Source organism: Lithobates pipiens, unplaced genomic scaffold, assembly GCF_037356315.1.
Source record: "Lithobates pipiens isolate NorthernLeopardFrog02 unplaced genomic scaffold, aLitPip1_a1.2 Scaffold_19, whole genome shotgun sequence".
NCBI lineage: Eukaryota > Metazoa > Chordata > Amphibia > Anura > Ranidae > Lithobates > Lithobates pipiens.
The window spans coordinates 339,647,625-339,758,607 of NW_027507764.1; the positions used below are offsets into that span (position 1 = coordinate 339,647,625).

General features: G+C 45.8%; 1 protein-coding gene and 1 pseudogene across 3 annotated transcripts; one reads left to right on the forward strand and one right to left on the reverse strand.

Moving 5' to 3' along the window:
- Positions 1-11,975: 11,975 nt before the first annotated feature.
- NQO2 (N-ribosyldihydronicotinamide:quinone dehydrogenase 2) lies at positions 11,976-71,244 on the forward strand. Of its 3 annotated transcripts, XR_013277597.1 has the most exons (7): positions 11,976-12,423; positions 25,086-25,250; positions 31,688-31,818; positions 34,418-34,531; positions 37,212-37,313; positions 51,556-51,679; positions 69,784-69,925. XR_013277597.1 is itself a non-coding variant. In XM_077492109.1 (6 exons), exons 1-6 carry the CDS (start codon positions 12,417-12,419, stop codon positions 69,955-69,957), a joined length of 693 nt encoding a protein of 230 aa, XP_077348235.1. In that variant the 5' UTR covers positions 11,980-12,416; the 3' UTR covers positions 69,958-71,244. The 3 variants fall into 3 exon arrangements, 2 of the variants coding, with proteins under 2 accessions (XP_077348236.1, XP_077348235.1); XM_077492109.1 differs by lacking the exon at positions 51,556-51,679 and having other exon boundaries at positions 11,980-12,423; positions 69,784-71,244; XM_077492110.1 differs by lacking the exons at positions 34,418-34,531; positions 51,556-51,679 and having other exon boundaries at positions 11,977-12,423; positions 69,784-71,244.
- LOC143997876 (uncharacterized) lies at positions 62,292-63,525 on the reverse strand (annotated as a pseudogene).
- Positions 71,245-110,983: the final 39,739 nt, after the last annotated feature.

Here is a 110,983-nt window from a genome sequence, read left to right on the forward strand (position 1 = left end):
ACGGACTTGGCCACACACGAATGGACTAAGTCCATTCGAAAGTCCGTTCATTTTGAACGTGATGACGTAAGATGGGACTCAAAAAGGAAGTTCAATAGCCAATGGCTTCCCTTGCATCGTATTTGGTCCGTCGGACCAGCATACAGACGAACGGTTTTCCCGATAGGAATTGAGTCCGTCAGACAGATTTGAAACATGTTCTATTTCTAGGTCCGCCTGATTTTTTTTAGATGAAAAATGATCGGATTAGCCCACACACGATCGGATCGGACCTAGTCTGCCGGAAAGTCGGTCGTGTGTTCGCGACATTAGAGTTGATGCTAAGGTTAGGGTTAGAGTTAGCGGCAATCCTTAGGGTTAGCAATAATGGTTAGGGTTAGCGTTCTAGCCCTAACAATTACTGCTAACCTTAACATTTAATACTAACCCTTAACCCTAACATGCTACTTTGGACACATAAATGTTCCTGCACTTCTTTGATGTGACTTGAGTGCCAGAGCTTGTAAAGTTGCAGCAAAGTCATACTCCATGAACAGAACTGTCATACGTTCCTATTAGCCAAAAAAAACTGCAAAACGCATCAAAAAGCAATGCTTGCGTTTTTGGTGCTGGTCCATTGAAGTCTACATGCAAAACACAATCTGCTGTGAGAGAAAAAGTCCTTGACCCTTTCCAAAAAATGCACCAGCTCAAAACGCACAGATGTGAACTAGATCCATAGAAAACCATGCTAAATGGACTGTAGTACATTTCTTCAAAACACAATGCGCACTAAAAAACATATGATTATTCATACCCCTGACTCTAAAGCTTCATACACACGATGCAAAATTCGGAAGGGGATTGACGTTTGACAGGCTTTTGTCTAAAATTCTTACCGTTAGTACATTCCTTTTGACAATTGTTTTCCAATTTTCGGACAACAAATGTTGGATGACAGGCTAGTAAATTTTTTGCGAACGACGGCTCCGTCTCTGATTTTCGGGTGGTCAGTACACAAATCCATCACACAAAAGTCGAAAGTACAAACATGCATGATCAGAACCAAGGAACAAGCAAGAAGCAGTCGGTCTTGTAAACTACCGTTTGTAATCTAGAATTAACATTCGTGACGTGGCAATTGATAAAATGTCCAAATTCTCATCTTCTTTAATGGGATAATAATGAAGCTGCTTTGCATGTAATTATACCAAATGTATTTTAACAGGTATTTGTTTTGTACGATCTGAAAATCACGAATCAACTCTCACCAAACTTCTACTAACATGAAATTAACAGAAGGGGCCCAATGGGTGGCGCTTGAAATATGAACTTCCTCTTTATACTCTCATAGTACGTCATTACGTTCGTGTTTGTCAAACGACAATTTGCAGATAGTATGCTAGACAAAATCCTGCACACGCCCTTTTGACAAATCAGATGCTCTGTTGTCCAACTTTCAGACCTTGTGTACGAGGCTTAATTCTACAAAATCCGAGGTGCAGGTGCATTTTTCTTTATAACGTATTTCCATTCGTTTGCCATTCAGAATGAATGTCTCAAAAGCATCACACTGCAACACACATATGTCCATTACTGCAACCTACATCTTCTGATCGACCTCTGTACAACCAGCCTGTTGTAAAATGTTAAACAAGTAGAGAGGCGCCTCTAGGTGCAGTAGTTAAAATACCAAATTTGTTAGGCTACAAATTGTGCACTCACATTTAAGAGAAGAATAGCAGGCTTTGTATACAAGTTTCCATGGACGTTTCCCCCCAAAATGGAATCTGGCCATCTGATCAAGCTGTTCGTTAGTTGTTGTGCTTCCGAACGTTGGAAATGCCGGCTTGCGGAAGAACGGCCTCAGAAGGAGGCTTGGGACACAGCGTTCAGTCGGCTCCAGGGGATTGGACTAAATCATACATCATTAGAATTTGGATTTTTATCATTAAAATCTCATATTTATATTTTATATAAGTTAATACATTGGGAGATATTTACAGTGCCGATTCAGAATTGTGCGCCTATACTTGCTATGTTGTAAAATGTTCACTCGATAAGTGATGTCAGCTATAGCGGTGGTGATGAGTGTATTATGAAGGCAGGGAAGCCTCCCTGCTGTAAGAATTAAAAATGTCTCCACGGGAGGGATTCCCCCATCCACCTCGAATTTGTGGATGGGAGAATCATTTCATTTTCTCAACCCGCTGGTTGAATGAAAGAAAATGAATCATGTATCATGCCTTGGGCAGGCTATATATTTACTGTAGAAGGTTTCACTTACCAGAAGCCTACACATGTAGTAATGTCATCCTAGTCGTCACAATGGCACCTTCACACTGCAGCCACAAAATGCATTACTTAGTAAGAAAGTAAATCTACTTTTAATTAAGCATCATCCTAATAACTGTTGTCAGTCTAGTGCTGGTGATATCATTAAAGAGTTAATCTCTGATTTTTCACTTCAAATGTATATCATTTAAAAAAAAAAATTATCAACCACTAAAATTTCCCTTTACACACTTCAATGGCATTAGGTGTGGTTTATTACTCAACCATTACCCTCACACACAGGTAAATGTAATACCAAAGGTCACACCAAAGGATTCTACCTGTGCTATAATTGAAAGATGCAAATTTGGTTGTTAAAGTGCATAAAATGAGTTTGTATTGTGGGTGGTATTGGCACGAGTGGGGACAATGTTACATAACAAGAATGGAAAGTGAAATCAGGAAGCAGATAAGCGTGTGGGAGAGATTGATGTCCTTGATGCGTGAGTATAATCAGATCTTCTTAAATGCTGTGATTTCTAATTTTTACATACGCAGCACACCAAGAGGAAGTAGGTGAAATGTTTCGAAAGGTGTTTTCTAGTTCCTTCTGCTCTAGAAGTGTTTCTTCCACTGTTACACCCAGATGGTTTGATAAGCACCAGATGTCCTTCCTGGTTAGCATCTGTTTGCCTAATTTTCCTTTGCAACTATAAATACTTAAAGACAATAATTGTGTAATGAAAGGCAAGGAATTAACTTTGAGAGAAATATATATAAAAAAAAATCACAATGGCTTTAATGGCTTTAATAAAGCGGGTTCTAAACTTTTTGAGATTTGTTGTTTACAAGTTAAAATATTTTTTTTTTTTCGCTGGAAAAAGGAAAATTGTATCAAACTTAGCATAATTTTCCTATCCTGGTGCCTATCCATGGCAGCATACCTGTGATAGAGCTACATCTCTACTCCTCCTTTAGGACTAGTGAATAGCATAAATTAAAGGGCATTGCCCCCACATTCTTCGTAATATAGAGTATAAAATAAAATACCTTTAAAATAAAATACAGAGGGTCGGAGTTTATGCTGCCAAGGATAGGTACCAGGAAAGGAAAATGAGGGTAAGTATGATACCATTTTCCATTTTCCTGGTGCCTCCATGGCAGCATACCTGTGATAAATAACTAGCTCACACAGGTGGGTTTTAATGCTTTAATGAAACAAAAACTTTAATTAGACTGAACTCTAGCCCCGGGATCAATACGATAATGTTAGAGGATCGTGTGCCGAGAAGACCAAGTGGCGGCCCTACATACTGTTTCAAGAGAAACATTTGCCCTCGCTGCCCAAGATGCTGATACAGTTCTTGTTGAATGAGCGTCCACCTGAGCCGGAGGATCCAAGTTCTTCACCCTGTAAGCTTTTTGTATTAATTTGACAAACCAAGAGGCCAAGGTTCTGGGTGAAGCCTCCCTTCCTCAGTTCTTGCCTCATGAGATGATGAGAAGTCTGTCAGAGTTCCTAAAATGCGATGTGGCTTCCAAGTAGACCCTGAGGACTTTGGAGATATCTAACTCATGACAGGAGCTTGATTCTGGGCCAGAAAAGACTGGTAATGCCCATGGTTCAGATAGATTTGCAGTTGAGGTGACTTTAGTTGTGAACCCTCAGAGAAGGTGAAGTTCTACCCTGTCTGGAAGAAAGGAAATGTGTTCATCTCCTTTTGGTCTTTTGGTCCGTTTCAGGTCCAAATTCAGCCAAAAATTCGAGCTGAAATAGGACCTGAAACAGTGAACCAGGACGCACCAGACCCCTGCTTGTGGCTCATATGTGAACCCAGCCTTCGATAAAATAGCTCTTATCAATACCATGTCATTGATATTGATTTAAAGCAGATGTGCAAACTAAAGGAAAACCTGAAAACACACACTTACACATAATCAAAGTAATTACACTTACCCACTCCCACTTCTGGCTCAGACCACCATGGCAAACTGAGCCAGAAGTTTGGCCCCCTCCTTCTCCCGCAGTCTTCTGGGATACATCACAGACTACAGGACCATGCGACTCACGCATGCGCAGTAGGAAACTTGTGGAGCTGCAAGGCTTCACTTCCTGTTTCCTTTACTATGGAAGGCAGTGACTGCACCCAAAGCCAATTGATGAATCAGCTTGGGTGAGGACATTGCGAGATCCCTGTACAGGTAAGTGTCGTTATATTAAAAGTCAGCAGTTACAGTATTTGTAGATGCTGACTTTTCATTGTTTTCCGAAGGAACCTGGAGCTCCTCTTTGAATACAAATAGTTTGATGTTAATTTGGGTTACAGAATATCTCTCACCTAGACTACATACATAGCATGAATTTGCAACAATCCATTTAAGCCCCACTCTAGGCAAAAGCTTCTTAAGGCTCTTCCCTCTTACCCTAGACATTTTGGTTTCCATACCTCATGAATCTAGCTATACACACCTTAGTCCCCATCGGTTAGGGGACTGCTAATCCAGCATTGCAATGTAAACCTCAGACGAGTCCCCTCGCCTCCCTTCTGCTGACATCAGTCTTCTCCTCAATCCTTAAAGAACCCTGCAACAATCAATCCAATCCAAAGACCCAACCAGAACAATAGAAGAGTAGAAGACTTGTTGCTAGAGCATTGTGTGATTACAGCTAGATGTACGTAAAAAGGGGCTTTTAGATAAGGTTATTCACTTTTTAGTATAGTGAGAAGCGAGCAGGGGGGGGAATGGAGAAATCAGTTCCTTTATATGCAGCCACCCACTAGCGATCGGCCCTGTTGTTCCGCCACCGGGCTAGGAGGAAAGGGCCCTGTCCCGGGGTCAGTGGGGCAGTTCATGGTTTCTTGCATTGGGGTTCTGAAGGTTCTAGTTATGTCACTTTATTCAACATCAGGATGTACACTGTATCATGATCATGCTCAGGACCCCCTGCAACTCGACATTGCTGCAACATTCATCTGGAGGTATCTTTATTAATAACTACAGTATAATGTATATACCCAGGTATATGTGCACAATTCCACCAGGACTCCTGTTGGGCCTTTTGCTGTTATTACCTCTTTGTACATTGGATGCATGTACTATTAATAATCTTTTTAATATATAAAGCTTGTATTATATCCATACTGGTGTGTATCTAGTGTGTATACGTATGGTTAGTGCATAACTCCCAACTGTCCCTGATTTGGAGCAATGTCCCTCTGTCCCTCTCTCCCCCTCATTTGTCCCTTATTTTGGTCTGATATATATATAGTTGTATACAAAATGCACTTTTTATCTTTTAAAATGTGTTTCCCAGTGCTAAACCTTTCATCTAATTTTAAATTGCTGCAATATAAAGGAATAGTAGTGGTAAAAAAATGTCCTTGTGGATCTAATTAACCTTTTTTTTTTTTTTGGTTAATTCTCCTTTAAGGGTGTGTGGCAGGGGGCGTATCCTATGCCTACATACCTTTGTTAGTAGGTGTCCCTCATTCCCATCTCAAAATGTTGGGAGGTATGTTAGTGTAATATGCTGGTTGCAGTAGCTTCTCTGCATCAAATTATTTTGATTAGGTTACTGGTTAGTTTCCCAGGAAAGGAATCCCCTCTGTCCTGGGTGGATGCAGGGCCAGTACAAGGCAGGGGCGGAAGGGGAAGATGCCCTGGGCGGTACAATTTTCTATAGGAGAGGGGGCGCAAGTGAAGTCCCGGCAATGTGCTTCAAACCTGTGTCATTATACACACTAGCCAGTGCCGCTGTACCCAAAAAATTGTCTGTAAGTATGCATCTGGCACAACAAGCCCTGGCTTCACCTCCCTTCCCTGTCAGCTTCACTGTTCACACCCCCCACGGAGTCCCGGCCAGTGGCGTGAGGAGGCAGGGTGGGAGGACTCAGAAGAGTGCAGAGCTGTGACCGCGCTGCAACCTAGAGGAGCCGAAGAGCCGAGGAACCTGGCTCTAGCTGGAAGTGGAAAGCAGTGTGGGTTGGAGGCGGGCATCTCCGAGCCGTGATCCCGGTCCCCTTCAGCAGCGGTAACTCTACAGCTAGCTGGCGCACAGGCAAATTTAGAAATCGGCTCCTCCTCAGCTTTGACAACATGAGGAGGAACCTGCATCTGAGGTCCGTGTGTGTGTGTGTGAGGAAAGCTGCTGCCAAGCTGAGGGAAGGGAGAGCTGCACTGAGGACACAAGCAGAGCAATGAGAGTATTTGTTGGGAGAAAATGATTTCTTCTAGGTGGGAGCGATGTGGGGAGGGGGGGGGGTGTATTTGTATTCTTCCCCAAGACGGAAGAAGACCACCGGAGCTGCCTAATAAATTATTTTAAAAACTTGTGTTGTTTTTATTTACACTTTTTTTACCAGGTGAATGGATAGGGGTACATCGTACCCCATACTCATTCACATAGGGTGGGGGGCCGGTATCTGGGGGCCCCCTTATTAAAGGGAGCTCCCGGATTCTGATAAGCCCCCCGCCCGCAGACCCCGACAACCAATGGCCAGGGTTGTCGGGAAGAGGCCCTTGTCCTCATCAACATGTGGACAAGGTGCTTTGAGGTGGGGGGGCCGCAGGGCCCCCCTTCCCCAAAGCACCCCCCCATGTTGAGGGCACGCGGCATGGTATGGCTCAGGAGGGGGGGCACTCGCTCGTCCCCACCCCCTTTCCTGGCCGGCCGGGCTATGTGCTCGCATAAGGTTCTGCTATGGGCTTTGGGGGGACCCCCACACCGTTTTTTGGGCATAGGGCTTCCACTTTAAGTCCATACCAGGTGACGGGAATAGCGAGGTGTCAATCTCGCTGATGGAGGCGGCGACATTGACTTCCTTCGCTAGTCCCATCTACCTGGAGCCACGTTCAAAATGAATGGATTTTACTCTAGGTGTAGGCAAGTCCATTAATTTCAAAAGTCCGGTGAACTAGCACACAGACGGGCGAATTGCCTGCCGGACTGCCGAGTCCAGCGGACAATTTTGAGTCAAGACTTCTTTCTAAGTCTGCCGGACTTTTCGGAACAAAAAGTCCGCCGGAGCCCACACATGGGCAGATAGTCCGATCATGTGTACGCGGCATGACAGGTTTACAGGCCTGTGTGTGTGTATTCTTTGTCTCTGTATTCTGTGTGTCTGTATTCTGTGGGTGTGTATTCTGTGTGTCTGTATTCTGGGGGTGTGTATTCTGTGTGTCTGTATTCTGTGTGTCTGTATACTGTGTGTGTGTGTGTGTGTGTATTCTGTGTATATATTCTGTCTGTGTATTTGTGTGTGTGTATTCTGTGTGTCTGTATTCTGTGTATATATTCTGTGTGTCTGTATTCTGTGCTTCTGTATTCTGTGTGTGTGTATTCTGTGTTTATATTCTGTGTGTCTGTATTCTGTGTGTCTGTATTCTGTGTGTCTGTATTCTGTCTGTGTGTATTCTGTCTGTGTGTATTCTGTCTGTGTGTATTCTGTGTGTGTATTCTGTGTGTGTATTCTCTGCGTCTGTATTCCGTGTGTCTGTATTCCGTGTGTCTGTATTCTGTGTGTCTGTATTCTGTGTGTGTATTCTGTGTGTCTGCATTCTGTGTGTGTGTTCTGTGTGTCTGTATTCTGTGTGTCTGTATTCTGTCTGTGTGTATTCTGTCTGTGTGTATTCTGTCTGTGTGTATTCTGTGTGTGTATTCTGTGTGTGTATTCTCTGTGTCTGTATTCCGTGTGTCTGTATTCCGTGTGTCTGTATTCTGTGTGTCTGTATTCTGTGTGTGTATTCTGTGTGTCTGCATTCTGTGTGTGTGTTCTGTGTGTCTGTATTCTGTGTGTCTGTATTCTGTCTGTGTGTATTCTGTCTGTGTGTATTCTGTCTGTGTGTATTCTGTGTGTGTATTCTGTGTGTGTATTCTCTGTGTCTGTATTCCGTGTGTCTGTATTCCGTGTGTCTGTATTCTGTGTGTCTGTATTCTGTGTGTGTATTCTGTGTGTCTGCATTCTGTGTGTGTGTTCTGTGTGTCTGTATTCTGTGTGTGTGTCTATTCTGTCTGTTTATATTCTGTGTCTGTATTCTGTGTGTGTATTCTCTGTGTTTGTATTCTGTGTGAGTATTCTATGTGTCTGTATTATGTGTATGTATTCTGTGTGTCTATATTCTGTGTGTGTGTATTCTGTGTGTTTGTATTCTGTGTGTGTGTATTCTGTGTGCCTGTATTCTATGTGTGTATTCTGTGTGTGTATTCTGTGTGTTTTGTATTCTGTGTGTGTGTATTCTATGTGTCTGTATTCCTGGGCAGCCAAGTAAGACAGTTTGCAAAGTTCAAAAATAGATTTGTCATTAAAGATAGGACAGATTTTCACTCTAAACAGATGCATAAATAAAGTGCCATCGAACCACCCAAAAATTTAATATACTGCAGTTTACTAATTCAGAGATGAGGTGGCTGCATTTGTTTTCATTTCCTGTAGGTTTTTTCCCCCCTTTATTTCACCTGGTGATCCAGCTAGTAACAGGATGTCTTAAGCCCCATACACACTATCAGATTTTCTGCTGATTCTTGTCTTCAGTTTTACCAAAACCATGTAGTGCAAGGGCCTGCCTGATTGCATACAAATTGAAACTCCTAACGTTTGACCTCATACTGTGTTTGGGACTTTAGGATGTCTGCGTTCTGGATAAAGTAGTAAAGCAGGCACCTTCGGACAGCAGCATTGTCAGTCTGGGAAAAGTGTAGTGTAAAGCCTTGTACACACGATCAGATTTTCAGTAGGGAATTGCGTGATGACAAACTGTTTGCCTAAAATCCGACCATTAGTACGTTCCATCAGACAATTGTTGTCCAACTTTTCGCCAACAAATGTTAGATGGCAGGCTAGTATATTTTCGGCGGACAATGGTCTGTTGTCAGATTTTCCTATCGTGTGTACACAAGTCTGTCACACAAAAGTCCAAAGTACAAACACGCATGCTCAGTCGGAATCAATGCTCACCAAACACGACATTAGCAGAATGTGCCTAAAGGGTGGCGCTCAAGCTGAAATTCCACATAGTACTTCACTACGTTCGTGTTTGTTGGCCAGCAATTGTGTACCATTTGTATGCAAGACAAGTCTGATGCTCTTTTGGCCCACAATCCAATTGTGTGTACAAGGCTTTAGGCTAGCAGATTTAGATGGACGTGACTAAGAAATTGAAGCTGCAAATGAGCTAATGCTGTATAAGCAGTTACAGCTGTAGTCCATTCTGTAGCTCTGGTGGGAAAAGAACTGTGTCTGTGCGGCATAGGAGACTTTTACACAGGCACAGTTTAGAGACTGCACTTATGTTATTGTGGGACTGTGCAGCCGCTGTCAAGCCTGCCCTCCACCGAATAAGGGTGCACATAGGAGGAGGACTGCAACGATTGTGGGAAGTGTAATTCTGACAAACTGATCTGTCTTAACCACTTTCAGACCGGACCATTTTGCTGTCTTAAGACCAGACCACTTTTTGCGATTCGGCACTGCGTCGCTTTAACTGACAATTGCGTGGTCGTGCGACGTGGCTCCCAAGCAAAATTGACGTCCTTTTTTTCCCACAAATAGAGCTTTCTTTTGGTGGTATTTGATCACCCCTGCGGTTTTTATTTTTTGCGCTATAAACAAAAATAGAGTGACAATTTTGAAAAAAAACACATAATTTTTTACTTTTTGTTATAATAAATATCCCCCAAAAATATCTAAAAAAAACAAATTTTTCCCCTCAGTTTAGGCCGATACGTATTCTTCTACATATTTTTGGTAAAAAAAATTGCAATAATCGATTATTGATTGGTTTGCGCAAAAGTTATAGCGTTTACAAAATAGGGGATAGTTTTATGGAATTTTTATTAATATTTTTTTTTTACTAGTAATGGCGGCGATCAGTGATTTCTATTGTGACTGCGACATTGTGGCGGACACATCGAACATTTTTGACACGTTTTTGGAACCATATTCATTGATACAGCAATCAATGCTATACAAATGCATTGATTCCTGTGTAAATGACACCGGCAGTGAAGGGGTTAACCAGGGGGTGGCAGTGTAGGGGTTAAGTGTTCCTAGGGGCGTGTTACTAACTGTGGGGGGCTGGGCTTTGTGTTAGTGAACACTGATCTCTGCTCCAATCACAAGCGTCACTTGTTGCTAGGCAGAATAGGGAGATGCTGTTTGCAACAACATCTCCCCGTTCAGCCGCCCCATGAGACAGACGATCGCGGGTATACCCGCGGCAATCGAGTCCATGGGACCCGCGACCGGACTCACGGGAGAAGAGAGGAAAAAAACCTACAGGAAATGGCAGGGCGGCATTTAAAAATGGACGTACCTGTACGCCAATATGCCTGCCCGTGCCATTCTGCTGGCGTGCATCGGTCGGGAACTGGTTAATGAGCTGAAAAGAGGAGACTGCCAATCTCACAAGACACTGAGGCAAAGAGAGAGGATGATTCCCTGCCCTTTTCCTGGGCAGAGAAGAAGTGTAAAAGCTGTTTCTGAAAAGACTGATAGCAGGTTTGGCTGCCAGCGGACTTCTCATGGCTGTATTTGTGGGAGAGAGAGCAACATCAAAGGACAGGCCCCTTACCTTAAGAGAAGTCCATTTTCCAAACAAAAATAAAAAATCACACAAATTTCGCCTTCTGTTGGGGATTGGTCAGGGTCCTCTGAAAACTCCAGCTAGCTTTTTCTAGTCTCCTCCAAACTGTTTCTGGAGTCTTCTCCCAGTTTCCAGATAGCAGGACGAGTCACCAGAGAAGCTGCTGATGAGTCATCCAGCCTACCTGAGTCACTCAAACCCTGACCCAGAAAAATACACAGGCTTGGCTGCCAACCAAGCCTGAACATTTACCTACACCAACACAAAAACCTTAGCACTCTAGCAACACAATAATTTAAAAATGAACAAAAAAAATAAAGTTTTGAGTTTAGCAAAAAGGGTACTGTGAAAACTAACTATACAGTAGTTAAAAAAAAAAAAATCATCAAACAAGTTCTCTTTTCTCTTGTTTGTTGATTTATACAGTTAAAAAGTAGTTCTGAGTATAGAGCAGTCAAGCAAATATTGTTAAAACACTGTAGAATATGGTTCATGGTACGACATCAGGTGTAGTGGACTGTCACTGAAGATGGGACCCTACATGGCCCTGTAATGTTAAAATATTGGTGTATGTTTCCCTACTCTTACATTCAAGTTGGAACAATATTAGTAGAGTGCATGAAGAAAAAATGTATTTTGTTTCATTTCGGATTTGTTCGTTAAGGTATTCTTTTTGTTTTTACGAACATTGTTGAATAATAGAGCTTATCCCAAAAAAAAAAGGCGTCATCATTAATGGGTGTCTAGGACCACATGGCGACTCCGTACAGCACTAGTCTTCTATCTGCCGGTAAGGTGGGAATCCTGTTTGTTCAGTTGAATGCAGATGTGCCAGGTTGTGCTATGATCTGCAGTCTGTGCTCAAATTTGGTTAGTACAAAAAGCGGCAACACGACTCTTTCGCTGGTTCATCATCTTATTACAAAACAATGCGAGCACAAAGCGTAGTTGAAAGGCCTTTGGCCTCATTCTTTTGTTTTGAGGGATTATGCTATTTTAAGTGTTTATTTAATACATTCCAAAAAGCTGAAAATTCCCAATGACTGAATAGAAGTATTCGCTTCAGGGATTATATTAGACCCTTAACCTTTTTTTTTTGTTGCTGCTGATTTGTATTACAAAGGATTGTACAACCCTGAGCTGTTAACCTCTTGGGCCGTGGAAGGCCTGCACAATTTCAAGCTCTGCCCTGTCTTTGCTAGTTGCCATGATCACCACCAGCTACTCACAGAAGTTCTCACATAAAGGACAGGAACTAATGAACGCTGCTCTTGTTTCCTAGGGAATATGTTTCAGCAAGTGGACAGCACTAAAGAAAATCCCGATGGTATGGTACTCTTTCGAAATGAATGAGTGACTCAGCCAATGCCTCGTGACTTTGTCCGTACTACCGATGCTCTGCCGATGAAGCTCATTTTATGTGAAGTTTAACCTGGATTGTTGGTCAGCTATTGCAGAGAGAAGACATATTTAAAAGCATTATTACATTTCATAAAACATCATTTGAAGCTGTTATTTGAGCACAGAGATTATTCAGGAGATTTGCATCCTATAAGCACACTGAAAAAGAAATCTCAATAATGCCAGGTATGTACATTTTTTCAGCATGTACATATTTTTGTTGTCTTAATAACTTGCTCCAGAAGGTCTACCCCGAAAAGGTAAGTTGGATGACATTGAGCACTAATATAATTTGCTTTGTCATTACCACAAGAGGCATATGGCATTTGCAGCCTCATTATACAAGCACATTGTACTTGTTGGAAAACTACTGTATCTGAGCACTACAAATCAAAAATGCTGTTTAATTCAGTTTTAATATTCAAAGTAAACTCACTCATCCATCCATGTCTCCATGTTTTATTTTGTTGAAAAATCACTTTAAAAAACACCTCCCTAGCATTTTTAGCCATGGCCATCTTGAGTAAGGGCAGATGATTCAGGTAGCATTTACTTCCTGCATTTCTTTTGTTAATGCAGGCAGGAGGGTTTGTTTAACTGAGAAATCCCCTCCTCCAAAGTAAAAATAAGACTTGTGGGATGTATGACATCATTTTGGCTTAGTCCAGAAACCAGAAAGCAACTGAAGAAATGTATATAAAAAAAAAAAATTTAAATATATTTTTTACTCTTCTTCAATGCAGTCACATGACTTGCACAAAAAAGGTAAATAAATGAATGCGCTAAATCGCAGTGAACAAAATTAAAACAGTATACAGCAGCTACATACAAATGTGACAAAACTCATAAATGTGATAAAAGAAAAAATGTAGCGCTAAAAAGTGAAATCAAATAGTGCATAAACACAAATAAGAGTCCACAAAAAGTCCCTCTTAAACAGTGATGAGTCACCAAGGCTCAGAAAGCAATCCTGGAGAAGGGGGATCAGTGGTCAGCTTCTGCTAGATGGAATAATGACATCCACAACAATCGGAAGACCAAATACTCTTACCAGAGTTGGTGGACCTGTATGTCAGCGACACCAGATCTTAAAGGCATGAAGCAATGACCGCTTGGAAGGGACTAGCTGTATAGGATCTCTCGCCGTCAGAAGTCATCTGGAAGATTCGACAGTCCACAGCTCGAGTTCCCGGTAAATCGAGATGTATGTTTCTCCGGTCACTCAAAAAGCCCAGGGCAAGAAACATATAAAAAACAAACTCCCAATGGTGTAATTCTGAGAGTGCAAAATGGCCTTTTATTTGCAAAAAATGCCAAATATACAAATAGTAATAAAAAATAAAAATAGTGATCAGATAATTTTTTTATAAAAATAAAAATAAAAATAGTGATCACATAAATTTTAAAGCAATATGAGAAGCGTACGAAGCTGCTTTGTACACTTCCCATATTGCTTTTAAATTTATGTGATCACTATTTTTATTTTTATTACTATTTGTATATTTGGCATTTTTTGCAAATAAAAGGCCATTTTGCACTCTCAGAATTACACCATTGAGAGTTTGTTTGTATGTTTTTTATATGTTACTTGCCCTTTGGGCTTTTGAGTGGCTGGAGAAACATACATCTCGATTTACCGGGAGCTTGAGCTGTGGACTGTCGAATCTTCCAGATGACTTCTGACGGCGAGAGATCCTATACAGCTAGTCCCTTCCAAGCGATCATCGTTTCATGCCTTTAAGATCTGGTGTTGCTGACATACAGGTCCACCAACTCTGTTAAGAGTATTTCGTCTTCCTCGATTGTTGTGGATGTCATTATTCCATCTAGCAGAAGCTGACCACTGATCCCCCTTCTCCAGGTTTGCTTTCTGAGCCCTGGTGGCCCATCACTGTTTAGGAGGGACTTTTTGTGGACTCTTATTTGTGTTTTTGCACTATTTGATTTCACTTTTTAGCGCGACATTTTTTCCTTTATCACATGACTTGCACAGCTCTGGCTTCTCTGTGTAGCTGTGCAAACCCAATAAGGAGGCTATATTCAAAGAGCAGAGACGTCACCTGCCAGTTTCCTAAATTGTATCCATTGTTGGCATTCCCTCCCATAAGCTTCTCACTAGGGCTGAAACAACTAATCGATTAATCGACAACTAATCCATTATGAAAATAGTTGTCAACTATTTTCATAATCGATTAATCGGCCAGCCGATTTGTTGGCCTGCATACAGAATGCATTATTTGTTTACATATCAGGAAATACAGTGAAGCACACATACAGCTCAGTACCCCATCCTTACATGTCAGTAAGTGCCTGAGAACTTGTAAATGTGTGGGGAGCAATTCCTCATGGGACATGTAGTCCTAGACAGGAAGTGAGTGGTTCTAAAGGCAGGAGTTTTTTTACCTTGCTAAAGGGGAACTCTATACTATACTTTTCAGCTTGCTATTGATCCACTCTGATGGCAGGAGGAGCCAGAAGCGTTGGCGGGGGACCCCAGAAGAGGAGAATCAGGGCTGCTCTGTGTAAAACCATTGCGTATTTGGAAAGGGTCAGGGACTTTTTTTCAACACAAAACGGTGCTTTTTTTTTGCTTGTTTGGTTCAATAGACTTCAATGGAGAAGCTGCAGAAAAGCATGTAGTGTGTTTTTGTTGCGATTTGCGTTTTTTATTCTGCCCAACAACAATTTGGCAAAAAAAAAGCATAAAGAATGCAAAATGCAAATCGCAGCATAGGTGTGAATAACATAGGTGTGAACCGAGCCTTATGCTTGCCATAAACGTATCGATTTTCAGACAAAAATATTCATCCAGAAAATATTTGTACATTCACTGAATGAAAGAATGTCATTTAAAAATGTCACTTGCTTTTAACATTCAGTTTTAAAATTCATGTAATTTCTGAATGAAAACCACATACACTGTCTGAAAACTCCTTTGACCAAGAAGTTTTCTGTTTCATTCCTTTGAATTTTCCCATCAAGTGGTCGAAAACAAGCATCGATCTGGCCCCACTAACAAAAGGAAAATCAAACAAATGTTCTTAAAAAATTTTTTTTTTTGAAGGAAGACATTGTTTTTGTATGGCCAGCATAAGTGACAGAAGGCGCAGGGAGCTTTTATCAAGCCACCTGCGTCTGTCGTACATATTATATTACAGTTCTGTCTGAAAATCGGAAAAACAGTCTTTTCATTTTTTTTTAAATAAAAAATGTGATCTGAGTCTGACATTTACCAAATATAACCTCTAATGCCCTGTACACACAAAGTTTAGAACTGGATCTAAAATTTTCCGACAACAAAATCCGATCGTTTAAATTCCAATCGTTTGTAGACAAATCCGACGCACAAAGTGCCATGCATGCTCAGAATAAATTACGAGACGAAAGCTATTGTTTATAGTCCCGACGTACATGTTGTACGTCACCTCGTTCTGTACGATCAGATTTTCCGAGAACTTTGTGCGACCGTGTGTATGCAAAACAAGTTTGGGCCAAAATCCGTCGGAAAAAATCAGACGGATTTTGTAGTCGGAATGTTCAACCGTGTGTACAGGGCATAACAGTATATACAGTATATCGCTTCTGTCTGTTATTCTCAGAGTGGATTAGAGATTATGCTCCCTAACTATATTGTCGGTTATTTATATTTACAGTACCATTGCATATAGATATTTAAGAATAAATTATCTTTTTTTTAAACTTTACATATTAACTAAATTATACACCACACTTTTTTTAAGGTATTTATCCGATTAATCAAAACAATAATCGGCCAACTAATCGATTATAAAAATAATAGTTAATTGTAGCCCTGCTTCTCACTGACACAGGGGGGCCATAGCTGTGCAATCCCATAAACGCACTGACAAAGTTTAATAAAAGTATATAAAATGAGATTTGTACAGTTTGCAGCATGTGTATAAGCAGGGGGAGGACGGTGTTATAAACATTGATGGTGGACTTTTCTATTACTTTAAATGGAATAAAAGCAAGTCAGAAAGGTTCTTTACAATACAGTACAATAAGCCTGTAGTAAGGTTTCTCAACCAGGGTTCCATGGTGCCCTAAGGTTCCTCCAGAGGTTTCCAGGGGTTCCTTAAGCAATTGGCAATCGTTGCCTCTTAAATAAGTTCTCACTGACACCCTTGATCTTTTTAGCTATCTGTAAGGGGGTAATTCTTCCCAATGACCACAAGTGTAAGGAGCAGTCTTGCCAGTGACCATCACACTAATATATCATGAGTTGAAGTTATAGTAATTTTTAGCAGGGGTTCCCTGAGATTTGAAAGTTGCTTCAAGGGTTACTCTGTGTTGAAAAAGTTGAGAAAGGCAGATGTAGTGTCCCTACAGAAAATACAGTATAAGCTAAGGCTTGTGGCAGAACAGCTCCGCCCCTTCAAAGCTTTACTGGGGTCCCCAAAGTTCATGTGCTACTACTAAATGTATGAGGGTTGGTATTTCTATTTACCCATCTCAAGACACTTCTGACCCAGATAGAAATGTCTAGACTTGGTGATAAGTCACTCAGGCTCTAAACACTGAACTGGGAGATGGAAGAGCAGGTGTGGATAATCCTCATAGTCAGAAGCTGGGGTTTTCTGTGGGCTACAACAAGCGCTCTGGAGAGGACAACTCTGATACACTAAAGGTATGTCACCTGATGATGCCTTCTATGTAAACCCCAGGCTTTTGGGTTTATAGTTTACAACTACTACTGGGTTAGTTTAAAGTAGATTTTCAACCAAAACATTTCTTTAGTTGTTGATAAGTTGAGGAAGGATTATAACCTCCATCAGTTGTTTGTAACCTTGTTTGGGAAACTTTCTGTTTTGTCACTAGGACAGAAAATGAGAAGAACGTCTCAAACCAATAGAGCAAAAAAAAAAAAAAAATCAGGATTTACTGTGCCCATTGGTGAGATTTTATTTTTGTCAGCAGAACTGGAAGGAGGGGGGGATTTTTCTAATGTTCACACAGAAAAACTATTCAAAACTGAAATAAAATACAGCTGCAACTCACTTTTAAACCTTGTGTATACAGGCTAAGATGATGTACTGTAGATACTCATCCAACCCCAGGTCATGCTAGTCTTAGAAATTCTTTGGGGGACTCCAGGAGACCCATCAGGGGAGTAGTGTTAAACAATAACTGCTCAGGTTATATCGAAGTCTAGAAGAAAGAGGATGGGGCAAGTAGGATTTTCCCGGTACTGTCACAGGACATTACAACAACATTGTATGTAAAATAAACTTTATTGATTTTAAGCAATCATTTAAAAAAATTGCATATTAATTTCATAATAAGTGGTCGTACTACCTCTATTAGGGTTCAACTAAGAATGACAATTATCTCCGATCACCATATGAATATTACAGATCAGCATGTTTTGGAGGTTCCCCGCTTCTTCAGGAGAGCAAAATAGGAAAACAGAAGAATTAAACTGAAAAGAATGCTAGAATATGTGAATATACAAATAACAACTATTAAAAGCAGTGATACATATCACATATTTTCTATGGGTGTTATAAGCATTGTAGATAGGATAACTACCTTAGAGGCTGAAATGGCAAACTAATGATGCATTAATGTCAAAGACAACCCTGGGCGAGCATGGGAGCATGTCCAGAGGGATCCTGTGGAAACTAGGTGGTATTATTATACTTAATATATAGTTACGTTTAATTTAATTACCATCAATCCAACTATTAGTTAGGATAGATGACCAATAAAGATGGCAGCTTAAAACATGCATACCAAACTTGCTGAACAACAAACTTCAGCAAGATCACAAATGATAAATAAGCGGTGGGTCAGATGGAACACGGCGGAGTCTGGTTATATTGAAATATTAAGTCCAATTTGTATATCTTCAATAAAGTCAACAAAGATAAAAAAAGACACCGCTGTAATATCTAAAACTGAATATATAAGCAAGTATGTAAATGAAAACTAATAACCATTCGGGCATGTAATATTACAAGTAATCACTAGATGGCGCCTAAAGCACAGTGAACAAGGTATATATGTAATTTACCAAAGTTGAGAAATCTAAAAATTATTTTCCAGCAGGTGAAAATAGTGTTCACAATAGGACCAGCTATATTCATCCTAGGGTAGGTCCTTAGTAAAATAGATGTATAATATCAGAAAAACATACTCTACAAAGAGTCCTATAATTGCACACAACATGTAAACCAGCATACACCCAAACATTAAGATCTACCTGAAGGAGAAATCCAGTCACTGGCATTCACCGCCATGTGTCAAAAAAAAAATGTGTACTAAATTGGAGCCTCCTATAATGCTCAGACTCCACGCGCTCAGCCAGCCCTGCAGCTGGCTGATGATGTAACAGAGCCCAATACCCGATCATGCATGCGCCAACGATAATGGCCACCCTGTTTCTTCTAGACTAGGGGAGTAGTGTTAATTAATAAGCATGCAGAGTCGGGCACAGCCTGAAGACTACTTGCTATGTTTGCTTTGAATCTACAATTGGCTTAATACATACTTGCCCAGTGGAGACAAGGAATTATGCGCAGAGGACCTCTTCTGAAGTCCTTGTATATGAAGATTTATTTTTTATATGAAGAGAAATTTTCTACTGGTGGCTGTAGGAGATGTTTTTTTTTTCTTGTTTTTAATATTGTTAATGCTGCACAGCAGGCATAGGCAACCCTCGGCACGCAAAGATTCTTTTGCCGACACTCGACTCCCTCCCCCCAGGGAAGTGTCAGTGAGACACTAATGCATTCCAATTTCAGAATTCCCCATGCCGCACTTGCACTGAGGGGGAGGCACTGTGCCCCCACACATCATTGTAAAAGATGGGAAACATTGTTTGGTTCTCTAACTTTGCTGTAGCTGTGATTGTCAGCTTTTGTGATGGGGAAGAGATTGGGTGCAGTTCTACTGGGGGGGGGGGGGGGGTCCCTGTTTTCAGGAGGAGGAGGACTGTCATTGGCCACTGATAAAGCCAATCACAGTGCTGCTAGCTCCGCCCACCATCTGGAGGAAGATGACTTGCTCGGTTGCCATTACCAATCTCAGGAAGAAGGAATTTCACTGTGATTGAGAAAACAACAATCACGTGACAGTTTGTGGAATTACTGTTGTGCTTCTGGGAACTTTGTTGAAATGATTCCTGAACCTTTTTGTCACTTACCACTGAAAACCCTGCACTCTGTGTTCCTTTAAGCCACAGCCAGTATTCAGCGCAATGAAAATCACACCCAACTTTTGCTGCGGCGCAGGGCGCTGCACTTTTTCTCAGCTGCGGGGGCCCAATTTATGACCCACTACTTTCAGAAAATGCCCCTGACCTGAGTTCATCATTGCGCATCCATTCCATATGCTGGTATGTAACATCATATACAAGCATGTGGGCTGAATGCGAGAGGTAAATCAGCAGGAAGAGTGTGCACAGGGAGATGTGTCTCATCTCTGCTTCCATTCACCACTCTGCATATCATAGATGAAAAGAGAGTAGAGCGGTGGAGCAGATGGGTCAGATGGGTCGGTGGGACAGAAGAGCTGGAGGGTACAGTGGTGGGGCAGATGTGCAGGGAGGTACAGTGGTCGAAGAGATGAGAAGGGGGTTCAGCAATGGGACAAGAGCAGGGGGGTACAGTGATGGGGCATTTGAGCAGGGGGGTTTAGTGTTGGGTCAGATGAGAAGGGGGTTACAGTGGTGGGACAGGTGAGAAGGGGGTTCAAAGTTGGGAAAGAAAAGAAGGAGGGGTAGAGCAGCATAGCAGATGTCAAAGGAGGTGCATTGGTGGGACAGATGAGCAGGGGTTACAGTGGTTAGGCAGGAGAGCAGGGGGAACAGAGGTGGGGAAGAAAAGCAGGGGACGTGCAGAGGTGAGACAGATGTGCAGGAGGTACATTGGTGGGACAGGTGAGTAAGCAGGTTACAGTGGTGAGGCAGATAAGCAGATGGGTTCAGTGTTAGGACAGATGAGAAGGGGATTCATTAGTGAGACAGAAGAGCATCAGGATACGGTGGTGGAGCAGATGTGCAGGGAGGTACAGTGGTGGGGCAGATGAGAAAAGGAGTACATTGATGGGGCAGATGAGCAGGGGGGTTACAGTGGTGGGACAGAAGAGCAAGGGGGTACAGTGGTGGGACAGATGTGCAGGAGGTACAGTGGTGGGACAAATGAGAAAGGTGATGGAGCAGATGAGCAGATAAGTTCAGTGTTAGGACAGATGAGAAGAAGGTCCAGTGGTGAGACAATAGAGCATGGGGGTACGGTGGTGGAGCAGATGTGCAGGGAGGTACCGTGGTAGTGTAGATGAGCAGGGGGTTACAGTGGTGGGACAGAAGAGCAATCTGGTACAGTGGTGGGGCAGATGTACAGGGTGTTACAGTGGTGGAACAGATAAGCAGGGTGGTACAGTGGTGGGGCAGATGAGAAAGGGGGAACATTGGTGGGGCAGATGAGCAGGGGGTTACTGTGGTGGGACAGAAGAGCAGGGTGGTACAGTAGCGGGGCAGATGTACAGACGGTTACAGCAGTGGGACAGATGTGCAGGGGTTTACAGTGGTGAGACAGATGTGCAGGGGGTTACAGTGGTGGGGCAGATGTGCAGGGGGCTACAGTGGTGGGACAGATGAGCGGGGGGGAGTACAGTGGTGAAACAAATTTGCTGGGGGGACAGTGATCTGAAGTGTGAAGGTGCATGAATTGGGGCTGATCTGAGGTGTGGAGTTGCAGGAATTGGGGCGTATCTGAGGCATGAGTGCAGGATGTTAATTTCTCACTACTACTACAGTTTACAGCATTTACTTTAAAAAAAAATCCTTTTCATGATTGAGAGTGTGAAGTTGGCTTTTTTTTTGTTATAAAATCGGCACGCTCAATGTCTTTGAAAACATTTTTTGGCTCACTGTGCTCAAAAGGTTGCCTACCCCCACTGCACAGGAAATCATTAATATGTTTTCTTGTTACTCTTGTGCTTTAAAAACATTTTATATTTTATAGTCACGTCAGCTATGTATATGGAGCTTCGATGAGCAGATTTATAGAAGTAATTTTTTTATTTCTTTTATATTCTTGTATGGGGTCTGTTTTCAGTGTTTCCCAGGCAAAAAACTGAGGTTATATGTGTAGCGCCCAACACCTTTAGGTGGGTGCTAACAGGTTAGAGATAGGTGAAATTGCCAGTGCCTTACACGGTTTGTTTAGGCACGGTGGGTTAATTTGGTTTGGGAGGAGTGGTAGAATAGAGGGGGGTGTGACCACCTGTACTCTGCCCTGGAAAACCCTCCCTTGATTTCCCTAAGAATGTTCTGGAAAGGAGGCGGGTCAGGGACTGGAGTGCAGGCAGTGTATATGGCCCCTGGCCCAATCATTAATTTGTATGGGCAGGGGCGGGACTGATATATATTCTGAGGTCACATGCTTCCTAGGGGAGGATGGGAAGAAACTGAGTCCAGTGAAGCAGCCAAAATGTAACTCCAAGGAGCAGGCTCAAAGGCCTGGCATTTCAGAGGCCCCAGTGCTGGGGAGCAGGAACCTAACCTGAAAGCCTGGGGTTTCAGAGGCTCCAGTGCTGGATGGTCTACGCACAGCATGTCGCTCAAGAAATCCTGGGGAATTAATCCAGGCATCCCGGCTGGGATGGTTCTATATTCACGAAATGGGAAGTAGCTGCCAAGGAGTAGACCAGGGTATCATCTGGACTTTACCGGACTGGCCCGGGGAGGATTACAGGAGGCAAGATGGGCAGGTGAGGCCTGGGACTTCCAGCGTCCAATTACCAAGGTGCTTTTCAGAGGAGCACTGCTCGGTTCGTTAAGGGAAAGGGATCTAGCTACTCAGAGGAACTAGGAGGAGGCAGCTCATACTTTCTATCACCACCATTACACATGGACTGCAGCAGAAGGAATGAAAGTTACCTTATTTCGAGCCTGGGCCAAAAAAAAGCAATGTAAGGCTGGTCATAGACATCAGATAGTGACCAGATGGCCATAGTTGGACAAGAAGACACTGATTGACTGACAGGCTGTTAGCAGATGGTGTTACTAAATGGAAGCTCAGTTTGCCCAAGCTTGCAGTAATATTTTAACTAAAGCCCCATACACACTATCAGTTTTTCTGCTGATTTTTTCCTTTAGACTTACCAAAATATAATATGAGGTCAAATCTTAGGAGTTTCAATTTGAATGCAATCGGGCAGGCCCTTGTACTACATGGTTTTGGTAAACCTGAAGGAAAAACTCAGAAGAAAAACTGATAGTGTGTATGGGGCTTTACAGTATATTACACAAGGGATCGTGTAGTTGGTGACAAATCTCCAGTGAAAGGATAGCTGAAAGACCTCTTACCTATTTTTATGGAATCTCTCCCTCCCTAACAAGAATCGCAAGATGTCGCTCTCTTGCTGGTTTCTCGCAAGTGAATGAGATTCTTGAATATTTTGGGCCAGTGAGGGCAAGTGATTCCTTCACTTCTTTGATTCTTTCAATGGCAGTGTGGGCAGCACAGTGGCTAGGTGGTTAGCACTTCTGCTGGGCAGCACTAGGGTTGTCAGTTTGAAACCCAACCATGGCACTACCTGCCTGGAGTTTGCACATTCTCCCGTTGCAGGTTTCCTCCCACACACCAAAGACACACTAATACGTAAATTGGCTCTAATGCGTGTATAAATGAGACATCAGGACATTGGCTTGTAAGCTCCTTGAGGGCTAGGACTGATGTGAATGTACAATATATATGTAAAGCACCGTATAACTTGTCAGCGCTATATAAATACCTGTAATAAATAAAGACACGTGAAGCCACACCACACAGTTCACTTGTGACCGGGAAGAGAGCTACAGTGTGAGGGCAGCAGTGACAGCCTGGTTTATGCGGCTGCAGCCCATGGACCAAGGCTACAAAGCAAAAAAGTATTTATGAATTAAAAAACACAGGATGCATAGCTCTGTGAGTTTTTTATGTATACACCCCTAGGTGGTATAGTACACTAAACCTCAACCAAGTTACAAACAATTGCATTGCTTATTTAAAAAAAAAACAACAGTGCAGCCCTTAAGATATAACCTCTCTGCGCTCAATATATGCCAATCTGTCTTAACCACTTGCCGCCCGCCCTATTACAAAAAGATGGCGGCAAAGTGGTTTGATAATCCTGACCGGACGTCATATGACGTCCTCAGGATTATGAGCCGCTGCGCGCCCCCGGGGGCGCGCATCGCGGCGATCGTTGTTGCGGGGTGTCAGTCTGACACCCGGCAACTACGATCTCGGTAAAGAGTCTCCGACGGAGACTCTTTACCACGTGATCAGCCGTGTCCAATCACGGCTGATCACAGTGTAAATGGGAAGAGCCGGTGATCGGCTTTTCCTCACTCGCGTCTGTCAGACGTGAGTAGAGGAGAGCCGATCGGCTGCTCCTCTGACAGGGGGGCTCTGTGCTGATCGACTATCAGCACAGCCCCCCCGAGGATGCCCACACTGGACCACCAGGGACGCCACCAGACCACCAGGGAAAAGGTAATCCTCCCTAGACCACCAGGGATGCCAATGGTCAGCACAATGGATGCCAATCAGTGCCCATAATGGATGCCAATCAGTGCCCACAATGGGCATCACTGATTGGCATGCATTATTGTTTGGCACTGATTGGCATCCATTAGTACAGTATAACACCAATGCCGCCTATGAGTGCCCACCTGTGCCGCCTATGAGTGCCCAGCTGTTATGAGTGCCCACCTGTGCCGCCTATGAGTGCCCACCTGTGCCGCCTATCAGTGCCCACCCATGCCCATCTGTGCCGCCTATCCATGCCCATCTGTGCCGCCTATCCATGCCCATCTGTGCCGCCTATCCATGCCCATCTCTGCCGCCCATCCATGCCAATCCGTGCCAGCTATCAGTGCCAATTTGTGCCACCTATCAGTGTCCATCCATGTCGCCCATCCGTGTTGCCCATCCGTGTCACCCATCCGTGCCGCCTATCAGTGCCGCCTATCAGTGTCCATCAATGCCACCTCATCAGTGCCTCTTCATTGGTGCCCATCAGTGCCGCCTTATCAGTGCCCATCAGTGTAGCCCCATCAGTGCCCATCAGTGAAGGAGAAAACGTACTTATTTACAAAGTTTTGAAACTGAAACAAAAAAAAACATTTTTTTTTTCAAAGTTTTCGGTATTTTTTTATTTGTAGCGCAAAAAATAAAAACCGTAGAGGTGATCAAATACCACCAAAAGAAAGCTCTATTTGTGGGAAAAAAATGATAAAAATTTCATTTGGGTACAGTGTAGCATGACCGCGCAATTGTCATTCAAAGTGCGACAGTGCTGAAAGCTCAAAATTGGTCTGGGCAGGAAGGTGTTTAAGTGCCCTGTATTGAAGTGGTTAAATAATCCATAAGGGACAAAAGGAAGGCTCTCAAAGTGCAAGGTTTTTAAAGTATTTTATTCATGCGTGGACTATAGCATCATAATAAAACCATATAAAAGCAAGTTTAGTCATTTACATGAATGCTGCTGCCTTCCAAGACATCAGTGTGCGCAACTCAACCAACGCATTTCATCAGACATCATCAGGGGCTTGTGATATATAATTACATATAATAATAATTACATATAATTTGGTTTTACAACTTTGGCACCCCAACTGTTCATTATATTGATTCTATATTGTCTATTTGTGGTTTGTGCATTTTGTAGGCAGAAACCATCATTATTGTCTGATGAGCCTGATCTAATCTCTGTGGGCAACTGGGCATCCTAACTCTGATCAGTCTTATTTTTCTACAAATATAAAAACACTAAGCAAACTGGGAAACTGTTGCTTTGTTTTCTATAATAAATAAATCATGTATTTTTTTTAATAGGCAGAAACGTTCTCATCGTGTATGCTCACCAGGAGCCCAAATCAATGAATGGATCTCTAAAGGATATTGCAGTAGATGTTCTGAGCAAGCAGGGATATAGTGTTACAGTCTCTGATTTGTACACTATGAAATTTATTGCATCGGCAACCAGAAATGACATCACAGGTAAACATGAGTCAGTCAATATTTTACAAAACTTAGTTTTGAAAGAGTGGAGAGCATCAGGTGGGTTTTTATTGCTGTTTGTGTCCTCGTTAAGGAGATTCACCCTCTTAATTTGTCATGTTTATCATTATAGTTAAAAAGTAAAAGATAATCCCAAATTTTGGGTTGTCCCCAGAAAAGTAATAGAGGGGAAATCTTCCAAGCTGGTTGTAAACCCCAGACATGAAATATGTGTGCGCGGGGTCATCTGTACCCATGCATGTGGGGGTACTTCTAGATCGCATTCAATAATGCCCGGGACCAGGTGGAGACTGTGGTCATGTGACGAATCTAACATTAAAGCGGTTGTAAACCCGCTGTTGTGTTTTTTTTTGCCACCTGCAAAGGAAAAGGCACAGTGAGCTAGTATGCACGCATACTAGCTCATTATGAAATACTTACCTTAGAACGAGGCCCCAACATCTGTCCCGATCCATGCCAAGGGAGCTGATATGTTCCCTCTGCGTTTCTTCCAGGTATCGCGGCTCCGGCACTGTGAGTGGCCGGAGCCGCGACATCGTCACTCCCGCGCATGCACGCGGGAGATTTCTTCCCGGCAGGGTCCGGCGTCTGCCGGGCCTCCAGCCGGGAATCCCCTGTGCGCTTGCGCCGCTGCAGTCAGCGGCGCATTTCGAGGGGAATATCTCCTAAACCATACAGGTTTAGGAGATTTTTTTTTACCTACAGGTAAGCCTTACTATAGGCTTTTCTGTAGGTAAAAATCCCCAAAATGACTTTACAACCACTTTAAGGCAGTTCCCTGACTAAGAGATGAGCCTTCACTGTGTGCAGTAATAAAATACAGAGTTTCTCTGAAAAACTATTTGTCCCATGTCACTACACACTGTAATTTGGTATATGTTGCATTAGCAGGGACATGCTGAGCCCGCGCCTACTCCACCAGTCTAGTGTACCTCTGTTACCTCACTCCCAGTAACAGAATCGGATCCCTCCGAGCACGTAGTGCGGACCTCATGCATGCTCATTAACTCCTTCCTTCCCGTACCTTATGAGCAGGCCATAGATCTCAGTAACATGGGTCCAGGTCCAGTAGCTATTGGATACCGACCACTAGGGAAGAAGCCAGACAACAAACCCTTCTTTACCATAGGACCTGATACTATGTGTAATGACTGGTTGCTTGTGTCTTGACTTGTACTTGGTAATTCTTAGCAACTAAACTCCTGCTTCATTCCTCTGCTATCAGCATGAATCACTTCTGGCAAGTTTTCCCGACACCAAGAGAAAAATGGTGACAGGGGAGGGAGCTCCAGCAGATTGACAGCCTCAGTTCTGTTCCTGTATGCTGTGTGAAAGGGGGAGGGGGAGGTGTGTATCTCTTCCTTCCAATCAGCTCTTGGAGCTTTCCTCACTGAGCTCTACACAGTGTAACTTCGGCTCTCCACCACCTTTTTTCTCACAGCTCAGGCAAGATTTATAAATTCTGAGGTTTTAACGGACGTAGCGCATAGAATACTTCAGATAAGCAGGTACAACTTCTGTAGGAGAATTTATTTAAAATCTGTATCACCTGAAGCCAGTCACTTCTTTGAGTATATGGAAGAAAGAAGTCACTGGCTTCAGGTGATACACAGATTTTAAATAGATTCTCCCACTTTAATTTGCAGGGATTTCCTCTTACTTCCTGTGTTCGATATGGGACAGAAAGTGAAGGGAAATCTCCCCAATGGGACATAGATAGCAAAAGAAATGACAGGAGTTAAAACTCTCTCTTACTCTAGCCAAAATGAAAAAAAGGGTTTTGTCCAGGGCTTTTTTTCTTAAACAAGGTACTGGAACTCAACCATGACCCCCTAAAACCCCTCCCCCCACACACACCCTCCAAATCATATCAAATAGTGGGTGTGGTCATATTTCACAAACAGTAAAAGGGTCTTAAAGGGGCATTAAAAATCAGGATTGCATTACATACAGAGTGCAGAGTTCATGGGGGTTACACACAGAGTGCAGAGCTGTCACTTGTAAACACAGAAACCGGACTTCTGTGTTTACAAGTGATTGTGGTGAGCAGGCACCAAAGGGTCTGAGCCAGAGGTGGGGGAACTGAGTTCCACCAAGTTCCCCATGAAAAAAAAAACCTGGTTTTGCCTATAGTTCTATTTCAAAGCTTAACTCCAGCTTTGCTATCATTTTAAATAGTTTGAGACAATCTGGCACAGACAATTTTCTTTGCTAGTACATGCAGTGGCTGTCACCACTGTATAAATTGTGTGTAGAATCAGCTACATATTGTGTTAAGCACTGTACTCCAGCAGCAGTATGGGGATTTCCCATCTAGTTCACAAAACAAAATTGTGTGGGGCTGAGTGTTGCTCAGCCATTCACAGGAAGTCTGAATTGAAAACACATAAACAATATTCACAAGAAGTATAAGACGTGTCAAATCACTTCAAGTTGTTTCATAGTAGAGACTGAGGGGGGGGGGGGGCACCTGGGTGGTGTTTGTGAGGGTCTGCAAGCAGAGGGCATATTGCACTCCTACTCATTGACCAAAACAAGTGACAAAAATAAAGACATTGTTTTTGACAATTTCTTTATTAAAAAACAAAACAAAAAACACTGTCTGCCTGCTCCACCATTTCAGAGTTCTTTAATAGCTTAGGGCCAGGGCCACCTGGCGATATCACTGACTGGTGCATGCTGGCCGGGACTTTAGTTAGCTGTACCCACTGATAATGAGTATTAATACACCTGGGAGTGAGAGTAACATCTGGGAGTGGTCCCAGCTGGGCAGAGCTATAGAACGGGACATGGACAGATAAAATGGTATAATGAAGAAAAGCACCTTGGATAGACTCAGTAACAGAGGCTGAATTATTATACATGGAGAAGTAGTCCCAACCCTGTTGCTTTCTCACCACCTGCCCCAACCCCGAGCACCCCACAAAAGCATGCAGTTGCATGGCACTTGCAGATGGGTCTCATCCATCTGAATAGGTTATGATCAGCAGGCGGTAGCACCCACCAAAAGCAACAGAGGGCTTAAAGTGATTGTAAAGTTTTTTTTTTTTATTAAAAATAACAAATGTATCATACTTGCCACCACTGTGCAGCTCATTTTGCACAGAGTGGCCCCGAAACCTACGGCTCCTCCTCGCATCAGATAACCCCCTCAGGGAAGCGATTCCCTGAGGGGGTTATCTTGCGGGCGTGCTCCCGAGTCTAGCATTCAGCATCCATAGATGCTGAATGTATGACTCGGCCCTGCCCTGTCATTCGATTTGATTGAAAGCAGCTGGAGCCAGTGGCTGCGCTGCTATCAAACTATCCAATCAAGAGCCGAGAATCCCCTGCAGAGAGGGGATTCTCGGCTCGTCCCCGGCGAGTCAAGTTCCAGGGCTCAGGTAAGTAAAATAGGGGGGCTGGGGGGGTCGGTCACTGGCAGGTGTTTTTTCACCTTAATACAAAAAACACAAAAGTTTATAACCCCTTTAATTCCTTCTGCGGCATGTATACACCTTTGGCTGCTGCCTCAGCAACTAAACAAGGTTGGGATTGTGGCGATAAAACCACAACTCAATAGCAGGGTTTTAGCCCCCCAAACTTTATGTGTGAATGAGCACTAAAGGTTGGCTCCTCACCACCTGATTTTAACCTATGATTGCCATGCAATACATGTGATTGCGACAGGGTAGTATATCAATTAAAGGGTTTAAATCAGGTGTGAGGGGGCAACACTGCCCGGTGATCTTTGATTTCTCCCATGTTGTTTAGGTAGATCTCCAACTCTTTAAAGTCACCTACCCCCAAGTTACATAGTCTGGTTGAAAAAAGACACAAGTTCATGTATGTACCCAAGACACATGTATTTCTTGTGTACATGTATGTATTTCTTGGACCTATTGACTAGACTCAGCCTTCTCTTCTTTGGAATGTCTCAACCCTGTAGTGCTCCCTGGGAGTGAGTAGGAGCAAGGTAGGATGGCTTAAAGGATACATGCTGGAGTTCTGTGCCCAAATGATTGCTACGGAATGTCTCTTCCTGTGTTTGGCATTTCGCGTGAAGAATTCTGTCAGAACGTCAATGTGCTGCTAGATGTCCTGACCATCTTGGAAAGTTACAGTAAAGTACGGAAAATATAACCTTTGTTTGGATATTCTTTATTCAGATTTTAAAATCTATGGCCAGGGATGTTGTGCGTGTGCCTATGGCCACGAGTTTGGCACAATTTGGTGAATGCATCCAGCTACCAGCAGGTGGGTGGTTGTTTTCCTATGCAAGAAGAGGCAGGACGGTGACTGGTACAGTTTGATACCAACATTTTTTAACACAATTTGAACAACAATCAGTAAACACTTAGTGATAGTATGTGGCTTTTGCAACTGTGGCTGAACACTTGACATAAACGTTCCAGACACTATTACAACACAATATCACTGGTAGGATAGGTGCAGTGACGCCAGAAGTACAGTACAGCATTATATCTTCAGCATAAAGGTTGTCACATGGCATAGCCTACATTTCTGGAGCAGCATCTGTGTGGGGGGTGGCTGACGGGCAGAGTGGTGGCACTGAGTGGAGTGGTGCTAATCCTATGGAGAATTGAAATCCAGTGGATAGCAGGGTAGACAGCAGTTTTCCCAATGTGTCCCTCCCCAAACAGGAACCTTTCCCTGAGCTAATTTATTGTCCCTAGCACACAGGGTTCCTTTCCCTTATCCATCCACTCACAACTGCATGCCAAATGCAGCAGGTCACTGATATATATTACCACTGCCCATACTAAAGATGGACGTCAAAGGTCACTCAATATTGCGGTAACTAATTGGACCACTACTTTCCCGATGAAGGGGTTTGCAGAGGAACAATGTTCCCCCCAGCCTCTGTTCCATCTGCACAGTGGCACAGTAGCACAGTGCTATCTATAGGATGGAGGAAAAACTACACCTACCGCCATGTCAGTTTCAGTCATGTGCACTGCTCTATACACACTGCAAATCTCATAGTTCAGTCCATCTCAGGAGTGACGAGAGAAGATGTCACAGCAGCAAAAACAGAGATTTGGAGAACAATGAGAGCAAAAAAAAGGTGCTTTTTTGAGTTAATACATACTTGAATGGATTTATTTCTTGTTAAACCAGAGTTCAGTTTCAAAGGAAGGCTTTGGAGATAAGAGGTGGGATAGGGTGGAGAAGTTATTTTAACCTTTGCAGGCACAGTCAAGACTTCCATATACATCTACACATGTCTATATCTGTAAAATTGTATATTGGCATTTGGTTTTCATTGAAGGTAATGCATGCATTTTTCACCTTCTATTCAGTTTGGATAGAGTCGGGAAGGGTTAAACCCCTATTAGGCTATTTTTTTTTTTTTTTTTACTGTCTTTGTCCTACTGTGGAAATTTCATTTTACTTACTGTCTTGGAGACACTTTTGGTGAGGAAATCTCTCCAAAGTGAGAGGAATGCCCATCTTAGAAAATTGTCACCAGAACATATGTCCCCATTTAAAGATTTCCCCTCAACTCTTGCTTTGATTACATCTCTAAACTGTAGGATTTCCCACTTTTTTTTCTCTCTTGGTGACAATGGTCACCAAGACAAACAGATGAGTGAATTCCCTTGTTGGGACACAAACAGTAATAAAAATGTCCCCACTCTAAAAAAAAATCTAAAACTTTAAATAACAGTTGCAACTTTTACATAGACTCAGAATTAAAGGAGTTGTAAAAGCAAACGTTTTTTAATCCTAATGCGTTCTATGCATTAACATAATAAACCTTCTGTGTGTAGCAGCCCCCCCAGAATCCCCCAACACTTACCCTGAGCCCCTTCTCTGTCCAGCGATGTCCACGATTCCCTCGGCCATCTGGGACTCCCCCCTCCTGATTGGCTGCGGCACAGCCACAGCGCCATTGGCTCCCGCAGCTGTCAATCAAAGTAAGTTAGCCAATCAGGGGAGAGAGGGGACGGGCCGAATGGCAGCTATGTGTCTGAATGGACACACAGGGCTGCAGCTCGGCTTGGGTGCCCCCATAGCAAGCTGCTTGTCTACGGCGACACTCGTCAGGAGGGAGGGGCCAGGAGCAGCGAAAAGGGACCTGAGAAAAGGAGGATCCAGGCTGCTCTGTGCAAAACCAACTGCACAAGGCAGGTCAGTATGACATGTTTGTTATTTTTTTATTTATTTTTTTAAAGCGGACTTACAATCACTTTCAGTCATGAATATGTTTCAAAGTGGTGTATAGCTTGAATATTAAGCTGAATTTCATACCCTTTATCCCTTTTTATGGTCAGAGGCTTATTGAAACGCATAATGTAGGCTTTCTGCCCTTGTACCCTTGCTATTTGCCTTTTTTAGGGTGGCTTTAAAGATGGTCAGCAAGCCAAACACGAGTCAATTTTCTTGAATTTTTTATATCTGTTTTTTTCTAGGAGACCTGTGCAATCCTCAACACTTTAGCTATGGAAAAGAAACGAAGGAAGCATTCAAGAAAGGCTGTTTATGTAAGGACATTCTTGAGGAGCAGAGAAAGCTTCAAAATGCTGACTTGGTTATCTTTCAGGTATCTGAGCTGAGGCTTGCAAAAATATTTTTGTTCCCTTTTATAAATTAACATATGCATATATGTACGACTAAAATACAGTATAGCCATGCTTCTGAATACAATTGGTCATTGACCTAACTTTTTCATGTTGGGTAAAGAGTATTCTTTTAATTACTAAGGACTTAATAGTCCTTAGGCCATTAGTGACACAGTGGCTACACCCCCTATTTACTACTTGCAGTTTTGTCCCAGGGTACCCCAAGCCTTTTTTTAATCCTAGTAATGTCCTTAGTTATGATCCAAGCACCCCTTACAGAAAGAGTTGCCAGGTCTGTGAATTAAGTTTTTTTTTGTACTTCATTTAGGTAAAATAGCTTGGCAATGTAATAATGATTTCTAGTTTATAAACTAAATTGGACAAAATTGTGTTGTTACATCTACCAACATTTAGCTTTAAATATTCTGTGAGTATGCAAAAATATACACATTTTCCAAAAATCTACGTCCAACATATTATGATAAAAATATTAATCAAATATCTTCATTGAATTAAAAAAGTTTATGCCCCAATTATTTTTAGTGGATTTAGAAGTACATTTGTCTTTGTGTACGCAATATATATATATGTGTGTGTGTGTGTGTGTGTGTATATATATATATATATATATATGTGTATATATATATATATATATATATATATATATATATATATATATATATATATATATACCTAGTATCTCAAAAGTGAGTACACCCCTCACATTTTGTAAATATTATATTATATCTTTCATGTGACAAGACTGAAGAAATGACGACGCTTTGCTACAATATAAAATAGTGAGTGTAAAATTGGTATAACAGTGTAAATTGTCTGTCCCCTCAAAATAACTCAACACACAGCCATTAATAATATAAAATACAGTGCTGCGCTACTTATCCTCAGAACAATATAATCAACAAATATTGTGTGTATTCAAAATAAATGTGTATTATCCAAAAAAAACTTTATAAATATATGTCTCAAAAGTTTATGCATAAAGTGACTGATTGAAGAAAATCCAGCCGTATTGCACCCCTAGTGCAAATAAAGGTAAGTGCTCTCCACCACCGGTATCACAAGCCGCTCACCTCATAGACAAGTAAAACCAGCAGTTGTCCCCTCTGGGGATAATCAAGACACTCAGAACACTCTTATTAGTGGGAGGAGCTTGTGAACTGACATCACACCGTGGCCATCTTATCATTTCAATGTTTCAATGTTTCAAATTTGCACGTGTGTTAAATTCGGTGTTGTCACTCTCACGCTCTCATGCTGGTCACTGGAAGTTCAACATCTCATGGTAAAGAACTTTCTGAGGATCTGAAAAAAGGAATTGTTGCTCTACAGATGGCCTAGGGTATAAGAAGATTGCTAAGATCCTGAAACTGAGCTGCAGCATGGTGGCCAAGACCATACAGCGGTTTAACAGGACAGGTTCCACTCCGAATAAGCCTCGCTATTGTCTATCAAAGAAGTTGAGTGCACATGTTTAGCATCATATCCAGAGGTTGTCTTTGGGAAATAGAAGTATGAGTGCTGCCAGCATTGCTGCAGAGGTTGAAGGGGTGGGGGGGTCAGCCTGTCAGTGCTCAGACCATACACCGCACACTGCATCAAATTGGTCTGTGTGGCTATCATCCCAGAAGGAAGACTCTTCTAAATATGATGCACAAGAAAGCCTGCAAACAGTTTGCTGAAGACAAGCAGACTGAGGGCATGGATTACTGGAACCATGTCCTCCATCTGATGAGACCAAGATAAACTTATTTGGTTCAGATGGTGTCAAGCGTTTGTGGCGGCAACCAGGTGAGTGCAAAGACAAGTGTGTCTTGCCTACAGTCAAGCATGGTGGTGGGAGTGTCATGTTCTGGGGCTGCATGAATGCTGCTTGCACTAGGGAGCTACAGTTGAGGGAACATGTATTGTGAAATACTGAAGCCGAGCATGATCCACTCCCTCTGGAGACAGGGCAGCAGGGCAGTATTCCAACATGATAACGAACCCAAACACACCTCCAAGACGACCACTGCCTTGCTAAAGAAGATGAGGGTAAAGGTGATGGACTGGCCAAGCATGACTCCAGACCTAAACCCTATTGAGTATCTGTGGGGCATCCTCAAATGGAAGGTGGAGGAGTGCAAGGTCTCTAACATCCACCAGCTCTGTAATGTCGTCATAGAGGAGTGGAAGAGGACTCCAGTGGCAACATGTGAAGCTCTGGTGAACTCCATGCCCAGGAGGGTTAAGGCAGTGCTGGAAATTAATGGTGGCCACACAAAATATTTTGGCCCAATTTGGACATTTTCACTTCGGGGTGTACTCACTTTTGTTGCCAGCGGTTAAGACATTAATGGCTGTCTGCTGAGTTATTTTGAGGGGCAGCAAATTTACACCGTTATACTAGCTGTACACTCACTACTTTACATTGTAGCAAAGTGTAATTTCTTCAGTGTTGTCACATGAAAAGATATAATAAAATATTTACAAAAATGTGAGGTACTGTGTATATATACACAGAATATATACACACAATAAAATACTATAATAATAATGTTTTGCTTGTGTATTTGTTTTTAGTTTCCTTTGTACTGGTTCAGCTTTCCTGCTATCATGAAGGGCTGGATAGATCGAGTCTTTGTACAAGGGTTTGCCTTTGACTTCCCAGGCTGCTATGAGACTGGACTCTTGAAGGTGATGGCATAGTACTGTATATGGACACACAGGAGAGCACAACCACTTGCCGGTTTGGAAACATGTTATATGCAACTAATGCTCTCAAAATAAATTCCTTTCTGCGTTACATTTATTAATATAGATTATTGTTATTTGCACTGTTAAGTAAAGGGGTTATTTAAACATTTTGTTCTACATAAGTAATTATTTTCCATTTTGAATCGACTTTAATTGTTGCCTACATGCAGCAATACTTGAAATCCATAACTCCCTGAAATAATATGTTAAAACCTCTACAGGTTTAGTTTAAAGTAGATCTTCATCTAAAACCCTTTTTAAATTAGGGTTAGAATCTCTGTCAGAGTTTTATTGCTGTCTGTGACCCCACTATAAAGATTCCCTTTCAGATTTTGTTCTGGTAATGTTTTGCAAAAGTAGTAAATGTGCGTCTCTGGGACAACACTGAATGACCGCAAGAATAACCTGACATACGTTCTAACCCAGATGCAGCGATTCGTAATTTTTATTTGTGTCAACCTAATGCTTCAGAATGTGTTCCAAGATCCCTTTCTCTGGCATAAAAAATTCTAGGTTGCTATTGCAACTTTATTGCTAAGTTACAAAGTTACAAAGTGCGAAAAACAGTTTTGAAGAATTTAGTAGGTTTTTAGAAAACTTAGGCCTCATGTGCATGGATGTATATAGGCATAGCATAAAAACTCAGCATTTTCCCTTGGCTGGGAAGACGCAGATGGGGTGTACAACCTGTCAAAGTGAGTATCCCTCCTGTACTCATGTAGACCACTATGTTCAGGGATTCACTATCCATCAGAAATTTTGGGACCCCTTACATAGCTTTAGGCCTGGGCCCCCCTCCCCCCCAAGCCTGACCACCAACATTACCCAGAGTTTAATACCCCTTTCACACTGGGGCGGTGCACTTGCAGGAAATTAGAAAAAGTCCTGCAAGCAGCATCTTTCGGGCAATGCGGGAGCGTTGTATACACCGCTGCTCCACCTCCCATAATTGAAATCAATTGGTACCGCTGCCGATGAACCTGCAAAGCGCTTCGGCAGTGGTGCTTTGCGGGTGCTTTTAACCCTTTCCTCAGCCACTGGCGGGTGCTCATAGCGCCCTGTTAGCGGCCGAAAAGCGCCGCTATAACAGTGGTAAAGTGCTGCTAATTTACTACTAAAGACCCCCTGTTTATAACGCTATAAATGGTGCCTGCAAAGCACCCTGAAAGAGCCGCTGCTGTCTCTCCAATGTGAAAGCCCTGAGGGCTTTCACACTGGAGCGGTGCATTGGCAGGACACTAATCGCTCCTCCATCGCTCCTGCCCATTGAAATCAATGAACACCGCAGCTATACCGCCGGCAAAGTGCTGCTGCCCTTTTTCAGCCACTAGTGGGGGTTAAAAGCTAGTGGGCGAATTCCCCCGCAAATATGACGGTAAAGCGCCGCTAAAAATAGTGGCGCTTTACTGCCGACGCTCCAGTGTGAAAGGGGCCTAAGGCATAGTTCAAACTGCCTATGCAGATAAGGGATGTCTGTAAATAAAAAATAAAAAGCATTTGGAGCCAGAGCTGAGGACCAGCACTGTGTGTAAACTGCTGCCTGCTTGTAATCTGTGTCAAAGAGACAGGAACTCAGCTTCATAATGCTGAAGAAGATCTACGAGCCGGTGTTCTGGCAGATAGTGTCCTGCCATCATATAGTGTCTGCCCTGTACTGCGCATACGCAGCACAGGGCAGAAGAAGCTTCGGAAAATCTCCGAAGATGAACGGCGCCTGCGCCGTGAGTGGAGGTGGTAGCCCCACCATCCAGGCGGACATAGGGTTGTGAAAATTAGAGGGCCCCTTGCGGGTGAGCTTCGCTCGCCACGCTTCGGGCTCGGCTCTTTTATATTCCTACTCTATGTCCACTTGGATGGTGGGGATAGAACCTGGACTCACGGCGCAGCAGCCGTTCATCCTCGGCTATTTTTGGAATCTGTGTGTGCTGTGTACTGCGCATGCGCAGTACACAGCGGACACTATCCGATGGGGGACCATATATGATAGGACACTGGCTCCTCCTGTGTGTCTTTGCTGGCTCTGGACTGCAGGCTCTGTGTCTCCGCCCCCTGGATGCAGGCTGATGATTGGTCCCCTGTCCCCCATGGGGTCGGGATCTCTGCAGCTCTGAAACTCAAGTCTGACTGCAGACTGTGTCTGCACTGTGGGGGAAGTGAAAGGAGGATTCTTTCTCTATAGCTGCCGGCCGCCACGCAGGCTAGCGGCGGCACAAAAGATCATAGATTTCATGTGATGCTGTAGGTGGAGCGGGCCCTGGCCAGCCGGGCCCCTTGGGACGCTCGGGCCCCTCACTTGAGTACTGCCTGTACCGCTCTGATGGCGGCCCTGACTATGTTGATCACTTTCACAGCTATCAAAAGGTTTCACCATTGGAGAATTTTCCACCAAGTGTTGTGTGCTGAAGCATCATCATTGGCTTACAAAGGTCAACGTACATATCATGGTGTTCAATAAAACACAGATGGTACAGTGTTTTTTCTACTATTTGTCCTGTTTAGTTTCTGTAGCAGTTCCTAGTATGTTAAAAAATAGGATTGTAGGCAAAGTAAAGTAAATGAGTAGAAAATCACATAGCTTCCTCCCATTGAAGATATATAATCTTCCTTATTTGTTCGACAGGGTAAAAAAGCACTTCTCTCCTTTACAACTGGAGGAACAGAAGAGATGTTTAGCAAAGAAGGAACGAGTGGAGATGTCCGGTATATACTCTGGCCTATGCAAGTAAGTGTTTTTAAATTAATTTTAAAAACATTTGTTTTTGAAAATTAGAAAAATATCTCTGGTACAGAAGCAGGGGAGGGCTGGCAGCCTTAGGCCTGGGGGGCAAGTCCAGTCAAGTGGCCCATTGAACCACTGAATCAGCTCACCACTCAGCTACACCACATTCCCTGTACAGAGAGAGAGGGAGACTGCTCCACGTTGCCCCAAAGAGAGAGAGACTGCTTGACACTGCCTGCACAGAGAGAGAGACCGCTTCACACTGCCTCCACAGAGAGAGACCGCTTCACACTGCCTCCACAGAGAGAGACCGCTTCACACTGCCTCCACAGAGAGAGACCGTTTCACACTGCCTCCACAGAGAGAGACCGCTTCACACTGCCTCCACAGAGAGAGACCGCTTCACACTGCCTCCACAGAGAGAGACCGTTTCACACTGCCTCCACAGAGAGAGACCGCTTCACACTGCCTGCACAGAGAGAGACCCCGTTTCACACTGCCTGCACAGAGAGAGACCCCGCTTCACACTGCCTGCACAGAGAGAGATCCCGCTTCACACTGCCTGCACAGAGAGAGACCGCTTCACACTGCCTGCACAGAGAGAGACCCCGCTTCACACTGCCTGCACAGAGAGAGACCCCGCTTCACACTGCCTGCACAGAGAGAGACCCCGCTTCACACTGCCTGCACAGACCCCGCTTCACACTGCCTGCACAGACCCCGCTTCACACTGCCTGCACAGAGAGAGCAGTCACTTTCTGTGCAGGCACTGTGAAGCAGTCAGTCTCTGTACAGGCAGTGTGAAGTGGAGCAGTCTCTCAGAGAATGGAGCAGTCTCTCAGAAAGAGACTGCATGATTGCCCCCAGAGAGACTGAGAAAAAGAGCTTGCCCCTTCCCCACACCCAGTACACAGACCAATGAGACTGCAGGAAGATGAAGACTAAAGACTGTGCTGTCACTGCCACCACAATAAGCACTACCTGTGGAGTCCGGAGCTTCTCTGGTGAGTGAGCACCACACCACTGGGCAAGCCAAGCAAGCAGAGTAGCTGAGAGTCACAGTGAGCGCAGCAGCCTAAACACACAAGTCCTGCTGTCTCCCCGGCATGAACTCCAGATTCACCAGGGTGCAAGTTCCTCCTGTCTCAATTGCGGATAGTAAGAAATGCACATGCAGGCGCATGCCGGAGCACAGGCCAGATTAAGGGCATTGTGGGCCTGGTGCTGCAGTGGAGCAGGTTTAGTAGTGGCAGGGATATGAGGTAAGTAATGTCATATCCCAGCTCTTGCCCAGACTTGGTCACAGCCCCACAGGGCTTTAATGTTAGGGAAGCCCAGAACTTGAATTACCAAGCTTCCGTAAGAGCCGTGTGTCGGTGTGTGCTCTGAGGTGAAAGTTTACAAGCCATCAGAATACAGTGATCACTGCTGGCAGCTATAGCAGCCAGCACTGATTGCTAAAAAACATAAAGACACGCTGGTTGTACTGTCAGTTGATGGAGTCAAATTCTGTACAACCAGTCTGCACAGAGATAGATTGAAATGTCTGCTGAACCGGCAGAATTTCAATCTGTCTATTGTGGCCTAAGTCCACCAGTCCCTGGGTTTAATAATATCCTCAAATCTTCTGAAAGGGGGGCTCCACTTAGGTGTAGAAATTCACTTTGAATGCCACCTTATTTCCAGAACTCTCTTTAGGGTCCTTTAACACTGAAGGCGCTGTACAGGTGTTTTAGTGCTAAAAAATAGCACCTATAAAGCGCTTCTTATGCCACCCCAGGTTTCCCACTGGGGCGGTGCGCTTGAAGGACATTCTGAAAAGTCCAGCAAGCAGCATTATTGGGGCGGTTTGGGAGAGGTGCCCAGCCCATTGAAATGAATCCAACACGGCCGTTTTTAACACTTTCTTTGGCCACTAGTGGGGGTTAAAAGTGCCCCGCTAACGCCACTAAAACAATGGTAAAGCGCCACTAGAACGAGCAGCACTGTACCACTACCGCCCACATCGCCCCAGTGTGAAAGTACCCTTTGGTATTAGATGTGCAAACAAAAAGGTGAGACCACATCTAATACCTACAGAGAGTAATGGAAATAAGGTGGAGTTCAAAGTGAACTGTGTCATTACCTGCAGGGATTGGCATTTAGGGGGGTTAAAGCAGGAAGGGATGAAATGTGATATCAACTATTCACTGCCTGTCAAATGCCTCTGAAAAGTGACCTGAGCATGGATCACTTTTCAGAGGAGTGGCAGTGGCTGCTGCAAATGAATACAAGCATTTAGGCTCACACTGGTGTGCTGCGGTTTGGCTGCAGTGCGGGTGTACTGGCGGGTGTCACACCCCCTCAGACTTCTTTTAGGTTACTCATTATTGCTGCATGTTCTGAAAGTGCACCAAACATGCAGCATGCAGGACGTTTTGTGCACTTTCAGAACATGAAGTAAAAACGTGCATCCTCTATGTCTCAGGGGCAACATGCAAGATGACTGCCAGTACACCAGCACTGCAGCCAAACTGAAGCATGTCAGTGAGAGCCCACATCATACCATCTAGCCCTAGGAGGGAAAGGTACTGGCACAGGCTGCTAGAAGAAAAATCCTTGGCTGCAGAGAGGAGGAGCTCACTTACTTGGATGGTCCCAGCCAGGGGCGGACTGACAACTCAGGGGGCCCCTGGGCAATCAGAGATTATGGGGCCACATAGTATACACAAACACACACACAGTATACAATCACACACACAGTAAACACAGACATGTTTCTATTGGCTGTGAAGGTACTGGAGAGGTGGGGCAGCTATAATCTTGGGATTTACATACTGTCCCTGGTTTTACTGAGGCTGGCAACCCTGATGGGGCCCCCTAGTGGCATGGGGCCCTCGGGCAGTGCCCGAGTAGCCCAATGGTCAGTCCGCCCCTGGTTCCAGCCTCCCAGGAGCCTCACTGGATTCCAGCCAACTGCTCAGATTGAGCAGAGAGCAGGTCCAGCCTCTGCCAGCCAATGGTGTGGAGTAGGGAGGGGCTGGGCGGGGCTGTGCTGTGTAACACAGACTGTCAGCTCTGACATGAAGACATCGCTGGCTCACAGTACTGGACTCGGCCAGCTCAAGAACTGTGCATGTTGCGGTTTTGAGCTGACGACACAGCAGCCTTTGCCACCGCATATCAGAGCAGCCCAGGGGGCAATTGCATCCCTGCCCCCTGGCCCAGCCCTCCCCTGTACAGAAGGATCATATACATTTGACAGCTGTACTTCCATACTTGCACATCTGCTGTAGTAGAACAGTCCCAATTTCTAGTTTACACTGATACAGTGGATTCCTATGACCACTGATGTATGACAGTGATACCTGAATATTTCCTATATGTAATGTAGACAAGAACAGTGGTTTACTGGTTCCACTGATAAGGGACACTGGTCTGATGCATCCAGGAGTGATCTGTATTTATAACATCAGGGAGTCTGATTGGATATCTTTTTTTTTTTTGCTTAAAATTAAAAAAAGGCTCTCTAAACTGCCAAATATTTTTTTCTTCAGACAAAAAGTTCAATTCACAAGGATACAGCCATGTGATTGTAATTTTCAAGTCTCTTGGACTGAAAATAACTGTATTTAAAAAAAAAATAAGTATCCTTATTATGGTCAGAGTGCGGTGCACAAGGACCCTGATAGGGGTGGGCCCACTGTGCACTAAACACACAGTGCACACATGAAGGAGCTGTTACCACTCCATCTGCCCTCCAAAATGCTCTGCCCTCTGTGCTTATGTGGCCCCCCCAGCAGTACCGATCCTCTCTGGCTCTCCTGCAGCTGCCAGCTTCTTCTTCTCTCCACTCCCACCGGCTTTGGGTCCTGCAGGGGCACGCTTGTTCATGTCAGGATCTGTAGCGCTCTATTAGAGGCACTTTTTGCTAGTTGGGATATACTATATGCCGATAGCACTGCTGAATCTCAATGGCATTTTTTCCCGTATGGACCCTAGACATTTGAGTGCTATTTTGTCCATTATTTGATATGAGATGCACGCCTGCCCCTGCCGTAGCAACATTTACTTACTGACTATTTGTTGGGAATATCCCACATCTTTGGTAACCCTGAAGCCACTGGCGATTTGTACATGAGGCCTAGCTCACCTTAAGATAGTGAGATTCGCTCTCCTCCCCTTTCTTTCTTTGTTATATCTCTGAACCTTGATTGTCCTGAAGAAGCCTCACGGCGAAACGTGTAGATGTACAAGGGCTCATTGTACAAATTGCATAATTTTTACATGAGTTTTAATCCTGTAATTACACCATGTACTTTTTTCAAAAAATATTATTTTTTTACTTCTTGCTTGTTTCCTTGGTCAAAAGTGCAACCTTGGTTACTTTTCCCAGTGCCCCTTTTTCTCCCCCCTACAATTTACGGATATGACATTATGAGTGAGGTTCTCTTTTATTCTGTGTCCTGCAGGGGTTGTCACAGGGGGATTTCACTCTGAAAATAAACAGGTGTTCAATGTATCCCTGTGCAGACAGTCCTATTCACATCAACTGTGGCTGCATGGACACGGCCACTGTTCTCGATTTCACAAATGTCAGATTGGGAGCAGTGACTGTGTTCATGCAGCCGCTGCATTCCAATTAAAATGAAGGGTCTGCCTGCATAGGGATGCACGGAACATCTGTGCATCCGTGTGCATATAAACACGGTGCTCACATAGGTGTACACTTTAGTATGCCTCATGTGAATGAGGCCTTAGTAGGAATTTAACAGGAATTTTGTAAATTATGTTGTGTTTATGTGTGCTAATAATGATTTAGTGTATTTTTAGTGGAAACAGTGATTTAATAAACATTTAGGGGGATTGCAATGGGGGTCAGCCTGTCCCCCAGTACAATCCCTCTAGGTTAATCTGAGTTACCTGGGGGATTTTACTGGGAGACAAACTGGCCTGGGGAGGATTATATTGGGGGACAGATTGACCTGGTGTGTATAGATTATACTGGGGGACAAATTGACCTGCGGTGGGAATATGCTGAGGGAAAGACTGACTTGGGTGGGATTATACTAGGGGACAGATTGACCTGAAAGGGAGGTGGGGGAAGTTTTATACCAGGGGAAAAACGTATCTAGGGGGGAAATGTCCCAGGGAACAGATTGACCTGGGGAGGATTATACTGGGGACAGTTTGATTTGGGTAGGATTATACTAAGGAACAGACTGACCTGGAGGGGGGCAGGGATTATTCTTTCTGGATTGACCTGGGGTGGAAGGATGATACAGGGGCCATCTGTTCTGTGGGACAGACTGAGCTTGTTTTATGTAACCACACTCCTTAAAGTGGAAGTAAAGTCTGCTATAAAAGTAATTTTTAAGGGCCCCCCAGGTGGGTTATGTCATAAATTGCTAGTATACACAGCATATTAGTACATTATGGCAGATGTACCTGTCACATGGTGTCCTTCACCGCTGCATCGATCCGCCAGGCCCCGGAACTTCCATCACTCCATCTTCATCCCTTGCCTTTGGCTATTTGAAAGGACAGGCCATGACGATGTCACTCCCATGCATGCGCACAAGAGTCACATCACTGCCGCACGAATCGGAGCTCTAAATGTTCGCTGAGCTGCACATGCATGGCATGACAGCTGACAGACAGAAGGATGCATTTTTGGCAGAAAAGACCATTAAAGTCTCTTCTTTCATTATTACCCTGCCTGCCTGTCAGCCATTTGTGCCTTTATTTCCACTTTAACACCCCATCCTTAACACAATTTGGCCACACCCACTGTTTGCCACTGTTTTTACATCCTAGTACAATGAAAACCATACCCACTCTTTACTCTGGTGCACTAAGCACACCACATTTTTTTTTTTATCAAGCAAAGGGGCCCAACTTATGATCTTGCACATAGACCTACTGTTTTCAGAAAACACCCCTGTTTCTGGTGTGTTATATGTGTCTGTATTACTGGATGCTAAATGTCTTAGCCCCTGTACACACGGTCGGAGATTTCCACAACCAAATCCGTCGGATTTTGCCCGTCGGATTTAGTCCGACGGATTGTGTCCGAAACTGTTCCATACACACTGTCGGGCCAAGTTGGCGAAAAATCCGATCTTTCAGAACGTTTGATGTAGGAATTTGATGTGAGCATGCGTGGCACTTGGTCCGATCAAAATTCTCTACACATGATCGGATTAGGTCCGATCGGCCCAGTTGGTCAGGAAATATTTCCAACATGTTGGAAAATTGGGTCCGACGGATATTCCGACGGAATCAGTCCAATGCATACCACACACAGTCGGATTATCCGACGACACAGTCCGATAGGACACATTCCGACGGATTCTCCGACCGTGTGTACAAGGGCTAAGTTTGTAATGCACATGACGTGTAGGATTCAGTACCAAAAAATATAAGGATATAGATTTTTTTTCTTCTGTTCACTCACTTGGAATTTTTGTAAATTGGTCAAAAATAAACAATTAAAATATATATTTTTGAAAGCATTCCTATTTTATAGCATTTTGGGGTACTTATGTCAAAAAACAATATACCGTATATACTCGAGTATAAGCCGAGATTTTCAGCCTCTTTTTTGAGGCTGAAAGTGCCCCCCTCGGCTTATACTCGAGTCATCGCTGTCTGCCCGCTCGATCAGCGTGTCGACCAGACAGACAGCGGCCATTCTAGAATTCAAAAGCCGCGCCTCCGGCTCCGCCTTCGCCTGTGATAGGCGGAACACTGAATTTCCCAGCAGCCTGTGTTCCGCCTATCACGGGCATCGTCTCATCCTCGTACTACGAACGAGGATGAGACGATGCCCATGATAGGCGGAACACAGGCTGCTGGGAAATTGAGTGTTCCGCCTATCACGGACATCCGATAGGCGGAACAGCAGTCAGTGGGAAATTGAGTGTTCCGCCTATCACCGACGGAGGCGCGGCTTTTGAATCCTAGAATGGCCGCCGACGAAGAGCTGAAGGACGGAGGCTCGGCTCGGGACAGGACGGGCCGGGCCGGGACGGGCCGGGACGGGCCGGGCCGGGCCGGGACGGGACGCAGGCTGGACGGGACGCAGGCTGGACGGGACGCAGGCTGGACGGACACAGGCAGGCTGGACACAGGTAGGCTGCACGGACACACACACACACACACACACACACACACACACACACACACACACACGGATGCATGGACACACACACACACACACACACACACACACGGATGCATGGACACACACACAGGGATGGATGGACCCACAGGGATGGACGGACACACAGGGATGGACAGGCATGTCTCACCCTCGGCTTATACACGAGTCAATAATTTTTTCCAGTTTTTTGGGGGTAAATTGGGGGCCTCGGCTTATATTCGGGTCGGCCTATACTCGAGTATATACGGTATGTGGATTTAAAGAGGAAGTAAACCCTGATGGGTTTACTTCCTCTTTCATTCCCTGCAAAGGCAAAGCATAATGGACTACTATGCATCGCATAGTAGCCCATTATGTGTCACTTACCTGACACAGGAGCCAGCGATGTCACCGCTGTCCCCTGTAGTCCGGCGCATCCATCTTTTCGGTGGGGTCTCGCAGCTCCGCCGCTGTCATTCGGCGGAGCCGCGATGACATCACTCCCGCGCATGCGCACGGGAGCCGACACGTGCGGCAGCTCCATTGTTGGAAATGCCGCGCTCAGTGCGCTTGCGCGCCGCTGTCTACGGCGCATGCGCCTTAGACAGTGGTGCCTGTCTTCGGGCAAATATCTCCTAAACCGTATAGGTTTAGGAGATTTTTCTTGGACCTACAGGTAAGCCTTAATCTAGGCTTACCTGTAGGTCAAAGTGGTTTGTAAGGGTTTACAACCACTTTAAATAGCAGATAAGTAGTTAATTTCTTGTGATTATATAGGTGTTGCATGCATGGAATTGGTATACAGAGGAAGCCAGAACAATTGAGAATATTTTATTTTATAGTGACATTGCATGTACAAACAAGTAATGTTATGAGATTCAATAGCATATGGGAAACCCAGAATGAATATATGTGGGAGAAATACTGAGACTGATATATATGTGAAATCATATAGAGATTGAGCAGACCCTGCTTATTTTAATGCATTATGAATTTGAATGAAACAAATCTGGTTAACAAATGCAAACTTGATATATTTATAATCAGGGTTACATTTTCTCAGAATTTTATGTTGGTTTGTGGACAGCTAAAGGGAACAGATTACGGGCACTGGCTGGACAATCCTAAAGTAAACCTGTCATGATAGAAATGTGGAGCTTGTCATTGCTGGCCTTCTTATAAAAATAAGCAAAATGTTCTGTGCAGAGGTAGAGCGTGAACTACTTAAATTCCTTTAAGGCCCCTTTCACACGATCAGCCCACAAAGATCCGCCTGTCCGTTTTTCAGGCGGTTCTGAACGGGCCACCCATTGACTTGTATGGGCAGGTGGATGTCAGCGGCTGCCATCCGATCCGACAAGATCTGCTGAAAACAGACGCATGGCGATACATTCAGCAGATTGGATGGGATTGAATGAAAATGGACATGCTGTCCATTTTCATCCGATCTTCCCATAGAGAACAGCAGGGGTTTGACAGGTCCGTCCCTGCACAGTGAGCAGAGATGGACCTGTCATCTGCCTGCTCAGCAGGGTTCAACGGAGCGTTCCCCTGCTGAGCTGGCGGAGTCCGCTGAGCGGATCCGCCCCATGTGAAAGAGGCCTAAGAAGGTACCATCCCTTAAAAGACAAATATAAAACTACAGAATTGTTTTGTGACTTTCTATGTACCTTCTCGGGTTTAATGACCACTTGACCAAACAGTTATAAAAGAATTTTCACATACCTTTATTCAAAACATACATTATACACTTCTTTATAAAAGAAGTTTGTGTTAAAAAAAATGAATTAGCAAACGATTTGTCCAGTATGATGTCCTGGACTGAGATCTGGTTTATTTTTTTTGTCTAGCCAATGCATTTCGTGGGTTGACCCGCTTCATCGGGGCCTCAGATCCTGTTAAATATTTTAGCTAAATAAAAAGAAGAAATACTTAAAAATTTTAAAAAATCAATAGTCATCTCAATGAATATGGTAGGTTGGGAAATTTAAAGAGCAGGGTGGGTAAGGTGGTTGCTTTGACAAAAAAAAGTCAGCATGGCCCAATAAACATGTAAGGTTTTTCTTTTATCACTGCTAGTTGACCTGGGTCTTGCAAGTTACTATCACTGAGTCTCACTTCTGCTGTCTTCCCTGGAGGATAGAACTGGTTGCTAGAGCTGCTCAGCATTTTGAGTGACCTGCATCCTGATTCAATGATTGCGATTTTTGTATTTCCCTATTTAAGGACTTCTAGAGGAAAAACATAGGCAAAAATGTTGACTACTACTACAACAGGAAAGGGGGGGGGGGGGGGAGGAATGTATGCAAGTACTTTGCAAATAATAAAGTGCAGCGCTAGGTTTGAGTACAAAATGACCCTGTGCATGAAAACATATATAAAGTAGGTACAGCACAATATTGTAAATGTGCAATATAAGCTAAATCACAAATAACATAGATTTAAGTAAAGTGCAACTATGCAGTGCAATATAATAAATTGTGCTGTGTGCAACCTAATAGTTGTTATTAGTGCAGTCCTATGCGACAGTGTATAGTGAAACCAAAGTCGCATTCAAAATGCACAAAAGTGCAAAAAACAATGTAAATAAAGAAAATATCAACATTTTATATATAGCTGGAATCCAATGTAGTGACTTCAAAGTGCAACATATAACGTAGATCAAGTGCTCAATCACTGTGTTTCCCTTCACCTTATTAAGATAAAAGGCTTACCAGAAAGCCTGCACTTTGAAGTCACTACATTGGATTCCAGCTATATATGAACTTTTGATATTGACAGACTTTAACTTCCTAGATGCCTCTTTTCTTCCAGAACTCCAGCACTATTTTTGTTCAGGCATCATCCAGAATCAGCATATAGTTTCTGGATTAAGAAATTACACGGTTTTGTAATTCTTGTAACTTCAGAATGGTCTTTGTTTTCTTTGTGTATCCAGTACATGCCTCAAATAGTTCTGCTGCTGTGCCAGACAATGGCAGTTTTGCAACAGTTCAAGTGAGTGATCACAGGGATAACGGAGACTGGGCAAATGCTCTCGATCTGCATGTAGCAGAGTGATGAATGACACTGATCCCCCAGAATGCATACTGCTTTTTAAGTGCAACGCTAGCCAAAATGTTTTATTTTGTTATGTATAGAGCAGTAAAGGGTTAAAACCCCTGTCACGTTGATATTGCTATTTTATTCTGTGTTCAGGAGATTTTCTCTCACTTCTTGTTAGGACATCTGGTGTGAAGTCTGTCTTCCAATTGTGCAATACCATCTTGTCACATGAGACTCTGGTGGAGACTACAAGTGATCAGACATTAAGCAGGCATGGTCCACTGTTACTGCCAGGAAGATGGTCTAAAGCAGGGTGTCTACTACAACCCTCTGGTCACATATGGCCTTCTACTGGATTTTACAGCTAGGGTCAATGGTGTATCCCCAATGTACATAGCAGTGGCGACTGATGCTCAAAATCTTAGGGGGGCACAAACAAACTGGAAAATTCAGAAATATACTTTAAAAAAAAAACATCAATTGCAGCCTCACTGTGCCCATCAAATGCAGCCACTGTGTCCATCAAATGCAGCCACTGTGCCCACCATGTGCAGTCACTGTGCCCACCATGTGCAGTCACTGTGCCCACCATGTGCAGCCACTGTGCCCACCATGTGCAGCCACTGTGCGCATCATATGCAGCCACTGTGCCCACCAGTGGCGGCCTGTGCACTGTGGGCGCACGGGCACCGCCTCCCTATCCATGCACAGGCCCTTTTCAGGACACTGAACGCATGGATTCCTATGGCAGGGGCGGGAGGGGGTGGTACATTTTGAAGCACCTGATTAGAGCCAGAAGCTATAATAGGCTTCAAAATAGGGTGGGCTTGAGGCGCAGAGAGTGTGCGCCCTGATCCCACCCAATTGTATACCGATAGCGAATGAATTTTCGCTATTTTCACAATAACCCTCCTCCTCAGGAGGCAGGGAATCAGACCTGTTTCCTGATTGGCCAAAGTGCCAGGCCGCCCTATTGGATGCGGTTTAGACATTAATGACTGTGTGTTGAGTTATTTTGAGGGGACAGCACATTTACACTATTATATAAGCTCTATATATAAAATGTGTCCCCAGGGTGGTATGTAGGTTGGGGTACCACCACCCTTGTGGTGGGGTATATTGGTCATGTGTATATATAATTCTAAGTTAACATTCACTTTTTGGATAATACCCCTGGACTATGCATACATTTCTGTCCCCTAGGGAAGACATGCATGCATATTAAAGTGATTGTAAACCCTTACAAACCACTTTGACCTACAGGTAAGCCTAGATTAAGGCTTACCTGTAGGTCCAAGAAATATCTCCTAAACCGTATAGGTCCAAAAAGACAGGCACCGCTGTCTACGGCGCGCAGGCGCACTGGGCAGGCCGCAGATCGCAGCGATATGCCGCGAGTGTCGGCTCCCGTGCGCATGCACGTGAGTGACGTCATCGCTGCTCTGGCGAATCACAGCGCCGGAGCAGCGAGACCCGGAAGTCACTCTGAGATCCATGGCAGCGGCAGACATGAAGACGGAGGACCGCTTTGGGGGCTTCGTTCTCAGGTAAGTTATTCATAATGAGCTAGTATGCTATGCATACTAGCTCATTATGCCTTTGCCTTGCAGGTTGCTTTTTTTTTTTCCCCCATGGATTTACAACCACTTTAAGGTCCAACAGGAACTCTACTACTAGAGGTGAGGTATACTGTATTTGTCCATCTATATAATACACTAAATTAAAAGAAAAGCTACGCTGCAGATTGCTACAAAAAACATGAATGGTTAATCCATATAGTGTATATAAAATATATAGTAAAGGACTACAAAAATAAGTGAATTGAAAGGCACATCTTCATGGGTGTCGTGTGTAATATCACCTTGGAGGGCTGAAGAACCATAGTTTAATTTATAGCGTGGACCATTTAATTCCTAATCTCTGGATTTTGGTTTATATATGGTTATACCAATATTTGGACATTAGATGCATCCATTTAACTTTTGTTTATATATTTACTCAGTTCAATATTGTTTCAATTCACTTTTTTTGGAGTAGGCCTTTACTATATATTTTATATACACTATATGGATTAACCATTCAAGTTTTTTGTAGCAATCTGCAGCGCAGCTTTTCTTTTAATTTACGTTATTATTGTGTGTATCTCACATTAAGTTGCAGCTAATTCTTTATGAACTTTTTCACTCTAAATTTCAGAGGGATACACTAGACAGCACTGTATTGCCACTTTTCCATATATCATACACTAGCCCCAACTCATATTGGGTACCATAGTGGATCATAGGTACCACTGGGTTTGATATAAAGCAATCTATATCCAGGTTGAGGCCCCCAGGTGCCAGGGACCCCAACCTGTATATCCATCTAGTTTCGTTCTGTGAGACCTGAATCTTCTTGTTACCCCCTCTCCAATGACCCTTAATAAGATCTATACCTTAGACGATTAGTCCTGAAGGGTCTCTCTTATGTATTTCATTGAAGTGTCATGACAAGTTGTGTTTGGGGAAGCCTTTTCTGATGTTATTAATATGCCCCCTGATCCTCACAACCAAGGGTCGTGTGATTCTACCCACGTACTGGAGATGACAAGGACATTTGATGATATATGTAACATGAGCAAGCAAAAAATGTGTAGCGCTGAGGCTTGTAATAGCCATGTGAAAAATAAATACAAGTCACAAAGTGAACAGTGAAATGTGCAGGTAAAAGTCCAATGACCAATGTAAAACTGGAAAATGTGAGTCAATATAAGGGATTTAAATCCAAAATGAGGATCAACCGTGGTGTCTCGGAGATGATGACTACACAAGGATGTAATGCTTGTGACACGGAGAACATCAATGCTTAAAAACACTCAATGAGGTACTCTTACCAGCAGAGATGGACACACGTACCATATGGCAGTGGATCAAATGCGATGAGTAGTTGTCTTTGGATATGATACCGAGGTACCAGATGCTTGTCTTTAGATATGATGACGCGGTCCCAATCATGGGGATAGGATCACAGCCATAAGTAATCTCTGAAAACATCCGCCACTTCAAAATCCAACCCGTCAGTATTCACCAGTACCGAAAATATCATAAAAAAGGAGGAAAAAAGTGCTCCATATAGTGCAGATCAGCCAGTAATGTTTTATTGGAAAATTTCTCACAGTCAAGGAAACATAAAAAGGACACATAGCCATCCCTATGCGTTTCGACTCAAACAGTCATCAACAGGGGCATCCTGGGATCCCAGGATGCCCCTGTTGATGACTGTTTGAGTCAAAACGCATAGGGATGGCTATCTGAGAGTCCCATACTGCTTTTTTAAACGTTTTTATGCTATTTTTATTACACTATTGTGTAATAAAAATAGTGTAAATCCATTTTGGATTTAAATCCCTTATATTGACTCACATTTTCCAGTTTTACATTGGTCATTGGACTTTTACCTGCACATGGCACATTTCTGTTCACTTTGTGACTTGTATTTATTTTTCACATGGCTATTACAAGCCTCAGCGCAACACATTTTTTGCTTGTATCTGTACGACTTTGTTTGAGTGTTAGCTGCTACAGAACTTTATTTTTCTTTTGTTTCATGTATATCACCCCCATTTTTTAGGTTTAGCGCAGTGTTATCCCCTCCTTTATATGTAACATGAGTACTGTTACATGTGATTAATTCTTTTATTTGATACTCTCTTTTTCGTGGCTGTTTTTTGCTCACCCTGCATGACAGACATCTTTGACACTTATAGAAGCCCTTCATTTGTGAAAAAAATCTTAACTGGTTTTGGGGGATCAATCACATTGTGGACTAGGTGATTACAGAGTGAGGGAGCTCTTCTGTACACAAATTTTGGTTTCCCTGGCAAAATTTTAAATAATACTCGGTCTTCCTTCAGAATGGCCAGTATTTTTTTATAATATGTTCTAAGGCTTGCTATTGTGTATTATATTGTATAATAAAAGCCAAATCCTGTTGGTTAGCATTTTTCTTTACTCTTTTGGTAAATAGAAATAATAAAAATGGACAGGAATGTGCAGTTTTCAATTTCGCCAATGTTGATAATTGGTATCCCTTTTCCAGAAATCTTTTACTCAAAATGTCCACTTGTACCTCAAAATCTTCCAGGGAGTGACAATTCCTCCACAATCTTAGGAGTTGTTCCTTGGGAATATTCCCTTTCCACATGGGATGGTGGCAACTAGAGGTTGGTATATATACATTGCGGTCAGTCACCTTAAAGAATGTTTTGGTATGTAGGTTTTCCCCACTTTTAAATATCTGCAGATCTAGGTACTCAATCTGTTGGTGATTCCATTTACTGGTAAAGGTGATCTCATATCTGTTATGATTCAGTTCTCCAAGGAACTTCTCAAAGGTCTCAACCATACCTTCCCATAAGATGAGCAGGTCGTCTATGTATTGACTGTACAGTTTGATTTGGGGTATCCTTGTTCCATAAATGTGTTCCTCCTCCCACATGTTCATGAAAAGGTTGGGAAACACTTGGGGCATAGCGTGCCCCCATAACTACCTCATGGAAATAGTAATTCTTCTTTTACCAGAAGTAGTTATTTTCCATGGATAATTTGCGACCTTCAAGGATGAATCCAATTTGTTCCTGTTTTAATCCGGTATTTTCATGTAGAGCCTCCTTCACTCCTTTTAGTCCATCCCTCTGTACTATACTAGTGTATAGTGAATTTACGTCTATAGTGGCCAATAAACAGTTGTGAGCGCCAGTGACTTTTTGAAGATCTTCTATAAGTTGTGTGCTGTCTCTTAAGTAGGATTTCCCTTGTTTGACCAGCAGTTTTAGATATTGGTCCAGGTATTCACCCAAGGGTGAAAAAATGTACTTAATGCCACTAATTATTGGTCTACCAGGTGGTTTCTTGATCCTTCTGTGAATTTTTGGCACATAGTATATAACTGGTGTCTTAGCTGATTCTGATATAAGGTATTCCGCTTCTTTCTTGCTTAGTATTCCTTCCTTCTGACTGGTTCTGTTTTTTTAATTTTTTACAACTTTTTTGACATTTTAACAGATTAACTAGTTTATCCGGAATTACACAATTTGGAGCCCATCTCTTTTTTACATATTAAAAGGAAAAAAAACACAGCCCATGATCCAGTGACAGCAGGATCACAGGAACTGTCCCCAGAGGGCCTGGAGGCTCTGGGTTTCCCCAGGATGAGCGCAAGGAGGGAACGATCAGTCTGGCAGTCTGTTGCATACTCACCACATGCGTTTTATCCCTGCAGGGGTGCCAGGATCTAGTGAGTAGGGATCTAAAAAGGGGGAGCACAACAGTCACCTTATTATTTTGACACTAGGATTGGAATCAAGTACAAGCCCCAAGTCACCTTGAAACAGCACAAGTCACTTGGAAATTATGTTATCATTTATATTGGACTGCCATTTGATTTATATTATATATATATTGTGGTGAATCTCCAATCCTGGGACCGGGTTTTGGGAACAGCCAGCAGTCTGGCTGGATGATTGCACAGGTGGGTCTTGGGCTTAAAACAAAGCCAACACCATGGTTCTGGGCTCCACCCTCCCGAGGAGTCCAGGCGTGTAAGGGAGAAGAAGTGTGCAGGTCTGCACAGGTCGGTCTGTCAGAGTAGACAGAGGGTCCAAGCTTGTGGGCTGAAAGAGAAGCTGTTAAAGAGTGCTGAGGTACTGGGTGTACAGGAACTCTGTTAAAGAGCCAAGAGGGCTGCAGCAGAAGTCTGAGCAGCAGTGCTGCTAAAGAGAGCCAGGTGGCTTGGTATTTTTGGTTCTACATACATTACTGCTGTGGAAAGCTGAAACCCCTGTGTGGGCAACTATTTTGTTATCTGACTTTTCTTTCTTTAATAAAAGTGGGCCTACGAGCCCTTAAACGACATCTGGTGTGGATCCAGCTCACTGGTAAGCTCTACCTTTAAGCTAAAATAACCCCCAAATATTACAAGTGGTGTTCGAATGCGGGCAGAAGACGGTGGAATCCGGGTCCTTGCTCCACAGTAAGTTCAAGTCAGGAACTATTGGCTGTGTGTGGAAGTGCAGCCAGGCAAAAGGCATTCCGTGTTGCAGGTGGTGTACCTGTGAATGAAAAGTCAATTTTTTTTTTTCCTTGCTATGAACTGTGTTTGTGTGTATGAGACAGCACAATCAGTGTGTGCAATGTGCAGGTGAGGAAAGCTTGCATGAAGAGAAAAGCAACTTGCTTTAAAAGAGACACTTTCATTTTCCTGGACTGTTTAAAGTTGCTCTGGAGTCTCTAAGTATGGGGCGGTCAAAGCTCTTAAAAGAAGCCAGGTTTGCTGAAATGAGAGACAGAGCTCTGTGGTTGGAGGGGATGTTACCGCCTGAACGAGCCCCATACATACCTGATCAGAGTTTATCAAGGAGAAAAAGGGCTGGGGTTGTCCCTAGCAACCCTGGTGCAATGAGTGCACAGGTGACTGCTGTTATGGAGAGTCCACCAGCATTTGAATCTGCAGTGGATTGGTGCAAGCGGCATTTAGCAGCACTGAACCAAGCTACAGAGGAAAGGAAGCCAACCCTCAGTGCAAGGGAAAAGCCGCTGGATGTCCATAACTGGAAGAGGGCTGTTGTTGCCCCTGGCAAAGCTGCTGCAGTTAAAACAACAGCTATTGTGAAAGATGTGAATGTGTCACAGCATGAGATGGGATCCAGCAGAGTGAAGCCCATGCGATATGCAAGGAGAGAGGCTGATCAAAGGCTGAGGATGAGAGTGGTTGCCCATAGCAACGCAAAGGAAGCCAATCGGGCTGTCTCTGTACCATGGGCTATGTCTAATAAGTATCGTGGAAAGTGGCTTAAGGAGGAGCCAGTTTATCATGTTGGAGAGAGCCAGCAAAGTTCTGCTGGGAGAGTGCGGTCTCCCATGGCAACCGGAGTGAAATTTATGCCTGAAAGGAGCTGCAATAGAGGTTTGGTTCAGCGTCCCCATAAAGAGGCCTGTGCATTCCGGCCAGCTGGGAATCACCAGGAGAGAATCGCTTTGGGAAAAAGTCGTCCAGTACCATGCCTGGAATGTGGCCAGCTGGGGCATGGCATGTTTTCTTGCCCTAGGTTGTGGAATACAGCTGGAGATAATGTTGCTGAGAAAGTTTTGTCTGTAGGCCCAGAGTCCGGTGAAAATATGTTTGCAGTCACCCCTAGCAACAAGAAGTTTCCTGTTGTGCCTGCAGGGGGTGCTAAACGGTGGGAGATGCCTGCTGTAGTTTCATCCCATGGCCACCAGGAGGAGTTGGCCAGTAAAAGTGCAGCAGAGGACTGGTGCATAAGACAACGTACTCAAATGAAGATGGTGACCCCAACTACTGCGGTGGGTAAGACTGTCTTTAATGAAATGATGGCTGGAACTGCTGATTTCATGTATAAAAGGACTGGTTACGAGACTGTCCATGATGATGTGAGAGTGACCCCAGGTAGTGGGGCCACTGAATGTGCACTTGAGAATGACTTTTCCCTATATAGTGGGAATGCAAGGGTTAAAATCCAAGTAGAACCTGTGTTGATGACTAAAAGTGTTGTGTTTAATGACTATCAGGCTCAAGTTGACCATGGGCTAGGACAGCCTACAAATGTGAAAAATGCTATAAGTGTTACTGTTAATGAAAAGTTTGCTGCTGTTGGGAAAACTTTTGCTCTGGAAGAACCTGGGGTTATCAAAAATGGGCCGTTGCCTGTAGCAACTGGTGGTAAGACAGCACAGTTGTCCACAGGAATCTCCAGGGAACTTCATGTGTTGGAGTCAGAGGTTGCCCTGGACAACTGCGATGTCACTCTGGTGGGACAGAATGGAACTGTACCGTGTAATGGTAATGTGTTAGTGCAAGCTGCTAGTACTAAAAATGTGCAGGTATATGGTGTATTGCAACCTGTGCTACCACAGTCTGACATGATTTACAATGACTGGTGTAATGAGTCTGCAGCTGAGCCAGTCTGTTCTTATGTGTCTCCTTGGGCAGATGGATCGGTGCTGAGGAATACCGCAGAAGGGAGCGCACATACAACAGATTGGGATAGTTGGAGCAAAAATCTTATCTCCCTGATAGATAGGGCTTTTATGCACAAAGATAAGGTGGACGTGGTTTCTGCTGGGCCAGCAGGAGGGGCTGCAGAACAGCCTGTACCTGAGGGCGCGGTGGCTGCTGCAGGAGTTAACCCTGGTGAGCAGGATGAACCAAATAAGGGCACAGCAGAGACATTGTCCGTGACCCACAAAACTGAGGTTGGCATGGAGTGTCAACGTGACGTCACTGGTAATGTTCTGGAGCAGTTCACTGATGCTGAGCCTGAGAAGTTGGGTATGAGTCCAGCAATTGGCAGCGCTCTGATGGAGCACCAGGCTGTGTTTACCTCCAGCTGCGAGAAGGTTCCGTTAACCATTGCAACTTTTCAAGTCTCAGCAAGTGAGTCTCTCTGCATCCCCAGTGTCATGAAAGTCCCCAGGAAGGACTTAGGTCTGGAGTCAAGGGCCTGGTTATTAACCGAAGCATTAAAAGAGATGCTTGAACTTTGGGATGTACAGCCAATCTATACTAGTGTGTCTCCTCCACAGTCTTATGGTCTGGTATTGCGGAGTACCACTAGGTGGAGCACTGTGTGGCAGGCTGTACAGATCAAAGCAAAACAGGACAGGAATGGTTTATTCCTAAATTTGCTACTTTTGTTAAAAGTTGCTGCTACGTATGCTGCTGGACTACGTGCAGAAGAAATATTTGAGACAGACTTTGGAGAAGTTGAAAATAAGCCTAAAATGTCTGTGGTTACACCTCCTAACAGCCAGATGGGAAGCATTTCTGCTGCTATGGTCCAGTGTGGTGCTGGTCAGTTGGTGAAGGGTGTGTATACTGCACCAGTAGAAAAACCACATGAGGTGGAAGGGCCATGTGTGGACCTGAAAGCAGCAGAGATCCGGACCAGGGCTCAAACAAAGGTGGTTAAAGAGGCTGGGGTCCCCAGTCCAGTGGTTGGTTTAGGTGACAAACCTAATAATAAGGTCCCCGGGACAGGGGAATGGACAAGGAGCGTGCTAAAAATTGTATGTGAATCAGACGAGAGCTTGCCTGTTCCGGTGGATAAAAATACAGATGGCATCAGAACGGGTCAAGTGGTAGGACAGCTGCCTGCAGAGTGGGTGAACCCAGGGGAGGTGGCATCCTGTGAGGTTCCTGTGGGTGATGGCGGCCGTCTGGTATGTGTGCCCTCTGCAGACTCTGCCCTAGCAAATTTTGAAAAAAAAGGCATTGGTGACATGTGCAACATTGAGAGGTCTAATGTTGGTTTGAATATGTCTGTCAATGATGAACCAAATAATGTGTTAATGGTACATGATAATGTGATGCCCAAAGGTACAGGTAAACCTGGTAAACAATTAGTGACTGCTGAGTCAGGTACCAGAAAAAAGAGGTGGGTTTCTGTTCTAAACACTATAGAAATAGGCCCCCTACAGTCTCAGAACAGTACTGCTGAGAGAGTTTTGGGGAAACCTGGGAACCTGAAGCGTGGAGGCAGAAGGGTTGGTAGAAAGACCAACGGGAACCCATTAAGATTTCAGGAGAGGAAGTGCTTATGGAAATGCACTCGGAAGAAAAGTTGGGAAGGTTGCATCAAAGCTCATAGCAGAGTGACAGTAAGGCTTAGAGGGAGACACCAAAGGAGGCATTGGGTGGAGTTCCCCGTTGGGAGAAGCAAGGTTGGACAGGAGTGTACTTCTGTAAATGGTATCTGGCACAGAGGTGCCAAAAGTAACTTGGGTGTTCCGCCCTCTGGGTCGAAACAAAGGGGGGGGATATGTGGTGAATCTCCAATCCTGGGACCGGGTTTTGGGAACAGCCAGCAGTCTGGCTGGATGATTGCACAGGTGGGTCTTGGGCTTAAAACAAAGCCAACACCATGGTTCTGGGCTCCACCCTCCCGAGGAGTCCAGGCGTGTAAGGGAGAAGAAGTGTGCAGGTCTGCACAGGTCGGTCTGTCAGAGTAGACAGAGGGTCCAAGCTTGTGGGCTGAAAGAGAAGCTGTTAAAGAGTGCTGAGGTACTGGGTGTACAGGAACTCTGTTAAAGAGCCAAGAGGGCTGCAGCAGAAGTCTGAGCAGCAGTGCTGCTAAAGAGAGCCAGGTGGCTTGGTATTTTTGGTTCTACATACATTACTGCTGTGGAAAGCTGAAACCCCTGTGTGGGCAACTATTTTGTTATCTGACTTTTCTTTCTTTAATAAAAGTGGGCCTACGAGCCCTTAAACGACATCTGGTGTGGATCCAGCTCACTGGTAAGCTCTACCTTTAAGCTAAAATAACCCCCAAATATTACAATATATATATATATATATATATATATATATATATATATATATATATATATATATATATATAAACATTTTTCTGGGTTTTTTGCACAGTGTTTGATAAAGCACTTAAAACACCCACACCACTCTAAAGAGTGATCCTACAAAACCTGTATCACTTCCATTGATCACTTCTGAATGTGGCTATATATATGTGTGTATGGGTCATTTATAAATGGTTATGGTTAATGTTGGTTAAACTTGACGGTTATGCACAGAGTAGTCTATAATTGATGAATACAACACTGGGTTTTTTGGAGCACCAACACAATTCTAAATAATTGTGATATATATATATATACCTTATCACCTTCCTGTGAAGGGGGGATTTTTTTACATTACTTTTCAGCACTTACCTGTGAAGGGGAATTTAACCGCTTGTGGACCAACCGCAGTTTTACTGCGACAGGTTGGCTCCGCTGCACGAAGCCATGTTTTTTGATTGAAAATGTATACTTTATTTTGCAAGAAAATATACAAAAAACAAAATACTTTGAACAGGGTACATTCCACACTGTACTGCGACGCAGCGCATAAATACACTACATAACAATACAGTTCCAAGCATACAAATAAATTACATTCATCCTGCGGTATGATGCCTGATGTGTTGCGCAGAGTAATAATACCCCGAAACATCACATCATGCATGACGCCGCATTACCCTGAAAGCATTACCAAAAACATTACCAAAAACATGTCATCAAGTCATACAGTCTTAGTCAAAGTCAAAATGGCATTTCAATGAGCAACAGGTGTGATGGGGGGGGGGGGGGGTGGAGAAGGTGGGGTAGGGAGGGAAAAGAGTTCACAGGCTCGAAGCTTTATTGAACTGCCAAAAAGGGTACATAGTGGTGGGGGGGGGGGGGGGGGAGGGGAAATCTTCAGACCTCCTCTTCCTCCTTGTTGTCCATCAGGTGATAGTCTCTGAGCAGACTGTGAATCAGTCTGCGGCAGTCCTTGATGGACATCCTCTCCCTCTGGTGGATGAGGCGCTTTCTGGCACACCAAACAGCGTCCTTAAAGCAACACAGCACCCGCCAGGCACTATCAATGTCCTCCTGTGAATGAGTTCCACAAAAGAGTCCGTTCAGCACACCAAAGTGTGTAATGGCAGTCTGTGGAACAAAGTCTTTGAGATCAGGTTCCAGAGCCCTCAACAGGTCCTGTGCAAAGGGACACTCCCAGAAAACATGCAGAGCAGTTTCCTCCTGGATGATGCAAAAGGGGCAGTGTCTGTATCTGCACAGGTTTCTGTCATGCATGAATGTCCTGAGTGGCAACCCCCCTTGGATTGCCATCCATGCCAGATCTTTGTGCCTGTTGGTAAGTCTCTTTGAAGAAACATTCCTCCAGACCACTTTACAAGTTGCTGAAGGGAGGCCTGGAACAGTCTCAACAATGTCCGATGCTCTGATCAACTTGTGGATAGTTTTTGGCTTCCACAAGTCGGGCTTCACTCCATGTAGCCCCAGCTCCTTAATAAACTTGAAAGTGTCCAAGTAATACCAAGGAGTGTCCCAGTTGTAGGGGATGGAGCTGTCCCATTTGTCCCATCCAAGGGACCTCCAGAGAGGCAGGAGGAAAAAACGGGACATGGAGTTACCACCAGAGTCTACAGTTCTGTCCACCAAAGTTCTGCGGATGCAGTTACAGGCAAAGAAGACCCTCAGTAGAGTGGCGATGTCGGGCATGCCCTTACCGCCCTTGAGGGGTTCCTTGAACATAACCGCCTGCTTTACTCTGTCCATTTTGGAGCTCCAGATGAAGTGAAACACTGCCCTGGTGATGGCCTTGCAGGTGTTAACCCGGGGGGGGGGGGGGGGGCCAGGCCTGGGCAAGGTACTGCAACACAGGGAGAATCTCGCTGCAGAGTACCAGTGTTTTACCTTAGATGGTGAGTTCTCGGAGGCTCCAAAGTCCAAACTTCTATCGCATTTTTGTCAGTCTTTCTTCCCAGGACTTCAGGGCTGCGCCCTCTGCTCCAAACCAGACCCCAAGGATTTTGATGAAGTCTGCTTTGACGCTGAAGAGCATGGGTTCCGACTTCCCGCAGTTGACCTTTGCCCCTGAAGCTTGGCCGAAGTCCTCACATGTCTGGGCGAGTGTGTCGATGGAGCGCCGGTCGGCACAGAACACCGTCACATCATCCATGTAGAGCGAGCACTTGACCTCCCGTCTGTCCGGTCTTGGTGCGGTGATCCCTCTGATCTCTGGGTTCCGTCTGATGCTTTGGGCGAAGAGCTCTAAAAGCAGAGGTGAGAGAGGGCAGACAATACTGGAAAGGGGTCAGTTTTCCAACCGTTCACCAACACCACACTACAAATATCACTATACATAACATTTACATACGAACAAAACATCTCCCCAAGACCGAACCTGCGCAGAGTGCTGCACATAAACTCATGGGAGACACGGTCAAAGGCCTTCTCCTGGTCAAGACTGACCAGGGCCGCGTGCACACGGCGGCCATGAATGTACTGGACCATGTCCCGGACAAGCGCAAGGCTGTCCGCAATCCTGCGACCAGGAATGCCACAAGTCTGATCCGGGTGGATGATCTGTCCGATGACAGATTTCAGCCTGTTGGCCAGAACCTTGGCGAGGATTTTGTAGTCCACGTTCAGAAGAGAGATCGGACGCCAGTTTTTCAGGTCCGATCTCTTACCCTTGCGTTTATACAAAATCGTGATCATCCCCTCCCTCAGGGTCGGAGGCATTCTGCCCTCCACCACCATCTCCTCGTACAGCTCGAGCAGGTCCGGGCCCACGAGATCCCACAGCGTTACATAAAGTTCAACTGGGAGACCATCGCAGCCCGGGGTCCTGCCTTGCCTAAAGGATTTAGCGGCAGAGTGCAGCTCCTCCAACACCAAGGGGGCGTTGACGGCCGACGAACCTGCAGGATCAATTTGGTTAGAGATACCTGACAGGAACCTGTTGGCTGCCTGTGTGTCTGTTGTTTTCGGGGAGTAGAGGTTGGTGTAGTAGTCGCTGACCACAGCCTCCTTTCCCTTCTGGAGTGTTCCGGTCTCGTCACGCAGTTCAGACAAGGGTGTGTGTCCTGAGTGGAGTTTCCTGAAAAAGAAAGAGTTACACTTCTCACCCTTCTCAAGATTCTCCACCTTGGCACGGAAGACAATGTGCCTGGATTCTTCCTCAAAGTGCCCTTTCAGGCTCTTCTTGGTGTCCTCCAGGTCCTGCCTAACGTCCCAGCCACAGTGGTGAAGGTCCTGCAGGGACTGCAACTGACGTTGCAGTCTCCTGAGTTCCTTCTTCCTGGCACACACTTGCTGTCATCCCCTTGCCTGAAAGAAGCTGCGCACCTTGACCTTCACAAACTCCCACCAGTCACTTACCCTTCTGAAGAATCGCTTTTCCTCCGTTCAGGTGGCATAGGCCACCCGGAGTTCCCCCATTAGTTCCTCATTTTCCAGCAGGGTACTATTCAGCTTCCAATAGCCTGGTCCGCGGGCAAAGCCTTCGCCCAGGTCCCCCCGAAAGTGAATAGCCCTGTGGTCAGAGAAAAAGCAGGGGATCATGGAGAAATCGCGATGCTTGACTGCTTTTGAAGTGAGCACGAAGTCGATCCTGGAACGCACTGATCCATCGGGACGGCACCGTGAGTAGTTCACGGTACCTTTCCCTATGGATCCCACGGCGTCCTGCAGGGAAGCCTCCGAGATCATCTCCTTGAGCAGCCTGGATGTAGCATCAAGTTTTGTGTACATGCTGGAGCTGCGCCCATCCTCCTCTATCGGGCAGTTAAAATCACCGCCGATTACTACTGCCCTGGTGGTGACGAGTTGGGTCCGCAGGGTCTGGAAAAGTTCCAGCCGCTCATTCTTATCTGGGGGGGCGTACACGTTGATGAGCCTAATTGGCTCTCCCACCCACGAGCCGTCTATGACCAGAAGACGGCCACAGACTAGCTCATGGATGGAGTCAACCGCGAAGCGCCCACCCCTGACAAGAATGGCTACACCTGCAGACTTACAATCGCCACCCCCGGACCAGTAGGAGGGACCGAGGGTCCACTGGGAGGTCAGATGGGTGTACCTCCTCAGAGGAGGAAGTGCGCACTCCTGGAGCATGTAGACATCACTCTGCTGAGTGGCAAGAAATGTCAGTGCCGCTTGCCGTCTAGATGTATCCTTGATACTCCTCACATTAATGGAAAAGATTGAGATCTCTGCCATAATGAAAAAGGGTATGAGGTCTAGTCAGCAAGGGACCGAACTTACCTCCCCGGAGGGGGGTCTTCCATTGCCTCCTCTGCTTGTCCTGTTTTCTTCTCGGACAGACCGAGCTCCTCCAGGACAGCATCCATCATTGTCTGGCTGATGGTGACGTGGAGGTCGGAGGGGAGGTCAGGCTCAGGGACGGCCATGACCTCCACCTCCCCCCCACGTCCTCATCCTCCTCTCCCGCTGACTCGAGGTCCTCCACTATTGGCTCTGGTCCCTCGCTTTCGCGCTGGTCGTCATTGGGCCTTTTAGTGGAGGAAGCGGGTTCCTCTGCAGTTGGACTGCTAGGTTTCGGTTTCCGGCTTCCTGAGGGTCCACTAGTGGGGGTGGAAGGGAGGGCGGGGAAGTCCTCCAGGGAGGACAGGTCCGGGGTGGGTGGGGGGGGTTTCCTCCAGCACAGAGGTGGTGGGTGGGGGTGTGCTGGAGGCAGGGGTCTGGGCTGGGGCCTGGACAGGGGTGGGGGTAGGGGAGGGGGTGGGCCTACCAGTGGTCTTCTGTGGTTCTTTTTCCCCGTCCGGTGGCTTCTTCCTGGTGCTGGCAGATGGCTTGCCCTGGATCAGGGCTCCAGTGTAGGATCGGGACTGCTGGGGGCAGTGTTTGAACACGTGCTCAGCTGCTCCGCAGAGGTTGCAGGCTTTGGACCTTGGACAATCCTTGGTCTCATGGCCTGTGACCCTACAGAACCTGCAAGCAAGTTCTTTGCAATCCTTACCCATGTGTCCGGTGTGGCTACACCTGTTACAGGTGAAGGGTATCCGGGGGTAGTAAAGGATGCCTGCGGAGTTGCCCAGGGAGAAGCATGGCTGCAAGTGCTGGATATCCCCGAAGGGTCCTTCCTAAACTTGCAGAGTACTGACCACTTACCTATCCAGAAGCCGTTGGCATCGAGGATTCGGACTGGGTCCTTCACCACGGTGCAGAACCTCTGGAGGTAAGTGGCTATGTCCTTACCTGGGGTATGGGGGTTCCTCATGGCCACCGTCACCCACTTCTCGTCCCGTGTAATGGGGCAGTTCGCAGTGAACTTACGAAAGGGGGATTCAGGACCACTCGCCTTTACGATCTCCTAGTACCTTCTGCAGACCTGGAACGACACAAAGGTTATAAAAAATGTACCTTTTGTGAAGGCCTGGACTGAAAGCGTTTCCGCTTTGCTGAACCCCTGCTCCAGGATCATCTTCTTTCCGAAGATCTCCGGGGTCATGTCAGGGACTCTTCCGTCCACCTCCTTCAGCTGCAGCACGACCGTCTGCTTCATCCAAGGCTCCAGGGTAGGGAGCCCGTCTGCAGGGGAAGGCTTGGCTGGTCTCGGCTGGCTGGCGCTGGCCGGGATAGAGGTGGAGGTTGAGGCAGCAACATTCTCGGGGACCTCGGTGGAAGTGGCTGGAGCGGGGTTCTTCTTGCTTTTGCTGGTCTTCTTATCACTCTTCCCCATCTTCAAGGAGGAGGATGTCGCCTCAGCTGTTCCTTCAGCGGCTTCCTTCTTGTTTCCTCGAAGTCTTCGCTCTGAAGCCTTTACAAAGGCTCTTGCATCTACTGCCCGGAGGTAGTAATGCGGAGAGGGGGGGGGAGGAGGGAAGACCGCAATCTCGTTCCTTGTGGGGGCTAAGCCTCTAGCCCAATAGCAGCAAGTAGGTGAAGCTGAATTTAATCAACGATCCTACAAGGCCGAGCAGAGGGTACCCCACAAGGACCTAATGGCTTGGATAGATACAAGTGGTTCTCAACGTCCTAGCTGTGAAGCAGAGACACCCCTAAAGGCTATAGTCGATATTACACTTGATCTTAGCCAAAAGGTCGAGAAGCGATATAGAAGCGATTCACGTTATTGTACGTGATCTCGTGAGGCAGGCCGCGAGCTCCGTGAGTCCGACCACAGGTCACGCGGATTCGATGTCCATGGGGATACCCGCGATTGTCTCACAGAGAGGAAGAATGGGGAAATGCTGATGTAAACAAGCATCTCCCCATTCTGCCTAATGACACTGACACTGATCACCGCTCCCTGTAATCTATGCTTTTTTCTTTCTCTGTTTCTCATTTTACTACTCTTATACTGGAGAGGAAGTGTACTTCATGCAGGGGCGCTCGCTCTGAGGGTTCCAATTGAGATATTCTTAACGTTATGATTCGTTGATGGATCTTGGTACACCGGATATATGATGCCGCCTTGATTTACTCAAGGAGCTATGATTAATCATCGCTAGAGACTGTACAGTACCATTCTGTATGTAAACATTATATGCATTATCCCAGACGTTGTTTATTTTGTTATATTGTATATACCTCTTTTCCTTAATAAACATTGATTAAAAAAAAAAAAAAAATGGCTGCATATGATGGGCACAATGAGGCTGCAATTAATGTTTTTTTTTTTCAGAATTTTTCAGTTTGTTTGCGCCCCCAAAAATTTCGATCACCAGCCGCCAAAAGTGCCCACCAAATACAGTCACTGTGCCCAGTATATGCAGCCACTTGTGCCCAGTATATGCATCCACTTGTGCCCAGTATATGCAGCCACTGTGCCCAACGACCCCCCCCACTCGCGGGGCTCGCGGCTCTGGTAGCAACCCCAGCCCACCCGCGTGGCTCTGATAGACCCCTGGCACTTACCACGGTGCCAGGCAGCAGCTTTTCTCCTTCCACCAGAGTGGTGGAGACCTCCGCTCCAGCGTGTGTCTCCTCCACTCCTTTTCCTAAATGGCAGGCATCCAATAGGGTGGCCTGCCGCTCTGATGCCCTGCCTCCTGATTGGCGGGGTGAAAGGTTAGTGTGAAAATAACTAAAATGTATTTGCTATCCTCACACAATTGGGTGGGATCAGGGCGCACTCTCTGCGTCCCGAGACCACCCTATTTCGAAGAATATTAGAGCCTCTGGCTCTAATAAGGTGCTTCAAAATGTACCACCCCCTCCGGGCCACCACTGGTGCATAGATTATAGATTAGGTTCCACAGAGGCTGCCTATGTTGTCTGCTTCAAACTCTCCCCAACTTGCACCCAGACTCTGTAGGGGGGAACTCTGATGGGGACACTGATGGGTACCCTGATGTAAGAGGGGACTCTGATGGTGACTGTAATGTAAGAAGGGACTCTGATGGGGACCATGATGTAAAAAGGGACCCAGATGTAAGGGGGGACTCTAATGGGGACTCTGACATAAGGAGTTACTCTAAGGCCGCGTACACACGGGCGGATTGTATGGCCTACTTAGTCCCTCATACAATCCGACGGACAGTCCGTCCTACTTTCGAATGAACGGACTTGACCACACACGGATGCACAAACAGTCCGTCGAAAGCTTGCGCGATGACGTGTACAGCACGTACGACGGGACTAGAAATAGGAAGTCCAATACACAGCAATGCAACCTTTCGCCGTGTAAATCCTTTCTGAGCATGCGCCATTCTTAGTCCGTCGAACTAGCCTACTCACGAGCGGATTGTCCTCTGAAACCAAAGTATGACGGACAGTATTATGGAAATTCCGAAATACTTAGTACGCCAGACTGCACGCTGAAAAAGTCAGCTGAAGCCCACACACGAGCGGACTGTCCGCTGAAATGTGTTTCGACGGACTAAGTTGGCCATACAGTCCGCCCGTGTGTACACGGCTTAATAGGGACCTTGACATAGCAGGGGACATTAATAGTTACCCTGATGTAAGGGGGGACTCTGATGGGGACCTTGACGTAGCAGGGGACTCTAATGGTTACACTGATGTAAGTGGGGGGGGGGGGTTGGGGGGATTTCATGGGTATCCTAAAGTAAAGGGGACGCTGTTGGGGATTCTGATGTAAAGAGGACCCTGATAAAAGAGAATCTAATGTACACCCTGATGTAAGGAGGGCTCTGATGGGGATTTTTTTGGACTGCAAGCATCTGTAAAATATACAATATGTCCCTCATACTGAAAAGTGGTGGGGACCATAATGTAAAAAGGAAATCTGAAGGGGACCCTGATGTAAGGGAGGGCATCTGACGGGGACCCTGAATTATGGTTGGACTCTAATAGAGACCTTGATGTAGCAGTTGACTTTAATGGGTACCCTGATGTAAGGGGATACTCTGTTGGGGACACTGACATAAGGAGGGACTCTATTGGGGACCTTGACATAGCAGAGAATCTAATTTAGACCTTGATGGGGATTTTTTTCAGCCTGCCAGTTTCTGTAAAATATACAATATGGCCCTCATACTGAAAAGTTTGGAGACCCCTGGTCTAAAGCAGAGATGTGCAGCCAATACTGGGGTGAGTGCATGTATACAGGAAGTGGCTGAAAGTATTTTATGAAACAGTTAATCTCTTTATGATAGTGCTTTAGCAAACTATCACCCACTTACGGTTTTGATCTACATTAAAAGAGAAGTATGGGAGTTTTTTTTCTTCCCCTAATCATACTTACCTAGGTGGATACAGCATCGGTCCGATGCTGCATCTGTCCACTGCCGCCTCTGCACTGAGAACCGAGCGATCAAACACCGCCGATGGCTCGGTTCTTTCAGCTGCCCAAGCAGAGATCTACTGACTGTCAGCAGCTCTTCGCTCTGCCCCCCCATGCTCACTGGAGCGCTGAGCTGTGGAGGGAGGGGGAGCGGCTGTCTCAGGCTCTCAGCGGCTTGCTGGGATGCTGAGACAGGCATCAGTCCAGGCACCTGGCGGATCCAGACTTTATTGTCCTGATGACGCGGTGCCTGGACTGATTCCAGTGACGTCAGCAGAGAGTGGACTTCAGACCGCTCTCTGCTGAAAACAGGTCACAGGAGTGCAAAACAAATTGCAATCCTGTGACCCATAGGCAGGGCCGACCCAAGACATTGTGCTGCCTGTGCCCAAGAATGAAATTCTGCTCCTCCCAAAAAAATCACACCCACCAAAAGGGCCCCACATTCATTATTGTATATAATGAGAACTAAAATTACAATTATCAGAAAATCTGATTAAAAATGCCATAAATCTATTCCCTATTTTGTAGATGCTATAGCTTTTACGCAAAACCAATCAATATACGCTTATTGCGATTTTTTTTTTTTTTTACCAAAAATATGTAGCAGAATACATATTGGTATAAACTGATGGAGATTTTTTTTTATAGCCAATATCTATAGGAGGGGTTTCCATCATCCCTAAGTTTAATTTTATATAGTATGTCTTATTTTCAGTTTGATGTGTATTATATGTGAAGTTGCATATCAGAGACCGGTATTGTCGTAATGTTGAAGACTATTGAGTTTTCCATACATTAGAGCAGTGGTTCTCAACCTGGGGGTTGAATGATGATTTGCCAGGGTTCACCAAATCCTGGGCTGTTCCTGAAGCCCGCACCGCTCTCCCAGTCTTTTTGCAGCCACCCATTCAGTTCACAGCATGGCTGGGGGGAAGAGACTAGAGGTCCGCTGACTGGTGAGGAACGTAAAGTGGGAGGGGCTAGAGGAGACCCTATCTCCTGATTCCAGCATAGGTGTAACTGCTACGAGACACCACAAAGTCGGAGACACAGTGAGTAACACTGCCTGAGATCATAGTTGCCATTAAAAGTCTGCACTACATTTCTTAGATCAGCAGATGATCTTGATCAAGAGCACATAAGTTGGCTGATCAGAACTCCCCCCAGCACTGCCACTCATCCCACCCCCCAGCGCTGCCACTCATCCCACCACCACTGCCATTGATCCCACCCCCGCCAGCACTGCCACTGATCCCACCCTCCACCAACACTGCCAATCATCCCACCCCCCACCAACACTGCCACTCATCCCACCCCCCACCAACACTGCCACTCATCCCAACTCCCTGCCAAGGAGTAAGAGAAGGAATAAAAATAAAGAATGCATGGAAGAGAGAGGAAAAGAGGGGAAGGAACAAAGAAAAAGAGAGAGAGAAAAATAAGAAAAATAACAAGAAAAAACGGCCAGAGAGAGGGATGGGGGAAAAAAAACAGGGAATTACGATAGAAAGAAATAAAAGACAAAGAAAGGAGAACAAAGAGAGTGGTACATCCTAAAATGTACCATAAGCGGTTTTAATACTGTACGAGTGGAAGGGACTCAGGGGGCGCTAAATGTCCGCTGGTTAGGGGTGCAAATTACTTGTCTTGCCATGGGTGCTGATAACCCACGCTATGAAAATTATTTTTCTGTTATGGGTCCCAACAACTTGGGAAATGTTCTCAAGGGGTAACAGCATTGGAATGGTTGAAAAACACTGCATTAGAGGATTCCATCATTATTGTTAAGTTATTGATCAGTAAGTTAGCACTGCACTTTTTTTTTTTTTTCGTGTGGGAACACATAACGGTGCTTAGCTGCAGGCCCTTTACTGACACTTTTTATTTTACCTCCAGTAATTTATTGTAAATAGTAGTGTGATGATTACCTATTGTACGAAAGATTGGCGTGTAAAATGAATAAACATCAACAGATTTCAGTTGTACCCCAACAGGCCGCCCCCCCATGGACTATGTGCCTGGCTGCTGAGATCATCACCCTATCCCTGCAGCACTGACAGACAGAAATGATTGGCACTAATAGGTAGCAATGATTGGCACTGATGGGCCCTGATTGACAGCACTAATGGCACTGATAGGCAGCACTAATCTGTATTGATTGGCAGCACTGATTGGCACTGATAGGCAGCACTGATTGTCAGAATTTAGTGGTACTGATTGGCAGCACTGATGGGCACTAACTGGCAGCACTGATGGGCACTGGCAGGTGGCACTGATTGGAAACATTGGTTGGCACTGATATTAGGCAACACTGACATGTGGCACTGATTGGAAACACTGATTAGCACTGACAGGTGGCACTGATTGGAAGCACTGATTGGCACTGACAGGTGGCATCGATTGGAAACACTGATTGGCACTGACAGATATTGACACTTAGTGAAACTGTGTGTGACACTGTCATGTATGTAATGTAACTGCATGCAGAGAGAGGCCAGCTGTCAAAATTCAGCGTTGATGTCGGGGGTGAGTGGGACCCAGCAGCTATCAAATACCAGTCAATGATTGGGCTGCTTAAGAAAGGGGGTGGGGCCACATACACAGAGCCAGCCCAGACCCCATCCCAATGACTGGTGTTTGATAGCTGCTGGGTCCCGCCCCCGACATCAACGTTCAATTTTGACAGCTTTTCTCCCTCTCCCTCTCCCATTCCCTCTCTCCATTCAGTTACATTACATGTCAGTTTCGCACACTCAGCGGCTTTGGCAAGCATCAATATTGGCTCAGTGTGAAACTGTCTCACAGGCAACGAGGACTAAACACTCATTTGATGCAGATTTCACAGCAGTCCTACAGGCAGATCTCATGGGTGACTGTACAGTACAACTTGTCACTGCTGGCTCCCACCCCTCTTAAAATGCCGCCTGGGACCATGGGCCCACTGGGTCCCATTATAGGGCCTGCACAGCCCATAGGAGAAGCCCGGCCAAACAAGCTAAGGCTGGACTTCTCCCTTAAAAAAAAAAAAAAAACTGCAGCATTTTCTTGTAGTTCCTGTATTCTATGACACAACAGTCTTCTAAAGTTACTGATAGATCCATTTTAAAGTGAGGAAAGATTTGTGTATCTTTTAAATTGTGATGAATTATATTCTATTGTGCTTCAAATCCTATCAATTGTTTTCTATAAAAATTATTTGCTGTAAGAAATCTATATTGATAAAATCTGTTTTTGTTCATTTCTCAGCATGGCATCATGCACTTCTGTGGATTTCAAGTTCTTGCCCCTCAGATATCTTATGCACCAGAATATGTGACAGAAGCAAAAAGGAAAGAAATGCTAATGAACTGGGCTCAAAGACTGGAGAACATCTGGGAGGAATCTCCTATAGACTGTACCCCACCTTGGTATTTCTGTTAGATTAAAGATCTTCTCTGAGATGGAAGAATATCTGCTATGTAAAAAATTTGCTTATTTTTCTAAACCAACAACTGCTCACATCATTGCAGCTATTGACAAATTCTTGTTGCTCATGTTATAAAAGTATACAGAATAGTACATGCAATGTATACCTAAGTTTTAGCTGAAGAAACAAAGGCTGGTCCATTTTGTTCTGGTATCAGCCTGTTTAAATGTTAAACATGGCAGAATATAATTTTTGTAGTACAAGTAAAACTATAATAACAACAATAATAATAATAATAATAATGAGAGGTTAGGTGATATTAAAGCTTTGAATTTTTTACATGTAGCACTAACCCCCGAAGGAGCTGCTGGTTTGATTGGGCTTACCTTTACCTTCTTCTCCTTGATTTATGTCTAGGGGTTTCCCATGGTAGATGGCCCAGTAACTTTAGAGACTGATGACAGATCCGCAGGGATTTTTATTTTCAAAAACGTAGTTAACGAACAGTCTCTTAAAATAGGATCAGAGGGTTAGGAAGAAAGTTCAGGTACTCTTAGTGTCAAAGTCAATAATGAAGAACTCTCTTACTTTGACTAAATCCAGAGAATAGCCGTTCACTCAGGTTGGATAGTCCTACTCTCACAAGGCCTAGCAGCCAACAAGGTGCTTAAATCAGGAACAAGTCTCTGCCACAGACGTTGTTGTAGAACATGCAGGAATAAGTCTCTGCCACAGACGTTGTTGTATAACATGTAGGAAACTAGGACTTGTAGAACACTCGTGTAATACCTGGATCTTTGGCGATACTCATGAGATTTGATTCACTTAGGTCCCTCAGCCTCACCAGGCTCTTGCTAAGAAGCCAACCCATACGTGGCCTTCTTCTGAAGAGTCCTCCCCTGGATAGCTATGAAGTTGCTGGGCCTTTCCACAACCGGAGACGACACCGGACCACCTCAGAATCCTTCCTTTAGTTTCCTTGCCTCGGGCTAGCCAGCCCTGAGACATAAAGTCGGGTGGATCCACACCCCAGGCCATAACCTTCCTGGGGGCTGGTCAGGAGGACCAGGACCATTGAGTCAGAACATACTTTCTGGAACGGAACCCCGAACCACGTGACATCCGCATCTTAAGTACCCTCTCCCAAAAAGCTCAGCAAGAGTGACACTCCCCCTTCCTGCCCAGGCCATTTTTCAGCTTTCAGTGCTGTCACACTTTGAAATGACAATTGTGCGGTCATGCTACACTGTAACCATGTGAAATGTTTACCGAAAATGTTATAAATAGTTTCTGTCAGTAAATTTTGTGAATACGTAATTTTTCTCCTTCACTGATGTGTGCTGATGAGGCGGCACTGATGGGTACTGATAGGCTGCACTTATGGGCACTGATGAGGTGGCACTTATGGGCACTGATGAGGTGGCAGTTATGGGCACTGATCAGACAGCACTTATGGGCACTGATGAGGCAGCACTTATAAGCACTGATTAGGTGGCACTGATGAGGAGGCACTAATATTCTGCACATATGGGCACTGATAGGTGGTACTGAGCACTGATAGGTGGCACTGATGGGCCCTGATAGCCAGCACTGGTGGGCACTGATAGGCGCCATTGATGGGCGGCACTGATGGGCATTAATGCGTGCCACTGATGGGCATTGATGGTCATCACTGATGGGCGGCACTGATTTCTGGCTGCGGTGGGCACTGATTGTTGGCATTGGTGGGCATTGAATGCTGGCACTGGTTGCTGGCACTGGTTAGCATGGGTTGCTGGCACAGGTGGCGCTCTAATGTAATCAGGGCACTGATCATCAGTGCCCTGATTACATCTCTCACTGTCCCCTGCGAGGAAATGCTGCTGATCAGCTCTTCTCGCCACACACTGTCAGTGTGAGAGACGATTAACGGCACTTCCTTGTTTACATGTGACCGGGTGTGATTGGACACCCGAGATCAGGGTTGTGCCATGTCCTAGGAACACGGTGCAATTGCCGCGCTGAGGCGGCCATTCGAGTGCACCATCATATGACGACCACCCAGAACGAGAGCTGCACCATCCCACTGTCATTTGACGGTGGGCGGGCAGCAAGTGGTTAAAGAAGGTTAATTATGGCAATTTTTACACAGTTGCATTGGTCCAGCTTGGAACAGTGTGAGTATGTATGTGTCATACCTGTGGGCTCCCCATGGAAGCTGGAAATCACTGAAGTAGACCTACTACTGTAGTAATGCCTAGTACAGTGATTTCCAGCTTCCACAGGGATCCCACAGATATGGCACATATTTTATCATTTATCTTACACTGCTCCAAGCTGGGCCAATGTACCTATGTAAAAAGTACCATACCTAAACTTCAGTTTTAAACTTTAAACTGGGAAAAGACTAAAGTATTTGTTAAATGGGGACAGAGGCTGTGGCAATCTAGTTATGACACATTACAAGATTGGTTCCATGAAAGTATCCAGTATACACACTTTGCTAATTAACTGATATGGAGTACAATATCATTATTGATGTGTTATAGTGAATATGGAGGGCTCATGGGCATTTTTAAAGGCAAAAATAAAGGCTGCTCTCTATGCATTGGAAACATTATAGATGCAAGGTGAAATATGGTATAAATGTGTTTCCTGACAGACTCCATGGCAGCAACGTGTGGGTTAAGTCCCGCCTCCACTACCCTATAGGACACTACTCCCATAAATCTTTGCTCCCTGCCCATGGCCGTGTTCTTTTTTTGTCCTCCTCCGTAGGACCAGACGTATGGTCTTTCTACCTGAAGATTGCTCCCACACGGTTCCGTCGTTGGTTTGGCCGAAAGCGACTGTGGATGAAGTTGTCGCATATCTCCGTTAAGCCCTAGCTACTAGCGGGGTATGGAGTGGGCAGTTGGATATAAGCGCTGGAGGAAAGCCAGGAGCCTAGCCACTGGCGGGCAGGCTGCGCATTTGGTCGGATAGCCCAGCTAAATAGCAGGTGACCTATTGTGCCCTAAGAAGTCCGGTATGTATTGTGCTTACCTTCGGCCTGGAGACGTTCGTGTGGGAGCGGTAAGATTGTTCCTCTTTTTTCATGGCAGCAGTTTGTGTTTGTTCTTTGCCTTCTTCCCTTCTTTCTGTTCGTTTTTTCCTGTGTATAGGTATATGGGTTTAGACATTGCGGTCGGATTAGCCTGCGTTCCAGCCGTCGCTCACTTCCTGGTTTTCGTTAATACGTTCGTTCTGCGCATGCGCGAGTACGACTCAGGATCGAGGCTTGGTTCGCGCATGCGCGATAGCGGCAAAATGACGCTATTCGCGCATGCGCGGTAGCGGCGCACGGGACGCGGTGATGACGTCATTAAGGCGCCTTATTTAAACATGGGATATAGCCTACAAGCCTTGGGAATGCTTGCAGGTTATTTCGTGACTTCCCCTTGTCCAGGTTCTCTGCTGTGGAGGTAGGTGGCTTTCTGGGAAGATGGGGGTGGGCATGTGTGTGTGTTTATAGCATCCTCAGCCTTACTTATATGTCTTTGCAGCAGTTATGGAGACCCTTAGAGATACGGATTCACCTCCGCCTGTATGTGGCCAGCCCTCTCATAATAGGTACTGTCTGGGGGGGAAGTAAGGGGGGGGGGAGGGGTCCGGTATTAGTCAGTCTGTTATCTTTCCTTATCTGTTTGTCTCCTCTATCTCTGTCTTAGCCCATCTAGATCAGAACAGCAACGCAGCTCAACGCACAGAGGAAGCGATTCTTCTAAATCTTACCACCGGCACTCATATTCCAAGTCTAAGCATCACGGCTCACCCCCTAGATCTGGGCGCCGTAGCGAGGATCGATCTCGCTCCTCCAGGGCTCATTCCAGCCACTCAGTTATCAACTCTTGCTGGGGATGCAGATCACAAGTTCCCATTGGAAAATCCCTGTGTGACCTCTGCTTTTCCAAAGCCTCTAGTGAGAGAGGGGGTACGGACCAGCAACTAAGATCCCTTGTGGAAAAAGTGGTGAAGGAGTCCCTCAAGGGGATCGGGGCCAATCAGACCCCTGTGCCTCAATCAGAGTCACCTCAGTCTCCAGTCAGGGAGTCGCATGCTCAAGAGCTCTGGGAATCCTCTTTAACCAGCCATCATTCAGCTGCTGCTTCAGACAGTGAATCTGAGGAAGATAGTCCCTGTGTGGGTTTTGATTTTGCTTTACTTTCCCCCTTGGTGAAGGCCATCAGAGAGGCTTTGAACTGGGAAGATGAGGTGGCTAATCCTTCCAAGCAAAGGAAGTATTTTAAGCAACTTAAAAGGGAGCGTCTTAACTTCCCATTTCTGTCTGAACTTGGTGAGGTCATCACGGATGAATGGAGTAAAGTGGAGAAAAAGAATAGTATGCTCTCAAAAGTCCTAAGGTTATATCCCTTTAAGGAGGATGAGGTCAAGCATCTGGAATCGGCTCCTCTTGTGGATGCAGCGGTGATGAGACTAGTAAAACATGTGACCCTTCCTTTGGAGGATACAGTTTCATTTAAGGATGCTTTAGATAGACGGATTGATTCCGATTTAAAGAGAGTCTACCTCACTGCCGGTATGGCGTGCAAGCCAGCATTGGCTTTAGCGGCAATGTCCAAAGCTATGGAAGTCTGGACGGACGGTGTGGATGATACCCTCAGAAACATTTCGGAGGAAGTCGCTAAAAGTTCTCCTATTCAGGAGTTACGGCTTGCTTCGGCTTTTCTGGGGGAGGCTTCGATTGACATCATCCGCCTAGTGTCCCGGGTTATGCTTTCGGCTGTAACCGCAAAGCGGGCCCTATGGCTCCGTCCCTGGCTGGCTGATCCAGCTTCAAAACAGGTGTGGTGCCGTATCCCTTTCGAAGGTTCTTCCCTTTTTGGGAATAAATTGGATAGCGCCATATCCCGGGCCACTGGTGGTAAATCGGGGTTTCTCCCTCAGGACAGACGTCTAAAAAGCCAGAAGAGATTTTTTCCTAAAAAACAGTATCAGGAGCAAGCCAGGGAGGCCCGTAGCTATAGACCGGGTCGGGAATATTCTAGATCATGGAAATCAAGGCAGTCATCCTTCAAGAAATCTGCCAAGAGCAGTGCGACAGGAGAGAGGGAACCAACCAAATCTTTTTGAGATTGGGCCCGCTCAGATAGGCCAGGTGGGGGCTCGTCTTCTACATTTTCGGCATGTCTGGGCGGCCTCAATCAAGGACTTCTGGACCGTCAGAACGGTCTCTTCAGGCCATTCTTGGACCTTCAGCAGGTCCCCAAGACTAAAGTTTGTTCCCACCTCCCTTCCAGCCTCAGAAGAAAAAAGGCAGATCTTGTTGGCCTACGTGAAATCTTTATTGGCTCAAGGCGCTGCCGTACCCGTGCCAGATGATCAACGAGGGAGAGGAATTTATTCTCCTCTTTTTATGGTCCAAAAGAAAAACGGTTCTTGGAGACCAGTCATAGACCTTACACATCTGAATCATTTTATCAGAAAGGAAAGGTTCAAGATGGAAACCTTGTCGACAATACAACAGTCAGTCCAGTCAGGCGACTGGATGATTTCAATAGATCTAAAGGACGCGTACTTTCATGTCCCTGTGGCAGAAGATTTTCAGCAGTTTCTGCGATTTTCAGTAGGAAAACTACATCTCCAGTTCGTTTGTCTCCCGTTCGGACTTTCAACATCCCCCCGAGTGTTTTCAAAAGTGTTGTTGGCCGTAGTGGCTCTATTGAGAACCAAAGGAATTCGTCTTCACCACTATTTAGACGATCTTCTCCTGCTAGCCCAGGACAGAGACCGTCTGTTAGTGCACAAGGAGCAGGTTATCTCCACTCTTCAAGAATTCGGTTGGATCCTGAATCTAGAAAAGAGTCAGTTAATTCCTTCCCAGTCTCTGGTATTCCTAGGCGCACTCTTCAACACAGTGAGGGGTACCATCTCATTACCCGAGGAGAAAGTAGTGGTAATTCGGGACAGAATCCGTCCGGGCCCTCTCAGCCTCCCATCTTCCGGCTCTTCAGTGCTTGAGAATTATTGGCACCATGGTGGCAACGATTCCGATGGTGAAGTGGGCCCAATGGAAGATGAGACCGTTTCAAAAAGGTTTTCTTCACCAATGGCTAGGCGACAAGACTCAACCTATCCGGATCACATCTTCAATGAGAATCTCTCTGCCCTGGTGGCTTCAGAAGGTGAACCTATTCAATTGTCATTCCATTCTCCCCATCTCGTGGATAACAATAACTTTGGATGCCAGCAACAGGGGCTGGGGCGCCCACTGTTTGTCGGAAGTAGCACAAGGCACCTGGGACTTCCCTTCCAGGGGGACGGTGTCGAATATTCTAGAATTGAGGGCAGCCTTTCAGGCACTCCTGGCCTTTCGTCATCTGGTCTCAGGAACCTCGGTCCTACTCAGACTAGACAACACAACAGCAGTGGCATATATAAGGAGACAAGGAGGTACTCGGAGTCTCTCCCTTCTTCGGGAGGTAGAGCCAATCATGTCTTGGGCTCAGAAGAACCTGGTCAACATTACAGCAACTTATGTTCCAGGAACACAGAATGTCCAGGCGGACTTTCTGTCTCGAGTCAGTCTGGACAACAACGAATGGTCCCTTCACGTAGAAGTTTTCAGGTGGATTCTAACATTGTGGTTCGTCCCAGAGGTCGACCTATTTGCCTCCCCTTGCAACAAGAAACTGGCAAGATACTATTCCAGGTTTCGGGATCCTCAGGCCTACGGAGTGGATGCTCTGACGGACCGATGGTGGTTCAACAAAGCCTACGCTTTTCCTCCAACTCCTATTATTCTACAGTTCCTGCGGAGACTCAAATCAGAAGCAGTAGAGGTGATAGCTGTAATACCTTATTGGCCCAACAGGCCATGGTTTCCGCTTCTAATGCTCCTCAGTGTCAGGGATCCGATTCCCTTACCTCTCAGATCCGATCTTCTGTCCCAGGGCTCGAAGCTCCATCCCTGCCCGGCCCATCTATGTCTGAGGGTCTGGTTTTTGAGAGGGGAAGGTTAGAGGCTCTGGGTTGTCCAAAGGAGGCCATCCCTACTCTCATGAGTGCTAGAAGGAAAAGTACCAACCAGGTGTATGAGAGGATTTGGTCTAGATTCACAAATCACTTATCTTCCAGGTCTTGCTCCAATGGTAATTTGACGGTTCAGGATGTTCTGAGTTTCTTACAGTCCGGACTAGACATTCCCCTATCTGTCAGCGCTCTTCGTGTGCAAGTCTCGGCAATTTCAGCCTTTTCCGGAGTATCTTGGGCTAAACATCCTTTGGTTCAGCAATTTTTTAAAGGAGCAATTAGACTTAGACCACAGAGGAAACCCAGATTCCCCAAGTGGGATTTACCCTTAGTTCTCGACTTCTTCTCTCAACTGGACAGATCACTTTCAGTCAAAGAATTGTCCCTAATGACATCTTTTTTGGTAGCCATATCCTCAGCGAAGAGAGTCTCTGAGATTCAGTCTTTAGGATCAAAGGAACCTTTCCTCACATTCTTCCCTGACAGAGTGGTCCTAGTGCCAATGCTGGGTTCAAACCCAAAGGTTACCTCGGTCTTCCACGAAAATCAGGACATTACTCTTCCTACCTTTAATTCTGCTGGGAGTCAGGATCTTCATCCTCTCGACATGGGAATTATTCTGAAACGGTACCTGGAGGCGACAGCTTCTTTCCGGCAATCGGATTACCTTTTTGTTCTTTTTCATGGCAAAAACAAAGGCCTTAGGGCTTCGGTCAGATCCATCTCCACGTGGGTGGTTCAGGCGATCCAGTGGGCTTATAAAGAGAAGGGCTTGGCTCCTCCTGAGGCGGTTACGGCACATTCCACGAGAAGTCTCTCTACTTCTTGGGCAGCTTCACGTCATGTGGCTCCTGAGGTTATCTGCAAGGCTGCCTCTTGGTCGTCCATTCATACATTTATGGCTCACTATTGTGTCGAACCTGCCAGTTTATCTTCTGTTGATTTTGGTTTAAAGGTGCTGTCAGTGGACAGTGTTAAATAAATCTTGGTTCAGCATTTTTGCCCACCCGAGTGTGTTTGGCGAGTTATTTCCCACACGTTGCTGCCATGGAGTCTGTCAGGAAAACGGAAAATTCCTTTCAAAATACTTACCGTAATTTTCCTTTCCTGATGGACTCCATGGCAGCAGGAGTTCCCTCCCAAAATGGCTGGAGTAGGCTAGTTATCGAACACGGCCATGGGCAGGGAGCAAAGATTTATGGGAGTAGTGTCTTATAGGGTAGTGGAGGCGGGACTTAACCCACACGTTGCTGCCATGGAGTCCATCAGGAAAGGAAAATTACGGTAAGTATTTTGATAGGAATTTTCCGTTTTTGTTCCATTAAAAAAAAAACGAATCACTAAGAGAATGAGGAGGCTGGCCTCCCAAAAGAAGGTTCCTAAGAATAAGGCAAAGATAAACCAGAGATGTCAGAGCTGCAATGCGTAACCCTTTTTATGAAGATATAAAAAGATAAATACAATTCTGAAATACTGGATGAGTTCAGACATTTATAGCTCTGTATATAATTATAGGCAAACACCATCAGTCAAGAAAAAAACTTGAAATAAATGGATTTGCTTTTCCACAAATATTTGAGGGTTATTTGTCTTTTTTGTTCTTGGTAATCATTTTAGCTCATTTTAGCTCTTTCAATAAGTCCAATTCACAAAGCTATTTTTCTCTCTGTTTTTTTTTTTTTTTTATACTGCACCTTATAAACTTCTTAGGGTGATATTAAAGGAAGATTTTTTTTTTTAAATAACTAACATACTTACCTGCTCTGTGCAATGGTTTTGCACAGAGCAGCCCCGATCCTTCTTTTTTCGGGTCCCCCACCGGTGCTTCCGTGAAACACATTTGTTGGGCATGCCCATGTGTTAGATGCTGCAGCCATCTAGGTTGAGTATAAGGCCTCATGCACACGAGACGCAGATGAAACCTCTGTTAAAAAAAGCTGAAACGCGCGTTTAGAAACGCGCGTTTTGCCGCGTTTGCATGCCGCGTTTAGACGCGTTTAGACGCGTTTGCGTTTAAACGCGTTTATAAAGATAACATCATGTAGACCCTCCCCAAGCTCTCAAAGCATTTTTTTTAACTATTTCTGCTATTTTGATCAGAGTGAGCAGCAGCAGCATAGAGAGCAGTTGTACACTTGCATTTGCCGTGTCACTTGCCACGGCACCTGCCACAAGTTGTGGATTGTCCACTTGCCACGTCACTTGCCACAAGTTGGGGATTGTCCACTTGCCACATCACCTGCCACGTCACCTGCCACAAATTGTGGATTGTCCACTTGCCACGTCACTTGCCACATCACCTGCCACGTCACTTGCCACGAGATGTGGATTGTCCACTTTCCACGTCACCAGCCACATCACCTGCCACAAGTTGTGGATTGTCCACTTGCCACGTGACTTGCCACATCACCTGCCATGTCACTTGCCACATCACCTGCCACAAGTTGTGGATTGTCTACTTGCCGCGTCACTTGCCACATCACCTGCCACGTCACTTGCCACGTCACCTGCCACAAGTTGTGGATTGTTCACTTGCCACGTCACCTGCCACGTCACCTGCCACAAGTTGTGTATTGTCCACTTGCCACGTCACTTGCCACAAGCTGTGGATTGTCCACTTGCCACATCACTTGCCACGTCACCTGCCACGTCACCTGCCACAAGTTTTGGATTGTCCACTTGCCACGTCACTTGCCACGTCAGCTGCCACGTCACTTGCCACGAGATGTGGATTGTCCACTTTCCACGTCATCTGCCATGCCACCTGCCACAAGCTGTGGATTGTCCACTTGCCACGTCACCAGCCACATCACCTGCCACAAGTTGTGGATTGTCCACTTGCCACGTGACTTGCCACATCACCTGCCACGTCACTTGCCACATCACCTGCCACAAGTTGTGGATTGTCCACTTGCCACACCACTTTCCACGTCACCTGCCACGTCACCTGCCACAAGATGTGGATTGTCCACTTGCCACGTCACCAGCCACATCACCTGCCACAAGTTGTGGATTGTCCACTTGCCACGTCCCTTGCCACGTCCCCTGCCACGTCACCTGCCACAAGTGGATTGTCCATTTGCCACATCACTTGCCACATCACCTGCCACAAGTTGTGGATTGTCCACTTGCCACGTCACCTGACACAAGTTGTGGATTGTTCACTTGCCACGTCACCTGCCACGTCACCTGCCACAAGTTGTGGATTGTCCACTTGCCACATCACTTGCCACAAGCTGTGGATTGTCCACTTGCCACATCACTTGCCACGTCACCTGCCACGTCACTTGCCACGTCACCTGCCACAAGTTTTGGATTGTCCATTTGCCACGTCACTTGCCACGTCAGCTGCCACGTCACTTGCCACGAGATGTGGATTGTCCACTTTCCACGTCATCTGCCATGCCACCTGCCACAAGCTGTGGATTGTCCACTTGCCACGTCACCAGCCACATCACCTGCCACAAGTTGTGGATTGTCCACTTGCCACGTGACTTGCCACATCACCTGCCACGTGACTTGCCACATCACCTGCCACAAGTTGTGGATTGTCCACTTGCCACACCACTTTCCACGTCACCTGCCACGTCACTTGCCACATCACCTGCCACGTCACCTGCCACAAGTTGTGGATTGTACACTTGCCACGTCACTTGCCACAAGATGTGGATTGTCCATTTTCCACGTCACCTGCCATGCCATCTGCCACAAGTTGTGGATTGTCCACTTACCACGTCACCAGCAACATCACCTGCCACAAGTTGTGGATTGTCCACTTGCCACACCACTTTCCACGTCACCTGCCACGTCACATGCCACAAGATGTGGATTGTCCACTTGCCACGTCACCAGCCACATCACCTGCCACAAGTTGTGGATTGTCCACTTGCCACGTCCCTTGCCACGTCCCCTGCCACGTCACCTGCCACAAGTGGATTGTCCATTTGCCACATCACTTGCCACATCACCTGCCACAAGTTGTGGATTGTCCACTTGCCACGTCACCTGACACAAGTTGTGGATTGTCCACTCGCCACGTCACTTGCCACATCCCCTGCCACAAGTGGATTGTCCACTTGCCACATCACTTGCCCCATCACCTGCCATAAGTTGTGGATTGTCCACTTGCCACGTCACCTGACACAAGTTGTGGATTGTCCACTCGCCACGTCACTTGCCACATCACCTGCCACAAGTGGATTGTCCACTTGCCACGTCACTTGCCACGTCCCCTGCCACAAGTGGATTGTCCACTTGCCACGTCACTTGCCACGTCACCTGCCACAAGTTATGGATTGTCCACTTGCCACGTCACATGCCAGTCACCTGCCACAAGTTGTTGATTTTCCACTTGCCACGTCACCTGCCAAGTCACTTGCCGCGTCACCTGCCAGGTCACTTGCCACGTCACCTGCCACAAGTTGTGGGTTGTCCACTTTCCACGTCACTTGCCACTTCACCTGCCAGGTCACTTGCCACAAGTTGTGGATTGTCCACTTGCCACATCACTTGCCACCTGCCATGTCACTTGCCACAAGTTGTGGATTGTCCACTTGCCACGTCACTTGCCACAAGTTGTGGATTGTCCACTTGCAATTGCAATTATTTAAAATATTTTTCTAATGGTTTTTCATCATTTGCAATCATTTTTGAGATTTTTAATGTAAAAAAAAAGGTCACCTTTAAAAACGCATATAAACGCAAACGCGGCTAAACGCGGGTGCCGCGTTTAGCCGCGTTTTGCGTCTGAAACGCAGAAATTTTTGTTTCTGAACGCATTTTTTTGCTTCTGGAAAAACTAGATTAAACGCAACTGCATATAAACGGAAAAAAGCGAGACTGTGTGCATGGACACATAGGATAACATTGAATGAGTTCAGGTGCAGTTGAAAAAACTGTCCAACTGCATCTGAACGCGCGTTTAACTGCGTCTCGTGTGCATGAGGCCTAAGGGTTTGTTTGTTTTTTCAGATCCCACACTTCTCTTTTAAAATAACCACTTGACCTCCATAGGATTTACCCTCTTTTCCTTACCAGGCAGTTTTTTGAGATACGGCACTGTGTTATTTTAACTGATAATTGCACGCTGTACCCAAATAAAAATTGCTTTTGTTTTCCCCACAAATAGCACTTTCTTTTGGTGGTATTTGATAAACACTGTGGTTTTAATTTTTTTGCACTATAAACAAAAAATACCAAAATAGTTGAAAACAATTTTTTTTACTTTCTGCTAGAAAACATATCCAATAAAAAATTTAAAAATTTAAATTTCTTCATAAATTTAGGCCAATATGGCCCCTTTCACATGGGTGGCTGTTCTGCCGCTGTTAAAAGCGCTCACTTGCAGCTGTACATTGCGATTAGTTGCCTTTACATACGGCTGCGTTGGAACATTCTTGCCATTTCTGATGTGCCTCCTGTTTTTCATTCCTTGTTGCCCCTGCTATCTGCAGGAGAAATAGTACACTGCAATTACCTGCAGTTATGTGCAGATAGCTGCAATAAATTGTTCCTGGACACAGTCAAATTTATTTTTTCTATCTGGACCAAACCCCATGTAACGAAACCGTTGCTAACTGCAGTGTGTGAATGGGGCAATAGGAAAGCATTGTGTGAGTTTAGCTGCGGTAGATAACTTGATCTATCTGCTTCTGCTGTGAGTAATTACAGCAAAGGTGGTCCACTGGCGGTGCGCCCCCTAGGCAGAAGTGCAGAGTCACGTGTGTGTGTGTATATGTATGTATATATAATGTGATTCTGAAACATTATTCTGATTCAGAACAGCCATAGCAGTATCACAAAAAAGAAAAAGATAAAAATAACACTGTGGCTCTACCATTATTAACCACTTAAGGACCGCCTCATGCCGATGTACGTCGGCAGAATGGCAGGGCTGGGCACAAGCACGTCCCTGTACATTGCTTTTAAAGTGCCCAGCCGTGGGTCGGGCACTGAGCTTCGTGACCGTGGCCACGGGACCAGCGGACCCGATCGCTGCTGGTGTCCCGCGATCGGGTCACAGAGCTGAAGAACGAGGAGAGGTCTGTAAACAAACCTCTCCCCGTGCTTCTTAGTGTGGCTGTCACCGATCGTCTGTTCCCTTTTATAGGGAAGGACGATCAGTGACGTCACATGCCAGGCCACGCCCCCTACAATAAAAAAAAAACATAACGTCATACATAACACCTACACTGCCCCCTAGTGGTTAACTCCTTCACTGCCAGTGTCATTTACACAGGAATCAGTGCATTTAAATAACACTGATTGCTGTATAAATGACAATGGTCCCAAAAATGTGTCAAAAATTTCTGATGTGTCCGCCATAATGTAGCAGTCACAAAAAAAATTGCTAATCGCTGCCATTACTAGTAAAAGAAAAAAATTATAAAAATGCTATAAAACTATCGCTTTTTTGTACACGCTATAACTTTTGCGCAAACCAATCAATAATCGCTAATTGCGATTTTTTTTTACCAAAAATATGTAGAAGAATACGTATTGGCCTAAACTGAGGAAAAAAATTTTTTTTTATATATTTTTTGGGGATATTTATTATAGAAAAAAGTTAAAAATATTGCATTTTTTTCAAAATTGTCGCTCTATTTTTGTTTATATCGCAAAAAATAAAAACCTCAGAGGTGATCAAATACCACCAAAAGAAAGTTCTATTTGTGGGAAAAAAAAGGACACCAATTTTGTTTGGGAGCCACATCGCACGACTGCGCAATTGTCAGTTAAAGTGATGCAGTGCCGAATCGCAAAAAGGGGCCTGGTCCTTTGGCTGCAAATTGGTGCGGGGCTTAAGTGGTTAATTATTAATCAGGGCCAGAGGGAAAAGGCTATAACTAGCAAATCATAATGATGGCTCCCAAATGCTCTCACCGCAGAAAAAATCTTGGAATGGAGTCTGGGGTGTGTTCCTCTGAATTGACAGTGCATTCAAGAAAAAGGAAGAGATTGAAGAAAAATTCCCCAAAGAAACTTTTCAATGAGGAACAGGCAAATTTTCCAAAAATATATATAAAGTATTTATTGCACAATTCACTAAACACTAATCAAAAAATAGAAAATACCTCCACCAATTTCATTAAAATTAGACAATGTTGCCTATAGACTTGGATGACCACCACACACATATATACGCCCCCCACCCCCCCCATTAATATCAATATCATTGAATGAATAAAATCATTGATGATTACTGTGTGAGTATAAATGATGATATTGTCAAAGACTAAATACTGGTATTAAATAAAAATCAAGCAGGAGGTTGGGATGCCGTCCATGGATCTGTATAGCCACAGTAATAATTGATGGTATGGGCAATTGGTTCCAAATGCAGTAATGAAAAAAACATGGACAGTTCATGGATAGTTGACAAAAGGAATGAGCAAGTCACTGAGAATGCCATTTTTAGAAGGTAAACAGGAATTAATAATTGGAAATTCCTTCACTGAGCTTTTACGGTAAATATCTGGAAGCTTGTTCAGGCTATGAACAGCCTATGCTGGCGGGTAGGTAAATATCTAGGGGGCAAGTGAGTATGTGTATATAGCTTCCTCTCAGCCGGGAGGTGTAAAACAGTAAATCTCACCACTCTCCCGACAACCACCTCAGCCACAGCACTGGTGTAAAGCCAGTATTCCGCTTGCCAGTAGCTCAGGATGCAGCTTCCGTCTGTTACTCCGATTCATTGCAGTCTAACCAGTGATGGTGGAAGTCCTGAGTAGTAGGAGCCTGCAAGTGGCCCGAGGGTTCCAACGGCTCTTTCAAATGTCCCGGGGATAGCCGAGGTGGGTTCGTCAGCTGGTGGGCGGGTCTGAGTCCTCTTTACAGGGAGCGTGATGGCGTCATACTGACGCGTTTCACTCGTGACCTGACTTTCTTCAGAGCATGACGTCACTCCGCACATGAGCACAGTAACAGCACACTTACTAAAGCAACGGCACATACGTGCCATTGCTTAAGTTTGTGTCAGTGATGTCGGCACATGCAAATACAGGGGATATCTCCTAAACCGTGCAGGTTTTGGAGATATCCTGGGTAGCTACAGGTTAGCCTTATTATAGACTTACCTGTAGCACAAAGTGGTCTGTAAGGGTTTACAACCACTTTAAGCCAGCCATGGATAGATTGAATTTCAACCTGTTCAGCAGGGACTGGCTGAGATTCAATCCATCTATGAACAGGCTGGTTGTACTTAAAGTGGCTGTAAACCCTTACAAACCACTTTGACATACAGGTAAGCCTAGATTAAGGCTTACCTGTAGGTCCAAGAAATATCTCCTAAACCTACACGGTTTAGGAAATATTTACTAAAAGACAGTCACAGCTGCCAAGGGCGCATACGATGCAGACAGCGGCGTGCAGGCGCACTATTGCCGCTGCTAACGGCGATATGTCGTTAGTGGCTGCTCCATGCGCATGCACGGGAGTGACGTCGTCGCTGCTCCGGCGTCGTGAGTGGCCGGAGCAGCGATACCCGGAAGAAGATGGACGCTCCGGACTACAGGGGACAGCGGTGACATTATGTGTCAGATAAGTGACACATAATGGGCTACTATGCATCGCATTATTATCGCATTATTATTATTATTATATAGCATGCATTATGCTTTACCTTTGCAGGTAGACAAAGAGGAAGTAAACCCATCAGGGTTTACTTCCTCTTTAAGTTGATCCTTTGATCAGCTACAGTACAAACAGCCTCTCGGATTTTTGTAAGTGATTACTGCCGGTAGCTATAGCCACTAGCAGTGCCCATTGTGTGCTACCAGCAGGAAAGGCTCCCTGCACTCCCCTCTGGCAGAACACAATAGCGCTGCAGAAGGGATTCCCCCATTAACACAGACCGTGACTCAATTGATATATAATTTATGGCTTGCTTTAGTTCCCAGTAGTTACCTGCTCAGGTAGGCCAGAAGGCTGGGACCTGGGAATCATCTGCAGCGCAACCCTTCTCCACCTTCAGGAGCTCTGCACAAGGCAAAGCAGTTCCTTAAACTCTGCGCCTCAGCCCCTCCAAGGGTTCCCACCTTTGCTGTTCATTCAGGCATTCTTGATTCTCCCCCATTGGCACCAAAATTTGTCCTCTCTGTCCTGACTCTTCGTCCACCCCAACTGTATCCTGTGTACCTGCATAACTGCTGAGAAGCATAGGCTCATTTATGATCAACTAATAAACCAATATCTTGTCCCCCAAAAAGACACGGAAGCTGATTAAAGAGGAGCGCCACCTGCAAAAAAATATTAAGTCAGCAGCTACAAATAGTGCAGCTGCTGACTTTTAATAAATGGACACTTACCTGTTTCAGGGTCCAGCGATGTCGCCAGCAGGAGACGAGCAATCGCTCGTCTCTCGGCTGCCCCGCCGCCATCCTCTGTCAGGGAATCGGGAAGTGAAGCATTGCGGCTTCACTGCCCGGTTCCCTACTGCGCATGCGCAAGTCACGCTGTGCGTCTCCACTGGTCCCCGCTGTGTCCTGGGAACTGTTTGTTTCCCAGAACACAACGGGGGGTGGGGCATCTGCGGCTAGCTTGTCCCGGAAGTGGGTGCAGACACCTGGATTATACAGGTATCTGCACCCCCCTCCCCCCTGAAAGGTGCCAATTGTGGCACCGGAGGGGGGGAGGGTTCCAATGAGCGGACCTTCCACTTTAGGGTGGAACCCCGCTTTAAGTTGGAAATAGGGCAAGGCCACAGCTTTATTGAACTTTGCAAATGTAACAACCTTCTAAATGCACCAAACAGCAATGCCAGTCACAGTTATACTGTGAGAACCCATAAAACATAAACTCACATAGTCTAAAGCCTTGTACACACGGTCGGAGAATCCGTCGGAATGTGTCCTATCGGACCGTGTCATCGGATAATCCGACTGTGTGTGGTATGCATCGGACTGATTCCGTCCGAATATCCGTCGGACCCAATTTTCCAACATGTTGGAAATATTTCCCGACCAACTGGTTCGATCGGACATACTCCGATCATGTGTAGAGAATTTTGATCGGACCAAGTGCCACGCATGCTCAGATCACATTCCTACATCAAAGCTATTGGTTACTAGCCTGAATGTAGTCCCATCGTAACGAAATTACGTCATCACGTTCTGAAAGATCGGATTTTTCGACAACTTAGTCTGACCGTGTGTATGCAACAGTTTCGGACACAATCTGTCAGAATAAATCTGACGGACAAAATCCGACGGATTCGGTTGGCAGAATCTCCGACCATGTGTACAGGGGCTTAGAGGCCTGACCCAGTGCCAGACAGGCATTAGACTGACCCCAGAATTTAACTTAAGGGAAGAACCCATTAAGCAACATCAATTGCTAGCAAGGTAAAAACTGCCACACGCAATTCAGTGGTACACTGACGAGCGCCCCACAGCAGCCAGCACCTGCTCAACACCAGAGTGTAGGCCAATATTAAACGTATTTGGGCCAATCATTTAAATTAACCCCATAAGGCCTCAATAAATTCTGTTGACAAATTTATAAACCTGGGCATTCACCCTGTGGTGAAACAGCTCCAAACAAGAACCAGAAACAGTAAAAAAATTTGGTAAATACCAGGGAGAGCCCCATGTACCCTACAATAGTGGACTATTGTATGTATGTTACATGGAAAGCTCCCTCTCCCGAAAAAGGGGGGGGGGGGGGTTCAATGATAATACCCTATTAGTTTGCATAGACTATTAGTTTGCATAAAAAATAGATTTTACTCCAGAGATAAAACTATAATCCTGCCACTTTATAAAATTCTGGTCCGGCCACATCTGGAGTATTCCATCCAGTTTTGGGCACCAGTCCTCAGGAAGAACGTGCTAGAACTGGAGAGAGTCCAGCGAAGGGCAACAAAATTAATAAGGGGACTGGAGGACTTCAATTACAAGGAACGACTACGGGCACTAAATTTATTCTCCCAAGAGAAGAGACACTTGAGAGGAGATATGATAGCCATATACAGATACCTCAATAGTGAGCCCAGCGTAGGAAAAAAACATTTCCGTTTCAGGGAGTGTAAGAGAAAATGGGACCACGCAATGAGATTGGAGAAGAATCTGTTTAACCTTAAGCTGCGTAGGGTGTTTATCACTGTTAGGACGATAAGGATGTGGAACTCTCTCTTCCACAATTGGTGGTGTCACTGGGGAGTATAGAAAAGACTCTTGGACGTGCATCTTAGTGAACACAACATACAGGGATATGGGAAATGATCATCATTACTGACACACAGGGCAGCCACCAGAAATGGTGGGGCCCCTTACACAGCTTTAGGCCAGGGCCCACCCCCGGGCCAACATTGCCCAAGGCCCGCCCACTTGCTGTTCCATCTAATGCACCCACTGAGCATCCCAAGCCCTCCTTCTCCATCCCATGTTCTCTATCACATGTCTTCTTTGTCCTCCTGCAATCCCATCTCCTCCATCCCATGTCCTCCTCCTTCAGTCCCATCTCCTCCTACCATAGAAGGGGGGAAGTGGGACAGAAAGGAAACAGGGGGACAGGTGGGGGGCAGTGGGTTAGGAGAGGTGAAGTGGGACAGGAGGGGGGAGTGTGTCATGGTTATGCAGTGATCTTCCTCTGTTTGCTTACCTCCCCTCATGTGTTCAGACTAAGAGGCCAGCCACTTCCACCTGGTGGTTTTTATAACCTCTCCTTTAAGCGTGGCTCCATCCCAGGCCCTATCAGGGAACCCTATATTAACCTGTGCACTGCAAGCCAGCGGTGCTGATCAACCATTGTGTACCATTGTGTGTTTGGCTTCCTGTTTCCTGCTTGCCGTGTGCTCTACATTTGACTCTGTTACCGACCTTGGCGTGTTCTCAACGATTCCTGTCTGCTTGTGACCTTAACCTTTTGTATGTTCCCGACCATCCCTGTCTGCCTGTGACCCTGAACCTTTGGCGTGTACTCTATTGTTCCTGTCTGCTAGTTGCCCCGACCTCTGCTGTATCCCCTTACTATCCTTGTTGTTCCAGCCTGCTGCTTCCTTCTCCTGTAGTCTACTGTGAGCATGAGCTGTGAGACCCTAGGGGCCGCGACCTGGAGCCAAGTCCATCCTCACCACTGGAGGCTCTGGCGAACACCCGCTGGCTCTTAGCCCCTGTACACACGGTTGGAGATTTCCACAACCAAATCCGTCGGATTTTGCCCGTCAGATTTTGTCCGTCGGATCTTGTCCGAAACTGTTGCATACACACGGTTGGGCCAAGTTGGCGAAAAATCCGATCTTTCAGAACGTGATGACGTAATTTCGTTACGATGGGACTACATTCAGGCTAGTAGCCAATAGCTTTGATGTAGGAATTTGATCTGAGCATGCGTGGCACTTGGTCCGATGAAAATGCTCTACACATGATCGGATTAGGTCCGTCCGGCCCAGTTGGTCGGGAAATATTTCCAACATGTTGGAAAATTGGGTCGGACGGAGATTCGGACGGAATCAGTCCGATGCATACCACACACAGTCGGATTATCTGACGACACGGTCCGATAAGACTCATTCCGACAGATTCTCCGACCGTGTGTACAAGGGCTTAGACTCTGCTCCCTGGGGAATCTATGCTCCAGCTCCCATTGGGATCTGTGTTAGTGATCCTGTAGACCTGTGTCCTGAATCTCCTTGGGTACAATCCGCAGCAGTCAGTCCTAAGGTCCACTACCTAGCGGTGCACTTCCGACTCTTACGGAGTGCATCTGTCACCTGGTCTCAGTGTCACAGGAGAAGACCAACGTGACAGGAGGGGACAGCCGGATGAAAGGGGAACAGCTGGGATAGGCGGGGGGCAGCGGGACTGGAAGTGTCATGGGAGGAGGTCAGTGGGACAGGAGGGGGGAAGCAGGACAGGAGGGGGACAGCAGGACAGGGGGGGAAGTGTCATGGAAAGGGGGCAGCGGGAAAAGTGGGGGCAGCATCACAGATTAGAGGCAGTGTTTCAGGTGGCATAGAGTGGTGCAGGTGAGAGGCAGTGTCACAGGTGGGGGGCAAAGGGACAGGTGGGAGGGTGTGCCACAGGTAGGGGGCAGTGGGAGAGAATGGGACAGGTGGGAGGCAGTGTCACAGGTAGGGGGGCAGCAGGACAGGTGGGAGGCAGTGTCACAGGTAGGGGGGCAGCGGGACAGGTGGGAGGCAGTGTCACAGGCAGGGGGGCAGTGGGACAGGAGGGGGGCAGCAGGACAAGTGGGAGGGAGTGGGACAGGTAGGGGGCAGCAGGACACATGGGAGGGAGTGTCACAGGTAGGAGGGCAGCGGGACAGGTGGGAGGCAGTGTCACAGGTAGGGGGTAGCGGGACACATGGGAGGCAGTGTCACAGGTAGGAGGGCAGCAGGACAGGTGGGGTGCAGCAGGACAGGTGGGGTGCAGCGGAACAGGTGGGAGGGAGTGTCGCACACACCTAGGGAAGCACTCGTTTTCCCAGCTCTCACATGTCCAGCAGAGCCTGTGTCCCATCTCCACCAGGATCTCTGGTGGCAGCTGCAAGAAAGGGGGGGCTTCTTCACCCTGGCCTCCTCCTCCATGGGGCCCTCCACTGACACAACTGGCCCCACCCACCCCGCACAGCCTGGCGCACACTGCCTGCCTGGAGCTTGCATGCACAAAAGAGGGGGGCTCCTCCACCCGACCTCCTCCTCCATGGGTCCCTCCAACCTGTACACAAAAGAGCGGGGAGGGGCTCCTCCCCCGGATGTCCTCCTCCATGGGGCCCTGCGACCTGGCAGCTGACATCACCCTACCCCACACAGCGTCTGTCAGCGGGCCCCGACCTGCACACACGTGGGATCTGTCCACCTCTCCACCCTAGATAGGGTGGAGATAGGGGGTCCTGGTTCAAGGTGATCGATAGGGGGTCCTGGTTCAAGGTGAGGAGAGATGGGGGGTCCTAGTGCTTGGTAGGGAGAGATGGGGTATTGGTGCTTAGTGGGGAGGGATGGTGGTTTTGGTGCTTAGTGGGGAGAGATGGGGAGGTTTTGGTGCTTAGTTGCGAGATATGGGGGTCTTGGTGCTTAGTGAGGGGAGATGGGGATCCTGGTGCTTAGTAGGGGAGATTGGGGGTCTTGGTGCTTAGTGGGGAGATATTGGGGCCCTGGTGCTTAGTGGGGAGAGATGGGGAGGTCTTGGTGCTTAGTGGGGAGAGAGAGGAAGGTATTGGTGCTTATTTGGGGAGAGATGGGGGGTCTTGGTGCTTTGTGGGGGGGTCCTGGTGCTTAGTAAGGGTCTTGGCGATTAGTGGGGAGAGATGGGGGGTCTTGGTGCTTAGTGGGGAGAGATGGGGGGTCTTTTTGCTTAGTGGGGAGAGATGGGGGTCTGGGTGCTTAGTGGGGAGAGATGGGTGGTCTTGGTGCTTAGTGGGGGGAGATAGGGGGTCCTGGTAATTAGCGAGGAGAGATGGGGGTCCTGGTGCTTAGTGGGGAGAGATGGGGGTCTTGGTGCTTAGTGGGGATAGATTGTGGTCTTGGTGCTTAGTGGGGAGAGATGGGGATCCTGGTGCATAGTGGGGAGAGATGGTGGTCCTGGTGTTAAGTGGGGAGAGATGGGGGTCTTGGTGCTTAGTGGGGAGAGATGGGGGATCTCGGTGCTTAGTGTGGACAGATGGTGGGTCTTAGTGCTTAGTGGGAAGAGATGGGGAGGTCCTGGTGCTTAGTGGGAAGAGATAGGGGTCTTGGTGCTTAGTGGGTGGAGATGGGGGATCCTGGTGCTTAGTGGGGGGAGATAGGGGTTGCTGGTGCTTAGTGGGGACAGATGGGGGTCCTGGTGCTTAGTGGGGACATATGGGGGTCCTGGTGCTTAGTGGGGAGAGGTGGGGAGGTCTTGGTGCTTAGTGGGAAGAGATGTGGTATTGGTGCTTAGTGGGGGGAGAGGGGTGCTGGTGCTTAGTAGGGAGAGATGGGGGGGTTTTGGTTCTTAGTGGGGGGAGATGGGGGGTCCTGGTGCTTAGTAGGGAGAGATGGGGGTTATTTGTGCATAGTGGAGGCCGATGGGGGTTCTGGTGCTTAGTAGGGAGAGATGGGGGGTCTTCGTGCTTAGTGCGGGGAGATAGGAGGTCCTGGTGCTTAGTGGGGAGTGATGGGGATCTTGGTGCTTAATGGGGAGAGATGGGGGCCCTTGTGCTTAATGGGGAGAGATGTGTGGGCTTGGTGCTTAGTAGAGAGAGAGGGGTGGGGGGTCCTGGTGCTTAGTGGGGGCAGATTGAGGAGCACTTCCAGTCAGTGGGGGAGGGGGCACTAGTGCACCTTACCTGGCTGCCTGATCTATCTATCTGGAATCCTGTGTAAAAGAATCACCGCCCTCTCACTTTTCCTCTGGGCTGATTCTTCTAGCCTGAAGGGATGCCAGGGCAGTGATAGCTTAGATCTCACAAAGAGTGGAAAGCAAAAGAAAGCTTCCTCTACTCACTTCTCTGCCAGGCTCTGACTGATGACTCATCTATTGCATACAAGCATACAACCATCCAGAGTGCAGGCTGCATTAGGGTTGCCACCTGTCCAGGATTCACCCGGACAGTTCGGGTTTGGAATCATGCGTTCGGGTTTCAGACCACCTAAAAACCGGACACAATATTTAGACCAGACTATGGCTTCACATGCAGGGTTGCGGGCTGCAGTCGGGTAAGCTGAGAGTGCCTGTTACACTTTTTCACATTGCGCAAAGCCAGCACTAACAATCCCCCCCCCCACACACACACAGAGACGGGAGAGGAGAGAGGGCTCGATCTGCTCCTCTTCCTCTTGCCCCTACCCCTTTGTGTCTGCCCACACTCCAATCCCCAGTACTGTGCCTCAGAAAAGGAAAGTTGGGGCTGGGAATTTGAATTCCAGTAGCCTCAGATACATCTGGATGAGAGGTGATGACTACCAAGGGGTGAGTGAGCTCACCATCCATCACTGTCTGTGACTGAAGTCTCCCCCCCCTTCTCTCTCCTGCCTCTGAGTACACTAAGGTAAATCAGGGTTCTCAGAGCACCCCTTACATCAGAGTCCTCTCCGTACATCAGAGTTCCACCTTAGATCAGGGTTCCCAGAGCATCCCTTATGTTAGAGTCCCCAGTTCTCCCTTACATCAGAGACACCCCCCCATGCAGTTTTAGGGGAACTCTCTGGACTCTGATTTAAAGGGGAACTCTTGTGCTTAATTTGATTAGAAATGTTATTTAATTGCAAAATATATGTATAGTTTATATTAAAAAAAAAAGATTGCTGTGCGCCGCTAAAGTGTTCGGGTTAGACTTGAAGAAAAGGTGGCAACCATAGGCTGCATGGAGTGTCCACAATTCCCAGCCACATGCGACACAGTAAATATTCTTTAGAACTTTGAGCAATGGACAGTTTATGATCATAGATCTAATCATTAGTTCCATCTATTTTACAATAATACAGAAATCCAAGCAACACAAAAGCATCTAGTAGTACCCTAGTGACAGAGCTAGGCTCTGTGGAAAGTGTCCCTTTTTGGTAAAAAAACAAAACAAAAAAACAAACAATCGTTTAGTACATTTCTTTTAAATTCTGAAGTGAAGACAAAGGGCTTTGTCAGCAGTAATCTCAGGAAGTACAAACAACACAAGTATTCATTGAGTAATTGAGCAACATACTGAAACTACCATTTCCACACATATACTACCACAGAGTAAAACCCTTACTGCTGTAAATCTGTTATTTCAAGGTCCTAAAGCTGATGGGTTAAGTTATACTGCTATGTTTACAATAGTGACACAGCAGTTTAAAGAATGTACCATTTATTATTATATCAGAAGAGATAACTGTCAGGGCTGGGCTCAGCTTGTCATGTCAGGGACGCTTTGCTCGCCCCAGAAGACTTGCGCCTATGTGCGAATCGCGTACTTCACGCACAGATACCCGCACACACGAATTGCGGACTTGGTGAACAGATGCGCATACACGCAAATTGCGGACTTCGCGCACGGATGCACGCACACGGGCATTGCGGACTTCTCGTACGAATGTGCGCATGCACATGCATTGTGCGTGCGTTGGCACCCAGCAGTCTATGAAAGATGCTTCCGGAGTGCTGCCCATTGCAGTTACCTGTGTTCCTGATTCTGTGCCAGTATCCTGCTCCTGTGTTTGACCCGGCTTCCTGACCTTGCCTCTGTCTCCAAACCTGACCTCAGCTTGTTTGACCCGGCTTACTCTTCTGCCTGATTGCCTGTTGCCAAGACCCAGCCTGGACTGTGACTATTCTCTTCCTGCCGTTTATACTGTTCACTCTGATGTGTATGACCCGGCTTGTATGACTCCGCTTCTGTCTGCAAGCCTGCATCTGCTGGCCTCCATTGACAGTCCTGCAAACCTGCATCTGCTGACCTGCATCCGCTATATTTGCTGGCCTGCATCCGCTGATCTCTGTATCTGCTGTTCCAGCATCCACTCGGCTATACAGCTGCAAGCAGTGAGGACTAAACAGGCACCTTCAACTTACCGTGCTCTTACCACCACTGTCCCCACTCCAGTGGTCTCCGAGCCGGGGTGGTACAAGAGGTCTCCCTCCGCACGTCAGGCTCACATCCAAGGTACGTTACACAGCCCTTCCTTCTCAAAGCTGGCCGCTCAGCTTCTGGCTAATTGCCAGCTCATTTCTATCCACAGTGATACACCTGTTGATGATATCCTGCTCCTTAGTACTGCCTACTTAAGCCATTCAGTGGATCTCTGCCTTTGCCACATCTCGTGAGATGCTCTCCTGTGTTCCTGTGAACCACTTGCCGCCCACCATATAGCAAAATGACAGCAGAAAAGTGGTTTCAATATCCTGATTGGACGTCATATGACATCCAGCAGGATAACAGCCACCACGGGCCCATGGGTGCTCGCATTGCAGTGATCGGTGGTGTGATGTGTCAGTCTGACACACCACAACACCGATTTAGGTAAAGAGTCTCTGTCCAATCAAGGCTGATCACAGTGTAAACAGAAAGAGCCATTGATCAGCTTTTCCTCACTCACATCTGTCAGATGCGAGTAGAGGAGAGACGATCGGCTGCTCCTCTCACAGGCATCCTTGGGGGGGGCTGTGCTGATAATCAATCAGCACAGACCCCCCAAGGATGCCCACACTGGGCCACCAGGGACGCCACTAAGACCATCAGGGACGCCACTAGGACCACCAGGAATGTCACCAGCAGGTATGCCACCTTAGACCACCAGGGATGCCAATCAGTGCCCACAATGGATGCCAATCAGTGCCCACAATGGGCATCACTGATTGGCAGGCATTATTGTTTAGCACTGATTGGCACCCGCACTATCAATTACTGTACATCAGTGCCACCTATCAGTGCCAATCTGTGCCGCCTATCAGTGCCCATCCATGCCACCTATCAGTGGCCATCCATACCGCCTATCAGTGTCACCTATGTGTACCCATCAGTGCTGAATATCAGTGCCACCTATCAGTGCCCATCCGTGCCGCCTATCAGTGCCACATATTAGTGCCCATCATCAGTGCCCATCAGTGACACTTCATTGGTGCCTATCAGTGCGGCCTTATCAGTGCCCATCAGTGCAGCCCCATCAGTGCCATCAGTGAAGGAGAAAACTTACTTACCGTATATACTCGAGTATAAGCCGAGATTTTCAGCCTCTTTTTTGAGGCTGAAAGTGCCCCCCTCGGCTTATACTCGAGTCATCGCTGTCTGTCTGCCCGATCAGCGTGTCGAGCAGACAGACAGCGGCCATTCTAGGATTCAAAGGCCGCGCCTCCGTCTCCGCCTTCGCCTGTGATAGGCGGAACACTGAATTTCCCAGCAGTCTGTGTTCCGCCTATCACGGACGTCCTCTCATCCTCGTCCGTAGTATGAGGATGAGCGGACGTCCATGATAGGCGGACCACTGACTGCTGGGAAATTGAGTGTTCCGCCTATCACGGACATCCGATAGGCGGAACACTCAATTTCCCAGCAGTCAGTGGGAAATTGAGTGTTCCGCCTATCACCGACGGAGGCGCGGCTTTTGAATCCTAGAATGGCCACCGACGAAGAGCTGCGGGACGGGCCGGGACGCAGGCCGGGACGCAGGCCGGGACGGGACGCAGGCCGGGACGGGACGCAGGCCGGGACGGACACAGGCTGGACGGACACAGGCTGGACGGACACAGGCAGGCTGGACACAGGTAGGCTGCACGGACACACACACACACACACACACACACACACACACACACACACACACACACACACACACACGGATGCATGCACACACAGGGATGGATGGACACACACGGATGCATGGACACACACACACACACACACACACACACACACGGATGCATGCACACACACAGGGATGGATGGACACACACACACACGGATGCATGGACACACACACACACGGATGCATGGACACACACACACACACACACGGATGCATGGACACACACACACACGGATGCATGGACACACACAGGGATGGACGACACACAGGGATGGACAGGCATGTCTCACCCTCGGCTTATACACGAGTCAATAATTTTTTCCAGTTTTTTGGGGGTAAATTGGGGACCTCGGCTTATATTCGGGTCGGCCTATACTCGAGTATATACGGTATTTACAAAGTTGTAAGAGAAACAAAAAAATGGGAGTTTTATATACAGCTTGCCTATAAAATCCTTTTCTTGAGAGTACATCACAGGACACAGGAGCTCATTACATAGTGGGTTATATAGGCACCTCTGGTGATTGGACACTGGTTAACCCCAATTAAGGAGAATTCCTCCCCTATATAACCCCTCCCATATGGGAGGCACCTCAGTTTTGTAGCAAAGCAATAAGAAACCACGTAAAACCCAAGAGGGCCGGGAGCTCTGTGTCCCGTGATGTACTCTCAAGAAAAGGATTGTACAGGCAAGCTGTATATAAAAATCCCATTTTCTTGACCATACATCACGGGACACAGGAGCTCATTACATAGTGGGATGTCCCAAAGCAATGCTCAGATTGAGGGGAGGGAGACACAGATCATAATTATAGACCGCCATGGGCCGGAGGACCTAAATTGCAGCCTGCAGTACACTGCGCCCAAAGGCGATATCCTCTTGCCCTCTGACATCCACCTGATAGAATCTGTTGAATGTGTGGACTGATGACCAAGTTGCAGCCTTACAGATCTGAGCCAGGGAGGCCTGGTGATGCACTGCCCAAGAAGCACTTACAGCCCTAGTAGAGTGTGCTTTCACTTGAAAAGGAGGGATTTTCCCTTTAACACTATAGGCCTGAGAAATAATCTGTCTAATCCACCTTGAGAGAGTGGATTTTGATGCCGCCTGGCCCTTCCTAGGGCCTACTGGCAAAATAAATAAGCAATCAGTTTTCCTTATCTGAGCAGTTGCTTGAAGATATATACTGATTGCTCTAACCACATCCAAAGTGTGCAAAGATTCTTCTTCTGCGGACTGTGGGTCCGGAAAAAAGGATGGTAGGATTACGTCTTGATTCAAATGGAATCCCGAAACCACCTTAGGTAGAAAGGACCTGTTGGGACGCATGACCACTCGGTCCTTATGAATAATTAGATACGGCTCTTTGCTGGAAAGAGCTGCTAGCTCTGATACTCTTCTAGCCGTGGATATGGCTACCAAGAAAACCAATTTTTTTTTTTTTTTTAGTCAGGAGAACTAATGAAGCCAGATGCAAAGGTTCAAATGGTTGCCCCTGCAAAGCCGAGAGAACCAAATTCAGATCCCATGGGCATACCGGAGGTTTGACTGGCGGTCTCATCCACATGGCCCCCTGGATGAAAGCCCGTACCAGGGAATGCGATGCAAGTGGCTTCTGAAAAAACACTGACAAGGCCGAAATCTGCACCTTGATAGTGCTTATGGCCAAATTCATTTCTAGGCCTGACTGGAGAAAGGCCAAGATCCTGCTAAGGACATACCTTCTAGGATGCCATTTCCTGAGTTCACACCAGGAAACATATGCCCTCCAGATTTTGTAATAAATAAGCCTGGAGGCCGGCTTTCTGGCATTAACCAGAGTAGAAAGGACTGGCCCCCGAAAGGCCACGGTCTCTCAGAATGTGGGTCTCAGCAGCCAAACCATCAAATTCAGACTGTGTAAAGCAGGATGGTAAATTGGACCCTGTGAGAGCCGATCTGGCCGGAGAGGGAGGATCCATGGCCTGCCTACTGCCAACTTCATGATCTCTGCGTACCACGGTCGCCTGGGCCAAGCCGGGCTACCAAACGGACCGATTTTGTCTCCCTCTTGACTCTTCCCAGGAACCACGACAGAAGCGGGCACGGGGGGGAGAAGGCATAGATCAGATTGTACTGATCCCAGGGAACTGTCAGAGCATCTGACCCCTGAGCAAGTGCATCTCTTGTCCTTGACACAAAATTGTCCAGTTTTCTGTCGAACCTGGACGCAAACAGATCTACGTCTGGAGTACCCCACCTGTGACATATGTTCCGAAACATGTCGGGATGCAGAGCCCATTCTCCTGGGCACAACTGCTGGCGGCTCAGAAAATCCACCTGCCAATTTTCCACTCCTGGAATGAAGACTGCAGAAAGGGATGGAACATACTTTTCTGCCAAGACAAGTATGCGATTCACCTCTTTTTGCGCAACCAGACTCCTGGTACCGCCCTGGTGATTGATATAAGCCACTGCTGTGGCATTGTCGGACTGAACCTGAACAGGGAGACCCCGTAGTCTGTAAGACCACCTCATGAGAGCAATATAAACTGCCTGGATCTCCAAGAGATTTATGGGCAATAGCTTCTCCATCACAGACCATTTCCCCTGCTAGCACGTCTCCTCCAACACTGCTCCCCAGCCTGTCAGGCTGGCATCTGTCGTGATAATCTTCCATGGAAGAGGAAGAAAAGTTTTGCCCTTCAGCAAATTTTTGGTTTGTAACCACCAGACGAGACTCTTGCATGTCCCTGGGGATGGACGCATAGGAAGATCCAAGGATTGGGGCTTCCTGTTCCAAGCCGCAAGCATGCATCTTTGCAGCGGCCTTGAGTGGAACTGGGCGAATGGGAAGGCCTTGAAGGAGGCGACCATTTTCCCTAACAGTCTCATGCACAATCGAATGGGGGAAGATCTCCTGCCCAGAATTAGGCGCACCAGATCCCCAATGGCCAAGGCTTTTGGCCTTGGAAGCAACACCTTGCCCTGAGCGGCGTCGATGACCATACCCAGGTATTACAACCTGGTAGCAGGCTGTAGGGACGACTTTTCTAGGTTTATAATCCAACCTAGGCGTTCCAGGTGTTCTAGTGTTCTGGAAACACTGTGGTTCAGGAACGCTACTGTTTTCTTCATGAGAAGCAAGTCATCTAGATAAGCCATGATGGCTATACCCTGAGCTCTTAGGTTTGCCAAGAGAGGGTCCAGAATCTTTGTGAAGACTCGAGGGGCTGTAGCAAGCCCAAACGGCAAGGCCACAAATTGAAATGGCGCCGCTCCACCACGAACCTTAGATATTTTTGTTGTGCGGGAAAAATTGGCACATGGAGATATGCATCCTTGATGCCATAAACTCTCCCCCTTGCAGGGAGGAGACCACAGTGCGAATTGACTGCATTCGGAAGGACCGGATGCGTAAAAACCGGTTCCGATTCTTCAGATCCAGGATAGGTCTGACACTTCCATTTGGCTTCAGAACAGTGAAGAGATTTGAGTAAAAGCCTGAACCCTGTTCTTTTGGGTCCACTTCTACTATCACTCCCTGGGATAGTAAGTGATCTAAGGCCAGAAATAGCGGTTTTTGCTTTACTGGATCCCTGGGGATCCTTGACCTTAGGAAGCGAGAAGGTGGAATCTCCTGAAACTCTAGCCTGTAGCCCAGAGATACCGAACAGATCACCCACTTGTCCCGGATCTCTTCCCGTCAGGTTCCTGCAAACTGCAGGAGCCTTCCCCCCACTCGGCCGAGCGGGTGCGCCCCTTCACAAGGAAGCTTTTGGGCTCTGCTTGGCAGGCTTTCGCCCCCAAGTCTTTTTCTGCCCCTGGGCCCGGCCCTGAGCCTTTCCTGTAGAGGAGGGTTGAGAAGGCCGCCGCCACTGCTTAGAGCTTGATGCTCCGGGAGAGAGAGCATGCCTAAATGATGGACGTTTGCTCCTTTTGACTGGAAGGAGAGTAGAGAACAGTTTTGAGAGAGAGGGATCAAATAGATTAAGGATACCACGTTCCAGTAATTATCAAAAATATGAAAAAAGAGGGGGGCCAAGAGGGGCTGGGCGATCACCAACCCCGGGACTTTTAGGGTATCAGATCAACAAAGATAAACATTTGAAATGAATAAAAAATAAAATTTAATTTACATTAAACACAATTGGTGACATAGTTTATATGGTTACATTCATAAATATGTTCCTGCACAGTGCAACGTGGGAAAACATTCCAGAATTACCCAACTTTGTCCATGAAGGGAAAGAGAAAAGCTGCGATTTTCAACATGTTTCGCTCTATTTGAGCTTCTTCAGGAAATTATAGCAGCCAGTAATTAACACTAAAACAACAAAAATGTGCAGTAGGTAAGTATTTGTGTCAGTAATTGACAATAAAACAGCGGAAATTTACAGTAGGTAAATATTTGACTGATGAATACAAATGGGTAAAGTAAATATATAGGCGAATGATAAAAAATTCTACAATTGACAAATAAATAAATCTCTAAGAAAAGTTATATAATTGTTGATAAACACATAAATTTAATTACAATTATGAGTTTAGTATGTTACAAGTACATGGTAATGAAGTCTCACCAGAAATGCCAGGACTCCCCGTATCGGTATTATATTAGTGTGATATCAATTAAAAATCAAATTAGTTTGGATATGAGCCAAAAATGACTCATGGCCAGATAGAGCGTGTCGCCATTTAGGGTCTGCAGAGAGGGATAATAAATAGTGAATAATTAGCTATGTGCCATGGTAGAAAGCCAAAAGAAAAATCTAAATGCAATAGATAAAAGTAAAGAAGAAACGAGAAAATGAATATAAAAAGGAATCAAAATGCGATTACCTGAAAGGGTTAATTGAATCAATATAAATACCAGAAAGATGTGGTAGCGTTAAGTTATGTGTCAGGATACTCCAAACATGAAAAATGTTTACAGTTCTTAAGATAACTAGGGAGAAAACAAGAAAAAAATAAATGGAAATGCTATGTGATGCTGGGTCAAAAGATCAAGCATTCAGTGGTTAAAATGATATTGTCCAGATCGGTACTGAAATTGACATGTAGGGTGACTTACCTCTAAACTGTCAAAGGGGTCTGAATATTAAACACAAAGAGTGTGATCTTGTCCTGTCAATTGCCAAGAGGCAACTGAGTAGGAGAGGGGATCATAAGCCTCTCCAGCTCGGCGGCGTCTGACATCACCGCCGAGCTGCGGGCGTAACGAGGAAGGGCTGCCAGTGCCAACTAAAAGCTGAATATCTTATTGCGCATGTGCGAGTAGCGTCAGCACGTTGCGCATGACGTAAATCGCGTCATGACGTCGTTGCGGCCATTTTGGAAAATCCCAAACAGCAGTCTGTATATGTCAGATTGCCTGACGGTATGTAAGCTGATTGCGCCTGATATATAGATTGCGCCGTAGCTCCGCCGCAGCCAATTAGAGGAGATAGTAGCAATAATGTGTGCCTGCCAAATCAAGCAGTATACACACTTGAGCAACACAAAAGTGAACAGCCTAACAATTAAGGAAAATAGACGAATTAGAGAGCTCAGCGAACAGACCAATATTAAACCAAACTCAAGCCAGAGACTATAACAGAAATTAATAGTTGAAAGATACGGCGTATAAATTAGCCATAGGAGCCACATTCCAAAAATCGGGGGCATATTGGCCGGAAATCTGATTGATTAACAGAACCGGCAAACAATAGTGTCCCCAGGGCGCCCGTACAGACCCAATTACTTAAAGGGAGACATGTTGGCTCTATTTAAATATTAAAGAAAGTATAGAAAAATATTCACATATTATTCAAAGCAGTAAAGAATATTGCTGTGATCACGGGAGTGCTGGCGGATATGGCGAGATTAACAACAACAACAACAGCAAAAACAACAGTGAAAAATAAATAAATACATTAATTAAATTAAGATAGGCAGATTTAACCCACCTATTAGAGTACAGTTGAAATTAATAATTTTGGAAGGAGAGTAGATTTACCCCCTGAAATTTTTTGGACGAATTTGTCTAATTCTTCTCCAAACAAATGTTCCCCTTTAAACGGGAACCCAATCAAATGCTTCTTGCATGACAGCTCAGCTGCCCAATTCTTTAGCCATAGGGCTCTTCGCATGTGTACCAACAGGAGAGACAAACGAGATGCTTGTTGGACAGAATCCAAAATCGCATCAATCATGAAACACAGAATTTGAGGTATTTCTGCATAATTCTCCACTTCCTCACTGGGAAGGAGGCCAAGCATCTGCTTAACCTGTTCCTTGAGGAACTGACACAACCCCACGGCTGCGACTGTAGGTTGCACTACAGCGCCAGTCATGGAAAAGGAGGCTTTTAATAAGGTTTCCAGCTTCTTATCAGTTGGATCTTTAAATAACCTGAGCATTATCCAACGACAAGTCAGGTTTTTATTCACGCAAGAAACAGCCGCATCGACGGATGGGACCCCCCACTTCTTGGTGAAACAAAATTTTCTGTCTTTTTTTTGTTTAGCAGAAAATAAAAATCCCAGAGGTGATCAAATAGCACCAAAGGAAAGCTCTATTTGTGGAAACAAAATGATAAAAATTGAGTTTGGGTACAGTGTAGCATAACCGCGCAGTTGTCATTCAAAGTGCGATAGCACTGAAAGCTGAAAATTGGTTTGGGCAGGAAAGTGTATAAGTGCCCTGTATTGAAGTGGTTAAAGGCTTGCTTGGCTGACATTCCTTCTGGCTCCAGATCCCGCTTGCTGTTCTACTACGCTCCTCTCCGGTTCCCTGATGTTTTGGCTTGTCTGACTATCCGTTCCGGTTCCTGAACTCTGGCTATGTTTTGACTAGGTTTCCTCTGTTTACCTTTTTTTTATTATTATTATTAAACAAGTGTGATTTAACTGTACTTCTGTCTCAGTCTGATTCATGGTTTCTGTCAGTAGGTGAAGGCTACGAATTCAGAAGATGCTGTCAATCTACTTGTTGGTAATATTTTTTCCAGATTGGATGAGCAGGATGACCACATGGATCAGTTTGCCATGGTGTTACAAACGCTCCTGAGTCGCATGGCTCACCTGGAATCTCCCACTGTGGCTGCTCCGGTACAACCTGTGTTGCAGGCCGACTCTAACAAGTAGGCTTCTTTTTTTTTTTAGAACAGACTCTGTATGTCTCTTCTGCCATAAAATCATTACCTGCTAACAATATTCTTTTGAGTGTACAGGCGCAGCTTAGTGTCGGCTGGGTGGTGTCCAGGATCATAGGATGAATTAAACTAGCTGTGCATTCACAGAAATTAAAGTGTAATTAAAGGCAAACGTTTTTTTCTTCATTTTGAATAGGGGGTCATAACCAGTGTCCCAGCTACATGAAGAACTAAGGCCATGGTTATCCCACTCAGGCTCGGAACAGTCAGAAGGTAAGAAAGCACTCATCAGTCTAGATCAGATCAGAGTAGCTTGCAGAAAAAGTGTAGTCGAACCAATAGAACCAGGTTTTGTGACATTAGTATTCTCTGTGATTGGAAGATGTAAAAATCTTTTCCATTTTACAAATTTCAATTATTCTATGAAGTTAGACCTCCCATAGGGATTGTCTGTTGCCAGAAAAATGGAAAACAGGCCTTAGCTGCATTTAGCAGATGTAGGTAAGAAAGCGTTTGCATCACTTGGATGACAGGGGAGCCAGATGTAGCTCCCCTGTCGCTGAGTCATGAGTCAAAAGAGTTTTGTGCTGAGTCAGTATTTTAAAACCTATTTCTTGTATTGCACTGGAAACAGAGGTTGTGTGCGCGAAGAGGATGATACAGTCTTTCTGCTGTTCCAAAAGTCTAGATTTCAGCAGAAGTAGGGAACGGGTACATCCACCCCCCCCCTGCTTTAAGCTGCAAAGGGATGGGGTATTCACATGCCCCCCACTGTTGCAGCCAAACACAACACAAGCGAATGGGGTTGCTCTGCAACTGTGTGTAATGCACATGGTTCCTGAATGGTGGTGCCATGGTTCCAAGGTTAAAACAGCTGGTGGGACTATTAAAACGCTGACCGAAGTGTCACTCAGTAGGAATCCAGCTAGGTATTGAACGACACCCCAATGTCAAACAAGAAATTTAAGAACTCATTACTGAGGCATTTGCTTAGAGCTGCTAGGGCCTGTATTCTGTTTTGGTGGAAAAGTACATATTCCCCTACAATTTTGCATTGAAAGACAAGAATTGCAGATATCCAGGTTATGGAGCATCTTACCAAGACTTTAGAAGGAAGGAGCAAGACAAGAAGTACTGGAATATCTGGACTCCCTATTTCCTCTATAGGGACCAGATGCTGCTGGCCTCAGTGGAGCATCCTGTGGAGTGAACGGGTCAAGGAAGTTTCCCTCTTTTTTTTTTCCTCTATGAGAATGGTCATTTAGGCCACTCTCTTACTTTGATATCCTAAATGGTTTGAAAAAAAATAAATTAAAATTGTTCAGGGAATTTACCAGGAACTGTGCTTACACATCCAGAATTACAGAGTGGGGCTTAGACCTGAATAGGTTTGTTTTTAACCACTCGAATACTGGGCACTTCACCCCCTTCCTTCCCAGGCCAATTTTCAGCTTTCAGTGCTCTTGCACTTTCAATAAGAACTGCGTGGTCATGCAACACTGTACCCAAATAAAATTTTTATCATTTTGTTCACACAAATAGAGTTTTCTTTTGGTGGTATTTATTCACAAATCGATTTTTTTTTTTTGGCGATATAAGCGAAAATTTTGAAAAAAAAATATTTTCTACTTTCTGTTTTAAAAGAAATCCAATAAAATCTAATTTTTCATAAATTTAAGCCAAAATGTATTCTGCTACATGTCTTTGGTAAAAAAAAAATCCTGTGTATAATAATTGGTTTGTGTGATCAGGGACATGTGTTCGCAGATGATCATGTACATATGTGTGCACATGATCACTGACATATGTGTGCACATGATCATTGGAACATATGACTTTAGTGTTACATATGTGGGGGACAGGTGTTTTTACTGTGTGGGGACATGTGTGTGGGGACAGTGTTTTGGGGACAGTGTTTAGGGGACACTGTGTGTGTTTTGTTTTTTTTAATTCTTTTTTATTCAGATTTTAAGCATACAAATAACAACAGGTCACACCCACCAACTATAACACAGTTAGCGGTGGACATTTACATACAAAACAAGAAACAAAAATCAAGCATGGAGTTAAACTCATCCCCCCTCCCTCCCCCAAAACAAAAGAACTTTTGCCAAGATATATACCATCCAAGTTGGCCTCCAAACTAGAGGAAGGCATTAGGAGACACCACCCTGGCGTTGTCTGACATTTTGGGCTGTGATGCTAAATACAGTTCAAAGTATGGCCCAGCTCCCTCTCCCCTCCAGCACCAAGAATTTTATATAAAGAAATAACTTTTCCCCCCTACAAAAGTGACCAGTTATTCTAACGCAGAATTATAAATATTTCTCCTGTATGCCAGTCATATACATCACCCGTTATGGCCTGGCACACCAATATCAATAGCTATAGGTTATCTGTAATTAGTCTGATACCGTATCCACCGATGCCATCCAACCCTCAAATAGATGGCTTTATAAAATGGTACTGCCTTGTTAACCAATGCTTTCCAGGATTCCAAGATTGGGGCTGAGGAACTTTTCCAGGAGAGAATCTGCTTTTTGACATAAAACGGCAATAGGGTAAGAAGAGTTCTAATAGCCCTGGTAGTAGCCAGGGGCTCCACCAGATTTAGTAAGCATACCTCAACCATCATGGAAATCGAAATAGAGGTGACCGACCTTATGCAGCTTGCTACAGCCTGCCAGTATGCTTTAACCTGTAAGCATTCCCAAAAGATATGCATAATATTTGCTTGTGGCGAGGAGCACCTCCAGCAAGAGGATTGTTGAATCCCAAACATTCTAGCAAGTCTAGCTGGGGTCAGATAGATCCTGTGCAGGAATTTATAGTAAATTAGTCTGTCCCTAGTAGAGGGTCTGAATTGCAATTCCCCCTACATTGTCCCAGTCATCTCTGTCTAAACCCGAGGTTGCAGCTTCCCATGCCTGTCTGCAAGGTTCCAACAGTTTTGTCATATCCTGAAAGAGGTCTTTGTATAGGCTGGAAACCGGTTTAGCTAAAGAGTCACTGCAAGTCAGCAGTTCTAAATCACTGGGCTCAAGGTCAAGAGGTCTTCCGCCAAACTGGGATTGAAAGGCATGCCTTAATTGAATGTTTAAAAAAAAAATGTGTATTTGGTAGTTCATAACGTGATTTCAAAACATCAAAGGACATTAGGATGCCGTTCGCTGCAATGTGATTTAGTGTCTTAATTCCGTATTTTGTCCACACTATCGGGTCTGGGTAATCAAAGAAGTGAGGTAGATTGGGATTCCTCCACAAGGGGAGGTTTTGAGAAAATTTATCATGACTAGAAGGCCGAAGCCCCTGAGTCACAGTCCATGCCCTAATTACTGAGCGCATGGCAGACGTTAGAGGCTAGGGAGCCCTTAAACCCCTATATACCAAGTGGGATAGCACTTCATATGAACCCACACATGCTGCCTCCAACGAAACCGCAGCATCATCCGAAGGTGTGGTCAACCAGCGGTGCGCCACCGTTAATTGGCCAGCTAAAAAATATTTATGGAAATTGGGTACTGCTAGGCCTCCCTCCCCCCACGGTTGCTGTAAGATGGTCAGTTTAATGCGGGGGATTCCTCCCTGCCACAGAAAGGTAGAGATCATACTGTCTATTGACTTGAAAAAAGTTTTGGGTATCCACACCAGAGAGTTTCTAAGGGTATACAGGAGTAAGGGTAGAATTTTCATTTTGATTAGATTTATCTTTCCAATAAGGTACAATGGGAGGTTTTTCCAGGTGTAATTTTTTTGAGAGGATGTCTAGTAATGGGGACACATTAAGACTGATGAATGCGGTCACCGAATTCATAATTTGAAGACCCAGGTATTTAACCACTTCAATACAGGGCACTTAAACACCTTCCTGCCCAGACCAATTTTCAGCTTTCAGCGAGTGTCGCAACTTTGAGTGACAATTGCGCAGTCATGCTACACTGTACCCAAATTACATTTTTATCATTTTTTCCCACAAATAGAGCTTTCTTTTGGTGGTATTTGATTACCTCTGCGGTTTTTATTTTTTGCTAAACAAATAAAAAAATACCGAAAATTTTGAAAAAAAAAAAGTTTTTTTTTGTTTCAGTTTCAAAACTTTGTAAATAAGTAAGTTTTCTCCTTCACTGATGGGCACTGATGGGGTTACACTGATGGGCAATGATAAGGCAGCACTCATGGGCACCGATGAGGTGGCAACAATGAAGTGGCACTGATGAGGTGGCATTGATGGACACTGATATGTGGCACTGATAGGCGGCACTGATGGGCACTGATAGGCGGCACTGATGGGTGGCGCTGATGGGCGACACGGATGGGCACTGATAGGTGGCTCAAATTGGCACTGATAGCTTGCACGGATTGGCACGGATGGGCGGCACGGATGGGCATGGATAGGCAGCACTGGTGGGCATGGGTAGGCGGCACAGATGGGCATGGGTAGATGGCACAGATGGGCATGGGTAGGTGGCACAGATGGGCATGGATGGGCACTGATAGGTGGCACAGTTGGGCACTGATAGGTGGCACAGATGGGAACTGATAGGCGGCATTGTATTATAATATACTGTACTAATGGATGCCAATCAGTGCCAAACAATAATGAATGCCAATCAGTGATGCCCTTTGTGGGCACTGATTGGCATCCATTATGGGCACTGATTGGCATCCATTGTGGCACTGACTGGAATCCCTGGTGGTCTAGGGTGGCATACCTTGTCCGGGGCATCCCTGGTGGTCTGGTGGCGTCCCTGGTGGTCCAGTGTGGGCATCCTCGGGGGGGGCTGCGCTGATAATCGATCAGCACAGACCCCCCCTGTCAGAGGAGCAGCCGATCGGCTCGCGAGTGAGGAAAAGCAGATCACCGGCTCTTCCTATTTACACTGTGATCAGCCGTGATTGGACACGGCTGATCACGTGGTAAAGAGTCTCCGTCGGAGACTCTTTACTGAGATCGTAGTTGCAGGGTGTCAGACTGACACCCCGCAACAACGATCGCCGCGATGGGGGCGCACAGCGGCTCAAAATCCTGATCACGTCATATGACGTCCGATCAGGATTATGAAACCACTTTGCCACCGTCATTTTGTTATAGGGCGGGTGGCAAGTGGTTAATTTGTGTTACCCATTGCAAGGGATTACTAGGTTCTTCCTGTCTAGTTGCCATGTGGGAACGCAGCGGAAGTATCTTGGATTTTTTCCAGTTGACCCCGAGTCCAGAGACCCCAGTAAATCGCTTCAGTAGTGCCAGTGCAGCCTGTAGAGAAAGTCCAGTATCTCTAATGAATAGGACTAGTTCATCTGCATAAAGGGCTGTAGTTTCGGTAAGGGTGCCCACCCTAATATCCTGAAATTGAGAAGTTCCATGACCAACGTAAATAAGCCAGGTGACAACGTGCACCCTTGTCTGGTGCCTCTGGATACTGGAAAATTGTCAGACACCCCTCCATTTAGGCGGAGTGCTGCCACCGGCTGATCATAAAGCATTAATATCCATTTGAGGAATATGGGACCAAATCCCATGCGTTGAAGTACATGAGTCATATATCCCCAATCAATGGAGTCAAATGCCTTTTCCAGATCAAAAAACACCAGAGCCCCTGCAGAAGATTTCTTTTTATCTATTTGCGTGTGGGTGTACACTCTGCGGATATTAATGTCAGTAGCTTTCTTGGGCATAAACCCTGTCTGATCTGGTGATATCAAGTGCTCTAGAATCCTCATCAACCTATTGGCAATTATTTTGGTCAAAATTTTGAGGTCCATGTTTAACAGTGCTATGGGCCTGTAGGAGGAGCAGTTAAGAAGGTCTTTATCAGGCTTGGGAAGTAACACCACATGAGCCTCATACAACGAAGGCGGCAATTTCCCTGCTTGAAAGCATTCTCCATAAAGTTGCAAGAGTCTGGTAGACAACAGTTCCATATAAGCTTTATACAACTCTGCCGGTATCCCATCAAGACCCAGAGCTTTACCATTGGGGAAGGAGGTAATGGCCAAAGCCAGTTCTTTAGGAGTAAAAGGAGCTTCCAATTCTGCTGCCACCTCCCCCGGCACCTCCGGTATCTGAAGGAAGCCCAACAGGTCTGTTAGCACTTGGTCATCGTATTTGGATATAGCAGTATATAACTTTGAGTAGTAAGACACAAAAGGCTGCATAATACCCTCTCCATCTCTCACCAGATTACCTCCAGCTGAGTAAATACAGGGGATAGCTGTATGTGTTCGGGTATCTGCGGCCAAGTAGGCCAACAGCTTCCCATTCTTATCAACTTTTTCAAATAGTTCCTCAGCCCTTCTCTTAAATGCACATTGTGTATCAGTTTGAAAATTAACCAACAAGGCCCATCTGGCCATCTGTAACTCCTCTAGGGTGGAAGAGGAGGGCACATCGGCATGAAACTTTGCACATTGTAGTTCACGAGCCAGATTCCAAAATTTTCTCGACCCTAGCGGCTTTGATGGCAGCTATATACGCCCCATGGGATGCCTTTAACTTTCCATTCCAGACCATGAGCCCGTCCGTTGAACCCTCATTGATGTCCCAGTATTCCTGTATGTGCAGGGAGACCAATGCCTCAGCTCCCCCACCCACCCACCCCGAGTGCAGCCTCCAAATTCTATGACCATTACCCGCAGTTCGGCCCAATATTACCTGTAGGGGGGCATGATCAGAAAGCCCCCTACCAGGTAGCCGGCCTCTGCAATCCTTGGCAACAGTGCTGAGTTAGCAAAGGCCAGATCAACACGGGATGGGCACTGATGTGGGAAAGGTAAGTGTAACTGCCCTCACCAGGACGTTTCCACCTCCACACCTCCTCTAATGCCGCAGTGTCCACCCAATGGCCTAGTTCTAGATTCCGCACCCGAGTTGGGCTATAGTGTAGGATGTTATTAAAATCACCTGCCACAAGCACTTCTAATGGGCCAAAGGTAGCAATCTTCTCCAACACCAGGTATAGTAACTCATTCTTGAAGGGGGAGGGAGGAACATATACATTCTCTATTGTCAGTAACTGAGATTTAATGGCAAGAACGACAATTGCATATCTCCCATGGGGATCTGTTATTACATGTTCTATAGCACATGCTAATTTCTTAAAATGGCCACTCCCCTGGCATATGAGGAGTGAGTGGAATGTATATCTCTCTGTATCCAGTTCCTGTTCAGAGATAAAATTTTGTTACCCACTAGGTGAGTCTCCTGCATAATATGGGGATTCAGGGATTTGAGATACTGGAGGACTAATGAACGTTTAAATTTGGAATTTAGTCCACGGACATCCCACAAGATTATTTTGAGATCACTTATAAGGTGTAGCTATGTATTGGATAAGGACAGGAGTTATGCTGTATAATGAGGAGGTCAGTGGGGAGGTACCTGGGCACAGAGAGCCACAGAGCATCACATCACTACAAATGTATAGCATATATCTTGATAGGCAATTTACAACCCCATGTGCACATACCAGTGAGGTGAGCCACAGAGGGAAGCATAAAAAACAGTTATTATTCCCCAACAAAAAACACAAAAGATTTTTTTTTTAAAAAGAACCTGCAAAAAATAATAAAAAAAGAAGAGTCACAGAAAAAAACATTCTAAGAACCCAACTCCATTTGCTCCAGGCGAACCGAACCAAAAACTGCTGGAGAAACTTTGTTCCCATCAACTTAGTGAACAAAAAGTGGAACGTTCCGAGAGTCTATCCACTCAAAAAAGGGAGTTCGGGAAGACTTGTAGGT

Coding starts and splice junctions, on each gene's coding strand:
- NQO2 (XM_077492109.1), top strand. Junction 31,819..34,417: donor CTGACTTGGTTATCTTTCAG/GTATCTGAGCTG, acceptor ATTTGTTTTTAG/TTTCCTTTGTACTGGTTCAG. Junction 34,532..37,211: donor ATGAGACTGGACTCTTGAAG/GTGATGGCATAG, acceptor TTTGTTCGACAG/GGTAAAAAAGCACTTCTCTC.